The sequence below is a fragment of the Phycodurus eques genome, chromosome 5, assembly GCF_024500275.1.
Source record: "Phycodurus eques isolate BA_2022a chromosome 5, UOR_Pequ_1.1, whole genome shotgun sequence".
Classification (NCBI taxonomy): Eukaryota; Metazoa; Chordata; class Actinopteri; order Syngnathiformes; family Syngnathidae; genus Phycodurus; species Phycodurus eques.
This window is the reverse complement of record NC_084529.1, coordinates 24046631-24168940: the sequence shown is the minus strand read 5'-3', so window position 1 is coordinate 24168940 and position 122310 is coordinate 24046631. Positions and strand designations below refer to the sequence as shown.

Genomic DNA, 122310 nt, shown 5'->3' with positions numbered 1-122310 from the left:
ATGAAGCATAACCAGCGTGTTGTGGTTACCTATGGTGTGTAAACCTGTCATGAAAGATTTGCATACTAAGATTATTTCAAACACATATAAGCCTTTTGACATTATAAAATAGCATATTGTATTCAACATACGTGTTCACTACTGCACTTAAAGTATGCATTAAAAGTTGACCATGTGGTAAAAATCAGTATTAAATGAATATACATTACCAAATACAATATAAGCTTTAACTGTCCATTGATTGTGTGCGTGCGGTTTGCAGTTCATATTTGCTTTTTTTGAACTCGGTGAAAAGACACATAACCCACAATGCCCGTCAGTGAATCTGGTTGGATGTTTGGTGGTGGTCGTAGGCGCAGAATGGCAGCCACGCTTCTGTCACACTGCCCCAGGGAAGCTGTGGCTACACAAGTATCTTACCACCAGGATTTTGTGATATAAAAAAAATGAAATCAAGAAATAATTTCTTAACTTTTCAGCCACAATGCCACGCATAACCTGATCGAAGAAGATGAAATATTTTTCAAGAGGAAATGTAAAAGAATAAACAACCGAGATAATGTGGTTGTGTGTACATTTAGGCCAACAAAGTTGAGAATTCTGCATCGACCGACCAATGGATCAAATGGACCCATGCACTGGACTCATTGCGATTAAACTGCATATTTTAATTAGGTGTGTATTTTCATAGCATCAAGGTTGTCCATAATGTTGGCATCCACTGCAGCCTGGTCATCATCCATTTCTTCATTTTATCCCCAAATTATTTTCGTGGAGTTTTTCCATGCCCGCATGGGGAGTTCAGATCATGCGATGTTGTTCGAATGAAAAGTACTTTATCTGTCTGTACCGTGGGCTTCTGATGCTGGTGTTTATATCGATGTTGTATGGATGTTTTGTTAGATTGTATGTAGACACATTATTTGTTGGATGCTTTGTTGCTGTGATGTTTTTGATATTTTGGTATTAGTTAGTGTGAAGCCCTTTGAGACCTTTGTGATTGAGAGCTACAAAAATGAACCGAAATTGTTTTATTTAAGCTTCGCTAATATGTAGCTACATATCAGGTCATGACTTATCCATCACAGTTTTTTGTTTTTGTTTTTTTTAAATAATAATCTGCTTGCATAAGTACAGCACATCCGGAAAGTATTCACAGCATTTCACTTTTCCACGTTTTGTATTACAGCCTCAAAAACAAAATAAATTATTCCCCCCAACCCTCCTCAAAATTCTACACACACCTATCTGTACTGCATTAGAACATGTTATATGTTGTTGTTCTTCATGGCCGCTAGAGGGCATAGGTTCATTATACTGTATTCCGTTTGTTTTAGCCCTTTGGCAATACTGGTTTAAATATTAACGCATTAGTTATCAAATCTCTATCCGTGTTGCAGTTTCACACCATCTCGTCAAATACAACAACCGCCTGTTCCTTGAAAGTGTTGCAATAAGGAGTGTGGGTGGCTGTGAATCCCAATAAAGAGTTACATTGGGTGCAACAGAACAGCACCCCCCCCCCCCCCCCCGTATTGACATTATATAATAACATGTTCACAGAGGTGGGTAGTAACGCGCTACATTTACTCAAGTAACATTTTCGAAAAACTATTTCTCAGAGTACTTTAAATGCACTGTACTTTTTACTTTTACTTGAGTAGTTATCTGAAGAAGAATCGATACTTTTACTCCGTTACAATGATCGACATGCCGTTCGCAACTTTTATTTCATGCTTGCGCGTCTATTTTTAGACTCCATCTTCGACTGCCGCATAGGGCGCCCGTTGCCCCAAACAAACGTAAACACTAGTGTCATTTGACTCCAATTCATGAGCATACGTAGCCTTCGCGAGCCAATCAAAATGACTTATTTTGAAGAAGAAAAAACAGCCGTGCAAGTATGTGTACAGATCAAAACACAACAGCTTTATCATCCATTCATCCATCCATTTTCTGAGCCGCTTATCCTCACAAGGGTCGCGGGAGTGCTGGAGAAAACCCACGCAGGCATGGGGAGATTTGCAAACTCCACACAGCCGGGCCGGGGATTGAACCCTTAATACATAACCAGTCGTTCACCGTGCCGCCAGCTTTATCATGCAGCTCTTAAATTGTGACTGCCCAAACTTGGACATTTCAGCCCACTTCTAACTTGAGACAACACCATGCAGTAATTATATTGGTAATATTGGTAATGGTAATATTTGGATGACTACTTTTTACATTGACTTGAGTCATATTTGAAAGTAACAGTAACAGTCAGAAGATGGATGGATAGTTCAGTGTTAGTGTCAGGGTGTGAGTTGTGTATTTGAATGTTTGCAGTAGCTCTCCTTGCCCACAGATGGAAAAAAAAAAATCGATCAAGCGACAGCTCGTTTTCTGAAAGACTCCTAAGTTAAGGCAGGGCATTCATAAGTCAAGGTACTGCTGGAAAAAGGCTGTACGTAACAAGATGTTGAAAAAGTCAATTGCTGTGAATGCTTTCTGGATGCATCGTACTTCATTTCTGTACAGTCTCCCGGGATTCTGTCCAAGAAGTCACTATTCTTATCCAATCAGTGACCGTTGGCCCGGCCTCGGACTCCGGCACCGTTCATGTGATCACGCTTGCAGTTTCTCTCCTCCTCACTGTCGTCCTCCTCTTCATCGCTCCTGTCATCCCCTTCCAGCTGCACATGCGAAAACAACTTCACAAAGTGAGGGTGTCATACAAAACGTAGCACCAAGCTGTAATAAACACACCTTGCTGAAGAGACACTTGTAGAGCATTTTTGATATGAGAACGGCCCAGTAGAGGTGCAAAATCTGGAGCACCAGCAGCATGACGTTGAAGAAATAGTAGCCGAAGAACGGAGGATAACTTTCTAGTGGGTACACCCACGTGCAGTGGATCACCCTGTGGAGAATCACATTTAATTTGGGTTCCTGACCCCTCAACATGTGGTAGGAGTATGAGTTGCTGAGGTAATAAATACAGTATAATGTTGCTTGAGTTGTACAGTTCCCATATACACTATAGGTTTACAACCAAGTTGTATTCCTTTATTTTGTACTGTTATGCCTCTATTACATTTGTTTTTTTGCTCTGTATTGTCATTATTTTTTAAAAATAATTTTGCATTATGTTGACATCCATGTGGAAAGCAACGTAAAAATCCCATTGCACAAGGGAAACATGTTTCCCTACTGTTCATATGACCAAAAAAAAGTTTAATGTTGAAAGTGATGACTTGCACATACTCACCAGAAAGGAAAAATCACAAGTCTGGTCAGCATGAAAAGGAAGGTGAAGACCACAAACATAGCGTTAGCCATCTTATGCCACTTAGCGTAGTTGAGGACCTTTGCACCCTGCAAGAAAAAACAGACAAATTAATTTAGTATGTTTGTGTACAACTATAAGATGTTACTTGTTTTGCAAATGAGAAATTATTAGATTTTTTGGGGTGGGATTAACGATATTGCACCTTTTTTGCCATGGTATTAATATAACAAACATGAAATAAATTCTTATCTCTTACACAACAGTATGGGTATACAGACATCAAATACTGTATGATATGGATCCAGAATATTAAATTATATGGGTTGATCACCTGCTCCCACCCTTGCTTTACATACTAAAATCCTGGCATTAAAAGTTGAAAGTGAAAAAAAAGATAATTAAATGTGAAAAACAGGAATTGAAAAACAACAAACACAACACTAATGAACATGAAGAGGAAATGTAAAGACCAACATTGAAAGCAATCAATTCATCAGTGCCAATATATCTTTTTCTACAATAGCTAGCTCCATACTTTCAACATGTGTCAGAGATCCTAGGGCCTATTTTGTGCAATTTAGGTTTTATCCTATTTAAAAGCCTTTTCTTGGAAGGTTCTACCAAAAATAATATCTTAAAATTGCGTATAAAGGTGCAGCCAAAAAAGGCTTATATCGATTTTTCATAGTCCTGAAAATTTTGGACATAGGAGCTTTTCATCATAATTTTTTGAAAGTACTGTATGGCCATCTATTCTCTATCCGCACTTGGGTAGGCTGGACCCTATCCCAGCTGAATATGGGCACAAGGCAGCGTACACCCTAAACTGGTCACCAGCCAATCGCAAGGCACATCTAGACAAACAACCATTCACACTCACATTCACACTACACACAAGGACAATTCAGAGTACTGAATTACCCTTCACTGCATGTTTTTGGAATGTGGGAGAAAACCGGACGACCAGGAGAAAACCTATGCAGGCAGAGGGAGAACATGCAAACTCCACACAGAGCCCAGATTTGAACCCACAACCTCTAAACTGTGAGGCGAACCAGTTGTCCACTGTTCCAGGTGGTATGATGTCTTCCAATATATTGTTGCATAATGATTATATTGCAACACAATTGTGATACTATAGTATCACGAGTAACTCAATTATAAAAAATACACGCAAAAAGATTACTTTGCACACCCATAAAATGAGTATTTGCTCCTAATCTGACAAGGAGCGATCCACGCACACACGAGCTGACGTGACGAGCAAGCTGACCTCGAGCAGGATATCGGCAGAGTCGTGGAGCGCCATCACGATGGTGCCGACGCGGATGTAGTTGGAGATCCAGGAGAATGCCAGCAAAGTCAGGGTGGCAATGTGGTGTATCACCTGCTCTTTAAAGTCCTGCACCGGTGAGAAAAACAGTAAACGGGCAATGAACTGAGATTCCAACCCTGAACCTCAGAACTGTGACTCAGATACGGAAAGCAGTTTCCCAACCTTTATTGAGCCGACGCTCATATTTTACATTGGAAAAATCTCAAAAATGTTCCAAAAAGTATAGAATCGGAAATAATGACGATCTTGTTTCAATTCACTCACAAATTTACTTTGTCCGAAATATGGGCTCGTTTAGATGAACACAAAGTTATTTTGTTGTATGAACGGCAACAGGTGGTGACAAAGGTTAATTGCACCTTCTGTCATCTAGTGGAAGAGCATTTAATTGTTCTGCCTGTCATTATACTGTATGTCGCTGGCATGCATATGAACCGTCGCATGACTTACTAGTTTAATTCGCTCTATGACCGAGCTTGTAAGTTTATTAAATTGATTTGTATATCAAATCAATTTTATTGGGCTTATTGTGAGGTGAGTTGCCTTCAGGAGTTGCGGATGTGTGCCTTTAGCGGGCGTGGCCTAGTAAAACATGTCATCATTGATATCTTATGTATCCATCTCTCTCTCTCTCTCTCTCTCTATCCATATATCTTCTAGCATTCAAATATAAACACTTGCCTTGCGCTTCACATCAAACGTGAGGCTGAGGAGCAGCGAAAGATAGAATCCCATTTCCAGGAAGTAATGCCAGTACTGGGATTGCAGCAACGACTGCACACATGAAAGGACATTATGTTACGTTGAAAGTCCTATAAATGAATCCTCATAAATTTTTTCAAGTGTCAAAAATGCTTACCTGTTTAGGGAACCCTGCCCAAACCTCTTTCAGACTGTAAAACCAGGGTTTCTAAAATTGAGAACAACACGCAACAGTGACATGGTAACACTAACAAAAGACATGACAAGAAACGGTGACAGATCGCTTACATCATGGAGCGCAACGACGCCGCCAACAAATGCAGAAAAATAGAATACACATCTCCAACTGTTGACATATGCAAACAATAAGGATATGTAAAAAAAAAAAAAAAAAAAAAAAAGCATTTGAGAAACATTTTGCGACTGAACACACACAAGCACACATACACACCTGGCCTCACAGAATCTCTTGCGAAGACCTGGACGCTGGTGGTTGCGCCTCCTCCTGAACCACACTTGAACTCTTCGCTCAGTCCAACTTGTCTTCTTACACAGAGCCCTCACGTCAGACTGATACACAAACAGACACACACATGCACAGGCACACTGAATCAGTATCTATGCAAATCATAAATCAGGGTGTGTGCAGGTTAAAGGAAGCCACATTTAAGTCTTTCTAAGACCCTTTTTAAGGTCACTTTGATCAAACTGAAGACCTAAATATGACGACTAAGAGTTGGCTACCCAATATGGGAAACTTAAATTGAACTAAATACAAAACTGTTAAATCGTTTCTAAAGATTTCCAAAGACAATATTGCAATGATGTTTACATATGTCTGTGCCTTTTTTTAAGCTCTTTGAATGTTTTTTTCTGAATGATCAATATAATAATAATAATAATAATAATAATAAAAGCTGAAAGTAGCGATGAATGGACACTTGACTTCTCGTTGATCTATGGAACTGTTGTTGGGGGCTATTTTTTGTCTTTCCAGGTGACGCAACTAGATGATTCCTGGGGTGAGAGGTGTTGGGGGGGGGGTTCATGTCGGGGACCCCTTAAACACATTCATTTTCACCACAATACATGCGCTTGCCAATACAGTATTGGTGAGTTTTTGGGCATGTTGAGGCCCCTCGGAAAGCCCATTTAATTATCCATGAATATAGTAACAAGGTTCTTACAACGTTTAGTCTTGCTTTAGTTTACCTGTGACAGAACATGTGCTTGTGTGCAGAAGTAGTTTTCCAAGATGGCGTTTTGCTCTACGGTGTGACGTAGTCTGTCTTTAATACCGCAAATGTCAGCCAGCGGGGCGGCCACCAATCTGCACACCAACACGAGGGGACAGAAAAAAAAAGTCCTTTAGCCAATAGTTACTTTTTCATACTGTTATAACAATTAACAATTTAAATCCATCCAGAGCTGGCACCAGCTTCTGCATGAGTGTGCTCATTTTGTTTGCGGTTTACTGTTCTCCCTGCGTTCAACAAAACTAAAAAGTGCTTCAGCGACTATGGCTCTCCTTTCCCATATGCAAGGGTGTTGTTACATTGAGTAAGTATACTGTACTGTAAAAAGTCATTAAAAAAACAATGGGTTAAGGAAAAACAACAATGATATAGTGAGGAACACTGTATAACTGTTTTATTGAAACTTTATTGAAAGCAAATAGAGATTTGCGTCGTAGTGTTCTGGAAAAGTTTGAGGTAAGTTGCAATTTTGAGGGAGGACATTTTAGGCATTTACAAGATTACACGGAGTCTAAAAATCTAATTGTAATCAGTAAGTGTAAATGTCATAACAATGTTATTTTTGGAACGCGTATACCTACTTTTGGCCCACCCTGTCTATATTTTACACAACCGTATTTTTTTAACTAATTATTTTCATGACTAAACATGCAGCGGTGTACCATAGAGAAACCATAACACGAGGGATTGTGAATTTTGATCCAGGCTGCTTGTGCGATGTACTGTCATACTTTTCGTCTCTGCTCACCTCTCAAAGAGAAACCTGACAAAGAGGAGGCAGAAGGCCAAGGGCAGCATGGCGTACAGCTGGGACGCTTTGGCGTAGACACGGCCGTCGCGGTCCTCCAGATCTGCCCACGAGACGTTCACGGGCAGCCACAAACGCTCCCACCAGAGCCACTCGGTGACTGTGTGCAACATGCTGTGAGGAAAGCACACAGAGCACACACCCCTATTTAAAAACATTGATGCAGTGCATATCACAACTTGAGCTAACATATTAAGCTCATTGTCAAAACAGTGTTTCCCCTATCTTAATTGAACCAAGGCACATATTTTACATAAGAAAAATCTCATGGCACCCTACCAGACAAAAATGTCACAATAAATGTGATAGCATAGACAGATGAACAAATTTACATTATTTTTAAACAAATAATAATTTTGTGACCAATCAAGTGAAAATGAATAGTGGTTTAAAAACACTTATTTAGATTTCTAAGTAAATGCATGGTAATTATCATAGAACTGCCATGTCTCATCCATCCATTTTCTATAGTGCTTGGCCTCATTGAGTCCGTGCTGCGGCCTTCCTGTGTAGATTCTGCATGTTTGCCTCGTGTTTGCATGGGTTTTCCCTAGATACTCCGGTTTCCTTCCAGATTCCAAAAACATGCACGTTAGGGTCATTGAAAATTCTACATTGTCCTTTGGTGGAAAAATGGTGAAAGGAAAGCATTTGCACTATTTTGGGTACAGTATGCCAGCGATTCACAACCACTGTACTACAGCACATTTGTTATCAATAGGTGTTAATGTGAGTGTGAATGGTTGTTTGTCTGTAAGTGCCCTGTGTTTGGCTGGTGACCAATCCAGGGTGTAAACAATTCTCATCCAAAGTCAGCCAACAACCGTGACTCGAGTGAGGATAAGTGACATAGAGGATGGATGGATGGATAGACTTTTTTGGCAAGAGACAGACAAACAACCATTCAGACCAACGTACATAATACATGTCTTTTATTTTGTAATGTGGGAGGAGTGTGCATACATAACCCGTGCAATCACAGGGAGAACATGCAAACTCTACACAGGAAGACTGGAGCAGAGATTCAAACCCTGGGATCTCTCGTCTGTGAGACAGACGAGTGAACCACTAACCATCGTGCTGCCTTGAAAAAAAAAAAAAAAAGTACTGACTTTACTTTATTTGACTTATCTGCTCATATAAAGCTATCGAACACATTTTTTGTACCATTTCCTACTAAATAATTCAATCTGACAGTCCATTAGAGTACACTGGTTTTAAGGAGGTGAGCTATTTACAGCAGATACCAAAGGGAAAAATTAGAAAAGGAGATGAATAGCAATTCACAGATGGAAAGATTACAAAGGAGTAAACTCCTCCGTCTCTTATGGACTCTGCCCATACATGTAGATAAAACATGCGGACAGTTTGTTTGAGTGCACCATTTCGTCGTTTTAAACACTGAAGCATGTTGTCGTTAAACAAGAAGTCGTTGAGTCAGTTACTGTCAGCAGGGCTATGCAGTCATTTGAATAGCTGCGGGCAATGTTTTTCCTTGGCGAGTTCGAGCAGAGGGAAGGGGAAGCCATTGGAGAAGGTGTGTGTAGGTGCGTGGCTCAGCAGCATGCAAAATGTTTACAAACCTGTAAAATGATGTGACGAGAACATATGAAAAACTTTGAGCTGACATCCGTACTCACCTTGTGGCTTTTCAAGGCAGCTGTATGAGCAGTGTGAAAGTCATGTAGTCCACTTACACACATACACACCCTGTTAGATCCTCTCTAACTACCAGTCTGTATGAAGACACCTTCATGCAAAACCAATATTTACTCATGTTCCGATCACTCCCTTCATTAGTTTGTGAGTGCGTGAGAGAAAGAGACAGAGAGGGAGAGAGAGAGAGAGAGAGAGAGAGAGAGCTAGTGAGAGAGTGAGAGCCAGCTCACCTTGGTGGAAAACTCATGCCCCTCCCTCTTGGCCTGCCGTGCTGATCACACTCTTTGGGGTTGCTGCAAAGAAAGAGTTTACTCAGCCAGAAAAAAAAAAAAAAAAAAACAGATGAGAGTTTTAATTTGTCATCCAAGCAAATTTCAGTTTCTGTGTTCTCACCTGCAGGAATTCCCTTTTTCCCTGGGAAACCCCTCACAAAGGGCCCCTTTCAGTCGAGGAGGAGGAGTCAATGCAAAGCTTTTGAAGGAGAAACAGGAACCTTTCCATTAGGAGAGTCACTCTGCACATAAAGGCCAGGTTAGTATCAAAGTTCAACAGCAATTGAAGAGCTATTATTGACAAGCTGAAATACAAAATAAATAAATAAATAAAAACCAAAAACAAAACAAAAAAGAAGTGAGGGAATTTTTACCTGCTTAACATGTCACATCATATCAATGCCCAGACACTGCCATTCAATGAGAAAAAAGATAAAACCAACAGAAAATGGTGGAAAAATAAAGCATTTTTCACAATTTTGGGTACAGTATGCCAGTGATTCACAACCACTGGACTATAGCATAGTCTTGTGCTGTCATTAGGTGTGCCTTAGGAACTTCACTTAATTGGGCCAAAAAATAATAATAAATCAACCAAGCAACGGTTCGAAACTTCGAAAAGTTGGAGCACTGGTAAGTCAAGGCACTATGTATTTGTTCATCTTGAGTTACGAGAAGGGGACAGAAGAGACTCTCATTTCATCTGTCTAATATTAAAATTGGACCACAATCTAAAGGTCTTCGTTTTACGGAACTCGTATACGCAAATCAAGCGTTGTAATCTCACTAACCTATGCTAACGCAGTAATAAAGTTTTAATTACATTAAGTATTGGTATGAAAACACACTATCAAACATTTAAATAAAGAACAGTACGTACTGTACGGTTGTTTGTTTATATGTGCCTTGGGATTGCCTTTGTGACCAGTTCAGGGTGTACCCCGCCTCTCGCCCGAAGATAGCTGGGATAGGCTCTAGCACGCCCGCGAACCTAGTGAGGATAAGTGGTACAGAAAAAGGATGGATGGAAGTACTGTACAGTGGTAATTAAGCGTCTTCTGCCGCCTGAAACGTGATAAACCGAGGACCCTGTGTCTCAATAACCTAATAAAATTACCTAGCAGATTTCACAAGAAAAAAACAAACAGCCATAAAAAATATGTTGTTCTTTTATTATCAGTTTGCCTTCTTTTGTATATCAAAAACCTCTAAAAATAAAATCTGATCTGCAAGCGTAACTGTGGATTCTCTAGCTCCCACGCTCTGTGGTGACGAGACGCATGGGGAAAGCTGAGCATCACCAAGGACCGTGGGCTATTTGAGCTGCATCTGTGGGGGGGGGGGGGGGGGGGGGGGGGAAACCAACAACAATAAATAACAAAAAGACTCAAAGTTCCCTCGATGAGCGACAAGGAGTGTTTCGGAGGATCACGGTCACATTCCTCTGAATTGTCCTGCGTGGTATAAACATTTGTGGCAATTAAGGAGGAGAAGAAGGTGGCTGGAGGGGTATTACGAAGGAATGGGGATGAGGCTCCAGGCACATGCAAGATAATAATCTGGATAGTGTTCCTCTCCATTCTTTCTGCTGCCTCCCACCTCCACTCATACTGGTGTGTTGCGTTTAAGTTCACTGGGGGAAGGGGGCACTCGGTCTCCCAGCTTTGTGAAGCTCGTAGAATGGCTCGGCTTGGTGGGGTGCTCCTCTGAGCCAGGGGCTCTTTGTCTGGAGGGCAGGGTGGAGCACCGGCCTTTGCCCCTGGAGCGAGGCTGCTGAGGCGGGGGGCCTTTGAGCAAGAAGAGTTGACCGGAGCTGGTGGGCCGCTGTGGGGACTCTGTGTCGGGTTTGGCTGACAGTGAAAGTCCGAGGGGGACCAGCGGCGTGAGCGACGCCTGCTGATGGAACCTGGACAGGCTGCTGGAGTGGCTGGGTTTAGGCAGGCTGTAACACGTCTCCGCCCCTCGGTGGCGTGAAGGCAGGGTGGAGCAGCGGGTCTTGGCCCTGGCGCCCCGTTCTTGGAGCGGATGAGTGATGGGTGCGAAGAGCCTCGCGTCCGTGTGGGAGGGGGCCATTTCTGCCACGGCGCTGTTCAGTGACTGGCAGGAAGCTCTTTTGGTTGGAAGGTTCTGTTCAAAGCTTGAATGTGGAATCTCTGTATCTTTGATTGATGAGGCATCTCCATCTGCATGAGAATGTAAGAATTTATGAGAAGACACTCGTCACTGTCGTCTGTACTTTTGCCTATATGACAAGCCAACAGACTTTCTGTGCGGCGTGTTATAACGCTACTCGAGCGAAGGGCACACAATATATAGGAATACTGCATCCTATGTAAAAGCTTGTGCCGTGTCCGTTCGATCTTGGTTCCTACCCTCACCTATGGTCACGAGCTGTGGATCGTGACCGAAATAACAAGATTGCGGATACTTCCTCCGCAGGGTGCTCTCCCTTCGAGATAGGGTGAGAAGCTCGGTCATCGGGGAGGTACTCAGACTCGAGCCCCTGGTCCTCTAAATTAAGAGGAGCCAGATGAAGTGGCTCGGGCATCTGATTAGGATGCCCCTTGGAGGCCTCCCTGGTGAGGTGTTCCTGGCCCCTCCCACCAGGAAGAGGCCCGGGGACAACCCACGACACGCTAGAGAGACTAAGTCTCCCGCCTTGCCGAGGAGCACCTCGGGATTCCCCCCCCCCCGGAAGAGCTGGAAGAAGTGGCTGGGGAAAGGGAAATCTGGGCTTCCCTGTTTAAGCTGCTGCCCCCACGACCCGACTCCGGATAAGCGGAAGAAAATGGATGGTGAAATTAAATAAATAAAAATTGGCCACCCCCTCCTCTAAAATGTCCATAGGTGTGAACAGTGGCGGTTCGTGGCATGTGCGACACCAATGACCGCACAGGTTGGCATTGCTGGGGGAGTGGTAACTCTAGGCATGCCTAACAGCACTTGTAAATTCTATTTATGTGTTTAATCTGTAATGTTAGTTGTTGTTTCCTCATAGTATTCCTCATATTTTTATGTGTATTCTACTTACTTGTTGTGCATCATTTTGCTGTACCCTAAGTTAGTGTTCCGTTTAGTGATGACCCAAAGGTTTTTTTTTCCCCCGATTCAAGCCTGGACTGCCATTGGTTGCTTATGTGACCGTGAATGCTTGTTTGTCTGTATGAACCTGGCTAACCGACTGGCGACCAGTCCACAGTGTACCTCGCTCAAGGTCAGATGGAATTCTCTCAAGCTCACCCGTGACCATAATGAGGACAAGTGCTAATGGCTGTATGGATAGTTAATTGGCAAAATACACTCGGTCTCACTGGTACTTTATAATGTGATACTATTTCAATAGTAGTCGCCATCCCGCCTTCACAACCCCTCGTGATCAGGATTTGCCTGTACCGTGCAAATTTAACTGTACAACTGGATGGAAACATGCTTAAAATGGTTTCATCTCTCACCTAAGAGTCCCAGCTGGATCATGAGGGCGTCCAGATCCACAAGTGATTTGTTTTCCTCATCTGCTACTTTTTCATCAGCCGCCTCTTCCTCTATTTGAGGTTCGCTCTTCCTTTCATCTTCTCTCACTTGCTCACCTCCCTCGCTTACTTTCTTTTCCTCCTCCTCTTGCTCAGACCCATGTCCTTGCTCTTCTTCTCCCATTCCAACTACATCCTCAAATGACTTCCCAGCTTCTGAGTCACTATCACTGATGCGACTAGGGTCCTCTTGAGTTAAGTCAACCTCAACCTCCTCCTCTTCTTCTACATCCTTCTGGAGCTGCTGCTCCTCTGATGGTGGCTCCACCACAATGTCTATGTTGGCTGGAAAGGGAAACGTGGAGCGCGACTTAGTGTGAGGCTCCTGATCTTGATTGAGCAGAAACTCCATCAGCATCATGTTTTCCTTCTTCAGCTGCTCCCGCAGTGACCGCGGCACGTCGGGGATCATCCAGGCCACAAGCATGCTGAGGAACATGGCGAGGTTCTGAAAGAAATCAAACGATGTCATCATCAGACTGTTACAGGTGCAGTAAAACCGTACTATTCCCGGGGGATAGGGATTGTGCCCTGTAACAAAATGTGAAAAAAAAATTTAAATAAGTAATTAACACCACTATGTTTTCTTCTTTTTTTCTATATTAATAGTTTAAACCGTAAAAATATCACAAACTATATACTGTAGATGTTAGTCTCTCAGTTCAGCTGTATCGCTTCAACATACTTCCTTGACACCTATTACTACATTCTAGGCTTTACACGATCAGGATTTTTAGGGCCGATCACCGATCAGCGAGTTTAAAAAAATTATAACCGATCACCGATCCGATCACAAGATGGAGCAATGTGTCTATTGAAATTCCTTGTTCAGTTACTGTATATACTTGTGTATTTAATTGCTCCAAAAAAAATTATTTACAATAAACGATGTATCTTTGTTCATCTATTTATGCCAGTGAGGCATAGTGACAGACAGAACAAATGAATGGTCTTCTATTAGATGGCAGGAAGTACATAAAGTAATTAATGTATCCATATTTTGTGAAATATTTGTTTGTTGGTGTGTCGTGAGATTTTTGAATTGTAAAATATGTTCCTTGGCTCCATAAAGGTTGGAAATCACTGCTCTAGTCAGATCATGTATTCTAATCAATCAGGTCAAACCAACATTACAACATGACAGAAATAATGGGTGCTAACCTACTGTAATTAAAATACTTTATTGTAATTAAATTACTTCACACACACCAAAACTTTAGAGCATGATTCGACAGAACGCCTGCATGATCGCTTACAACCGTTAGTACTAGCACTAGCTTGCTAGGCTACATAACGTTTTGTTGCCTGCTTGCAAGCCGTATCGTATTAAAAGTACGTGAACATACCTCAAGCAAGCCTTAAACAAACATCCTCTCCCAAGCACCGGTGACAACCAACCCACGTTTCCTCCATTTTGTTCTTGTAAGCACACAGCGCGATCCATTATTGTTGTCGTCGCCATGGTAATGCGTGTATCCGGTCACGTTTGAGTTGACAAGATGAAGCCCAGTGATCGTAAAAAACGGGATGCGGTTTTATTGCAGTAGTCTGACATAGTGCAATCGTGAAAGACCAAATTTGTCTTGTCGTCTGATCCGGACATTATGTGTTGCCTGTCCCACACTGCCGACATGTTTAAAAAAAAAACTTTATTGGTGGTCAGATATTTACAGTACTACGTCAAAAGACACATGACAAGGCTAAAAATAAACTAGCGTTTGGATTCCAATAACCTGTACAAGACGGCGACGTGGAGGAAATGTCTTTTGCGGAGCCGCTCAATAACGTCATTGATCGGATCGGTGAATTATGACAAAGCCGATCATCATAAAATGCTAATTCAGGCCGATCAGATTGGTGTACAGTCTACTACATTCCAGAGCTTTGGTCCCATTTTGTGGCATCTTAAGGTATTCTAAAAAAAAATATATATTTGTTTTAATTTTTGAGACGTGGCATCTGTATAGCTGTCAATGTAGGAAAATGACCATTCACACTATTGCTGAATGGGATCTGAATCCATGTTGGTAGCACAAAAGTCAAGCAAGTGAACCACTACACTACTAGAGTATCCCAAAGTCAGCTGTGATAGACTCAAGCTCACCTGCAACCCATATGAGGACAAATAAATTTGAGCAAATAAAGGCCTTCCTCCTCATGAACGCCTTTCCCCTAGTCCACGCATGGTACTCTTTACAGTTAAAAAAAAATAATGTAAATTTAAAACAGCTCCCAAGTGTCTAAATAAAAGGGAAGTTGGTGTTTCTGTCTCATGCAAATGAGACACTTCTCACCCTGCCCCCCTCTAGTGGACGAGATGCCTATGCGAGAACGGCTTCTGTAACCACGACCAAGGGAGGCGGAGATAGGGAGCGGCTACTTGTGCTCAAGCAAGCCCCGAGTCTACAAATGTGAGGCCCCATAAAAAGAGTAAAAGAATTGATTGTATTTTCACGAATGAAGGTAGCGCAGTTAGTCAATCAATTAGTGCATGTGGCATATGCAGTGCATACGCTTCCATACATAGTTTACCGGTTTGAGTCAATAACTTTGTCAAACAATCTCTAGCATGCGTTGCTTATCAGAAGCTTACGCTAATCTGTGTATCCAACAACATTGTAGCTCTGCTTATCTTTAAGTTTTGGCATAATCGCGTCTCCGTGTAGTCTAGCCGTTGTTTAAAAATGGCAAATAATCAGCCTTGGTGACAAGTATTGAAAGGAGAAACTTGGTGTGGGAGCAGTGTTATTTAAATGAGTTGGGTCATTGGTGAGGGGCTTGCTTAAAGACACAATTTGGGAAACAAGCAGCTCTCAAAAGTGAAATTTCACACTTGATTGGCAGGCTCTCTAGAGATCCAGCTATTCGTATACAAGCATTTAAAAAGTCAATTTGAGATCATTGTAATCTTCCCCGGCCACTATATGAGGAAAAACTCTACTGACAGTCTATCTATCCATGCCTCCATCCCAGGAGAAAAACAAACCCAAAACCAAATTCCATTACCTGGAAGAATATTACAAAGACCAGTTTTGCAGCCAAAACAGACCAGTACTGTTTAGAGAAGGTGTAGGCATCTGGCGCCCATGGTGGATCCCTGTAGTCTTTATACCTAGTGAACAAAAAGTGAGATTTAGCATGGCATTAGGTCCATATTGTTACATTGTGGACTGGATTACTCCTAAGGTAGAGGTTCAGCCATTGATCTCAAGGATAAAAGGGGAAGATTGAAGATTTAAAGCAATCATCGCCACCTGCACATGGATAGTGTTGTGTTGGTCGCGGTGCCTGGTGGAAAGTTGGTCACGTTGAAGTAGGACAGGGAGTGCTCAGTGTAGCCGCTCATGGTGCCGTTGTCACTGTAAATGTACTGGTACACCATGCGGGGCACAAACTCCGATGTGAAGGAGATAACAAACGCCTATGGAGACAAACCACAATTGAATAACATTAGTGAACTGGACCATCAATCCATTTTCAATCGCGCTTATATATATATATATATATATATATACACACACACACACACACACACACACACGCACACACACACACACATCCATCCATTTTCTGAGCCGCTTATCCTCACTAGGGTCGCGGGCGTGCTGGAGCCTATCCCAGCTGTCATCGGGCAGGAGGCGGGGTACAGCCTGAACTGGTTGCCAGCCAATCGCATATATATATATATATATATATACACACACACACACATACATATATACACACATACATATATACACACATACATATATATATATATATATATATATATATATATATATATATATATACACACACACACACACACACACACACACACACACACATATATACACACACATATATACACATATATACATATATATATATTTTGCAGGCGATCCCAGCCTGTGGGTTTGGACTTGCTGGGACAGAGACCGGCTCGCACAACAAGGCGCCTCTGACGAGGTATAGTATGCTGTAGAAAGTTGAAATGCTTCCACATCCTCATTTCATTTCCAACAGTGTATTTCTTGTGACTTACCCACATGGTCACATGGGTTAAGTGTCCAATCGAATGCATTTACACTCAAATGAGGAAGTGAAGTGCTCTACCGGCCTGGCTGAGTGGCGTGGCTTGGACTCGCTGTCCATTATTATTATTTAGCCATCATTATTTTATACCGAAACAAGACCACAACGATATCGAGGCACTTTTAATTTCACAATATCATGAATATTGTGACACCCCTAATATATGTTTATCTCTGTGTGTGTGTGTGTGTGTGTATATATGATTGCACATATTCAAAGTTATCCAAATTTTGTCATGCTACTTACTGCCTTGCACCAAAATGTTTTAAACTCTCTTAAATTTTAAATCCTAAAATTTCACAACCAACACCCCCATATGAATGGCAAAGTGAACACTGTTTTTTGTTTTTTTAAATAATAGAAAATTTATTTAATCACCACATTCAAAACTGAGCTTAGGTGCATTTCACTGATCATCCTTGAGATTTTTCTGCAGTTTATTTGGAGGTGACCTGTGGTGGTTGATGGGACATGAGTTGCATAGGCACACCTCTCTTTGTAAGGTACATGTTAGTTCTTAGTTTTTCATTTTTAATAAATGTTTTTCAAACATTTCCAAAAAGTTTTTTTCATGTTGTCAGTATGGGGCATTGTGTGTACAATTTTGAGGAAAAGGAATTGATTCCATTTTGGAATAAGGCCATTACATAACAAAATCTGAAAAAAGTAAATACTTTGCGGCTATAACATATAAACAGACAAACATTTACACTCACATTCACATTTATGGACAACTTTGAGTCTTCAGTGTACCTAACATGGATGTTTTTGGAATGTGGGAGGAACCGGAAGTTCCAGAAAATCCAAGCGAACACGGTGAGAACATACAAACTCCACACAGTCGGACCTGAGCCAAGAATCAAAGCTTGATTCTCCAAACGGTAAGAAAGATATGTTACCGTGCCCTAATCTTCCATCTATGTATCCATCCATTATTTATCGTGTTTGTCCTCAGTAGGGTCGTAGGTGAGCTGGAGCTATCCCAGCTGACTTTAGGTGAGAGGCGGGTATACCCTGGACTAGTAGCCATTCAATCACAGGTCACATTTAGACAAACAACCATTCACACTCAAACGTACCCTATTAGACTCTTCAGTGAACCAATTATGCATGCAATTATGCATGTTTTTTTTTTATTTGGGAGGAAGGGAAGGATCACCTGGCAAAAACCCACACAAGCTGGGGGAGAAAATGCCAACTCCACACAGAAAGGCTGGAGCCGAGATTCAAACCCGGAACCTCAGAACTGTGAGGCAGACATGGTCACCACTGGACATCAAGTGGTCATTCATGCTGATAATTCAACATAACATGCATAGACTCAAATAAACGAAAAACTTCGGCAAGGCCATCTTTGCCTCTTAGGTCAAACATACATGCACGCACGTATGTACCCGCACCCACACCCACAGACACACTTACATTGGTAATGACAGAAAACTTGCTGATTCCACAGAGAATGTTGTACCATACTCCTGGAGGTGGCATGCACAAGAAAAGAAAGAAATCAAGAAACAAAGGAGGGAAGACAGCGTATGTGTGTAGAAAAAAACAGACAGACAAACACACAAACAGAAGGACAGTAAAGCAAAATAAATAACTAACTAAATAAATAAAGTTATTGGAGTCATAGAGTGGCGGCCATGCTATTTTGTGTGTGTGCGTGTGTGTGTGCGCATGCTCACTGTACCTATGTCTTTACACCTCACAGCATCCGGCCGCCGGATCTCGGTCACAAACTTGGCGGCGTCAAGGCGGATCTCGATTACGTTGTTGAGCAGAGCAAACGCGGGTGCCAGTGGGAAGGATGCCACGAACAGAGATACAAAGCCATACTGGATGACTGCGGACAGAAAGATGGCGAGTTTGAATTGTGTGCCGGTTGAGGGAGTGAATTTGGGAGAAGAAAGGACGCTCACTCATCTCCATATATTCCGGGCTCACGCCCTCAAAGGGCTCCAAGGCGAAATCCCTGTGGAACTGCTGCTTTGATCTCTTCTCTTCAGCTTCGTCCATCTCGTCCTCGGCTCCTCTGTCCTTGCCCTTTTGCTCCTGTAAGTTTCTGTACATCTTCCTTAACTTACTAAAAAGAACATATATAGATGTTCACTATGACTTGTAAGCTATGAAGTTTTGTCAAGAATGTACGTTATAAGCGAGTTGAACGTACGGAATGAGAACCTCAAACACATTATTTTGAATGAGCTGTTTTCCGAGCATGATCATGCTGAGCTGGATGCACAGCTCGATGAGGCATCCTGGAGGTGCGCACTAAGGAGGGGATACAGAAAGCTTTTTAAAAAAAACAATGCCACGATACACACATGAAGCACAACGAGACATTAGGCCACACCTCCTCCATACGGTAGTCGCTAAAGACGTAAACATAGTCGCCAGGCCGACCGGAAAACCTGAATGACGACGACACAGGTTTAGAAATAAAGACGAGGCACGATGGCGGATGAGTGACCGACGTACAAAGACACTCACCTGCCCTTGAAGAAGGCCACATAGAAAATAGGTGCAAAGGCATTCATGGATTTCAGAAAGAAAGACTTGAAGATCAACCTCTCCTCAAACTCTTCCTGTGTCTTTGGGAGCTCTGATTGGGCAAGACAAAAAACACACAATCAGCTTACATTATACGTACTTGCTTATCATGCTCTTAAATGGGAAATATTATTGAAATGACACTTATGCAAATACAGTGGTGGTGTTTCGAGAAACAAGCCGTCGTTCGGCAGATTTTTTTATTTCTACTTGAAAGCAAAAATTTCAGATTCGAGCGCTGTATTGTGGCAGTGAATTCAACTTAGCCCACTTCAAAATAAGCAGAAGTTTGGCATAGTGAACAAAAATAGGGCTTTTAGCTGTTTAATGCCAGTTTACTATCTAACTGAACATGAAACAAGGAAAATAACAAATTCATAAAAATCAATTCACTCAACCACATCCTTTTGCCTTTAAGTATGCTAGCTTAATGCTAACACACATAATGGGTAACGCCATAGAGAAGCTGACGAATAGCATCTATGTGGCCATGTTATAACGCGTTAAGGAACAGATATTTGAAGCCAATCAGTGGAGCAACACATATAGACAGACAATACAACAATACTCGGAGGCATATATTCTTTGCATGCCTTCGTGCCTTCTTGTGCCGTGTTACCCCTTGGAATTGACAAGTGTAATTTGCCATCTTATTGATGAAGTGCTGCCTCCTCCACTAGCGAAAAGTTTAAATTGCGAAAAAGTCACGATTCATACCCAGCTCAGTCAACCACACAGCAATGGCTCCGTAGACCTCCTCCAGCACCAGCACCACCAGCATGTTGAGGATGATCCCTGTGGTGGTGACCGTCATCCTCACGCTGGCTTTGGCCTCGGCATCGGGGTTCATGGACCACACGCTTAACATGCAGATGCGATAAACGGCCACCCCGAATACGGCTGAGAAAGTCACAAAAACCTGTACACACACACGCACACGGACGCCAGAGAGATGTTTGCTTGCTTAAATTTACATGCAGAAACACATGAGCCCTTAAATGTTGTACTTGACATGATACAGTTATTAGTTATCTTAAATTTCTCACCAAATTAACATTTTCACCACCCTTTTAAGTTGAATATTTTATTTTCCATTTTGTCATGTGCAACCTCCACACGCTGGACACATGCTCATTATAATGACATTCCACATGAGAGCTGGATCCCAAAAAAAAAGATAAGTAATGAGAGGTATTAATGAAGCAAACTATGATTCATCATTGTGGTTGTCGTTCGCAGCGGTATAAAATTTAATTAAAATGAAGTGAGAGGTGGCTTTAATATTGCGGTTAACCTACTTTGCCACATAAAAGGGGTAAAATTAGAAACAGTTTGGATAGCACGCTGATAGAGTGGTTCCACATCCGCCTCACTGTCAAGAGGTTCTTGGTTCGAATCTTGGGTTTTGCCTTCCTGTGTGGAGTTTGGTACTCTGATTGCCTCACACATTCCAAAAACATGCATGTGAGGTTGATTGATGACTAAATTGTTGATAGGTGTCAATGGTCATTTCTCTATCGATCAGTCCAGGGAGTACCGGCCTCTCGCCCACACGCCACCCTAATGAGGACAAGTACTATAGAAAATAGATGAGTGGATGGAATTAAAATGTTCATCAAACCCTTGCTAACGCCATTTTTTGATAAAGCCCTTGTATTGGATGTCACGAGGCCTGTTAACATTTTTAATTTGAAGAGAATTTTTCATCTCTAACACTAATTTTATTTTATTACTGGAAACAATAATAGAGGTTTACCAGTAGCAGTAGCGTGGATATGTTGATGAGGTAACCTGGCAGGTGATCCTCGATGTCAAGGGACTCTGGCTCTAGCTGTAAACATAAGGAAAATAAAAACATTTTTATTATTAGTTTCCAGTAAACACTCTAAGATACACTGACCAACATTTACAGCCTAAATTGCAATGTTTCATGATATTGTATTATTTTGTTCCCAACAGTCTATTCTCTTCATTTTGTAGTTTTTTTGTCTAATGCGATGTCATCCTCGACAGTACGTGCTGCTGTGTCGATCTAATTTGTCCAGGGCCTTCAGAATCAGTAGTGCTGGTTGATGTAACTTAAACTACAGTGTATTAGCAATGAGACTGTTTAAGCAATCAGATTTAAAATTTGCGGTCTTGGACACTAGTGTTTAGCTTTTAGTGTTTAGCGTGTGAGCCCAAAAAGAAGCTCTGTCAACATCCAAGACGTCCAACACAAATTTAAAGACACTTTCTGGTATTCCCCAATGTTTACACAACAAGCACCAGGTAAGATAGTCATCACAACTCAGACAGCCAGCATCAACAGCAAACATAGCACTAGCTAGCAACAGGTGTTTGGCAGCAATACAAAAAAACTGTGCAAAGTGTGTGTGTGTGTGTGTGTGTGTGTGTGTGTGTGTGTGTGTGTGACTGTAAAGAGAATTTAGACAGGAAGAGGAAGGGAAAAATGACAAATGAAGTTGCAAAGTATAACTTCACGTTATGTTAAAATATTATTTGTCCAGGTTATTTTCGCTACAAAACCAGACTGTTTTGGTCTATTTAAATAATTATTGCGATATTTGACAGAGTTAAAACAAAAAAACAAAAACAAAAACCAGACAATTTATTAGAGGACAACAATGACCACATCCGCAACTATGACAGAATATTTGTTGAGTAGACACAGTTCAGTTATGGTAATAACACAGTGCTGTCACTGCATTAGTCCAAGGCATTGATGCTGCAGTGGTAGTAATAAGCATGATTATCCAAAGATTTTAGAATTCAGTGTTCATTTATACCCCAATAGTACAGCTACAAAACTTTGTTCTAAGAAAACAAAAAAACAATCAAAAAACCTAATCCAGCTCTTTTTGTCATTATATTGTATTTTAGCTTTTTGCATTTCTCTAGTGGGTAGAAACTTTATTTAACGTAGAATAACTTACATTTTCCAAATAGTTTGGCGAAGATTGCAAAATCACCTAAAAGGTCCAACTTGGCTGACCTACAAAAAACGTCAAAATTTTTCCATTCTCTGGTTGGAAAACAGTGTAGCGAGCTGCACACATTAATACATTTCATAATTAACATATCTGACAAGCATAATCTATTTATTTGACATATATTTGATTTTGTCATGTTACTTGATAAATACTGGTTCTGAACTGCTCCAGATGATGTAGTTGTGTGCTGTTATGTTGCATTTTTGTATATTATTGTTAGTTTGTATAATTATAATGTGATAGTGATGGCATGAAGAGGAGGATTAAGACGGCTAAACCCCCACTGAAGGCCCAGAAACCAAATGCCCACCACTGTTAGTTTCCAACATTCCCTCACTGGATTTTGTTCATACACATCATGTTATGGTTTCCACCTGGCAGGTGTATGTTTGCCAGATAAACATGGCCTCCCTCCCGCCTTTCTCTCTCCATCAGTAATCTGGGCTAATCTCAGGCAGGTAAGAAGCTTTGGGCTCAACCATTCACAGAAGGTGGAGGGGGTGGAGTTCTTTTTCGCGTCGCTTTTATATTATATATATATAATATATATAACAACACACACAAAATCATACACATGCTGCTGTGCGTCAGAATGTAATTGTTCAGACAAGACAATTTCAAATGTTTGCAAGACAATTTCAAATGTTTGCATAACAACATTTGTGGGGCTCAGTGCACGCTGCTGAACAAATTAGATTAGGATAAGCATTAGCTCCCAGGCGAGGTTTAAATCACCTTAATGCAACAACCCTGCCCTCTCCCTCCACTTTATCAACAACCCTCTCCCAGCGATACCTTGTTGGAAAGCATCTGGTCCCTCTCTCCATCCACTCCATCCCCACTTTGAGTCAACTGCAACACAATAAACACAGTTTTGGTGTGAATTTATGACCATCCCAAGTTATAACAAGCAGATACTGCACCTTCTTTTTCCACTTGGCTTTCATTTTGGCTTTCTTCTCCTGTAACGCTTCTTCATACTCAGGCCGCAGCTCTTCCTACAACACACAAACACACAGAAATGTAATATGAGAACACATTGCTTTTGTTTTTATTCAGTTGGTTCAAAAAAAAATATATATATTTTTACTGCTGCCCAAAAGTACACTCTCACTCAAAAACTCAAGTGGCACATTTGATTTATGATACAGACAGATGTACCAGGTCATCAATAGGTTAGGTGAAAAATGTTAAAATGTTTGTAAAATAATTTTAATAAAATCATTCAAATTTTATAAAATATTATTCATAATTAATTAATCCAGCCATCCATTTTCCGTATCGCTTATCCTCACTAGGGTTGCGGGCGTGCTGGAGCCTATACCAGCTGAGAGGCGGTGTACACACTTAACTGGTCGCCAGCCAATCGCAGGGCACATATAAACAAACAACCAGTCGCACTCACATTCACACTTGCGGGCAATTTAGAGCAGTGATTTCCAACCTTTATAGAGCCAAGACACATATTTTACAATTAAAAAATCTCAAGGCAGACCAACAAACAAAAATGTCACAAAAAGTGGATATATTAAATAATTGTATGTACTTCCTGCCATCTAAATAGAAGAGCATTTATTTGTTCTGTCTGTCACTATGCCTCACTGGCATAAATAGATGAATAAAGATACATTATTTCTTGGAAATATATACATTTTTGGGTGATTAAGTAAAATTTTAGAATTTCCCACGGCACACCTGTAGAGCGATCACGGCACACTAATGTGCCCTGGCACACTGGTTGAGAATGACTGCTTTAGAGTCTTCAATTAGCCTACCATGCATGTTTTGGGGATGTGGGAGGAAACTAGAGCACCCGGAGAAAACCCACGCAGGCACGGGGAGAACATGCAAACTCCACATAGGCGAGATCGGATTTGAACACGGGTCCTCAGAACTGTTAGGCAAATGTGCTAACCAGTTGACCACTATGTCGCCTTAATATAATTAATCCAGACACTATTTGAGGAAATAATTACAATGTTAAATTTATTTTTTATTTTATTTATATTGTTAATATTGTTTTATTACTTACAATAAATCAATTGACCACTTAATGAATGAGATAAATTATAAAAAACAGAAGACATTTTAGGAAAAAATTGCTAAATTAATGTAACAAAATACAACAGAACAGAACTCTTGATAATCTAAATGGTCAACGGGTTGGATTAAAGAATAGAGTGGGCCGTTTAAGCCGTGCCCACGCTGAAGAGGGTAAGAATCCATAAAATGGACTGGAGGACACATTGTAGTCTTCTAAAACCCCTGCATTTATCTTTCTCTCATCATCTGCCACTAACTGTCCTATTGTCCAACGCTGCATTTCTAGTGATTCTATTATCTGCCATTTTTGCTGCTTGCTTCAATCATACTCCCATGCCCTGACAATGCGCGTGTCGCTTTTTGTCGGGCTGGGCAATAAATCGATTTTATCGATTAATTCAAGATTATTACTCAGGATGATTTTTTGGGCAAAAGCAGTCATTACATGTAAACTTTTGAGGTATGTGCCTCATAGGCGAGTCATGCAGTTTGATGGTTCATTTTATTGTGTTATATTGTGGAACAGTTTAAATGGTTAATTTATTAAATATTAATTTGTATTATTTCTGTGGAAGTTGATGCTGGGGAAGATAATCTTGTTTTGGTATCCTTGTTTAGTAAATCCCAGAAGGGGAAATAAATAAATAAATAAAACTCGTTTTGAATAATGTCAAAATCAATTAAAACTGGACATAATTTTTTTGTGGGGAAAAAATAAAGAGATTTCACCTGTATTTTAAGGCCCTGTGGCCCACTCCGAGCTTCTGCTACATGTGTCAAGTGACGATAGAAACATGCTCACCTGGACCCGCTCCTTCGGGTAGTAAATGTAAAGGACACAAAAGCATGCATAAGACAGATGACAAGTGTTACAGGCAAGTGAGTATTTGTGGTCATCCTTTCAAGCAACTTTACCCCATTTAAGAAGAGACCAATCCCATTCGGGACAGTAACGACCAGGGAGAGTCATGCTAGTACACGTGCACATATTTATATCAGTGTATGTGTGTGTGTGCGTGTGGTTGACCTGAGACCCTGTGAGGTTTAAACCTCTCTCTTCAATTGATTCAGGATTAGACATTTAGACTATGTGAAGGATTTCGAGGCAAGATGCTCAAAATGGTGACATAAAAAAAGTAAATAACAAAAACAAGTTGCTGCATGTGCCTGACACATATGGTACCTCCTCATCCTCCAAGCTGGTCAGGTCCCAGGTGTGTTTCAGACACATCTGTCGCCTTTTCCAGTGCTCCAGGAAACAAGCAGCTAGAAAATGACAAAAACATAATAATGTGTATAATGTGTTTTGACCCCCCCCGACTCCCAAAAATAATTTGTTTGTGTGTATACATGCCTTATAGTAGGCAATAAGGGGTTTAAGGTACTATAATATTATTTTTTAATGTTTAATTAAAGTAAAAAAAACTGAATTATCACGAAAAAGTATGAGGGCCACACTGAAAATTTTTTTACTACGACATTCATATTAGTAATAATATTACAAGAATAAATTTACATGACTTTTATCTTGAAAATAAGTTAAGTTAATGTTTTTCTGACAAATATACAGCTTTATTTTTGTAAAATTATGGCTCGATTATAGTAATATAACTTTAATCTTGAAAATATCCAACTTTTCTTCTCTCAAAAATATCCAATTTTATTCATTTAAAATTACTTTGCACTGGAAATATTAAAACCACACCAAATGTAAGTGTGTCACTGTGCATTTGTGTACTTGCTCGTGTGATTTGCTCGTTCGTTCGAACGAGCAAATCTTTTGAGTGAACATACTGAATGGAATCAATTTATGAACTGACGATGGTCGACACACCGTCAAAATAAGTCTTTACATGAAACCGGTCTGTGGTGCAAAAATGATTGGAGACCACTGCCCTAGAGAACTGCACCAAATCAGATGATAGCCCTTTACCTCTTAAATTCATCCAGTGAGATCGGTGGGGAGGGAAAACATTTGCACTAAGCAACAACAACCTCTTCTTCTCTCTCACCACTTATATCATTCACAATTTCAAACCAACACAACAAATAGTGCACAACAAATAGTTAAAAAAAAAAAAAAAAAGTTACCATTTCCATATGTGGAATTAGACAAACAGTGCCATGATAGTTACCCCATAGAGACATGAAGATGGCAAAGAGAACCGTAGCTCCATTGTCGAACAGGTAGGACGCTTTGGCCAGCGAGCAGACCGTACTCAGCCGCCAGTAGTCGCACACTCCATCGCACAGCGGACACATAGTAATGTTCAGGTTGTCGTCGCACGTCTCCTGACTACAGAGTCGTTGAAAATAATTTATTAGATATACCTTACATTTTTAAATGCACATGTAAAGATTTAGCATACTTCCTACCTTGGCACGTTGGTGTCCACAGTGAAGATGCCATAGAGGAAGACGATGATGCCCAGTACAGAAGGTGGGATGAGGAGCTGAGTGTAGACACCTAGCCAAGCGAAGTACAAGCCAATCTGCTCCCCAAAGTACTTCCTTTTGACATACAGTAGAAGCAACATGTGAAGGTTTCTATGGAAAATACAAAATTTGTGTCTTTTAACTTGCTCCCTTGAATACCCCTGCAAAATTCAATGAGCTCTAATATAAGAGCTGTGCCCAAAGGTTCTGCCTTTATAAAAGTTAATAATGCTCAGTTTTAATAAAATGCTATAATCACTATAATCAGGAGCGTGATTATAGCTGGCAGTGGTACTGCATCATAAGGTATAGAGAGATAGAGGTGGTCAGTGTATGATATTTTGCCCCTCTTTCATCCTGCACTGATACATTTCTCACAATCTCAGTATGAAAAGGCCTTTGTAAAGGCCTAATTTTTATAATGGATCTCATTGGATTGTGTAAGTGTAGTGTCCGGTCACACTACAATATCAAATATAACAACATCCATCCATTTTCTTTAGCGTTTGTGCTCATTAGGGTCGCAGGAGAGCTGGACTCTATCCTAGCTGACATTGGCTGAGAGGCTGGGGTGCAGCTTGGACTGGTCCCCAGTCAGTCTCAGGAATCATTAAGACAAATAGGCATTCATACTCACATTCACACATATGGACATCAATGTACCAAAGGCCCGCCGCACACTGATCGGCGTGACCGAAAGCAACTGAAATGGACAAGAGTGGAAAAAAAGGCTCCACATACATTATACTGTACTGTATAATTTGTTTTATCTAACCATAAAAACATGGCACAGTTGTCGAGGGAAAAGCGGATTGCTGCAACGAGAGGAAACGGGAGATAATAAGCATGGTTTTATTGATATAGCTCTTTTTAAAACACGCCGTTACAAAGCGCTTCACAAACAGATGCAAAATTGAGATAGGTGCAAAAGGACAAACATGTAGACAAAGTAAATAAGAATACAAACATGACACCAAGATAAAATCGAGTTGCAGTAAAATACAGTGCCATGAAAAAGTATTGACCCCCTCCTCAAATTCTTCTATTTTTGCATAGTTTTCCCACTTTAATGTTAATGATCAGCAAACAAATATAACCCAAGTGAGGGGGGGGGTAATTACTTTTCCACACAGGGCCAGGTAAATTTGAATATTTATTTTTTCCTTAATAAATGAAATCACCATTTAAAAACAGGATTTTAAGTTCATGTGTGTTACATTTGTCTGATATTTACATTTGTTTGATGATCTTAAACATTGAAGTGGGGAAACTATGCAAAAATATAAGAATTTGAGAAGGGGGCCAATACTTTTTCACGGTACTGCAGGATGGAATTGTTGAAGGTATCAAATGTGGCAGTTAGGGTGAGTAGAATAAGAATGGAGTGTTTACCATTGTCAGCATGCATGAGTCATAATAGTGGAGAAAGTGTGGCTACTTTGAGAGGTTGTTGGCAATGATCGATCGCCCTATTCATTAACTGCACTCTTGCATTTCAGCGACAGACTCTCCATGTTTTGCTTGCTAGCTATTGGTACAAATGGGTTCTCTCTGGGAACGCCCGTTTACTCCATTTCAAAAATATACGTTAGGTTCAAGTGTGAACGTGGGTATGAATCCTTGTTTGTCTATATGTGCCCTGCAATTGATTAGCGACCAGTCCAGAGTTGTTGGGACTGACTCCAGCTCACTCACCACGCTAGTAGGGGCAAATCTATTGAAAAAGGATGGATGGATGACAGTTAAAGAGCAACCTGATCAGGTCCACGGGCTGGTATTTGTGCATGACTCCGTAGTTGGCCCATTCTTCGTGGAGGACCTGAGGGGAAAACAAGAAGGCCGCCACAAATACAAGTCTTTGCAATGTTGTCCTTTCATTAACTACCGTAGATAACAGAGCTCACCTGTCTGTCATTTCGCCGATCTTTACGTCCTCGCCTGGAAAACGTGCCCTGTATTAAAAAATAAACACTTATGTACAACATTTCCACTTGTAGCAATGAAATATGCCACATTATTGTCATTTTATTTCCATGCATGATGAACTGTACATAAGGATTCTCACGTCATGCAAAGGGAAGGCAGAGATGTAGACCCCCCGAGCCAATAAGGACATGATGCCTGCAGCAGAGTGACAGTATTCGGGATATCATGAAACATTACTGACCAAAGGCATTAAAATAGTAGCAACAGGAGACAATGCGATCCTCACCTGCGGTTTGGCAGGAGTGTCTGCAGGTGGTGCGTGAAATAATCTCTGCAACCTGCACACAAACAAAGTACGTGTGTCACATTCACCCAGAAGCAGCAAATTGACAACAGCTAGATTTAAACTGCATGCTTCAAGTAACACAATTACAATTTCTTTTTGCACTCAAGTGGGACAATTGAGATGTGCATCATGGCAGTGTAAAGCGAAAAAAAAATAAAAATGCATGGAACTGGATTTCCTGGGATCAGAAGCAGGGCTCTTCCAAATGTGAATAAAACATATCTCCATCAAAATACACCGGTGACATACTGTCTGTATACCTGCATCTAATCAAACACAAATAAACAAAAAAACAAAACACATGCTATAAATATAAACTACAGCAAAAGAATAGACCATTAAATATGGTCAAAATATGCCACATTACAAGTGTGTCTATCACCAAAGGACCTCTCTAATGCTTTGAATGTTGGCACTTATCCTACAGTTCTGTACTTAAAAATGATGTCTGCAGAAAAAACATTACCCCCAAAATAGTATTTTTAGGATTGTTTTCTGATGACATATTTGACTTTCTGCCAGACTTTGGCCCGCACGTGGCAGCCGTATTCATGTATTATTATTTACTTGTGGGCTGTGTGACGCTGAGGGTAAGAGTACGCTCTGCAACCGGAGGGTCGCTGGTTTGTATCCCCGCCCGAGTCGTCGTTGTGTCCCTGGGTAAGACAATTTGCCCACACTGGTGGTCAGAGGGGCTGTAGGAGCAGAATGGCAGCCACGCTTCCATCAGACTGCTCCAGGGCAACTGTGGCTACACAAGTAGCTTACCGCCACCAGGGCGTGACTGAGGAGTGAATGAATAACGCATTAAATTATAAAAGCGTCTTGGAGTGTCTAGTATAATAATAATGCATTGTAATTATTATTAGTAGTCCCACGGTGGATGACTGGTTAGCATATCTGCCTCACAGTTCTGAGGTCCTGGGTTCAAATCCGGCCTTTTTTTTTTTTTTTTAAATATAGTTTGCATGTTCTCCCCATGTCCGTATGGGTTTTCTCCGGGTACTCCAGTTTCCTCCCATATCCCGAAAATATGCATGGTAGGTTCAATGAAGACTATATTGTGTGTAGGTGTGAATGTGAGTGACAATTTGTTGTTGTCTATATGTGCCCTGCGATTGGCTGGCGACCAGTCCAGTGTGTACCTCGTCTCTTGCCCAAAGTCAGCTGGGATAGGCACATAGCACACCCGCAACCCTAGTGAGGATAAGCGGTTCAGAGAATGGATGGTTGGATGTTTATTGTTTACCCGCTGTTAAACCTTGTGAAATTGTTTTAGGTGCAATTTGAATGTTTGTGCATGTGGGTTTCATCAGTGTACATACACACAGCCGTATGGGAAATGTGTCACTTGAAATGTAGATGGAAATAGACAGCAAAAATGGGATAATGGCATTCAATCAGAATTGGGCACTTGGACCGACTGTGTAAATGCAGCCTAAATATTTTGTTCTCCACTTACTATTCTGCTGCGTGTTGCATTGTCAAAGACCGTTTCTGTTGCCGTGATGTCATACCTGGAAGGAGAACATCTGCTGTCAGAAACTAATATTCTGGAAAATACACTAAATGGACTAAAGTATTGGGGCAGCTGGCCATTTCACCTATCGGAGGTGAAAAAGGAAGAAAATGTTCATTTCAGAAGTGACTATTTAGTTAACTCATTAAAAAAAGATCTTACATTCCCTATTCTAGCTTATCCGAAAAGGTGTTTGAGTGGTAGTTCTTTTACACCAAATAATGTAAGCGTGCCTTTATTAACCTTATGAACTGCTCCCACAAAGTTTGAAGTTGTGCAAAATCTCTTGGTAGGATAAAGACTTTAAGAAATAATAATTGATTACTTTAAAAATATATTTTAATAATCATTATGGAGCAGTACAGTGGACTGGTGGTTAACACGTCAACATCTCACCTTTGGAACATCACTGTGTGGCGCTCTTCCTGTGCATGCTTGGCTCTTGGAAGACTCTAAAACAGCGGTGCCCAATACATCGATGGAGTTTCAAGGACGCTTTGGTAGATCGTGTGCTGGCATTTTTTATAACATTTTTTGAGCACGGTCCGAAAGACTGGGCTTACCATTGTTACGGGCATTGTCTGACGTCAATGTGACAGGGAGTGTCAGTGTGTGTGTGGCGTCTGTCTCTCTGAGTCTGTGCACAACTTTGCATGTGTGGGGCGGAGGTGCGCTACGAGGAAGAGATCACGTGAGGTGCGTGTATTATGGCGCCGGTGTAGCAACGATGACTGGGATTAAGTTAGCGAGCATATATTTATTTATTTTTTTAAATTATTTTTATTTTTGGTGAAGGTAGATCATTTTGAGTCTGTCATTTGAAAAGTAGCTCTCAAGGCAAAAAAGTAGGGCCACCCATGCTCTAAATTGTCCTTAAATGTGACTATGATTGTGAATGGTTGTTTGTCTCAATGTGCCCTGCGATTAACTAGCGACCAGTCGCAGGTGTCCCCTGCCTCTCGCCCAAAGTCAGCTGGGATAGGTACCATATTTATAATAATATATGTAATTCTGACTTTACTACTACATTAGCGTAAGTTAGTAAAAGACTACGGCACTTACATACAAATTCAGATTATGCCGCTGCCGTTGAAATGGAACTCTGTCATAAACCGAGTTTCACCCGTACTTGCAATTCGTGAGTGTGGTGCTACTTACAGGTGGAGCTTGTCTCTGATGAAAGGGTGTTTGAGCGTCTTAAAATTGACACGTGTCTGTGGGTCCCGCTGGACGTCAAAATCGGGAACGTCCGGCTGGAACGGCGTGCTAATTTTCGCCGCGATGGAGTCCCACATTCCTGCAATGCCCGCCCTTTTCCGCAGCTCGCATTTCTGTTCGGTAAAAAAGAAGAATTCTAATTTCGAATAGGGGTTGTGTACACATACGGCCCTCTCTGCTCTTTAATCTGGCCCATCAAGATATTGTGTTAACAACAATCATGTACAAGTAAAATAAACATTTAAAACATTACATATTTATTTATTTATTTATTTTATTTTATTTATTTCATTAAATAATTACTTCACTTCTACTCTACTTTAGTTATTATAAATGATGTAGAAATGTGTAATATATAACATTTTATATGTAGATTTAACATTTTCAAATTAATTTACTAAATAATTGGTTTGCCCATTTAGTGTAAATAAAAAGAGTGAAATCATTTTATTATGTTAAATAATTGCTTCATTAGTTACGAAATCAATTATAAGTAATACAATTAAAAATAGAATGAATTATTATTTTACTATTAGAATAAAATATTTTACATATTCAGCATACGCATTCATTTTTTTGGTCTTTTTTTCATACCCAATCGACAAGTGAGCTGGCCCGTCTGTCTGTTTTTGAAAACCAAATGTGGCACAAAAATTTGCCCATCACTGAATTGAAATAAGGAGTGTATAAGGGAGATTAAACTACCTTTTTCACGGCAACTTTGATCTTCTGAAGTTCCGCCTCTCGACTGAGGATTGTCCATGGGATGTGCAGTCGGATAAAACTGATGCTGTTAGCCCTCTGCGTATAAACACAAGCGTCCACAACGGCTTCGTTTTAAAGAGGCACATAAAGAAAATCTACAGCAGAATGTACCTTGAATAGATACTATCCAGTTCAGTATGTAAGGTACTGAAGTCAGCCAGTGAATGTTGTTGGCTTCTGACATAGTATTAGAGGTGGAACAAAGCCAGCAAGTACGTAAGGAAATAATGGGAATCCACGACTTGTGTGAGGTTAAACACTCGCGATTCATTGCTGATGCCCTTTTGTGTTGAAAGCAGTTGTCTCTAATTATCTGAATGCACAAAGCCACAACAGCTGTGCATTAAAATTGCGCTACGGACATGGTGATTTTCCACTCTGTCTGAAAGGCACAGGCCAATAAATGCTGTATTTGCTGTAAGGCCTCTCTCTGATGCACCTGTGTGAAAAGGGCTACTGTGGAATAATATGTTATGGTCGTTTGACTCCAGCTATCTCCGCAAAAGATGCCAGATGCTCCTCCTTTAATCCTGTCAGGATGTTACTTTGTAATCCAATGATGTTGTTTTGCAGGAAATTCCATTATTTCAAGCTCAGGACCAAAATCCACCCCGCATAGGATAGGAGATACAGTACACACAACTTATGTTTTAAAAAGGGGGCAAAATTTGAAAATGTTGACACAATTTAAAACTGTTCCCAGGTGTTGTAGTAACATGTACGCAACATGCTTTCATCAAAATACCCCAAGCATCAAGAAATATAACACTCCTTTTAGCCTTGACTGTTTTTAGGTTGTACTCCCATACAAATGAGCAGTCCACTGTGGGGAGTGTCAATACAAGAACAGCTTTGGTTACCATGACGACCAAGGCCGGAGGACCTTGATGAGCCCAGAGTCCAAAAAGGGGAGTGCAAATAGCTAGTGAGCACCCCTAAAGACATTAAAAGCATGGATTGGATTTTCACTTGTGGAGGCAGCACCTCATCACCAAGCCGCCCAATTACACGTCACTTAGTGTGTGACACATGCAGTTTACAGATCGCCGAAAACAATAATGTGCATCCAACAACATTGCAGCTCTGCTTGGGTTTACTGTGTTTCTGTGCAGTTTGGTGGTTGCTTGAAAATGGTGGGTCTTCACCCAGCATAGTGCCAAGCCATTGGCAGATAAAGTTATTAAGGGGGCTGTTATTATGTAAATTATCCCCACTGCTACATCACAATCTGATAACATTGAGAATGGCTTTGTAACAGACACATTTGTGTTCACAAAAGATTTACTTGGTTGATTAATTTCATGCCAGAGTGATTTGGTAATAATTACCCTGTGTTACAAATTATTATCCAAATGATATTTTTCTCTGATGTTGCTAAATAGTCAACACAAATGACAGTCAGAATAATATTGAAGTTATCAACTGTGAGAGCATAATTGCAATATTTTTGAACAAACCTCCCAATGATAAAACAAAAACCTTAAAATGCACTCTTCCAAATATTATGCACAACATACACATACACAGATATTTTATAGTTTTTAAAGAATTGAAAATAGTCATGTTGAATGTGGAGCATTATGAGGTTATTTACTGAAGCTAAAAACTAAAAGCTGTTTCAATCAAAAACATCTTAACAGATGTAATGTAACTTGACCTGTTAAGATATTTGTGTTTGAACTGGCTTATGATTTCACTAAATATGGTATCATCATGCTGCAAATTCAAGTAATGATGATTTTCAGCTCTTTAAAACCTAGAAAATGTCTTGAAACTCTGTTGTGTGTAATGATTTAGAAGAGCGCATTTTAACTGTTTTATTTTTCCCAAAGGTTTGTTGAAAAACATTCAAATTATGCTCTAATAGTTGATAACTTCAAAATTATGCTGATTATCAATTGCGTTGAAAATGATGCTGACTGTAATTTGGGTTGATTTAGGAAAATCCGAGTTGCATAATAATTTGTAACGAAGTATATATTAAAAGCAACAAACTGCTCCACAGAGTCATAGATTATTTAATTACAGCAATGACCTTCATACCGGGATACCAAGTCTTCATGCAGCACCTGTTCCAGCTGCATTGTGAGGTGTCATGAAAATATATCCCTTAAATGTTATACACTCCCTGGCAACAACATTAGGTACACCTGCATTATCTAATATAATTCACAAGAGCTGTATCCAAAACCTTTATGAAGATAATAAATGCCAGCAGCGTTCTTGAACAAATAGTATTGCACTTTTCACCCAGTTGATTTTCCTTAGAAAAATAAAATAAAAAAATAAACTTGGGTTACTGACAGCTGGTGTGAAGTCACGTCACACGTCTACTGATTCAATCAAAGCGAAACCCACCCGCCAACCATACGGCTCTCTCGAGCCAGCACAAACACTTCTGAGTAGTGGATCACTCTCTAATAAAGCCCTATAATCTGGCTTTTGGCTTCAGACTCGTGGTCCGCGGGCTTAATCCTTAACCAAAACAGCAGCTGATATAACACGCTAGCGCCTCGCAACCCACACACAAAACACACACAAGCACATCACTTCTAAAATAACCAAGATACTTGGGTTGTTATACCGTGCAGACATTATGCTCTCTAACTAGGAACAGATTACCACAAGGTATTCCACTGGACATCCTCCAATTGTCTTCCCAATACAGTGAAACCTCGATTTAACAAAACCAGAACCAACGGACTTCTAATTTAACGGACAGAGAATAGTCCATCCATCCATTTTCTACCGCTTATCCGGGTCGGGTCGCGGGGGCAGTAGCTTTAGCAGGGACGCCCAGACTTCCCTCTCCCCAGCCACTTCATCCAGCTCTTCCGGGGGGATCCCGAGGCGTTCCCAGGCTAGCCGAAGGATGTAGTCTCTCCAGCGTGTCCTGGGTCGTCCCCGGGGTCTCCTCCCGGTGGGATGTGCCCGGAACACCTCACCAGGGAGGCGTCCAGGAGGCATCCCAATCAGATGCCCCAGCCACCTCATTTGGCTCCTCTCGATGTGAAGGAGCAGCGACTCTACTCTGAGATCCTCCCGGATGACCGAGCTTCTCACCCTATCTCTAAGGGAGAGCCCGGACACCCTGCGGAGGAAACTCATTTCGGTCGCTTGTATCCGGGATCTTGTTCTTTCGGTCACGACCCACAGCTCGTGATCATAGGTGAGGGTAGGAACGTAGACCGGTAAATTGAGAGCTTTGCCTTTCGGCTTAGCTCCTTCTTTACCACAACAGACCGATACAAAGTCTGCATCACTGCAGACGCTGCACCGATCCACCTGTCGCTCTCCCGTTCCATTCTTCCCTCACTCGTGAACAAGACCCCAAGATACTTGAACTCCTCCCCTTGGGGCAGGATCTCATCCCCGACCTGGAGAGGGCATGCCACCCTTTTCCAACTGAGGGCCATGGTATCAGATTTGGAGGTGCTGACAGAGAATAGTGTCCGGTTGAAATTCAAAATGCCTCTCTGTAGCAGACAGAGTCAGAGTTAGTTCCAGAATAGGCTGTTGTTGTTTATTTGCACAATAAACAGAAAAAGACTGGGAGGCTACCCGTATTTCCAGGTTGTGCCACTGTTGTTTACTCGGTCGCTTGTCGTGTACTGAGGTGGCGGCGCCGGACATGCCTCCACCACCACGGTCCTCCCCCGTAGGCTGGCGAGAGAGCGCTCTGAGTGGCCACGGCGACACCTGTCCCCCGTGGCTTCTCACAGCGAGAGAGTGCACTCTCACCACCGACGACCTAATGTAGAGGACCGAGGTGGCATGTGGGTGTGGCTCGGGTAAGGCGAGTGGCGTACAAAACATTGTGAAGCACAATATATCAAGCGTTGGATTGTTGGTCCACTAAAAGAGAACATGAGGTGAGAGTGGACGTGTGGGTGACATAAGAGAGGGGGCTCTTTGGAGCTTGTCAAATGCTCCCATTCACTTGAATGGAACTGGCCGTCGCTGGCGGCAACGAATGCAAGCGTCACAATTTCATCCACCAGTTACTTTATAAATTACAAATATAGACATATGTATCGTTGTAAAACAAGTCAGTTCAGTCAGGTCAAACCAACATGACTTGAGACAGAAATAATGGGTGCTAACTTACTGTAATTAAATTACTTTATTGCAATCAAATTACTTTAACAAATACTGTTAATGACATGCCAACTCTAACTTTCTCACTGTCCCTGCTGGCTATATGGACGGGTGTTGTCCAGAGTTTGCATCAGCGTCCGTTTGGTTGCGCGTTTCCTTTTCCATGCGGTGTTGCTTGAACGCTGCATGCTCCTCCTTGTGTATAGTCTTCAGGTGCCTGAACATATTTGTTGTGTTGAAGCATTTAGATGACTTTCCGCCACGAGGTACTTCAGTTTTGCACGGATTGAAAATGGAGTACTGTCTGTCTTAGACACCGCAAAGAAATGTCCCACACCGCCAACATGTTCTTTCAATGACAAGACTGAAAAAAAACTTTAATGGCCGTCAGATATTTACAGTACTACGTCACAAGACACATGACAAGGCTAAAAATAAACTAGATTTTGGATTCATACACCACCATGACCCGGAGTACCGTAATTCTTCGTCTATAATGCGCATTTCCCCCCCAAAAAATGGTCAAAAGTCAATAGTGCGCATTATACATAGGTATCAGGGGGAAATGAAAAAAAAAAAACTTTAACATTTTATAAATGTATGCTGCCATCTAGTGATGAGAAAGGTGTACACTTTCATTCCAATTTGCCACTGCCACCTAGAGGTTATGAAAAAGGTGTACACTTTCATTCTAATATGCCAACCCACCTAGAAGTTATGAAAAAGGTGTAGCCTACACTTTCATTCCAATATGACAGCGGTACGTATGACTGCAAAATGCAAACTCCACACAGGTGAGGCCGGATTTGAACCTGGGAACTGCCAGGCAGATGTGCTAACCAGTCGGTCATCGTGCAGTATATAACATATACATATTAATTAAATATAAATATATATATTAAATATATATTTACTTTGTTGGTAAAATGACTCGAAACTCAAAGTGTAGGACTTGCAACTTGACTCGGGACTTGCATGTCTCGACTTGAGACTTGATTCTGGACTTGCCTGTCTCAACTTGGGACTTGATTCAGGACTTGAGGCCAAAGACTTGAGACATACTTGTGACTTGCAAAGCAATGACTTGGTCCCACCTCTGACGATAAGCCTTCAAATTTCCATAATATCAATCCATCCATCTATCCATTTTCTGTACCGCTTATCCTCACTAGGGTCGCGGGGGGCTGGAGCCTATCCCAGCTATCTTCAGGCGAGAGGCGGAGTACACCCTGAACTGGTCGCCAAGCCAATTACAGATTTTCATAATATGTCGACTTGAAATGAAATGTTGGCCCATGATGCGATCTTACAAAAAATATTTCAAATAATATTTCAAAAAAATATTTCAAATAATGACATGTGTTTTATGCAAAATCTTAGAAAAGTACAGGGCAGATGAGCAGGTCAAAACAATTTACAGTGCGAGCCTGTTCTCAGCTTCACTCTGACTTATCCTTAACCTGTTTGGCAGCCATCCAGTCACAGGATTTTTTGTTCGCTTCACTTAAGCGTGACCGATAAATGTCTTTCATTAAAAAAATAAAAATAATAAAATAAAATAAAATAAAATAAAATGAAAAAAATCAAGCGGCAATGAGTAGGCCCCAATACCCTCTTCTGCATGGCAAATCCTCGAAATGATTGTCATGAAGTTTGACGCCATGTTCGCAAACAATATAGCTTTGTGATTTGGCATTGTCCATCTTAGGATACCTGCTTTATTTATTTAAAAAAAAAAAAAAAAAAAAGTGTTGGAGGCTAATTTTTTTTCTAATATTCCATGGGGCGCTATTGAGTGAGTTCTGTTGAGTCGTGTTCAGTACCCCTAAAATACATAAGTTTTTACCAAGATACACGTGCCTGCGAAAACTGGGGAATTTATGGCATGTTACCCTCCCCCCCAAGGAATAATAACAAATGCAGGAATTACAATTAGCTTGAAAACCTCTTAAGATCATACAAACCTCTTTATCGCGTTCTAACTGCAGGCCGGCATCGAGCAGGCCGGTTTCAAACTCCTCCCTTATGAGAGCCTTTTCCTCCTCAGACAGCGTTGACTCCTCTGCATCTCCCGAAGTAGTTCCTCCTCCTGCCTCTCCGGACTCTGGGTCCATTTCCCATAAACCCGGTATGGGGATGGGAATGCTGCCGTTGGATGCAATGGAGAGGCGTCCCTTGGATACCTGTCTTTTTTTGTATTTGTAGCACAGCACATAATCCACCTTCCTCTTGCCATCAGTGAAAAAGAGCCCTGGGCCGAGGTCGATGCCGGACTCCTACAAAGAAAACAGTGAACACAACGCATGAGCTCAGTGGTGGAGCGAAGGAACACAGCAATACAGAGCAGGTGTGGGCAAAGTATGGCCAGGTTCTTTAATCCAGCCCACCAAGCATTTACATTTCAAGAGTCTTTGAAAATTGGTTGTGTTTTGTGTTTATTTTTCCCATCAAATGGTTAATATATTTATTGTCAATAAAACGTAATAAATTACACATGCCTTGAAGATTTACTGTATGTATTATTTATGTAATCAATTAATTGCCTAACGTATTTATTGTAAACAGTAAAATAAACAATTGTACATATAAATTGAACATTTCTTAAATTAGATGATTAGTTAATTAAGTTCAGTAATTAAAAATAATTTGTAAAATAAATCATTTTACATTAAAATTGAGCATGTTTTGCTTGTTTAATCAATTTATCTCATTAAGTAATTAGTTAATTGTAAATATAAAAATAGTAAATTACACAAGTTTACATAATACTGTATGTTGAAGAAAGTAATTTTTCATATCCCATTAAATAATCAATGTATTGTCAATAAAATGAAAAACATGAAAGTAAAACATTTTACATATTTTATTTGATTAAATATTGGTTAATGAATTATAATTACCTTATAAATGACAACATTTCAAAATTAAAACATTTAAATTCCAGAAATTTCTTTTTACATTCAAATGTTTACTTTCTTATTTGTACTTCATCTACGAATGACTTGGCTCATCTGTCCCTTTTAAAAATCAAACGTGGCCCTTGGGCGAAAACTTCCCCACCCCGATATACAGGAGAGAGACTGGTCAGTACCTGAGGAGGAGGCTGGTCGTTGTCAGGGAGGCCAACAGCGGGGGGGCCTCCGTTGGTGGCGTCGAGCCCAAGCCCGCAAAGCGAGTGGGCCAACGAGACGAGCTTTGCAGAGTGAACGGACGACGACTCACTCATTGCTGTGACGACGGACATGCGGCCTTTTTCGTTTCATCCCTCTGATGGCACATGGGAAGCAGAGAAACTTCTGAACAGTGTCAACATTTTAGAAACCTCTCTCAGTATCATGCAAAGGAGTTAAAACCACAGACATATTTTATATATATATGTCAATAGGTTTATGACAGTGCAAATCAAAACTGGACCATATTATGTTCCCTCGACAGATTTCTTTTGTCATTAGAATTTTCAAGTGTAGCTGATTTTGCACCCAGTGACTGTATTATGACTTTAAAGGATGCAAAGTGATGAAAAAAGAGAAAACCTTTCATTCTTTTCCGTTTTCATACAGTGGCCAAATTTGAGCTACAGGTTCACTATGAACAAACATTTTTTTAAAGGGTCATAGTGCTTAACTTCTCACTACTATGAATGAAACAACCAATTCACTACTAAGGACGTCCATTTCTATGCCTTTCTGTGACTTCCAATCTCTCTGTTTCAACCTGCTGATGACATTCCGTGACACTCAAAGCTCAGCGATTACTTCCACCTGAGCACTTCCTCTTTGAGGCCTAGCATTGCTGAGGCACTTTTGATCAATTGTTCGGTGTTGTCTTGGTCTCATGATGTCAAAATGTAAACAGCATGACAAGGAGGACTGTTTAAATACAAATTATATTTTCAACCAGTAAATGTATTGGTCTATTCATGGATCAAATAAGTACTGACGGTTGGACATGTGCATTCAAATGTTTAAAGAAGGTCAACTAAAGTTTAACTGTAAAGATTATAGTACATTTTCAGTTCATCTTGAACTTTCACCCCAAAGCCCAATACCCCTGACCATTTTGTGAGTAAATATTATATTAAATATTTCGTGAAAATTGAGAAGAGCCCATGCAGCATCATGAAGTGCTTTAATGCAAACACGTTCGGTGAGCTCTCGACCTTTGACATTTTGAACATGGAATTTCAGCGAATTCCCCTTAAAAATATCATTCAAGGTGTACAACATTAAACCACTAAAATGTATTTTTCTTTTTAGGAATTCAAGTTCACATAAAATTTGACATCCTCATCAAGAAATAATAAAAACAGTAAACAACGTAAAACAGTGCCCATAGTAATCTGAAAATCGGATTAATAACAGTCATGGATGCCGATAATTAAAGATGCAAGCAGCGATGAACGGGCCCTGACGCCTCCATTTTTCAGGACAAATCCTCAAAATGATCATCCAACTTTGACGCCATACTCCTCCCACAATCGATGGCGTAGGCAAAAAGCAATTTAGTTTAGCCCATCTGTCTAGAATACCTGCTTCCAATTGGGACAAATTCACTCATTGGAGTTTGTCAAGGACCAGCTCTGGAATTCATCTCAGATGGCTGCTACAAACCAAATTGTTCGACTGCCTGTTCAATTTTGGGCATGGGTGCATCCTGTTATGATTGACTCATCCAATTTTGCGTATATCAGTGAAACTGATGTCATGGATAATTGTTTTTTGAGTGTCCTTATTCATGGCAAATCCCCAAAATGATCATAAAACCTTTGATGCCATGGTTCATCCACATTAAATGGTGTTGGCAAAAAGGCTTGATAATTTATTCCAATGTATTTCATTGTTGGGCTAATGTGGCCAAATTCCTTAGTAGGAGTTCAATGTGCCCAAAATTGCAGCCCAAAGCAAAATTGACAACTTCCTGTTCAATTACTATGTTGCCTTGAGACTTTTTCATGCATCTTGATATGATAGACGTCCGCCCAATATGGTGTTGAACTGTCAAAGTGGTTGCAGGAGGCACTGCTCAGTGAATTTTGAGAGTAGTATATACAGGACCTCTAAAATACAAACATTTTTATCGGGATACACACATTCTGTGTCAGCTATTAGGGTCCATTTAGAAATGTTGTTGCCCAGAGCTGTGAGCTTGATTTGACTTTCCAGTATCATGTCACGTTTTAAGTGACGGATGAAGAATTAAAGCCAAAGTTAAGCTATCCCTACGCTTTTTTGCCCCAATTGAAGATGTAGGATCAGATTAAGCTCTGAGTGAGCGGGTGCCGTTTGCAACAATCTACTGGGTTAATTTGGTCACTGGGCTTCATTCGTTTGGGATTTTAAATGATTTTTTTTCAGAGGCTTAAGATACTGTAGGTATGAACGGTAACATCATGCCTTGAAAAAGATGTCTAACAATAACATTAGCAGACTGCTAATGCTAGTGCTAACACAACACGATGGGTCCTAGTTAGTCCATATGAAGAAAACAATTTTTTTAAAAAGAGAACAATGAATAATAATATCTTTGTCATTTGCATATTTCTATCAGCAAAGAGGAATTGTTTTTGTTCTTTAAAAAAATAAAAATCCAAAATTGGATTTTTGTAAAAAAAAGAAATTGGGGGATATTTCATCTTTAAACCATATTGCTCATCGCTACATTATAGTTTTGACAGTTACCAATATTTACCTGTGTGATTATCATGTGTCATCAAAGGGTTAGTAGGTTTGTTTCTGTTTGACTCTATATAGGATTAACTTATTTTTTACACTTGTTATGACAGTTAATAATGCTAAAATATTGCCTGAATAGTTTTTGGAACATATGTCCATCATTCCCTATGGTAATATATCTAAACTATGAGGCACTTTCTGTTTGTGATTAGCATGTAACCCGTGCACATATTGTTATGTTGGAACAGGCCGCACAGCAGGGCACATGCACATGTCTGTCAGGCTTACAAGCCTGTAAGCTCTGCTGACAGCTCAACACAAATGCGGAAAGGTCAACAAATGCACCCTCATATGAAGAGGCAGAGGGTACCAGGCTAGCTCAGGGGTTTGATTATTAACGTCAGTCCAACAGATTAAACACTACTAATTTTAAACACTATCCATCCATCTTCTATACCACTTATCCTCACCATGGGCACAGGTGTGCTGGCACCTATCTCAGCTAACTTCAGGCGAGAGGCAGGGTACACTCTGAACTGTTTGCCAGCCAATCGCAGGGCACATATGGACAAACAACAATTGGGACTCACATTCACTCCTACACATAATTTAGAGTCTTCAATTAAATTATCATGCATGTTTTTGCAATGTGGGAGGAAACCGGAGTACCCGGAGAAAACCCACGCACGCACAGGGAGAAAATACAAACCCTGCACAGGGAGGCCTGATTTGAACTGTGAGGCAGATGTGCTTAAGAGTCGTCCACCGTGCCGCCTCTTTGCACTATAATAATAATAACTTTATTATTAGGACTGCAACTAACATTAATTATAATACTCAATTAAGATGGCGATTTTCTTCGATTAATCAATGAATAGAATTAAAAACATACATTTATAAATGTCCATCCCCTTTTTCGAAAACAGGACATTATTTCAAATTGACAGTGCAGAAATTGCACACAAGTCAAATTATTATGATTCAGTTACTGGTTTGGTCCGTAGCATGTCAGACACTTTGCAAAAATGTTAAGCATTGTTTTCCGAAGTAAATGCAGATTGAAAATGCCTTTTTTAGATTAAACACAAAGATAATCAATCTGCTTTCATGAAGCACCACAGAATTCTGAGGATTTGGACAATTTCAATTGAAAACTCTCTAAACAATGAATGGATTATAAAAAATAGTTGTTGATTAATTTAAAATGGATTAGTTGTCAATTAATCAATTCATTGCTGCACCTCTAATTCATATAACACCTATTAAAAAAAAAAAAAAAAACAAGGTGCTTCACATGAAAACAGTCAATGAACATAATAAAACCATTGAACAATTTCAAAAACCAGTAAAACAAAAGGTGAAATATCTAAATAGATAATAAAAATAAAATACAAAACAGAATTAAACACTAGCATCTTTAAGAGAAGGCTGCATGGTTTAAGAGATTTAAAAGCAGACACAAAAGGTTAGAAAATGCACCAGACTTTCACACTACAGGTGATCGTTTTTAATATATATATATATATATATATATATATATATATATTATTTATTTATTTGTTTTAAATAGAAGCAATGATAATTAACAAATTGGAGATCGTGTGGAAATGTGTTTAATTCAACAGTTGTACGCATCCAGATGGTCAGATGGGGGCGGGGGAAGAAGCTTCGGCTCATCCACACGCACACACACGACAACAACATTTTTGTAGCCAATAAATTAACAGGGGAAAAAAAGTTTGGTGTCTAGTTTGTCCAATATACAAGCAGATAGAGGCCAAACGTTTGCGTAAAAGTGCGCACAATGGACAACCCAAGACGATAGAAGTACTAAATAGTCAGATTTGTTGTTATTATTCCACAAACACACAAAAGAGACGACTGGATACTCACTTGTGCTCGTGGAGGATCAGCTGGCTGCCCCGTGGAGGTGGACGACCGTGAGAATAAAGATGATTTCTAAGACGCGTGAGGTGCGCGTTGGCGCGGGCCTGAGATGGGACACAAAAATCCGCACACGCTCCCGATACCCACTGGGCTTAGCTCGGCGCGCGCACGCGAGACCGCTAATTCCCCCTGAGTCCCGGGGACATAGCGGGCATCTTGTTGCCTTGCAAACCAAACTCTTGAAGAGGAAAAAGTCCGCGCAAAAAAAAAAACAACAACAAAAAGAAAAAACGTTTTACAGCCAGTTCTGCCTCCCTTCTACCATCGCTAGCTACAGCTGTAAAGTTTACGAAAACGATTATAAGCCTTGACTTTACAATAAATTCAACTTAAACAACATTACATTTTGGCAGAAGTCCAAAATTTGTCTCATCACTTCAGGAAATGTCACCAAAATTTGCATAATTGGGCAGTTTCTTCTTCGGTTGTCAAAACACGTTTTAATCAGAGCAAGCGCCACCCAGAGGACCATGGTGGAACCGCATAATCACTGTTGAAATATACGACGTGTACGACGACGTGTTGGTCGATTTTTGTTCTTTTTTTTTAACTTAAAAGGAGACGTGCCTTATTTCCCACATTTTGTCTTAGTAAAACGACTGTGGCATACTTTAATCAAAATACTCCAAGGCTCAAGAAACTGACATTTCTTGCCACGGTGAAAAGAGCTGGTTGTAGGGCGGATCTGTCAGGCACTGCTCCACAGCGCTCATCTTGTATCACATTCTGCTGGGCCAAGGCGAGCCCAGCGATCATTAGATTGACAATGGGCTGCATCTCGTCAGAACGTTCCTACCAGTGTTTGGCCTTCTCCTTGCTTAAACCAGCTGAAGCAGTGCCCAGAGTGTGGAAAACAAGCAAGCACCAAAGACAATTAAAAAAAGTAATAATAATAATTTGGGGAGGAGAATGCACACTTAACATAAAGTACATTGTTGGTTTTTAGGGCAGTGGTAAGCTGTGCATTTCTTACCTGGGCCTTCAGTGGGGATTTATCAGACTTATTTCACCTCTTAATACAAAAATTATCCACCACGGCTTTATGGGTACCGTCCAAAACATTACTTTTGTAGTGTCGACATACATTGGACTTTTACAACTTGGGAATATATATGACGCACAAAACAGAAAGGGAAAAACTGACTGTCTTGTTTTATTATAAGTTGTGTGTTGTTTAATACGGGTACATTGGTCTTGGATATAGACAATCAGGTCAACAAAAGTATAATAACTAGCTTCTGTTGCCTTCTAAGTGCATTGTTTGGACTGACAGTTGCATGCGGTGACAGACAGGACTGTGTGGTAGCCGCGGGTTCCGTTGGCACACAGGACGGGAACGCTGACGGGCTCTGTCTCCGTGGCGACGCAACACACACACTCCTGCTCCATCGCGGCCCTCTGCAGGGAGTACATGGACTTACTGCGACATTTACCCTGACAGACAGGGAGAGACAGAGAGATCATATGGTCAGACAGTTAGTTTTAGGACTTCATTGGTGTTTGATGAATCATCTAATTAAAGTACGACTGTTCCCTTACCTCGCAGTAGTGCAATTCAATCTGCTGCTCAGATTGGCAGTTGTCCACTTTGACATAGTTCAGTGTTCCCACCGTACTCCGACACTCTGACTCAGTACCTTCACATGAACATGTGCAAACACGCTTATTAAAAACCGACTTAAAACAAATCAAGTACAGTAGTGCCTCGAGATACGAGTGGTCCGACTTACGAGTTTGTCGTTTGGCCGACTTTTTGCTTTGACTAGTGAGCACAAACTTGAAATACAAGCGCTTCATGTTGGCAGTGAACTCAACTCACAATAAGCAAAGTGAACTATTAAAAAAAATAAAAAAAAGGCTTCAAACTGTTTAATGCCACTCCCAGTTGAGGTTTACTGTCAAAGTAAAGATAAACCTAAGAGCACATGTATTTAAAACAACCGCATAGCTTAGAATTTAGTCCACTAGCTTAATGCTAAGGCATAATGGGAAACGTGCATATATAACCCTTTAAGCAACCGATATTTGAACACAAACAGCGCAGCAACACAATTTAGTAAGTTATCAGAGTCACATATTCTTTCTCCTCCGGGAGGAGCTGAGACATATATACAATAGATTATTTCCTGGTCGGACGTCCATGTACAACAGTATATCCGTCTGCCTGTCTTACACTGGGGCGGCACGGTGTACGACTGGTTAGCACATCTGCCTCACAGTTCTGAGGACCCGGGTTCATTCCCCGGCCCCGCCTGTGTGGAGTTTGCATGTTCTCCCCGTGCCTGCGTGGGTTTTTTCCGGGTGCTCCGCTTTCCTCCCACATCCCAAACAGATGCATGGTAGGTTGATTGAAGACTCTAAAATGCCTGTAGGTGTGATTGTGAATGTGAGTGCGAATGGTTGTTTGTTTGTACGTGCCCTGCGATTGGCTGGCGACCAGTTCAGGGTGTACCCTGCCTCTCGCCCAGAGATAGCTGGGGTAGGCTCCAGCACGCCTGCAACCCTAGTGAGGATAAGCGGTATGGAAAATGAATGAATGAATGTCTTTTACTGTGCCCAGAGGGCCAAGGCGGGCAGCAGCACAATGTCCATTCAATTGATGAAAATTGTGACAAAACTGTTAAATTCTATTTAATTACATCATTCCTGTGTGTTTTTATAAAGTACAATATTATAGAGTGCTACATTGCTCATTAAAAAACAAAAAATAAAACAAAAAACATTAGAACATTTTGGTTTTTTGGGGGGGGGAGGCTGGAACTGATTAATGGCATTTCAATTAATTTCAATGGGAAAAGAGGATTTGCGATAGGAGCGATTCGAGTTACAAGCGTGGTCACGGGATGAATTAAACTCATATCTCAAGCCACCACCGTATCTAGTACGAGCAAGCTACTCACACATCTCACAGCATGTAGATCCAATCTGTCTCACAGTCCCCTGGGAACAAACAGGAGTTATGTCAATAAAAATGATGTCAAAGCTTGTGGATGAATGTGTATGGGCAGGTGGGTTGCGTGTGGCGTTCGTACCCCCTGTTCAAGGCATGATTGGCGGTTGAAAGGCGGGCAGGCGGTCGTTTGGATATTCAAGACCAGGTCTTCTTCGCTGTTGATGCCGCAAGTGAATTGTTTGCAGCCTTCCTCCTTCGTGGTGTTCACCTGGAGGTCAAATAGTAAGTATGGTATAGCATGGGCGATTCTCGGATCAGAGGTTTGGGCACCGGTGCTAGGATTCATTTTAGAGGTGTTTGATCAGCATGCCCAACAATGGACTAGAAATACCTATTGCAGTCAGTAAGCCATTCAGTTGCACTTTGGCTTAAATATTATCACATGTACGCGACACAACAACTAATTTCTCTGATTCCAGCCCAGACAGAGGACAGTGGTACTGTCTGACTACCTGAACGTGTGGTGTGTGGTGTGTGTGTGTGCGTGTGTACATGCATGCATGTGTGCACGTGTCTGTCTGTATGCATACCTCCACACTCATTTGCCTCCCACCGGGCGTTTTGAAAAAGCATGTCGTGGGAACACAGCGATCACAACAAGTGCCTTCTTCTTTCTGTGCCGTGTATCCCTGTGGTGAGCACTACGTGTTAATTTATTTACAAACAAATACCTATATAATTACCATGCCGGCACTGTCCAAATGCAATGCAAGACATAAGACATGAGAACTACCATGGGACAAGGAACACAGGTGGTTCCCGTGCAGGAGAGCCGGTGTTTCTTGATGAGACCACCCTCCACGATGCATTCACAGTGTGTGCACATGTCCATCATCAGCGTCTCTCCTGCCTAGTCAAACAAAGAAAAAACAAGACATTGTATTAATTTTATTTTACAATTTAAAACAGTTCACAAGTTTCTTAATAACATGCTTTCGTCAAAATACCCCAAGGATCAGGAAATTTAGCCTGTTTTGAGAGGCTGGTCCTGTCTCATGCAAATGAGCCTTGGTTTACTCCGCCTCTCTCTACTGCTGGGCAAATGTCGAGTAAGGCTTTCGTTACCATGACGACTAGGGGCCGAGCAAGGGGGTGGCTACTTGTTGAGGCCAGAATATTAAAAAAACGCAAAACACTAGTGTTTTCATTCATGGAGGTAGCACTTCATTACAATTTGTCAATTCGCGTGCAGCTCCATGTATGTGTCACATGCAGCGGATAAATACTCCTCACATCCGAACCACTTCGACAACTTCACCCAACCCTCGGGTATGTGCGGCTCATCAGAAACTAATGCATCAGCATTGCGGGGGCACAGGCGGGGTGAGCAGTGGCTTATTTGCATGAGAAAGGACGGCCCCCTGTACTGTGCCAGAACAGCGTTCATTACCATGGTGATACAATCACCATGGTAATGATGGTCTCTCTCTCAAAATCCAGAGAGGATCACTCAGACGCATTTTGGAGAAAAAAGGAGCAATACTTTACTACTACTATATACTAATAATATTTACTGTGTAATTTCACACTTGATGGGTGGGCAGGCACTCGCAAAAAAAAAAAAAACTATTCTGTACAAGCTATTAAAAAGTACATTTACCGATTTGCCATAAAATCCCCTTTAACATAAAAAACACATCAAACTGAACTCATTCAACATTTAAAAAAAATATATTGCTTACACCAATGAGCGTGTGGTTCACGACGCAGGCATCTAAAGGAACTGCAAGGGAGAAATACACCATCATCAACTGTACAAAGTAAGGTCAAGTCGAAATGAGCTGGTATGAATACGACCTCTGCTGGAAAGACCCTGCAACTACATTTCTGTTGCTTACTGACACTAGTCAGTAGCCAGCTGATCCAGAGGGTCCTCTGTTTCGGACGACATATGACGTTTTGAGGTTATGAATGGCACAGTGAACTACTTTGCCCAGCGGCGTAACAATACGTGGTCATGTGGCACAAGAAGGCTCAGCAACCGATGTATTTACTGTCAATGGATTGTTTTATATAGTGAACCTCTGCCGATTCGTAAACTCACCTAGGGGTGAACCTAACTATTTACTGAAAACTTCGTGTTTTCTGTAACACCCTGCCTAAGATGCCCCCCTGCTTCTTCTTAAGCACCATGTCTACAATAGCCAGCCGGCTTGACAGCGAACAGCAGCATGATGGAAGATTTAAGTAGAAGTACTTCCATGGCACAAGGGTTAGGGTTGTTTTAAACATGCATCCATCCATCCATTTTCTGAGCCGCTTAAGGGTCGCGGGCGTGCCGGAGCCTATCCCAGCTATCATCGGGCAGGAGGCGGGGTACACCCTGAACTGGTTGCCAGCCAATCGCAGGGCACATAGAAACGAACAACCATTCGCACTCACATTCACACCTACGGGCAATTTAGAGTCTTCAATCAACCTACCATGCATGTTTATGGTATGTGGGAGGAAACCGGAATGCCCGGAGAAAACCCACGCAGGCACGGGGAGAACATGCAAACTCCACACAGTCGGGGCTGGGGATTGAACCCCGGTCCTCAGAACTGTGAGGCAGACACTCTAACCAGTTGACCACCGTGCCGCTGTTTTAAACGATACAGGCAAAAAAAAAAAAAACCTGGCATGGGCATCCATTACTCACAAATTTTCACTACAGTATTTGCAACAGGGCTCGGTCTTTAAATCCCGCAAATAGAAAGGGTTTACTTTATTCATGGCCTAGTGTTTTTCATACAAATACTGTAATTATGACTTTAATACTGCATTGGTTAGAAGTGGCCTAAGCCACATTCACACATAGATACAAATTCTGGTTATGTTGCCGCCTTAAGAACGGAATTCCCATTGTAAAGCGAGGACCCCCTGTGTTTAATTTAACCAGCTTAAGATTAGCTCGTAGCATCACGTGTGATGTTTACCACAGTGGCAGTGGGGACAGCAGTCCTGCGTGTCGCAGCGTAGCTCAGAACCCAGCGGGCAAGACGGCGTTTCCATCGCGTAGCAGCTGATGTTGGTCGAAGAAATGAACAACTCGCCCTTCACCCTCTCGCACTGGTACATGACACATTTGTTGATGGAAGACTGCCATTGCTCCCCCACCTACACATGCAGATTGAATAAATTCTATTTGCCTGAATTAGTGTGACAGTTATTAAGTGCATGTGTAAGTTGCAAACCTGTCTAAGTGTTCCTGCGATCAGAGCGTCCCCTCGCATTTCTCCCTCTGACTCCACACAGCTGGTTTGCCTGCACTTCCCGCAGCATTCTCCCCTGGACAGAGTGTATGTCGAACCCTGTGGTGGATACATACAAAATACAATTGTTAGTTTGCTCACTCCCAAAAACATATAAAGTCTACATGTACAACTTTCATGGTTGTTTACTGATTTTGGTAATAGACAGCATGTCAGTCAGAAATGGTATGCTATGGTATGTCTTTGATGCAATATTGACTGACATTCTGTCTATTACCAATATCAACAACCAACTGTAAAAATTGGAGACTTAAAAATGCAGAAGGGAATCAAATGATTTTGTTTGCCTCACCAGGGGGCAGTTCCGTTGGCACACTGGCGTAGAGCACTGAGCAACATGCAGTGAAGTTTCCTTGTCCAGTTGTTGGCTGCACCTGCACTTCTCACATCCCTCATCCCAACTGCTGCCCACCGCATGGACCACGTTGCCCATTACACACACCTGTTGGGTAAGCATTTATTCAAAAACTTCATGGAAAACCATTAGAACTGATATGCCTCAAAGTCAGCTAAAATAAGATGTGGTCCACTCGTGACCCCAATGAGGACAAGTGCAATAGAAAATGGATGGATGGAATTTTGGACTTTTCAAATTTGTGTATAAAAAGGCAAATTGTGAAACACTGACTTTATCTGGCAGGCAGCTTGTCTCAGTGCAGCCGCAGTCGTCCGTCTTGGAGGCCGTGATGAAGCCGGCCGGGCAGGTGCGGGTGGAGTTCTGGCACCTACACGAGCACTCGAACACATCGCAGCACTTTGTCTTTTTGACTGTCAGCTGGCGATGGGCGCTGCAGACTGGGGTGGGACTGAAAGGGCAGTACTGCTTTTTGCAAACTGGGTGGTTGAAAAGAGATGAAGCTATGTTAAAGTCAAAGCGTTCATAGGTGTGATCTCAGGTTCCTGAGGCTGAAAACCTGTCCTACCGCACTCGTGTATAGCTTGACATTCTCCCGGGTTTTTCAGAACCGGCACTTCACCGTCCACACAGCGGGGGGGCTCGGGAAGGTCACAGCTTGACAGATCACACACTGAAGTCACAGAGGGAGCACATGAGCTACATGGAAAATGATCCACTAAAGTCTCAGAGGGAAAAAACTATTATTTTTAAAGAAAACATGCATTTTTTTCACAATTTGAAAGTGTTCCCAGATGTCTTAATAACATCAAAAAATGTATATATATAGATATATATACATCATAAAAAAAGTAAAAGCACTGGTTGTTTTTTTCACTCGTAGAGGCAGCACTTCACCACAAAGCCTCCGAATTACACTTATCACTTAGTATAGTGGATCATTGCATGTGGCACATGCAGAGGACGCATCAGCAAACACCAATACACCCAGTCGCTACGTCAACTCTGCCAATTACAAGTATGAGACACTAATTAGATCATAACACTGCTAATGCTAATCTGCCCTAAAACTGCAGCTCTACTCAGCATTTGCTTCAGACATGAGAGTGCTCCCATATAGTCGGACCGAGCCATAAAAATGGTGAATCTTCACCCAGACTAGCAGCCAAGTCATGGGTGGAGAAACTCAGTGTATGGGCGCTATTATGTAAGTAAGCACCAATTTACTTACTGGGTGGGCCAACACTTCAGAGACACAACTACAGTGCTACTTGACGAACGAGTTTAATCCGCTGCGCAACCAAGCTCGCAACTACATTTACCCGTCATTTATCAAATATGATTTTCCCCATTGAAATGCATTCCGGCCCCCGAAAAAACATATTATCATATTATATATAATATGTAATATATCATATTACATATTATACATATTATTATATTATCATATTATTGTATTATTTAAAAAAAAAAAAAAACAGCACTGTATTGTATCAAAAAACAATAAAAGAATAAAATATCATGTAAATACAAACATGTTTTATAGAGCCTAATTACTGTACACACTGGAACATTTGTGTGTTGCATGTGTGCCGTTGTTTTTTTCTCCTGAACAAATTTTGGCTAACAAAGCAAAAAAATTGACAGCTCAAAACTAAAAAAAAAAAAAACTAGTAAGTTGGGGAACACATAAGTCAAAGTACGAGTGCCACTGTATTTGTATACAAGCAATTGCAATGTAAATTTTCCATGATAAGTCCCCTTCACAGTGTTATCTTGACACTACTTTGTACATACCGCATTCATACTCCGGGCAGCACTTGGATGCTCTCTTCTCTTTCAGCACCTCGCAGGCTCCGCACACCGGTGCTACACACACAACAAAAAAATTCAGTTAGTGAATGGTGGCTGTCATAAAAGAAGAAACGCTGAAGAAAGCAAAATTGCCTTTCACGTCATTGCACGGTCGGGCGGTGCAGTTGATGTGTTGTCGGTCCAAACACAAGCAAATCAAACATGGGTTGTCATCCGGTACCCAACTCTGTAAATACTGTGCATCCGCAACACAGGGACACACGCGTTTGAGTTAAATTGCATGTTGCAAATTGATGTAGCACACTGACAACTACACCTACAATACAGGTGCATCTTCATAGTATCATTTGATACAAATTATGGTAATGATAAAAAAAAATTATATACAGGAGCAAACATAAAATTTTATGTATTTAACTGAATTATAATACTGTATATTATGAAAAAAAAACTAAACTAAGTTATTTTTTGTTTTATTTTTTTTTAACCTTATCTCCGAATGACCTGGACCATCTGTTTTAAAAATCAAATGTCGCCCTTGTGCCAAAAAGTTTGTCCACCCCTGCTCTGACTGATCCTGGTTGAATTTATTCATTGTATTTTGCAACAGTATTACACACACCATAAGTGCCTTATTGTCCTCTTCATGAGTCTGACCTGATATGAGCGTCCGCGATGGTCCACACACTGCTTGCACTTCTCTGGTGACACACACACTCCCTGATGCAGAACCGTCCCCCCAGGACAGAAACAGCCCTCGGTGGGTGTGTCTGTGCACGATGACTCGTTACCCGTGGAAAGTGACCAGTCACCCCGTAATGACTGTGCGCTGTCACAGTTCTCCAAGCAGCCCGTGCGGCACGCACTGTACTCCATGGTGGCGGGGCAATATAAAGCTGTAAAAGAGGAATTTCAGGTGGAAGTCCGGAAGGGATCTTGAGAATGCAATTTCTGTAGAAATTGTGTTTGAATGCTGAAGAGCTAATGCTTAACAGACATGACCGCAGAATTCAGTGAAATGTCGGAAATGGCGAATGTGAGAATTAAAAAACTGAAAACTTTGCTCAAATGCAAACAGTAGGTGTGGTAACATAAAGAAATAGTAAATTGAGAATAAAAAGCAAATGTCCTGAATGAGCAGAACAATTCAAAGTTAGAATGTTTTAAATTGGTTGAGAAATGTGGAAAGAGGAGGTAAACATGAAATGCCTGTCAGTTTGGTACTTGTGTGAAAATGTGGAATACTGAGGAAGAGGGAATTAGTGGAATGTGAAAAATACTTCCAAAGATGTCCGAATGAGCTGAACATTTTTAAGTTGCAACGGTTTGAATGGGTTGAGAAAAGAATTAGGTAAAAATGTTCATGTAGTGTTTAATGGGGGTCAATTATTTGCGGATTTTCGATATTTGTGATCAGGCCCGGTCCCTTTCCTCCACACAGATTACTGAAAAAGGGGGAATTTTAAAAGCCTCCTGTGGACAAGTGTTGAGAATTAGCATTCGTGTTAAAACACTTAAAATTTGGTTTGTTCAACGTTCTTGTGATGCCGATATCAAATTAACGAAATGAAACGAATGTGAAAAATAGTACCGTAGATGTCCCAAAAGAGCTGAACATTGGAAGTTGGCATGGTTTTAATAAAGACTGATGTAGAGAAATATGGAAGCATGAGTTAAATCTGGAAAATATCTCCATTATTTTAAATGAATAAATTTTGGGGACAATGCTGAATTGCGGGAAAAGAGGTAATTGGTAAATGTAAACAAAATAAAAAAATAAAATAAAATTGTTGTTTGAATGTAATGAATTAGCGGAATATTTTGACGTTGGAATTATTTTAATCAATTGAGAAAAGAGGAAGTTTTATAAGGACAAAAAACTGGCGGAATTGCATTAAAAACTTTTGTTGGTGTGCAGAATGACATGGGGAATGCTCATCAGCATTCACCCAATAAAATGATATTCAAGTTATTGATCACATATCTGACTTACGGCATATGTGAGGGCTTCTCCAGTCTACACACACACCCCTCTGTCTACACAGGAGTGCGTACGCAGAAATGATCTTGCATACGTCCGACTCCTCGCACGCCTGCTCCTCGCATTTGGTGAGGAACTTTAGGACAGGTATGTGCGCATGACAGACCTCGAACACCTGGGAGCGCAGGGCCTGGCATCCTATGGCCGCACTGGAGGCGCACGTCACCTTCCCTTTTGCCACGCACACGCCCCCGTCAGCGGCCACCGTCCAGTCGGAGATGAAGGTCGTCTGGTCGGAGGCGGGGCTGCCGTTACGCAAGGAGAGAACGTTGATGGATTGTTCCCCACAGGCGCCTGCAAGGAAAAACATGGGGAAAAGACTATTACATCATAGCCACATTGTTATCCCAGTGTTACCCAACCTTTATTGAGCCAAAGCACATATTTGACATTGGAAAAATCTCAAACAAAAATGTTACAAAAAGCACGGTATAAATACCTTTTTACAATAATATTCATTAATGTTAAGTATTTTCCCAGAAACAAATAAGGATGCGTCGTTAAAAATAATATATATTACTATAGGGCAGCACAGTGTACTAGTGGTGAGCACGTCAAGAGATGCTTTGTTTGAACTTTAGTTTTCATGTTCTTGTTGTGCTTAGGTGGGTTTTCTCTGGGTAATCTGGCTTCCTCCCACATTCCAAAAACATGCATATTACGTTCATTGAAGACTAAACTCTTCATCGGTGTGAATGTGAGTGAGATTCAAACGCAGATCTCATTTTGAGGCAGACCTGCCAACCATGAAAACAGGCAAACTCCACACATGGAAGATGCATCTGAGATTCAAACACAGAACCTCTCAACTGTGAGACAAATGTGTTATCCACTACACACTATCTTGGCGTGGAGGGCTCTAATAAAGAAAATGTACGTGTTTGGGTATTTTCTTCAAATACGTTACCACAGAGTCCAGCAGTGTGGCTGCTGATACTGGCACTGAGCAGCGTGATGGTGAACTCGTTGCTCTGCGGCGTGAACGTCAAAACGTAACCCTGGTCGGACTTGAGTTGCAACATCAGTCCTCCGTATTTCACCAGCTCCAGACCTGCGTGCTTCCACGGTAGTGAAATCTCTTCTTGACCAATTAATGCCTGCACAAATTGAGTAAATAACCCTCTAAACCAGGGGTGTCCAAATGTATTCCTCTGAGGGCCACATGCAGAAAAATCAAAGGACGCGAGGGGCGGACTTTTGACACCCCTGCTCTAAACACTCTCATTATCCAAACAAACACACCAGAAATTCAGCTTACCGTCATATCATCCTTCAGTAGGAGTTTACGTGACCCGTGCGTGACCTCGATGGCTTTCATGCAGACGTGGTTGTACTTTGCCGAGTTCTGACAAGGTCCATTGTGGAGCGTGACCACCGAACTCCCGCTGACAGTGAGGAGGGTGTAGGAACACAGGCCCTCTGCGTCCAGCCTGAGTGGCAAGCTGTCAAATCTCACCACGTGATTGGTGGAACTCCCAATGCAAATGCCTGACAACACACATACACAGGCAGCACTGAGAGAATCAGGAACATGAGTGTATAAACATACTATAAATAATCAAACTGCTCAATTCCAATTTAATGTCTATATCAGATTTTTTGTTTATTTCAAATGTGCATTTCAAGTGACACATATTCCATATGGCTGTGTTCACACTGAAACACATGAAACCCCAACACCTCCATTGCATGTAAATAACTCAAAAACCATCAACAAGGAAGTAAACAATGATATATAAATCGTACAAATATTAAACGCTGCAAAGGAATTACTTGGCCTGGTCTGACTCTTTCCCCCATTGACTTAAATGAAGGCAACCTCAACATTAATCCACTGGCCCTGGCAATTGTTTTGCTTATTTAATCGTCTATTGTACCTCTGTAGACCATATTTAAAATCTATACACCATATCTATCTCTTTAAATCTCAAATGTAGCATTTTTAGACCATATTTAATACTATACACCTCAAATGTGAATTTTCTATACACCTGTACCTGTAATGTTCCATATTCAGACCATATTTAATTGTCTGTGCTTTCTTTCTAGATCAGATGTACAGGAGTTTCTTTTTTAACACGCGTGTCACACTGGCAGATATCAGATCCATATTGGATTCTTATCCACATTTTCAAGAGGCCTGATTCCAAACTGAAATATCGGATTAAAATTTTTTTCCCCTCAATTTACGCCGCCATCTGAAATTGTGTCACGTCAAGCATGCATGTATGTGCAGCCTTATTGTTCACATTCTTTAGAGGTGCAAATCAGAAGACGTTTGATCCTATGGGAGTACATACATGGGCATTCCCAATGGCAGTTGCAGGCCTCCTGGACTTTCACAGGCAGCATGTTGTTCCTGCAAGCCGGCGGCTCCTGTCTATCGCAGCTTACTTTGTGGTTCTGCATGGTTACGGCACCGCTGGGATGGCACAGCACCGAATGGCAGCCGTCCTCCAGCAGCCACGACTCTCCAGGCTGTGGCACACGAGTTTAAACAAAAAAAGATGTATTGATCATAGCACAATAACGCAGTGAAAGTTTTTTTTGTTTTGTTTGTTTTTTGCTGCGTGAGTGCGTGACTCACTTTTCTCTCTCTGCCACTGTCATCAACGCACACTCCAGGTGGACCAGCTGCGGGCCAAAGCATATCAAAGCCAACAACTATTGTCATGATCACTGATATTATTAATAACGACAACGCTACCACGAGATGAGTTATTTTCAGCTGTGTCCACGTGTATGCGAGGATAGGCACCTCTGCAGATTCTCTCTGCGTAACCGCGGTCCAAAGTCAGCAGCATCCGTAACTGATCCATACTCATTAGGTGGAGGCTGTTGTCTTGTTTGTGGCTGACAGTGGCCAGCTCGTTCTGGTCGTAGTCTGGACCCACACCGATGGGGAACACCGACACACCTGAGGGACAAGACAACCCAAGCAATGGAGTATAATAGAGGTAAGGCTGGCTCCTCTTAAGTTGGGGTTCTCAAACTTTTTGGGTCCACAGAGAAATTTTTCTACGGACCCCTCATAGTTCTACCACCAATCAAACATATCGACCACGTGTACCCCTAACTAGCATTAAAAAAGTTACATACATGCAGGGATGTCAGATATATGAGAAATGTAACCATATCAGAGTTTTTATTTGGCTCAAAGGTAAGGTAGGAGGTGTAATTAGTTAACTTTGTTCATTTTACTAGCACACCAATCCCTATACTTTATGTACAGTAGTACAGTTTAAATGATACCACAGAATTTTGAGAATTACTGCTCTATGGAGGAATTGTGTTAGTTACCTGCCGCCAGTGCCTCGTTCGCTGCTTCTTGGACCCGATCGGTCGACTTATCTGTCACTATCATCACCACAGCCTTGGCCACGCCCACTCTCCCCCATTTAATCGCTGCCTGGACAGCGTACCTTAGTGCTGAGCCTGAGCCGAAGACACGGCGGTGAGCATCAATGTGTGGATGAAGTGTGCGCTTCACGTGTTTTTGTGTCTTCTACCGAGTGCAGGGGCCGCTGTTCTCCTGCTGGGAATCTTGTCCACCAGGCGGATGAGGTGTGACTTGATCTGTTCTTCGACCCAGGTGAACTCTGTGGTGATTGTGTCACCATACTGGATCATGCTCACCTGAGTGCTATTTGAACCTGCATGTGGAGAACACGGTTACAGGACATGGATGAACCACATACACATTTTATTAAATTCTTACAGTATTCACCTGGGGCCTGATTTACTAGAGGTTTAAAAAACAGGTCCAAACTTGATTTCTCATGGTGCAGTCGGCTAGTGGTTATGTCTGCCTAACAGTCATGAGATTTAGGTTGAAATCTGTGAAAAATGTGCATGTTCTCCCCCTACTTGCATGGATTTTTTTCCAGGTACTCCAGCTTCCTCCCATATTCCCAAAACATGCTTCTTAGTTTAAGTGAAGACTTGTTCATCTGTGTGAACGTCAGTGTGAACGGTTGTTTGTCTATATGTGATTTGCGATTGACTGGCAACCATGCCAGGGTGGACGCCGCCTCTTGCACAAAGTCAGCTAGCATAGGCTTACGTTCACTCACAACCCTAATGAGGACAAGTGGCAAGCGCTATAGAAAATGGATGGATGGATCGCTTAGCAATGCGGCTTACAGTCCGTTGTCACTCATTCATGTCACTTCCATCCAGAAGAAACCCACACAACTTACCTATATCCGCTGTGTTGATGAAGGCTTTTACAAAAGTCTTCATGTCGTCAAACTGCCCTCCGGACTTCAACAGGAAAAGCACATCCACGGGTGTCTTACAAGGCACTGTGGGAACATATAGTACACTGTATATTTCCATAAACACAAGTGAAAAACTACATTAAACCCTCGTCGATTCACCGATCACCATTTGCTATTCACCATCTTTTTGTAGACCCTCACTAAAACTATTCAATGCACTTGCTAGTCTGGGGTTAATTTAGAAAAGAAAAGCACAGTTTCTTTCAGTGAAAATAAGATTAATTGGACATACAGCCTAGACATTGTGAATACAGTAGATAACTGTGCTTTTCTTTCAAAAATAACAATTACATTTCTATATAATCTCCAAACAGTAGTGTACAGTATCTACTGTACAACGGTGTTTGCGGGGGAAAAAAATTGAATTGTCCGGGTCAACCCAAACTTTTGAACACGAGTGAGTGTATTTAAAAAAGTAGAGTATACTGTATATAAATATCACTGTGTCAAAAAGATAATAAAATGCCTAATAGAAAAGTAATAATTGGTATATCTACAGATAGCGAAGCAGAAACATACACGTCAGCGTTCTTGCACTTGTAATTGGTGTCAAAGAAGTATGCTGAAGTGATACATCTTGACTGAGACAAGCAGTGTATGTAGGGAAGGAGCAGTTTAGCCTGGATTGTTAGTGGAAGATATACAGACTATAGAATATGTAGTTTAAACTATTAATACAGGCAATTATAAATGCTGTTGAGGGATGGCAAGTTCTTGTAGTTTTTCGTTATTTGCAGCAGAGGCACCTATTTACTGTAATTATATAATAGAGACGGTTCACTGTACATGTAAACTGATGGCAGTGTGTTGTCTCTACCTGTGGGCGGGAGGCTGGCGAGCGTGGGGTGGACCATGGGCAACAGCGTGGCAAAGCGCGGCGTAACTGTAGTGCGTGTGATGTTGACAATGCGGGGGACCAGTTTGTAGAGACGCGTGTAGTCCGTCACCACAATTGGACGCTGCGGCGAGCTGAAGGGGAACAAGTCCACCTCCCGCACTTTGGAGCCGACACCAATGGGGTATATGTACGTTTGGGTGCTCGTGGACGGTGGCCGCCTCACCGTGTCTGTGGGCGGGTTCTCCGTCACCAGGAAGACTAGCCGCGGAGGGACGGGACCGCGTGAAGGTGGGACAACTGCTGTGCTCTGAAACATTGTCTGCACGGCGGCACCCGTGTTCGTTTTGCTTCCACCCCGCCAAGTAATCTCCCTGATACGCTGTAGCAGCAGCATCCTCTGGTACCTCAGATCCCAGCGGCGGATCTCCACGGTCACCGTGACCGAGTACTGGATCACGGTAATGTAGATGAACTCCTCCATTTGGAACAGCTGCTTCACAACTTCCTCCATGAACAAGATGGATTTTTTGAAGTTGGCCTCCCCGACTGAATCAGAGCCTTCAACAATGAACGTCACTTCCTTGGTCGGAGGTAGGAAAGAGGACGGTGTGGTGGTGGTTGGAGACACGATGGAGGGGGCGGTAGAAGTGGTGGTGACGTGTTTGATAGGGATGGGTTTCGGACGAGGAGAGCGGGTCGTGGTTGTCGTACTGGACTTTGGCTCTAGCCCCAAAGTGCAAAGATAATCGGTAAATTCTAAAAGGCGATCGGACAGCTCGGCCGTGCTACTCAGCATGTAGGCCCTGTTCCCGGGGTTGGACTTTGTGATGTCGTTAATTTGCATAATGTTCACACTGGGACCGAGGGCCACCGTCAGTGTGGTGATGCTCCTCCTGCGGAGCATTCTGATGAACGGGTCGAGGGACTGAGGGTTGGCGCTGGCCGTTAGGATGACAGCGACACGCCCGGCGTCCTCCCGTTTGTTCTTGTCGTAGATGTTGTAAGACAGATATTTAATTGCCTCATCCAAGGAGGCAGTTTTGTCTCCGGTGTAGTGCTGCTCCTGCACGGTCTTCTTAAACAGCCATTTCTGAACCTACACACATAATAAAAGAGTGGGAGGATCACACATTTGTCAGCTGCGTTGATTGAGTGAAGTGATTCAGTCTCGAACAGGGAACACATGCGTCGCCCAAAGGCCTGGTCTTAAAATAGCTCAGCAGTTATAGGTCATTCAGATTTTTATCATTTGAAAATGTGAACAAGGATATTTAAAGAAATGAAGCTTTGCATATTGATATTCATCATGCAAATGAGGGGATGCCTCCATAAGTGAAAATACGTTGTCATGGGTCTACCTACCTGTAAGTCACAAGGTACGACTTTAGCGAAGTAAAGCAGCACAGTGGCTCGAGTGTGAGCCGAGCCCATGCGGAACTGCTCAACCACTCCCAATATAAAGTTTTTAGTGTCCTGAAACTCTGTCTCGCTCAGCGCCCTGGAGCCGTCCAACAAGAAAGCCAGATCCATGGCGCGATCGCACATCCCCTCGGGCGTCATGGTGGTCATGGGGATGAAGGTGGCGGAGGGAAGGGTTGGTGCGGCGGTGGTCAAAGTGGTGCAAGCCTCGCAGGTTAGTATGCTGTCTTCGCAGTGACTTGCGCACAAATCATGAAGAAAACAAATTACGTATCATGACTTGAAAATGAATTAATATTGGTAAAGTTGGAAAACAATTTCCGTCGACCAGTTTCACCGGTCGACAGGAAATTGGGTAGACATGTCTATCATAACAAGGGGCACAAAAAAGTCTGAAGAACCCATGCCTAAAATTAAACATGAAGTCAGCCAATTTGGTTTAAAGGGAATTAGCAATTCAACACTTTTGTTTGGTGGTGTTCCATACGATTTGTCTCATGTCAAATATGTGCCTTGGCTCAGGAAAGTTTGGGAAACACTGTTCCAGACATGGCTGACGCTAAATTGTGAAGAATTTGTTGGCCTGCGCCATCTACCATGGGCAGAGTAAAGCATCAAAGTTTGATGATCACGCCCAGGATTCACCATGAATAACGGGGTACTGCTTGTAACTTTAATTTTTACGCAGTTGTAGTTTTATGGTTACCTCATTTAGCTACATAACAGCACCTGATGTGGTACAATTCTACCAAAACTGGACTTTTTGACCGGTTAACCATTACAGTAGTTTTACGGAGCTATTTTCAGCTGATTTTTTATTTTTATTTATTTTTTTAATAAAAATGAGCAATGAGTAGGCCCTCTTACCATATTTTGCAGTGGGCGGGGTCATAACGGCTGATGATGACTTTGTTGCCGTGGGAGATTCTCTGACCCTCGTGGATGCACAACTGACACTGAGCGGGATCAACACACCTCATGTCCACTTCATCCAACAGTTGGCCTGAGAGCAGCATGGAAAAATGACAATTTATAACAACAGGTTTCTGTGGAAAGGTTCTCTGACATTCTTCTAATAAAATAAACAAGGGATAAAGAATTACAGCACAATTAACATACACTCTGGACCTTATTCAGTTTTGAGGGGGGCTGTTCTGCCTCATGCAAATGAGCCACTGCTCACTCAGCCCCAATGTTCTAATGAGTTTTCATTGCGTGAAATTACAAAACTGTGCCCCTTTCTGAAAATATATAAGACGTTCAGAATTGTGATAATTTGTGATTGCTGATGTGGCCACTACATGTTCCCCATGCACGGATCTGCACATAAATTGACAATGAAGTGTATGAAGTGTAGTGTGTGAAGTGCTGCCATGAGTGAAAATGCTTTAACTGATAAACTTGGTGCAAGGCTGTTTGCTGATGTTAATCAGTGCTTCCAACACTGCACCTCTGCTTACGTTTTGACTTTGACATGATAGTAAAGGCAACAGACATTTCAGTATAGAACACATACGTACGTCATACGTCTCCTGTATTCTATTTTGAAACATATCTGTTAATTATGAATTTATTAATTAAGTTAATTATTGGCGGCACGGTGGACGACTGGTTAGAGCGTCAGCCTCACAGTTCTGAGGACCCGGGTTCAATCCCCGGCCCCGCCTGTGAGGAGTTTGCATGTTCTCCCCGTGCCTGCGTGGGTTTTCTCCGGGCACTCCGGTTTCCTCCAACATCCCAAAAACATGCATTAATTGGAGACTCTAAATTACCCGTAGGCATGACTGTGAGTGCGAATGGTTGTTTGTTTCTATGTGCCCTGCGATTGGCTGGCAACCAGTTCAGGGCGTACCCCGCCTCCTGCCCGATGACAGCTGGGATAGGCTCCAGCACGCCCGCGACCTTAGTGAGGAGAAGCGGCTCAGAAAATGGAAGTTAATTATTTTCCGAACATCCTGTACTTCTGTGTTTGAAAATAAAATTGCTTCCTCCAGCCTGGCTGCCAAGTCATAGCTGGAGAAACACGGTACGATGTCATAATATTTCCAAAATTAAAATGGCTCACTGCAAGACACATTTGCACAAAAAGGCATTTTGTGTAATTTCACACTTGATGGGTGGACTGGCACTCCAGAAACCCAACAATTTACATCCAAGCCAGTAAAATGTTAACTATCCAATATATCTTTTTTAATATGTTAAATATACGGTATGTGAAAATGTTATGCACCTGGTGGGCAGTAAGCATGACATCCTTCCACACATGTGAGGAAGCACTGGAGGGGTTCGGGGTGCTGGCAGGTGACGGGACAGGCAGGGCCACAACTGTTGTACCTCCACAGGCATAACTCCTCTCCTGTAGCTGGACTCTTCGGGTTCAACTCCTCACAGCTCATCGCTAGAGAAACGAAAGGTTTCCTTGTCATGCGTTCATTGATTTGTTCCGATCATTCATTTGCATCCTATGAAGCAGCAGTCCCAAAACCAGTACATCCACAAGGCCATTTTGTACCTGGCTCCACAAAGAGACTGGACAAAAATAGTGTATTGTTAATCAGAGTCTGAAGGAAGTTTTATTTTGAAAATTAGGTGTATTTTTCTGTGCCTCTGTACGCAAGTCAAATCACTCACCTCGGTCATGTGATAGTCATAAAAAAGTAAGCCTACTAGCTAGCAAAAATGTTTGAATAAAATGAACTTCTCTTCAGAAAGGGGAAAAGGCCAAATGATGGGACAGAAAAATAAGACAACTTGCAAGAAAAAGAAAGCTGAGCGACAATATCAGCAGTTCTACTTAAAGTACAGGTCTATGGTTACAGGTGATTCTCAAGCACCAGGACCCCCTCTGCGTAATACAGTATGTAGTGACCTTCAAAACCATAAAAAAAAAAAAGGTACTGAATAACTTGCTTCCATTTCCAACATCCTGTCTTTCTGAAATGGGATTTTCTGAATCAAAACAAAATTACTGAGTAGACAAGACATAAGTCGTAAATTTCGGGTGATATTGTCTCCCATTACCCCGAGACGGGACTGGCTCGTTGAAAGGGCACATCAAAATACCTCTTTACGTGAAATCGGTTTGTGTCGCAAAAAGGTCGGGGACCGCTGCTATAAAGGAACACAGCGATATTCATCAAACTCACGGCAAAGCTCATTGGATCTCCAGCTGACAGATACACCCTTCTGCAAACAAGCCTGAGCGTAGGCCGCGAGGACATCACAAAAACAAGCACAGTTGCCCACTGATGGACAGGTGCACGCCGCTTCCACGCACATCTCGACGTATGGCTCTGCATCCACCTAAAGACATAAAGGGAAGAAACAACGCTACTATATACTCAATGTACGTACCTCCACACAAGCTAAAGAGATCCAATACAAATGCGGGATAAAAGAGAATTTATTTATTCTTTATTGATACTGTCAGATGGTACCAGATAGTCCGAAAGCCCTCTTGAAATTATTCTTCTTCCCTTATAAGGGCCCCAACCTCCCCTTGAAAGTCACCAAAAATTAGCCCCAAACACCAGTTTCACCAATCGATATTAAATTTGGTGGACATGTTAATCATAGTGTAGTGGTACAGTCGCCTGACTTTGGTGCGGTCAGCGTGGGTTCAGTTCCCACTCAGTGATGGTGTGAATGTGAGTGCGACTTGTTGACGCTGTTGACCATTTGGGTTTTTTGGTGCTACCTTCACCCAATCACTCACCTGGTTGTTGCACTCTTTAAAGATGGGACTGGTAAGCACGTGGCATGACTGCTCAACTGTTACCCGTCTGATGATGTTGTTCGCGCAGGGAGCAGGTACCTGTAAACACAACATGATGTGCAACATTGGAATGTAAAGATATTAAAAGTATCCCCTAACTTACTTATTTACCTGAATTGCTCAGAGGGGGCAAATTAAGTTTTTGCATCTGAATCTGAACCACTTCCACCCAAAGTAATGTATTTTCATGGTAGCAAGAAAAGAAGAGCCAGAAGCCCATACATTACCTGCATGACATCAGCACATCGAGGAGCAACCTTCCAAGAGTTCCCAAAGTGCAAAGAGTCCACCTCCAGCTGATTGTTACTGCTAACTAGGTCGTTATTCACGTTCCCATCAAAGTTGCCACACAGACCACACACCCGACTCTAGGCATGTGGGAAAATTACAGAAAAAAAGGGGGTCAAAATGGACCAAAAAAACAAAATAACAAAATCATTGTAAGAACACATCCGTACCCTGTATTCAGCCGATAGGTGGACCAGGAGTTGGGTTCCCATGTCCCAGCTAAGGGAGATGTGTTTCCCCAGCAATAGTGTGTAGAATTGACCCAATCGGATGATCTCCACCTGTGCACTCTGTGGTACTGGTGCTTTCATCTTCACCTGAGCAATGACCAAAACATGCCAATAAAATCAAAACATACCAAAAATGCACTGCTAGTGCGAGAACACTGGTGTGTACAGTATGTTGCCGGTTTACAACATGTAAAAACACCAATTAATACTTCCCTTTTAGCCATTTTATTACATTTGACTCAATGATACATAGAATCTCTAACTTAAAAAAAAAATACGATATAGAGTGAACCCTCCCTTTTTTGCGCTTCGCGATTCAAAATTTCACCTATTCATGTTTTTTTTTTCTGTGCAACCTATGCTCAGGTATGCACTAAAAAAAATTATTTCTAAAGCGGTGCATTCAGAAATAGAAGACATTTCATGCAGACAGATGAATTACATCAAGCGACCAACTTCTGGTGTAGCAAGCGGCTCTGCCTCCTTAACCCAAAGACATGTGATTAGTGACGAGTCTACATCACGCTCTTAATCTCCTTGTGGCGTAGTACAGTCGAAAATTTGACAAAAGTAGAAAAAAAAAATCAAGTCGCAATATACCTCTTCATTTTGCAGGACAATCAATCCTCCCTGGTAGTAGACAGACACCGACTTGGCACAGCGATGTCCCACAATGCCACAGGCTTCATTTTCCACTAGCACTCTGAAAGTCCCCTCTTCTCCATTACACATGTCCTGTTCGAAATGAAGGTATAAAGAATGGACAAATAGGTGTAAAAACACTTATGACATTAAAGATCTCTTTTTGAACAGGTCTTACCTGGACCAAGACATACTGGCAGAGACCGGGAAAGGAGTATTTAAGCCCGTCAAAGGTGATGTAGTGAGCCTCCCCCACGGTGCGGCATACCCTATCACAAAACCTATCGGTGCAGCGCCACATTCGGTTCTCGCATACGCTGCAAAGAAAATACTGTAGGTCATGCAACCACCAGGAAGAACATCGTCATAAAAATCTGTTTACCAAGTGTTGCAGTCCACTGGTATGCTTTCTCCCGACGCATAAGGCTTGTTGTTATAGTAACAAGGGCACTGCTCTGGCACTATGCAGCCTCCGTCATGGCTCACCTGAAATAATAGTCAGCAAGTTCTGTTAAAGATCCTTTTGGTCTGACAAATGCCCTCAATCAATACTTTGCCAATAAAGTCCATCGTCCTACGTCATTTCTCTAGCACCTTTCAAGCAACACAAAGTGCATCACAGAAAGTGTATTAACATAAAACAAATCCCTCCCAGCCGCCCATAGTCTGACCCCACCATTCCCTGGGCCATACAGGCCAAATTGGATAAATCATGCTAAAACATAACTATTTTTACTAGTATAACAGCAAGGTAGTCAGAATCAGTGAAAACAGGGGTGTCAAACTAAATTCCATCTGGGGCCACATAGTGGTAATGGTTTCCCTCAGAGGGCCTTAGTTAAATCCAGTTTTCACATTATTACTGTACGGGATAAAATTTTAATCATAAAAGATAACACCTAGGCTTTTTTACTTTGTCTGATGGAATGGAAGAAAGTTGTTGCGCTCCAGGACCTATAACTAAAACTTCACAGTTTCGCTCTGGTTGAGCTGTAGGAAATTCTCTGCCATCCAGGAGTTAATTTGTAAAATACAATTGAAAATAATATCACATGAACACAAGGCTACTGCTACCTACTGTGCCGGGTGGACATAGGCAGCCGGGGAAACAGGCAAGGGAGACACAGAAGTGGTCTGCATTCTGGCAGTTTTTGGCACATTCCAGGCCTTTTTCTCCTGCTTCACACTTTGCTTGGACCAGTGGAGGGAGGCACTGTGTGGAGCGCCTCTCTGCAAATGCCAACAAGTTCGTCACATTTAGTTAATTGCTAAGCTTTTACAGTAGCTTCACATTTGTTCATTTTTAATATAGGGGGTCATTGGTTAAAGACGTACCGTAATATGAAGATTTGTAGGAGTACATGGTCACACGGCACTAGAAGGCATGCTTGTTTGCCGCCGTACTTAATGGTTTTCATTAGATTTTTTTAATATTTGTGGGCCCAGTTGTAAACCGAAGACACTATTTACAGTGAATCCCCACGATATCATGTTCACATCCCCACTATACTGTGTATTTTTAAGCAATGTTCTTTTCTGGGTTTTTACAATCTCAGTTTATTTAGAGTTGCGCGGCTTCAGTGTAGTACCACGTGTCGCAACATTCCGGGGACCCATTCTCACATTAATACTCGTTCCCACAGAGCAGAGAGAATAAATGCCTGTGAGTATTGTTGTATGCTCTGTTTTCATGTGTTGCTGCTTCATGTGTGTTCAAGTACTGCAGCAGTTGTTTGAAGGTTTATATTTAACTATAGACCTATCTCAAACCTCCCCTTTATAGCCAAGATTGTCGTGAAAGTGTTTCTTAATGAACTCAGCAATTCCTTGAACGTCAAATGGACATCTAATCAGGTTTCTGAACGCAGCACAGTACAGAATAAGAATCCGAATCAACATTGTACATTTTAAAAAATTTAGTCAGCTTTCTTTTAATTCTGTACTTTGTTTTTAAAAGTCTTTTACTTTGTTTTAAATGCTTTTGACTTTTTAATCATGTAAAGCACTTTGAGTTACCTTGTGTGTGAAATGCGATATATAAATAAAGCAGGCTTGCCTATATTTACATCACATTTATACTAATTTCCGTAGCCCGTCTATGGCACTTCTCATTATATGTTAGCATTAAGCTAACAGACATATGGAGACGAAAGTATATGCTTTGATTGAACATTTTAGCGTTTAAAGGTCCCATGGCAATCCACTGCTTTATGCATAAAATATGTCAAAATGACCTGTTTTTTTTTTTGTTAAATAAAAATAAAAAATGCTCATCCAATAATTACTGTGTAAACGAAAACAATAGTCAAAATTGCCGCAAATGAACAACTGCTACCTCTTTTCCAGAAGCCGTTGGCTGGCCAGCAGTGGTGTGGGTGGTCACATCGTCACAATCCTGCACGCCTTTCGTCCTTACTGATCTGTTTTTATTGCTTTTGTTCATCTCATTTCTTTTAACGTGTATGTGTAATTTAACTTGCTCGTGACCCAGCGATGTGGTTTGCGAGAACTTTTATCCACTTGATTATATCTTTGAGCGTCGTAACGCTATTGCCGCGTCACCACCTGTCATGACGTGGAGAGGTACTCCCAGCCGGCTGCCGCAAATCTCCCTATGGACATCGATCGCCGGTCAGATAAAGCTGAGGTCCGGAGACGTGAAACGAAAACTATGATCGAGATGGGAAAAGAGGAAGTAGAGTCTTTCATGTCTGCGAAACGACACCCTCCCCCCCTTTTGCCGCACAAACAGTATGTTGTACTTTATCACATTTATTCCACCATGAAAAAAATAGATTAAAGTTGGAAGAAGCAGGTTGCGGATTTATTAGACACTACGTTGATGTAAATTCACCCGATAGGGGGACACGGGGACAGTTCGACTCGGCACAGCCTACGTCATGTCGAAGCAACGGACCGCTTTGTTGTAATGCAGAATTCCAGCAGTAGGGGGCACCAAAATCGCAGATGATAGCTTTAAGTTTGACATCTATGTGGTTTGTCGATTTTATGCAATAGCCAATTCGAGGCAAAAGCCAGAAAAACAGGCCGATCAGTTTCCGGCGTCAGTGTTGACGTAGTTATGCTAGTTATTATTCTTAGTGCCCGCCCACTTGCTCATGGTTGATACCACCCACTCAATTCAACTTTGGAAAATGGCTGAACGACAGCATGCGTGTCTTATGTAAAGCTAAAACTTGTACTTTGCATCATCTGCCAACCTCAGAGGAGTTGAGGAACAAATGGCTTTAATTTATTTTGGGAGAAATTCCTAAGCATTTCAGAATCAGAATTTTGCTGTGTTCGGCAAATATCGGGGTTGACGATTTCGTCAACATTAGGGAGTAAAGCAAAACCTGGAGTTGTACAATCACGCAGGTTACCCCCCTCTCCACCAGCTGTAAGCACTTTTATCTACACAACGAAATCGTATTCTAAAATTAATATTTAACTACATTATTTCACCAGCACATTTGGACAACGCTAGCATGAACAGTCAATGTAGCATCTGCAGCTAGAACTAACTATCGGTATGTCGTCAGATTTAGGCTATATTTCGGCGGCTATCATGATTGATATTGCGACAACGCATGATCGGTACTCATCTCTCTCACGACGGTCTAGCATAACTGTCTTCCATGTTGAAATTAGGAAGATCAGCGATCCAATCAGAGCAAAGATAATTTAAATATCAAATATTAATGAGAAATCCAATTGTCTCATCTGCCAGATGTTTTGGGCCGGCTAGTATCCTGGGCATTTCCAATAATTTTGCAAACCAAATAAAAGTACAAGAGACAAAGATGATAAAAACAAACAACAACAACAACAAAAATAGTTGTGGCATGGAACCTTTAAATACACAACATATACTGCTAATGTATAAAATGCATTCCCATATAATCTTTCCAAATCGTCACCTATTTTTTATTTTTTTTCACCCATTGCCGGTGGGTCTGGAATGTATTCCCCAGAATAAACGGGGTTCATTGTACTATTAAAATAAGTTGTGGATCTGACCTCTGGAGGGTGCCAGGTCATCGTCATAGAAGAGATCGGACAGCAAATGGCTCATTTGGGCTGAGCTGCATTGCATGGACCCATTCTCGCAGTAGCTGGAAATAAAAACATGCAAAAAGTAGCCCTTAGTACATTTACACAAAAGCAATGTTGTATTGCATTTTTAAAGGAAATTCGAACCTATTTTAAAACTGTTTTTGTGACAACTCTTAGAATTAACACATTTAGTGTGCTCAAGCACGTTTTTGGATTGCATGCCTGCCAGTGCGGTGTTTTCTGATGCTAAAATAATTGAGACCCCCACACAAACCCCCAAATTGTAGACCTATCCCTACAGACTGCACAAACAATTCTCAAAGACCAATGCACCAAGAGAACAACAAGTCAACCATTTTTGCAACCTTTTTGGGCAAATTCCAGGGCTCGTACGTTAGCAAACTGTGACCAGGAAATTAGCCCAAATGAGCCCCAATTTGAACCAGCTATGCTTGACAGATGGGTGATGCTAAATTGCTAGGCTTTTTTGCCGATGCCATCCAAAGTGGATGGAGCATGGCATCAAAGTGTGGTGATAAGCCACATGAAAAAAGGGGGTGCGAGGGCCAGTTTATCGCTGCTTGCAGCTTCAATTGTACAGGGGGTCCTCGTTTTACGACGGAGTCGAATTTGTATGCAGGTCGGAATGCGTTTGTTACTAACCTACTCTAATGCAGAAGTTATAATTACAGTAAATATTTTGCATTAAGTATAGACACTCCTCAGCCATACACTGCATGTACAACAAATGAAAAAAAGTAAATACGGCAGTAACTGCGTGTGTCTTCTTGTGCCCCGTGACCACGTATTCTCACGCTACAGCGCAACCTACTTCATTGTGCACCGTTCATAACCTCAAAAACACGTAAGTCAGGACCGTGGAAATCCGAGGACACCCTATAGTTGTAGTTTGCAGTGATGTAGAACTAAACTCAATCATACAGAGAGGTGACATGATCAAGACTGTTATTATATTTTTTTTAAAGGCAGCATTTTTGACACAACTATTATCATCTGATGTCATTCCATCAGTGTTTTCCTAACCATTAATGTTTCGTGACAGTCAGGTGTGCTACAGGATATTGTCTCATTTCACTTAATTGGTCTCAGAATTATTATTAGTTTACGATAAATAATGTATCTTTGTTCACCTATCTACTATGTGAGTGACGTTTGATGGCAAGCAGAACAAATAATTCCACTAGATGGCAGAATGTAAAATTTACCTGTGTACCCTCCTGTTCCTTTTCATAAAACAGAAAATTGTATGTCATGGGTTCCTGCTAGTATATCACCTTTGTGCTTAAAGACATCCACATTTTCACACCATTATCTCATTACGTACTTTTTTTGTGACGTTTTTGTTTGGTGGTGCGCAACGTGTTTTTCTAATGTAAAATAAGTGCCTGGCTGAATAAAGGTTCATTAGATAACAGTGTGTCCAGTAAGTGTATTTGCACGTTACCCCCACAGACCAGATGCTGCTGTGATCGGCATAGACGTCACTGGGCTGGTACAGCTGTCCGTCATGCAGGCATGTGCAGTGGTCTGACATCACACACTCTCCGGAGTCGCTCAGGTACTTTCCAGCGGGGCAAAAACAACCCTCCTCGCACACCCTCTCCACTCCGCATCTGGCCTCTGCTCCAGACAAGGACTGGCAGCTGCGGTCACACAGGCTCCCGCAAGCCTCGTACACCTGGCCTTTGGTGCACTCCATCTCTTAAGGATTGAAATCACTGGTTCGTTGGGTGTTTCCTTCAGATAATGAATTACTCCGCCGACAAAAAAGTTAGGGATATTTGGTTTTCGGGTGAAATTTCAGAATAAACGTAAAAGAAACTAACATTTACAGGTAAGATTAATTTTGCTCTTTTTTGCCACAACGTGCTGCTATTCTCCAACAAAGAGCTGAACAGCAAAATTCACAACAGCTGCTTGAGCCATGACTCTGCCAAATGCCAACATATTCCCATTTTTAATTAGAATTGGTATGTAAACAGTCCTCTTCATCATGCTGTTCATATTTTGGCATCATGAGACCAAGACGACATCTTACAATTGACCGGGACAGACCACGAATAGTGAAAATCTATGGATAGTTGACACCCATTTCAATTGCATTGGAATTAGGAAAAAAAAATGTAAACCCAAAACATTCTTGAATATGTAAGGAAAAAGTTATAATAATAAATTTTGGGGTTGGTCCCCTCCCCAAAAAAACAAAATAAAAAAAGAAAAAGTAAAATAAATACATTGAGGGAAAAAAAGCGCAACTCGGTGAATCCGCAGGTGCCGAAATGCGAGGATGCGGGGGTGCGCTGTATCCCTAACTTTTTGTGAGTCGTGTAAATACAAGTGAGGAGTCTTTTTACCGCAGAGCGACGGAGAGCGCCAGTGGAGCAGCACCCCTTTGGCAGTGCAAGCAGCTGCATAGGAGGCCAGAGCGGAGCAGAGGCACTCCTCGCCATCAACACACGAACATACGTCATGACGACAGAACCGTTGGAAAGGAGCCGGATTGACCAGGAAGTGGCATGGGCTGAACACATCGGACATTATCATGGAGCAGCCTTCCTCTGCAAAACGAACTGAAGAAAAAGATCAGGGCAGATTGGAGATTGCAGTCAACCTTTGCCAATTTGCGATTTTTTTCTTTGACACCTGACCTATCCAACGATATTCACTGAAAAATTCACCTATTTGCGGCTTTGGGTGTATTTTTGTACTTTTTCCGTAATGATCTAAGATGCCACAAGATGGCTACTAGGAAAGAAGTTATTGGTGTCAAGGACGTATGTTGAAGCAATATATGTCGATTCAGAGACTATGATCTTTGTATGTTATGTAAGACTAGCCTGCGTTGTTAGCTGTAATAGTAGTAATAGCAATACTGTATAGGCAATTATAAACATTTATTGGGGGTGGGTAGTGATGCCGGTAATGCGTTACTCCCCAAATGTGGTGCAGTGACATCATAAGTACAATAATCTAATGTGTTACTTTTTATATTACAGTATTCTGATTCCAGTTACTTTGATTTATCTGCCAATGGTTACTTTTTGTTTTTTTGTTCACGAGAAGCAGAAGATCTTTGTATGCTTTTGAATAATAATAATATGCAATTTATGCTCAGGCAACAGATACTTATCATTAACAAACTAAAGTGCTTGGGAACATGAGGCAAGTCAATAACCAAGACACTTGATTCAGTCACGGTGCATGTCATAAGTGTAGACCAATTTTTAGCCTTTGTTTTAATAATGACTAATAAAACAGACAAAACACACTATATTCTTAACTATCCATAACTAAAATGCACACAACGAGGGGTGTGTGGCTGAGTCACTACATGTGTGTGTTTTTACCTCTTTTGGGGTTGACGGCACAGGGATCAGTCACGGATTTGTGGGTGGACTTGCAGTCGCCACTAACTCTCCAGGACTGACTGAACGCCAGCGGGCCTGCCTCGACCAGCCCGGATGAGGACAAGAAGTCGTCGCCTTGGTTACCATTGTAGTTACCGCAGAGGCCACAAGTCCGCCCCGCCCAGCGTGGGCTGAGCTGCAAAAGGTGAGTGGCATTTTAAAACTGCCAAGCTTCTCACAAGAATTAACCAAAAAGTGCCACAAGTGACTTAATGCACCTTTAAGAGCACCCGGCCCCTCCCATCCCAGTTAAGACGCAGGTCAGCTCCAAATTTTAGAACCACAGATGACTGGACAGATCTCTGGATATGCAGGTGACCTGGAAATTGAGAAGTGTTGATGTTAAAGGTAGGCATCTTTTTGCATCTTTTTGCACAATGGTTTTTTTGTCAATGTCTTTATGTCCCCAAAGTGTTCTGTAAATTGACTGTCTGTTGTACTAGAGCGGCTCCAACTACCGGAGACAAATTCCTTGTGTGTTTTGGACATACTTGGCAAATAAAGATGATTCTGATTCTGATTCTGATGTCCATTTATTTTAATAACAGAACCATTTGACATCTATAGATTTTTTTTTTTTACTTTTACTTGAGTATTTATGTGAAGAAGAACTTTTACTCTGTTGCAACGATCGACATACCGCTCGCTACTTTAATTAACCATTATTGCGTGCGCGATCTATTTTTAGACTTCGACTTCCAAATTGGGTGCCGTTGCACCAATCCAATGTGATCACTAGTGTCAGTCGACTCCAATTCACCAATCAGACAGCACAAGGAAGTCACATGACCACACACAAACCCTTTGCGGGGCAATCAAAGTGACTCAAAGTGACTGGGAAAAAACAGTTGTGCGAGTGTTTATTTTACAGACTCCGAAAAACAACAGCTTTGTCAGGCAGCTCTTAAATTATGACTGCCCAAACCTGGATATTTCAACCCACTTCTAACTTGAGAAAACACCTTGTAGTGAGCTACAGATGTTTCTATTGTTGTTTTGGCAGTGCATCTGGCAACAACCCTACTTTCTGGTCATAAATCACTGTAAAACATGCTTCTTTGGGGATACGTGGCATGCTGTAATCTTAATCTCTCTCTCTCTCTCTCTCTCACACACACACATTCTCACTCTCTGTCTCTCTCTTGCACACATGCTCACACACACCCACACACACATGCACATTCACACACACACAGACACACACACAAAGAGTGTGTACACTTGCTACTGTACACACTCGCACCGGCGCCCACTCCTTCCTCCTTCGCAGTCCCGTCTCACTCACACATCGACGCACACGCCCACGCACACGGAGCTTGCTGTCACAATCACGTGGGACAGAAGTATTTCGCCGTAAATTTCGACTTTAACGGTGAAATCCGACTTACGCGGAAATTCGTGTTACGTCGCCAGCGTAGGAACGGAACTCGTTCGTAAATCGAGGACTTCCTGTATAACGTGTCTCACAAGTCATTCACCACGATAAAAATGACAAGGAAAAACGCTCACCACCGGATGAGCTAACAGTTAGCCTAGCCTCTTGTATGCCTTCTTCTTGGTACTATGACATCATTATGTGTGGGGTCTTGTGCTGGTCTGATCTGGAGTACACTTAAAAACCTGTAAGAACATGCGCCATTTTTTTCCTTATCGTGTGGGGTCTCTCACATGAAAAAAAAACTAATAAAAATCAACAAAGACATTAAAAATTGGTATGTGTGTACCCCGCTTAGGAACCTACATTGTTAGAATCATCTAACTGATTTGACTACTTAGCCTTGACAGAGGCAATTGTCGTATAACACTGAGTACACACTGACGTGTCACAGTCTTCGGGTGGGCTGATCCCGAAAATCAAAAATCAAAATGCCGTACCGTGGTGCATTGGGGTCTGGATGTCCATGCCGTTGACAGAAACCATTCCTCCGTGCTTTAGCTTCACTGTCATGTCCTCCAGAGTGGGGAGACTGAGGGTCACAGAGCGGGTACACACAGCCTCCTGATCGTCTGCGCACTGAAAGACAAAAGCAAGCTCTTTAATAATAAGCTGTCAGACACATACAAAGAGTGACAGAAAGAAAACGCTGAGTTATTTTCCTGCCAAATGTGAGTTCTTACGTAACATGATGTATTTTAGGCTTAGCCATCATTTTTGGAAAGTTATCCCGTTCTGAATCTCCAGGATATGTCGGGATCTTTTGGAGGATTTACCACCAGGATGAGACATCCTGAAGAGTATTCTGTCATAAAGTGAGCCCTCGCTATTTGTGGGGGTGAAGTCCCCGCATTTACCTAGATTAGTAAATTAACTCCTAAATGCTCCAAAATATGATTCCAAAGCACTTTAAAATCATTTTGAACACGTTACACTTAAGTTAAAAATAAATGGCTACCAGATTAAAAATACACTGGAGGGCAAAGACACTGGCGTGTCTGTCACCACTTCACAGCTAATAAAAATACATATTTACCAGGAGCCATTTTATTACGTTTTTGACTCAGTGATACATAGATACTCTCATTTTAAAAATACTGTACATGTATCACTGGCAATGGGCCCAGTGATCTGGACCTTTCTCTGCATCATTTTGAGAAGTTTACCACTCTGCTTTCTCAGGCGACAAGGAACCTTGTTCTCAACTGAAATCTTGATTTACCTCACTCGAACTACACCTCTACTAACATGCTACGAATAGTTGTGTTCTTCGGCATACAGTTTTGGTTACAGACTACAGAAAAATTAATCTGCTTGCGAATAGTCATTCACAAATCGGCAGGGGTTTACTCTACAGCATCGCCACTCCTTTGGCCTGACGTAAACCCAATTTTTTACATGCCGTACGTAGTCTTTCACACGCCTAACACTGTAGGAAAGTAATCATTAAAGTTAATAAATATGAAAGTATTGAGTATGGCAAACACTTCTGAGCCATAAACGTAAAACAATAAAATGAAAAACCAAACGTTGTAAACCAAGGACCCGCTAAATAGGGAACGTTTAGAGGATTTACAACCATAATGAGACATCCCGACGACTGTTTTGCAATATTATGTCCGGTGTGAATTAGAGTGAATGGTTTCTGTCTCTTTTGGTGCCCTGTGATTGACAGGTGACCAATCCAGTGTGTAGTCTGCCATTCACCAAAAGCCAGCTGGACTAGGCTCTAGCTCACCGCTACCATGAAAAGGATAAGCAGTATGGAAGATGAATGGATGGAGGGATGTCTTATTACTTGCTACCATGTGCAGGACAGGACAAGACAGTACAGGTTTCTCAGTGTTAGTATGTACAAAAATATATTACTTTTATGGAATTTGCAAACATCTGTTTGGGCATCCGTTACCTGCACATTTTCAATAATGACAGAAAATTCATGCTCTGTGCAGTCTCGGGCCAGCAGGTACTGACACGGGGCCGTGAAGGTGAAGAACTTGTTGTCAAAGGTCTTGAAGTGGGACTGACCCACCACCAGGCACTCACCTGCAGAGCAGATGAAGCCATATGAGGAAGACTAACCAGAAAACCATCATAAAGTACAAGACACTTTATTAGGCACACTTGCATGATGAGCCCCAATAAAAGAGCTGGATGACTGATAGACGTTTCTAATAATTTAGAAATCTTTAATTTTGAAATAATTTAGAAATCAATTTAATTTAATAATCAAGTGCACCTGATCATGAGGCTCTACAAAGCTGGATTGACTTTGCAGGTCCAAATACTCAATTCTAATTTCATGTCTATATCCAATTGTTTGGCTATTTCTATAAATAGTCAAGTGTACGGTGGCCTGGAAATACAAAATAATATAACAAATTGTGAAGCACTTACATTTCAGAAAATAAATTAACAAAAGCCAAAACACTTTTACATTTTAGAAAACAAATGAACAAAAACCGAAACACTTTTACATTTCAGAAAACAGCGTAGCCTAACCTTCCCACGATGCAGGAGCCAATCATGTTGAAGGGGGGCGGGTCTTGCCGAGTAAGGGCGTGGAATTTCTAAGAATGTCTGTGAAATGGGCTGTTCCCTTGTGTGTCATCTTTTGTAATTTGTTGTGTCTTTTGTAAAAGTGTTTCAGTTTTTGTTCATTTGTTTTCTGAAAAATGTTTCGCCTTTTGTTAATTTGTCTTCTGAAATGTAAACGTGTTTCACAATTTTTTATTTTGTTATGCACTTCCAGGCCACCGTACAAGTGACACATATCATGGTTACATCATGTTTACTGTAGTTGACTGAGGCTGACTATTCCCCCCTTTGATTTAAATGAGGGTAACATCCATTCACATGACTTCACTGGCCAGTAGGGAATTACTTTGCTTATTTAATGTTGGACACAACTCTGATGCACTATATTTATGAAACATTTACTGTCTATAATAATAATAAAAATAATAGATTGGATTTATACACCCCTTTTCAGAAAATAAATACCACCTACAAAAATATAATAAATAAATGTGAATAGGGATAGGTAAGGACACATGGGGGGGGGGGGGGGGGGGGGGGAAATGTAATCATAAGGGAGTGAAAGCAGTATTGAATAATGTGGTTTTTCAGCAATTTTCTGAAGTTGTTGAGTGAGGAGGCATGGCTGATGGTTTGAGGGAGCGCATTCCAGAGATTAGGGGTAGCAACGGAGAAGACCTTGTCTCCCCAGGTTTTGTACTTGGTCTGGTTGGGGGAAGACAGGAGGTTGGCATCAACGGAACGGAGGGTGCGGGTGGGGGTGTGGTAGTGGGGGAGTTCAGTCAGGTAGGGCGGGGTCAGATTATGGATGGCTTTGAAGGTTGTGATTTGAAGTTTGAAATTGATTGTCTGGGGGATGGGGAGCCAGCGGAGTGGTGTGATGTGATCACGTACCGGGGAGTCGGTGAGGAGGCGGGCAGCAGAGTTTTGGATGCGCTGTAGTTTGTTGAGTGTTTTTGACGGTAATCCAAAGAGTAGACTGTTGCTGCAAACTAGGCGGCAGGTAATGACGGCATGGATGATACACCTACTGTATATACCTTTAATGTAGATTACAGTATTTAATGTTTACAAACCTCTAATGTAGCATATTTAGGCCAAATTGAATGTCTACACCATATACTTCTAATCCACCTTAGCATATTTAGACCATATTAAATTGTTTATGCTTTCTCTGTAGTTTAGATTTACAATGGTTGTTTATTAAAATGTGTTTATTTTTGTTGTTTGTGCAGACATGGTTGTGTATATATCACCCATCGGTGTATTTCAATGGCATCAAGCTGCCATTGACGAGGTATATTTGATCTGTATATTTACGCCATCAGATTTTTATACACATTTTGAAGGGGCCTGATTCCAACCTAATGATATATAAGATAGTTACACTGCCATGACACATCCAAATGGTGCCATTTAAGAGTAAAACATTTTGAAATGTTTCCCTTCAACCATGCAGTGTAAATCCAACCAATACGAATATCGTTCATGTCTCTCACCGGGGCAACCTTCATTGGTGCATTCCCACGAGCCGTGTCGACACACACTGTGGGGGGGAAAAAAACAACAACACAATATGTGGCTATTATTTCACACATTCTACAGTCATGTGCGTCAACTCACCAGGTGTTGCAATCCTGAGACATGGTGGAGCCAGGAGGAAAGTGTCGCCCAATGTGCATGCAGGAACACTGAGACATCTCCACGCAGCGGTTACCGTCCAACACTTTACCCGCTGAAAAGCACACACACATTCACACAAAGTATGACTAAAAGCTGAAGGGGTTGGAAACCGGTAGCTGGGGTGCTGGGGGGCTGGGGGGTGGGAGTGGAGGTTACCAGGGCATATGCATCCATCCACACACTCTTCTTTGCAGACCTCCTGGATGTTGAGACTATGGCAGGTTGTGGAACAGGACTTGGTGCATTCGCTGTAGTGCATTCCAATAGGACATTTGGGAACTGTTCTCACACACACACACGCACACGCACAAGCACAAAGTTATTTTCAGTGGTAAGAAGTAACAGAGTATATACTTTGTTACTCATGTACATTTTTCAGGTATCTGTACTTTCCTTGAGTATGTAGTTATTATACAGCTTTTTACTTTAACTCCCCACATTTGAAAACAGATATATTTACTTTGAACTCTCAACTTTGTCAAAACAGGCTTCTTACCTTTTTTTTTTAAAACCTCTGCTGATGACCACACGATGTTAAAAAAGACCTGAATAGGCACCATGGAGGAATGTGAACCAGGGAGCATTTACGACACTGACACAACAGACTCACAGAAGCAAGATATTCCCCATCCTTGGCCTTATTTTGAAGAGACTTTGACGAAGTCGACTACAAAAATGATTTGTGGCAAATGTGTTGTCTTGTGTTAGCCTAAAAACCACCAGCATATTTCTACTTGAGTACTAAGTAGTGTAAGTACTTTTGCAATCCTTTGCTTATTTTGTATAATTTGATGACATTTTGCCAACTTACAGCATTCACTCTCCTGCAGCCACCCGTGTAAAAGCATCCCGTGGGCGTGACACGTGCGGGCGTATTCGAGAAGGACTGGACAGTAGCAATCTTCGCTGTCGCCCTTGCCGCAGTGGCACACCTCCTCCTGGCACAGGGACAGGAAGGCCTCGGGTGATACCAAGTGGGCGCAGTGCAAGAACACGGCAGATGTTTGCAACACGCTGCAGCCGGACAGAATCTACAAGAAGAAGATATATTATCAGTCCTTACAACTTCTTATTACCTCTGCCTAGAGCTGCAAAGTTCTAGGAATTGCAATGTTGCAACACCCTAGCTCCACACTGAGTCGTCATTGTGACTACTGTAATACACGTAGTTTGTGTTGGCCCCGTTGCAAAGGGGGCCGGGCTGACCAGTGGCTCACTCGCATGGGACAGGATTGCTCCCCTCAAAATAAAAGAATTTCAACTACATTAGAAAAGGGTGAACGTGTGCTGTAATTGCTGATACTTGGGCTATGTTGATTAGACCATGTCACAAATATGTTATTCAGGCACCTGTTTTAAATGTTGAAAAAATAACATATTTCTTCGTTAATGAAAGTATTTGATTGAAACACTATTTAAAGAAAATCCTATTTTCCTAGTATGTAGCCTACCTCAGTAGGTAAAAACAGCAAGAGGTTGTGCTTTGATTTTGTTTGTCTGTGCATCATTCTTGATTCTCAGTCCAGGATGTTAAGGTTTTTCAAAGCGTGTGCGTGCATGCCTGTGTGTGTGTGGGATGACTGACCTCTGAAGTGTCTTTGGAGCTGTTGCAGGACAGACTGGGAGTAGAGATGCGTCTGCAGGCTTGTCCTGCCCCTTTCACCGCCCATGAATTAGCAAAGTCATAGCTATCCTCTGTGAGGAATCCTGAAATGACGCACAGCACATAAAGGCATTGACAGCTTGTTTATTCATCTCACGCTACTGATGCTCTTTGTTTTTTTAGATCTTTTCCTTAACCCGTTATCTTTTCCTGTATGGAATCGCTTCTCTTCCTGTTTCTAAGACCTGATGACTCAAACCATTTCCGAAATTCCCATGAAATATCAATAGCCTTTCATTCCGTTCTAAAGCGAGCTACACACATACCGACAATCTGGCCCGATTTGAGCATGTTCCCTCCCTTGCGATCAAAATCAGCAAAGGTGCGACTGTCAAATGTTTCAGAAAGGTTATTGTGAGGGATTATCCTGTTGTGTGACGGATTATTCCTCCCCAATCTGCACGGAAAACAGTCAAAGCTGACAAACGGAAAACGTTAAACCTGTTCAATATTTACTATCGTAAATCCTTATGCAGCATTCTGCATGCCGTGTGACAGCATGCTGCCTCTTTCTGGTCAATCTTGGTGCTACGACAGACATCTGGTTTGGGGGGGAGACATGATTGTCAGGTGGAGATATATGTGTGGTGTGCTGCGTTGGTCATCTCGAGTTTAGCACACCCTTTAAGAGCACTAAGGAGACACCTGTTATTTCCTCGTCATGTGTGGGGTCTCTCACATTTTAAAAATCAGTTAAGATGTTAAAAATCAGTACGTGTGTGGCTCACTTAACACTGAATTTACTTCCATACAAGCTACCATACACATACCTTCTTGAGCAGTGAATTCATCAGCCGTTGCCGCATTGAAGTTACCGCAGAGGCCGCAGGTGTGGTTGGCGTGGTGTTTGTTGAGTGTCAGTGCGACGTTGGCCGCATTGTCGATGGTCACCGTGAAGCCAAACTCCTCGCTCCACAGCTTGTAGAATCCCAGCTCCTGGCCGGCAAACACGGCGTGCGATGCGTACGGCAGATTAAGTCTGCAAGGTGACACGCAACAAACCAGTATAATAGTCTGTGAATGAGTGCTCCTGGATTGCAAAAAAAATGTTTTAAGTATTGGAACACACATCATCTATTAATTAATCAATATTGGATTGGGATTGGAATACTGTGCTTCCAATTTTGTGGGGACATTTGGGGAAGGCACCCTTTTTTTTTTTGTTCCCAATGAGCACAGATTACAAATTTATAAAGGCCTGCTTTGATGAATTTGGGGTGAGAGAACTTGACAGGAGCGCTGACCTCAACCCCACCAAAGACCTTTTGGGATTAAAAATAGGGGTGTCCCAATCCGATATTTTATATTGCGCCCCCCCCCCCCCCCCCAAAAAAAAAAAAAAAAAAAAAATCACCAAGTATATAAAAATAAGCTCAAAAATAGTGAAAATAAAGCCGATTTACCAGCTGTCACACACTGCGGGTGTGTCTGCTGAATGATCTTAAAACACACCCTGCTAAAATTCATCAGCCACTCAAATACGAGTTGCACAATATATACTCAATTGTCTGAGCTACAGGCTGAATGAATAATGTTTGCCACTTTGTTTAATAAACAGTTAACTTTCCCTTAAGTGTCTCTTTTATGTGAACCCACACACGACACAAAATCAAATGAGGTGGCGACTTATTGGATGACGCTGACGCCGGTTGGCGGGCTAGCGAGCTAGCGAGCGCTGGATAGCCACTGATGGCCAACTCATGCCAGAAAGGCCAAGTGCGTACTTGGGCTTGGTTTTAGCCACGCCCCATAAATCTGGACAACTGAAATGGTGAAAGAGTTTAAGATTATATCTCAAAATTCAGTCCTAATTGTACTGAGTCTTTGCACATTTTTAAAACTTATCTCCAAACATGTAATGTATTTAGAAACAAATAAGTGAAATCACTCTCCAGGGTCTTTATTATTTAATTTTTTTTTACAGTACTTTCTTCGGTTTCTCTGTGACGTCGAGTTTTACCTAGTTTCTTCCTGAGAGAGTCTTCCGTCGACAGACAGATGCAGCTCAAAGATGTCCTCGAGAAACAGCGTGACTCCGGTTCTTTTGCCCCCGACAAAATCACCTGAAGGTCAATCCACAGTGCACATTGTTTTACTTCTGCCGCACCAAAACGAAGCACTGACACAAACCAGTGTCTTCACAATCCATTTGATTGACACTGTCAAAGTGGTACTCATTAGACAATAAATGTATGGGTTTTTTAAAATCTGTGTTTGCAGCAATGTACTGCTTCTAATATTTAGCTTCTCAATTGACTAAACATGTAATCAAATTATTAAGTTTTTGATACAGCTCTTGTATTGGCTCTAGGCTCTATGGCGGGGGTAGGCATACCTTTGTGCTCAATGGTCACATTTGATTTTTTAAATGGACAGATGGGCCAGGTCATTTGTAGATGAGGTATATAAAAAAAAAAGTGCATGTGTATAAAATGTGCATGTAAAATACTTCATTTTATTGATATAATTGTTTATTTGCTAATAAAATAATTCATTCTCATTGTTATCCGTGTTATTTAGGATTAATTAGGTAAGAAATAATTTAAAAAATTGTTTAATACAATAAATAAAAAGCATCATACTATGTCCACCAATGCTCGACAATGTTTCTTTGTTGGGCTCACCCAGCAGAGTGAAGGAGCGATGTCTGCAATCCCCTGCCAAGAGGTAGCTGCAGTCGCCAGGAAACTGGTACAAAACCCCGTCGAAGGTGTGGATGTGGTGTCGACCAAAGAGGCTGCATCTCCCCGTCATACCTGCCACGCATGCTTCACACACACACACACACACACACACACACCAATATTTTCAACATCTTTATGAGCACCACGCGTTACACAACCCTCCTGTTATCTTGCAAAACTACCCATTTTAGAGTTTAACAACACACAAAAAAAGTGATTTGTATGAATTGTCTTTTGCTTGGCTTAATACTTACAATTAAGGCCTTGTGTGGGGCCTCAACATTGCTGGAAAATTCACAGATTTTTGCAAGCATCTGTATCCTGGTGACAGTGTATGTATTTTAGGGATCGCCTACTCGACCCCCGTAAAACTCCCTCAGCAGCGAACCCACTAGAAAGTTTGGAAAAACTTGGCCCCTGACACTGGTTTCAACCATCAGCACAAAATTGTGTGGACATGTCTGTCATAAAATGATGCAAAAAAGTCTCAAGGAGTCCTACTCTGGAATTTGACAAAAATTGCCCCAGCCAGAAGCATGCCCTTTTGCCAACACCTCCTAATGTGGGTGGAGCATAGCGTCAAAACTTTAATGTTCATATCAGGGATTCACCATAAAAAAATTAAATAAATAAATAAAATGGTGACCCAAAGGCCTGCTCATCACTGCTTGTAGCTTTAATTTGGAATTTAGGATGTGGGAGGAAGACGAAGTACCTGGAGAAAACCCACCAAAGCAAAGTGACAGCATGCAAACACCACGCAAGATTCAAAGACAGAATCTCAAAACTGTGAGGCAAACGTGATGACCACTACTTGGAGAACCATTGTGCCAAAGAGTAAATGAAAAATTTAATCAGAGAGTTTATCATGGGATTTTTTTCACCTACCTGTCAGATGTAGCAGAAGCCAAATTCCTCTCAAACATCTGCACGCGCACACCTGGAAAAAAAACAACACAATGACATGCTTCATTTCCATGAGCCTCTTAAATTAACTTCCTGAAACATTAATACTGTACCTCCATGGCTCCACACTCAGCTAATCAACAAATCTTGCAAAAAAAAAAAAAAGAACAAAAAAAAGACTAATATAATCCCGAAAAAATGCTGCACTTCCAGCCTTTACATGGTGGAACGCCCTGACGGACTATGTCACATAACAGGCTAAAATGAGAATGTGGTCAAAAACTCAAAAGCCCAACTTAAATATTCTTCATTTATATCAAGAGAAGTCCTTCCCACCCTGCTATCGCGGCCTTAACATCCCTCCCCCTACACCAGGTCATGTCAAGAAGGCCAGAATATCAGTCCATGCATGTCGAGTGACACCATCAGACCGCCTCAGTAAGACAATAGCAGGATATGCCAACGGATGGTCTGGCTGAGTGATTAGTCTGGTGGTACAAGCCAACGTCTGTGCCAACCCAAACAATTGTACTGCAAAACATACTGAAGGGGAAGATATCTCAGGCGAGAACTGAGGATTTGGTAGCCACAAGCACAAACACATGACTAATTTACGCCAAACGTCGTTCGCAAACAATGGGAACAAGTTATTTGGAAAAGGTTAAAACATCTCCTATCAGCTGGAGAAAGAATCAGGACACTGGACGGAATAAAAAAATATATTTTCAAATTCAAATTCACTTGCAGCAGCTGAAATAAGTATTTAACACAACACCATTTTTCTTATGAAATATATTTCCAAAGGTGCTATTGACATGACATTTTCACCAGATGTTGCGAACAACCCAATTCATCCATCCATTCAAAGAAAGTAGAACAAATAAGATCAGAAATTGAGTTGTGTGTAATAATGTGAAATGACACAGGGAAAAACTATTGAACACATGACGAAAGAGAGGTGCACAAAGGCATGGAAAACCAAGACATCTAAAATCTATCAATAATCAAACAGCAATCCAGCACCTTGTCAGTGCAAATGAATATCAGATGGTTCAGCCCTAATTGATGGCCTACAAAAAGGTCTCATTGCCAAGGTGTGAGTCAAGACACATCTTATGATGAGTAAGAAGAAAGAACTGTCTCAAGACCATGGCAAAGTAATTGTTGCAAAACATAACGATGGCATTCGTTACAAGAGCATATCTAAGATTCTGTTCCAGTGAGCACGGTTGGGGCCATAATACGTAAGTGGAAAGCCAATCATCCATCCATCCATCCATCCATTTTCTTTACCGCTTATCTTCACTAGGGTCGCGGGCTGCTAGAGCCTATCCCAGCTATCTTCGGGTGGGAGGCAGGGTACACCCTGAACCGGTCGCCAGCCAATCGCAGGGCACACAGAAACAAACAACCATTCGCACTAACATTCACATCTACGGGCAATTTAGAGTCTTCAATTAAGCTACCATGCATGTTTTTGGGATGTGGGAGGAAAGTCACCCACCGTGGCGGTTTGAAAGCCAATCATACTACCATAAATTTGCCTCGATCAGGTGCTCCTCGCAAAATTCCTGACAGAGGAGGGCACAGAATAATCAGAAGAGTTGCCCAAGAGCCAAGGACCACCTGTGGAGAGCGTCAAAAAGACCTGGAATTAGCAGGTACTATTGTCACAAGGAGAACAGTGAGTAATGCACTCCGCCGCCATGGCCTGTATGCAAACTCATCACGCAAGATCCCATTGCTGACAAAAAAAAGCATGTCAAAGCTTGTTTAAAGTTTGCTGAACAACATTTGGACAAGCCAGTTAAATCCTGAGAGAACATAGTCTTGTCGGATGAGAGCAAAATTGAACTCTTTGGATGCCATAATGCACACGTTTGGAGGAGAAATGGCACTGCACATCACCCTAAAGACACCATACCAACAGTGAAGTTCAGAGGTGGGAACATGATGGTGTGGGGCTGATTTTCAGCAAATGGTTCTGGTAAACTTCACATTATTGAAGGAAGGATGTATGGGCAAATGTACCGAGACATTCTTGACAAAAATCTGCTGCCATCTACGAGGATGACGAAAATGAAACGTGGGTGGACATTCCATCAGGATAATGATCCAAAACATACTGCCAAGGAAACTTTCAATTGGTTTCAAAGAAAAAAAAATAAAGCTGATAGAATGGCTGAGCCAATCACCAGACTTGAATCCAATCGAAAATCTATGGAAAGAACTGAAACTCAAGGTCCATAAAAGAACCCCACGGAACCTTCAAGATTTGAAGACTGCTTGTGTGGAGGAATGGGCCAAAATCACACCAGAGCAATATACACGACTAGTTTCTCCATACAGGCGGCGTCTTGAAGTTGTCATTGCAAACAAAGGCTTTTATACAAAGTATTAAATAAATACCAGTTGGTGTGTTCAATACTTTTTCCCTGTGTCATTTCACATTACTGCAGATAACTTGTTCTACTTTGTATGTATGGATTACTTATTTGGTGAAATTTCATGTGAATATAAATATAAATATCACTTAAATATATTAAGTGAGAAAAACTGTGATGTGTTAAATACCGTAATTTCTCATGTATAATGCACACACCCCCACACACTCCCCAAAAAAGCTCAAAAGTCAATAGTGCGCATTATACATAGGTATAGTGGAAAATGGAAAAAAAACTTTCACATTTTATAAATATATGCCGCCATCTAGAGGTTATAAAAAAGCTGTAAACTTCCATTCCAATATGCCACCGCCACCTAGAGGTTATGAGAAAGGTGTACGATTTCATTCTAGTATGCCACCGCCACCTAGAGGTTATGAAATAGGTGTAGCCTACACTTTCATTCCAATATGACGGGTACGTATGACTGCATATATCTACAGTTGTGCTCATAAGTTCACATAAAGAATTTGTGAAATATTGTGTTTTTCAATACGACTCTTGACTGAACAACGACATGTTTTGTATAATGATAATGCTTGACAGTTTAATTTAAATCCCATTAAAATAAAATTAAATGTGTTTCAACTGGCCCTTCATGTTTTCTTTAAAGAATTGTACCCATCTTACAAATTCTGCCTGGGTTATCAAACATATGAGCACAATTGTGTCTTTTCTCATTTACTAAATAAAAGTAGGGCTGTGAATTTCAAAATAAGAGCAAGTAAATAAAAAGAAAGTATTACGTGTTCAAATAAAGTGCTTACCTTCAGAATCCATCCATCCATTTTCTGAGCCGCTTCTCCTCACTAGGGTCGCGGGCGTACTGGAGCCTATCCCAGCTGTCATCGGGCAGGAGGCGGGGTACACCCCGAACTGGTTGCCAGTACCTTCAGAATAATTATTTTTAAAAAAAACACACAATACAGATAATACTTCATGTTTTTAAATTAGGTAGACACAAAATCATGCATTGTAAAAATGCTTTTACATAGGTAGAAGGGTTTTCCAGAATTTTGAGGTCAACTTTTGGAGTGCGTATTATACATGGGTGCGCAATATACACGAGAAATTACTGTACTTATTTCAGCCGCTGTATTTATTTATATATATTTTTGGGGGGGGGGGGGGGGGGGTGAAACATATCCCGAGCTAATAGCCGAATAAATTTTATATAATAATAATAACAATTACCTAATTGCATTTTTTTTCTACAATGCTCAAAGATGCAACAAGATTGCGCCAAAGCCCTGGCAAATAGGTAAGTAGGAATTGGTGTCAAGGAAGCATGTTGAAGTGAGGAAAAGGCTTTGTGTTCTCCCCGTGTTTAGTGTTTTTTTTGCGGGTACTCCATATTCAACATTACACATCGCAAAAACATGTGAGGTTGATTGAAGACAAAAAATTGTCCTTCGGTGTGAATGTGAGTTTGAATACTTTATCCATCCATCCATTTTCTGAGCTGCTTCTCCTCACTAGGGTCGCGGGCGTGACCAGCTATCATCAGGCAGGAGGCGGGGTACACCCTGAACTGTTTGCCAGCCAAACAAACAACCATTCGCACTCACATTCACACCTACGGGCAATTTAGAGTCTCCAATTCATGCATGTTTTGGGGATGTGGGAGGAAACCGGAGTGCCCGGAGAAAACCCACGCAGGCACGGGGAGAACATGCAAACTCCACACAAGCGGGGCAGGGGATTGAACCCGGGTCCTCAGAACTGTGAAGCTGACGCTCTAACCAGTCGGACACCGTGCCGCCTTGTTTGTTTTGTGGTGGGTTTTTTTCGCCTGTGGTTCCGAGTCGGAGGTCACCCGGGAGAACTCCGACGTCCGTCGGGCAAGGGATGAATGAAGACTTCGAGACACTTGGCCTTTGGGCTAATTCGATTTATTGAACAAGCCTTAGTGACATAACAGCTGCTTACATTGCCAGAACGACGAAAAAGCCCCCGAATTGCCCTGGATCTCAGTTTATCAAGGTTTAATTCTCTGGGCGTGGAATTAGCCCCTCCCTGGGTGCACCCGGAAGATGGCCGTTCCTCATGACCATATTTGGAATCGCACCCGCCAGCTGGTGCCTCACCTTCTAGCTACGCTCACACCCGGTTCCCTCATCTTGTAAGATGCAAATCCATCCTCTTGGCAGACCGGGACGCCTGTTGTGAACCCAAGACACGTTACTATCTGGGCGGAGAATGAAAACCCTAATAAACATACAAATGGTTGAAGGAAGTCCTTTGATGTCGAACCTCAAAGAAAAGATGGTTGGCTTGAATACAGATCTCCAAACATTTGGCCCTTGCAAAGGAAGTCTGATTGTGTTACTATTAAATATATTACAGTTTAAAAAGAGTAAAAGTGGTACTGAAAATTGATGGGTGAATAGTTCTTCCAATGAAGCAAAGGCATGTTCGTTCAAGTGCAGTATACAGTAATGCCGGCTTCCTACGAGACAGCGACCTTGCAAGCGCTTTACTTATCGCGGAAGAATGACATCATCGCTTGTGCCACCGAATTTAATCAGGAACGAGTCTGACAATAACGTCGTCGTCCTGTGCACTTGAGGGCGACGTAATGCATTGACAAGCACGTAAAAAAAAAAAAAAACGTAACTATAAGGATTTAGTGCAGTGTTGGGAGCATATCCAGCCTTTTACGCTTGGCTGGTTTGCAGCCGGGGGGTTGGGGGGCGGGATCCTCTACGAGCGCGCCCCAGCAGCGCCACGCGTGGACAAGCGCCTCACTGAGCGACCACACTACTTGTAAGGTTCGAATCCTTTCCTCCTGCACGAGACTCGTCGTCGTCGTCGCCGTCATGGCGGCGCTATCCGGCGGAGAGATGCTCATCAAGTACCTAATGTTCGCCTTCAACCTGGTCTTCTGGGTAAGTGCGTTTCAAAACTAGAATGTATTTGGGTCTGCGTACTGACGAGGCTTGCGTCGCGAGTGCAAACCTTCAAATTGTCGCAGTGTGTCCTAACGGGGTCGAGATTTATTTCTTTATTTTTTTTTGCACCGGATTACCAAGATAAACATAGTCCCGGCACGTGGCTCAGCGGGGCTGCTGCTTGTAATCCTCCCCAGTGGCCAAATGACCCACTTCCACGGAGCACACGGACGGTTTGCGCGCACGGCATTGAAAAATGGTTGCGCAAAAAAACAAAAACAATAATTGAGCCAGTCTGTCATTTATTGACTGCAGACTTGTGCACGGTCACGTGGGGGAGGGGAGAGGGGGGGGGGGGGGGGGGACTGTGTGTGTGTGTGCGTCTTGGAGATCCCATGCACGCTATTTATGTCCCGCAGTCCCACTAACCCCGTGGGGTGTGTCCCAACTGTCTGTTTGTTTATCGAGAACTGTATATGTTAAACTGTGTGTGTGTGTCTTCACAAGGATGTTTTGGCCTTTTATGGTGATTTTAAGTTTTGCAGCTATAGATAGAAATGAGCACAACAATACATCACAAGGGTGTGGGGGTGGGGTTCGTATGTGTCCGCGTGTGTGAGAGGACGTACACTGTGGAAATAAACACTGCTATAAATATTGAAGTGCATCTCATTAAATTAAGAGTATGCTTTAAAAAGCGAATCTCATTTAGATTCATTACAAAAATGAAAATATGTAATGATTTTTTTTTTTGTAGATAATTTTGAGTATTTTAGTTTACAGTGAAGAACCCTGCCAAATATAACCATCTGAAGAAATATGAATATTACATTAGAAACCATCACAATGATTTTATCATAGAAATTTGGGAGGAATTTGCCATCTGAAAAGTTGTTACCTATGTGTAGAGTTATATGCTGGGAACATTTATCCATTTTCTATCACACTTGTCGTCATTAGGTTCATGGGTGAGCTGGAATAGCTGACGAGGCGAGAGTCGGGGTACACCCTGGACCGGCTGCCAGTCAATCACAGGGCAAACAACCATTCACACTCACCCCATATAAAAAAAATTCGTTTTCAGTTTGGTAACTGGAGAAAATCCACACAAGCATCGGGGCGAAATGTGCAAAATCCACAGGGACGTTTCAAAGGAGATCCAAACCCAGATCTCCTGCCTGTGAGGCAGACGCGTTAACCACTACCCACCTTTCGGGAACGTGCTAAAAATAAAAAAAAATCGGGTGAACAAGGATGACAATCAAAATGGCCTGCGCCAGCCACTATAGGTGAACCTAAGAAATTTACGAAGAGCCACATTTCAGAGAGATTTTCTACAACCGATCTGCTCAGAAGACACTCCGAGCCGACACTCTTAAATGAACAATAAACTCCGTAATTGTGACATATGTAGTAAAAGCCAATTGGGAAGATCGCCGATGTCGGTGCTGTTGCAAGACTCAAATTCTTCTGACGACTACTACGACTACCGCTGCTACTAATGAATTGGTTTTAAATAGAGCTTTCCGAGACGTGCAAAGATGCAAATAAACCTTTTACAGCAAAAAAAGTCATTCATAACGATGAATCAAGTTAATTCCGTTACAGAAGAAAAATATTTTTTTCCATGTCAAGGTCCGATCTGTGAACATATCACATTAGTGATCCTCGAGAAACAATTTTCAAAATGGGCTGCTTTCTAGATTGTTTTGTTTTTGTTTCTGAATGAGAAGATGTTAGTCACCTACTGTTCAGTGCAGGGGCGGATCTATTCAAGTGGAATACAGGGCCACGGGGCCACCCCAAAATACCGGACAATTCTAAACTATTTGCCTCATTACCTTTAATAGAAAGCCCGTACCTAGAAGTTATTACAAAACTATTTTTAAAAAATACATCGTTCTTTGATGGATTGGTTTTAGGGTGTTTAATACAATAAAGTCAAAGTGGTGATTTAGATTTTTCTGTTTGCGGCCTCTAAGGAAAAGTTTGGACAGCCCTGCGATAGGAATAGTTAGAATACACATGCCATTTTTTTCATCACGCGTGGGGTTTCTCACATTTAAAAATATCGGTTAAGATATTAAAAATCAGTACGTGGGTACCCCGCTTAAGACGTCGAGCCAACTGATCGATGAATTGATTAAGAGGTGTGTTTCAACACGTTTAGTCCTGTAGTACATGGTTGAGACAGCAGGTGAGAAAATAAACAAGACATTAGATGTCAGCATGTTCCAACAGGGCCTTCTGTGTTGCCATCAGATGCGTTGCTATCTTGGTTCAATGCCAAGATAGCAACTTGCAGCTTCTCGCACAGGACTCGCCGTAGCCGCAATCTGTGCAAGCGTGAAACAAAGAGGAAGTCGAACATGGGCAGTTCAGTTTGTTGAGTTAGGCCCATTTTCTCGCCACTCCCCGAGTGTGCATTCAGGCAACTGAAGGCGTGGCATTGAGAACGTTTTCACTTTCAAACGCCTCGGTTTTTTTCCGGCTCACGCGAACACTACTTCCTCCCAGGAATTTCAAGTTTGCCAACAAACCAGTCAGCATGGCTGTCGTTGGGGGGATCAGGTGCCTCAAGTATCTCATGTTTATATTCAACTTATTCTTCTGGGTAGGTGTACTTCATTTTTCCTAATGTGTGTGAGTATGTGTGGGTGTATTCGGGAGTTAGACGGAAGGAGGGGGGGGGGGGTGAATTCTACACAGTTTAAACTTTTGTGTGTCAAAAATGGAGAAAAAAAACAATACAATACAGATGCGTGGGGTTATATTTAGAGCATGTACGCACTATCAGTGAATGTGAAGACGTTCAACTGTCATGTTTAAGCGTGTGCGGTCAAAACAAAATGGCTTTGCGCATGGATGACTGTCAAGTGGAGGAATTCCCGCAAAATCGCACACACATCTGCTAAAACATTAGGTATGCTCGCACAACATATAAGCTCCAATGCCAGAGGTTTATTTCATGTCTTAACAAAGATAATGTTTTGTTTTGATTGATACTGTCTGTCATGGAGATATTATTTTCATAATACAGTCTGTTTATTTTTTGGTTATATTTTACAGTGGTGTAAACTGGACACATTTTCAAATGTCGCTCTTGTAATGGATTAGATCAGTGATTCGAACCTATGTGCTGTGAGACATCATGGTGTGTGCTTAGGGAAATTGTGCAATTTCACTGTTGGTCTGAAAAGGATTATTTATTTACAACAAATAGTGTACAGTCATTTGTTAATCTATGCCGGCGACATATAGTGACAGGCACAACATGTAAATGCACTTCCATTAGATGGAAGAAGATTTCAGTCAGTAAGTTTGTGAGTAAAGTAAGACGAGATCATCGTTATATACTGTGAACCTCCGCATATTCCTGGAAAGGCAATTCACAATTTTTTTGGGGTAACCTACCCTCCATTATTTGCTGATTTTGTGATTAGGCCAAAACAATAAAAGTATTACTAGCATTTGAGTGCTGTGAAATTTTTCCAAAGTAAAATTGTGTCTAAACTTAATATAGGTTGGGGAAAATAAAATTAGATTGTGCATGTGTACCAAATGAAGTGTCCTGTGCCCACACTCGCCGCCACGGGTGGGCCGTAGAGGGCCGTGCCCACCCACCAAGATGCTTGTGCCCCACTTGAGGCACGTTTCTCTAAAAATAAACATTTTCTCATTTAATTTTTATTTTATTTTATCATGGTAGCTATTTTTTGTGTTAAGAAATACTAGTGTTGAGTTCTTTATCACTATGACATGAAAAATGTAAAGAGCCGATGGTGTGATTTTGTTTGATTTATGGGCAATGGAATCTGCAACAGCCAATCACGGCTTTACTGAAAATAATTTGAGGTGCGCAGGCCTACGTGACGAACATGTCAATGTTGGCACGCAACAGTCCTGCACCTTTTTCACAGTGAATCTGCAATGCTTTTGCCTGGCATTATGGCATAGCATGACATTTCTGTAAAATATGTACTAATTGTAAATAACTCGAGCTGAACGAGTATTGGCACACTCCTAGTACAACAGTATGCGAGGAGGGAAAAATGGGTTGGCGACCTTAAATACCGGTACTCAAAGCGCCATTGGAACTCGTTTCGTACAGAAAAGAAAACCAGCCACAAAAGATGCTTGGCTTGAATACAGATCTCCAAACATTTGGCCCTTGCAAAGGAAGTCTGATTGTGTTACTATTAAATATACTACAACATAAAATGAAGAAGTTTTTCTTTTCCTTTTTTTATTCCTGTCCGCGGAAAAAGACACTGGGTTGAAGCTTGCTTTCAAATACAATACTAAATGTTTGAATGAGTCCTCCTGGTATTTATGAAATGAAAAGTGGGTTTCCGGTGCGTTTCATGTGCCCCCTTTCAGACAGGTCTGGCAACCGGTCTATGATTACGTCAAATGAACTCAAGTCTTGTGTGTTTCAGCTTGCAGGTACTGCCGTCTTTGCCATCGGCCTGTGGTTGAGATTAGATCCCAAGACCAAAGGCCTTTTTGAAGGACCAGATTCTCCATATGTATTTTACACCGGTAAGAGGCTTTTCAGCACAAGTGCTGTGTTTAAACCAATGATTACGAATCAGTTCGCTTTGGGTGCATTGTGTTTAATGAAGAGTCACCGCTTTATTTGTCATGTTGAGATCCACTACTGATGAATGGCACTGGAATTGTTAAATGTTACACTGTGTTATATTGAATGGGAAATGTTGAGTGCAAAGTGGCTTACAATAGCTGGGACTGAGGCACAACTAGTACTCTTACTACTGATGCTCAAAAACATCATCAAATTCAACATTCCAACCTCAGAAAATGATTGTAGTACATGACAAGACATTTTTGGGTTGTCTGGAAGAAAACCCAGGGTTTCATTGTCTTACCTTGAGGTGTGTTGCATCAGTTTTAATTTAAAGGAGACATATTTTGCAAAGCAGCCAAATTAGACTTGTCAATAAGTGTAGCGGTGTCCTCGCCGATTACAAATACACCTCATCCTTAAGTCGACCATCAACGATGAACACTGAACATTCAAGTATGTTGCCGATAATCAGGAGCCAATGCTGTTCACGCTGTCAGCGAACGGTAATCTGCACTGCAGCTCTGCTTTGGTTTTGGCTTTGAATGATAGTGCTTCTGTGTTGTCCAGAGCCTAGCTGCCAAATCATTAGCAGAGATTGATACGTTTGTCGTCGGCCCATGTAGGCGTGTACATCCTGATCGGAGCTGGGGCATTGATGATGGTCGTAGGATTTCTTGGATGTTGCGGTGCCATCCAGGAGTCTCCTTGCATGCTGGGACTGGTATGTATCATTTATCCCAGTGATTCCAGATCACTGTGATGCAGCTATGTACTACAATTTTTTGTTATCTTTGTTCATCTATTCATGCTTGCAATGTAGTAAACATAACAATTAAATGCTACTCCACTGAGTAGGTGCATAAAGATTACTCTGAGAACGCCCGATCTTGCCAGATTTCGGAAGCGAATCAGGGGCAGGTGCGGTCAGTACTTGGATGGGAGACCAACTGGAAACATTGCTTTCATTTTATTCATTTATACAAAATGTCAACAGTTTGTTTTTAATTGTGTTACATTGCATTGTTAGCCTGAGTGGAATGTGAATTGACCCTGAGCCTTTGAAATGCCCGTTTGCATCAAACAGCATTTACTGAACAGGGCCAAGGCCAGCCAGCAGGCTTTGATCTTACTCGTTCACTTCCTGTGTGGCTCACTCCTCGCCTCGCGTCTGGCCTTAATCGTCTTGTACTAAATCTCCCAGTAGGAGGGTTCTATGTCAATCAAGTTCAGTTCGGCACAGATGACCTGACTTGTTCGTACGTGCCAACAGACATGCGCAGACAGCATTGTAACTCCCTTTATCCTTGGTGCAGTTTTTCTTCTTCCTGCTTATCATCTTTGCCATTGAAGTCGCTGCTGGTATCTGGGGATTTTCCAACCAGAGCAAGGTAACACACTTGGCTAAAGTGCGTAAGTATATATATATAGTCTTACTTGCCAGACGAAACAAGTTCTAGTGGAAGGCACATGCAAGTGAACATTTTCTCTGCTTGCGTGGCAGGTGGTGGATGACATTACCACATTCTACGTGCAGACCTTCAACAACTACAAGGAAACAAAGGATGAACGTCTCAAAGAGACTCTGCGCGTGATTCAAACTGGCGTGAGCTTCTTTCATTCTTACCATATTTATAAAAAGGAGTTTAGCACGTAGACGTTACTAAGAGAACTGTGGCTGTAAGGAGTCAGCGAAGATCACGGGGCACTTGTTAATCATGCAAACAATAAGTACTTAAAGGTGACTAATTATACTTTCCTCCTGCAACATTTTAAAACTGTACTCATGTGTCTTAAAGGTCAGATGACAAAGATGTTATTCATATTTGCATTGTTTGTTATGTGTAATACATGCATGTAACTTCCAGCAAGTTTTCAACCATAGTTTAGCTAAAAATGAGGTTTTTATGACGCATATTGAGCCTCCCCGAACATACCCGAAGCTCAAGACACCAGGGTGTGGTTACTCCAGCCACCACAAGGGCTACCAGAAGTGACGTTGCAATTGACAAACACTACACTACGCGCTACACACTATCCGCAATGGCGAGCAAGGAGAAGGAGCTCGAAACCTGACAGTGACGATGACGAGCAGCCAAGTAGCAGCTTTACAACAGAAAAAGAGAGTGGCCACCGGCTCGATGTGACAGTATGTCAAAAGCATGTCTTTTTATACAGTCATGGCTTGAAATAATGGCACCCTTGGGGTCCCCGATATTTTTGAGCACGATTATACGCATTATATATTCATACATGTTTCAGTGACAAGGCACAAGCTTTTACATAGGATGCAGTATTCCTATATATTGTGTGCCCCTCGCTCGAGTAGCGTTATAACACGCCGCACAGAAGGTCTGTTGGCTTGTCATATAGGCAAAAGTACAGCCGACAGTACTGAAAAGTACTGCGTGGGTCTTTTTTTCCTTCTCCCCAGTGCATAGTAACCATACTAGAGTCGTAGGTGTATACAAAGAAATCCTCACCTCTTTGTTCGCTGGTGCATTGTGGCGGCTGCGAGATTTAGTTCTCTTGCTGGCGGTGGATGTCCCGATGGCCGTAGGAAAAATAGTTGGCACCGCAGCTGGTTTCAGCCTCTACCTCTTTATCCAATGCTTTCTGCTAAGTCTTTCTCAAAACACGCCGGTTCGAAGTGATCAGCACAGTTTGGAATGCTTGCGAGGCACTCATAGCGGACCACATCTCTTCCCCTGTCGAGTGACTTTCCCCATCCACTGGTCACGCATTCCTTTTTCACTTGGGGGGAAAAAAAAAAAAACTCTCGCCACTGCCTGAACCATTTGTACAACCAAATACCACACAATAAACCATTGTTACATTGTTAAATCATGAGACGACAAATGTACAAGGATGGGAACAACAGCGTGGAACAAAAGCACACAACGCCGAATGAACAGGCTGTTTGGCTCGTGTGACGTCACAGCGCTGGAAAGAGACAAAGACCGGAAGGAAAGAGACAAACTCCGCAAAACTGCTTCAATAACCTTCAATAAGGAAGCGAAACGCGTGGTAACTCCGCGCGTAATAAGAGAATTGTGGAAATGGAAGCTGCATTGGTATTGTGGATTGCAGGGAAAAGACAGTGAGTTTGGACACTAATACGGTCAGGACAAAGGCCAAAGCTCTCTACGACCAAATCTCGCCCGATGACGACAATGAAGAATTCACCTTGAAAGCATACTGGCGTAGTTACGACATTGCCTCATGTTTGTCTAATATCCAGCAAGCATTAAAGGACATGAAAAGTGAGACCATATATTATAGCTGGAAGAAATTATGGCCGAACGTGGCGCACGACTATCCAGGCTTTACTCCTGACGAAGTTCATCACTCAGCGGTGGAGAAGGTGGTGAGGCTGGCTCGCATCATAAGGGGTGAAGGATTTGTCGACATGACGGAAGAAGACGTCAGCGCCCTCATCGATTGCCACTCGGACCCACTGACAGATGAAGACCTCCTTGAAATGACAAAGTCTGCAAGTGAGGAAGAGAACGAAGAGGAAGACGAAGAAGAAATTGAAAAGCGTGGCTTTACCTTGGAGAACCTGCAACAATTGTGCAACATGGCAAGGGCAATGCAACGATTTGCACAAGACATTGACGACAATATGGTTCGAGCTGTCGAGTTTCGCAATCGTGTTGACGAGGTCATGTCCTTGTACAGGGGAATTTTGAAGCAAAAGAAAAAACAAAGACAACAACTACCCATCACCATGTTTTTCTCCAAGGTAAAACCCCAGCTACACCAGCACCAATCCTACTTTGCGGTTTTTCACCTTTCGCGGGGGGTTCCGGTCCCCATTAACCGTGAAAAACGAGGGATCACTGTACTGCATCCTATGTAAAAGCTTGTGCCGTGTCACTGAAACATATATCAATATATAATACGTATAGTCGTGCTAAACAATTTTGGTATTATTTCAAGCCGTGACTGTCTTGTTATAACAAGACACCGTCACATCGAGTCAGTGGCCACTCTCTTTTTCTGTTGTATCGCTGCTACTTGGCTGCTCGTCGTCGTCGCTGCTCAAACATGTACGCTTGGACGATGCCAAGTGCAGTAGGGTGCTCCTGTATGTCGAAATCCTCCTCCTCCACATATTCCAATACGTTGCTCGCCATTGCGTATAGTGTGTAGCGCGCTGTGTTTGTCAATTGCAACGTCACTTCTGGTAGCCCTTGCGGTGGATAGAGTAACCACACGTCTTGAGCTTCGGGTATGTTCGGGGAGGACTCAATATGTGTCGTAAAAACCTCATTTTTAGCTAATCTATGATTGAAAACTTGCTGGAAGTTACGTGCATGTAATACATAACATATAAACAATGCAAATGTGAATTTTAACTGACCCCATAACGTCTTGGTCATCTGACCTTCAATAAAATATCTGTGACACGCTTTCGTCAAAATACCCCAAAGATCATGAATTACAGCTAAAGTTAGTCTGGTTTGAGGGGCCAGTCCTGTCTCAAATGAGCCCCTGCTCGCCCCACCCCCTCCACTGCAGGGCCAACACAGACTACAGCTTTGGTTACCGTGACGACTAGGGTCAAGGATACTTGTTCGGAAGAGCATGTGAGCCCTAATAAAAACAGGAAGAGCATTGATTGCATTTTCACTCGTAAGGCAGCATTTCAAAACCTAGCTGCCGAATTATTCTTGGAGAAACTCATTTTTGGGGCTGTATTATGTAAATTAGACCCATGTTTACGTCACAATCCAACAACATTCAAATAAACAATTCATAAAAGATTTACTTGGGTGTGTAATCTTACCTCAATATCAATCGGTTTGCACCTCTGTGCATGTAGCAGACATGTCGTCAAACACTAATACAACTCTGTTGGTGACAGACTTGTGTTAAAAAACTGAATTTGCATGTAATGAAAGGATTGATGTCCCCAACCCATTCATGTCTAACGCTCCTTGACACCAAAGCTGTCATTTTGCTGTTCTGTATATAACACAGTGATAGAATGGAGGTTGAGGGGGATTAAGTCAACTAATCTAGTTTCAATAGGCCATAAATAGACACTTACAGCTATAAACCCCATTATGAACAAGCATGTGATTTGTATACACAGTAGAGAGAGAAAAAAAAAAACACTGACACCACCACTGAGAAAATTCTTTGGTGAAAGAAAAAGCTGTTTTTAGTTTTTGTTTTGTATTGTTCCAGCTAAACTGTTGCGGTCCAACTGGTACTGTGTTGGATGCTGCCAAGGACACTTGTCCTCCAGGAGAGTTACTTGAGGAGCTCATCACCAAGGTACGATCGCAACACTGCTTTTAATCAAGAGACGACAACTGTGGTTTGCTCAACGCAAGGGTGGGCATACTTTTGTGCTCAGGAGTCACAGTTAAGTTTTAAAACTGACTTATGTCCAGCACATTCGTAGATGAGGTAATAATTAAAAAAGCGCTTCAAACGTAACAAACTATGTCAGTTTTATTTTAAGACAAAATCACTCATGATTAAATTGTATAATTTATCATTAAAGTTAAAAAGCAATTATTAAATATGTAAAAATATTATAATATATATAATTAGCCAAATTAACGCAAGAAATGCACGACTATTGATAATACTTTGAGCTGGATTAAAGAACTGAGTGAGCCGTAGTTTGCTCACCCCTGGCTTCATGGACACTTCTTAAAAGATTGAAACTTTATTGGGGTGAGAACTGTAATTAGACATCAAAAACACATAATGATGGTGTGGGCTCTCGGTTTTCCATTGCAGACGCATTCCTTCAGCCTTCTTGCTGTGGTTTCTATGGAAACAACAGTTTTAACTAGAGCGTTTGCCCGCTCTCCAAGTCATTTCGCCACAGGTCTGAGAAAGGCCCAAATGAATTTTGTGCTCCTGTGTTGTAGAGCTGCCCCGATGCCATTGATGAGGTGTTTGACTCAAAGCTGCACATCATAGGAGGAGTGGGCGTCACTATAGGGGTCATAATGGTAATGCCTGATTGGCCTAGTCCCGTCACTCAAATGACAATGTCTGCAACTCAGTTCATCTCTCTTGGCAGGTGTTTGGGATGATCTTTAGCATGCTCCTGTGCTGTGCCATCAGGAAATCTCGAGAGGTGGTGTGACACCCACCAAAGCGTTATAGAGTCCTCGTTAATGTTGCATGATGTCATTCTTAGAGTCACATGACTTCCCACTGTCAATTGAAACACAGCTTGTTCAATGTGGGGGGAATCATACCCTCCATCTACATGGTTGACAGGCCCAGCCCAGAATGGGTGTCATCTGTGCTTGAGTGAAAAATGTACCACATTGAGATCACACGAATGAATTTAGTGCTTGTGCAAATGACCTTAACTGGATTGGCTTATTATTTATTGATCACTTCTCAATTGAGACCTCTCACCTACTGGCAAAAGGAGATGTGGATCACAGCCAAATAAGTCCACCGCCTCTTTGGCAGAATGCATCAGCTGCCAAATGAATGGTTGAATTCATTTGAATTAGAGTAACAGGATGCTGAGCTGTAAACCATTTTTCTAATTGAGAATCAAGTGGTATCCTTTGTGACATTTTTTTGGCTCACCTCTTTCTAAATGCTTGTTTGTGTCATGTTTTTTCATTCCTCTTTATATATGCACACATGAAGTGTTATGTATTTTCAGAATACCTTGTAATTTTATTGAATTTGGTTGATTTATATCACACCAACAGATGATTCAAGAGTCAAATAAACCAAAATGGAGACCTACATCTTGACTGTTTTTCTTATATGGTAACACTGACTCACACATTTTTCTTTCCAGGCATGTTATATATGATTTTCCACAATCTAAAACAGTTGGGAGTTGTCTTAACAGCCTCTTTAGAGCCTCACTGAAATCAGCCTGTGGGAATGGTTCTATCACGAGCAAGTGACGTTACAATCCGGCTCGAATACGGACATATTTTGGGAAATAGGCACCTGAACAAAACATTTACTGGTTGTGTAATTTAACAGACCAAATTATTTGTGTACAAGAAATTCTAGTCAATTTTCCAAAATACAGTGGTACCTTGACTTATGAGCGCACCGACTTCTGAGTTTCCTAAGTTACGAGCTGTCGCTCAGTCGATTGTTATGCTTTGTGTTGCGAGCCAGCTTTGTGGTAAATGGCGGAAGACAACGCAACAACATACACCCAACATCCCGCGTCTCACTCACAAATTGAGATACAAGTGAGTCATGAGCTGAGTTACAGAACAAATTCAACTCTTAAGTTCTGGGCAGGATGTAGGAAGCGAGATGGGGGTTGTTTTTCCACTATTAACGCAAGACTCATGCTTGATCCGAAGAACAAGTTTGAAGCAAAAAAGTTGTTTTTCAAAAACGCATTACTCCACTTTATATGAACTAACTCACTGTGATGTGTACACCTGGTGCGGGTGTGATTAAAGAACAGGGAAGTACACAGTGATTTGGTTGTTGACAGCTGGGCCTCCACCCTGACTCCTGCTAAAGATAACACTGATTATAAAAAAAGATTGTATGTAAATTTATGTGTTTTCTGGTGGCCGGGGGAAGAGAGCAAGAAAAACTGAGATAAGAAAGAAGTTTATAAAAAAAATTAAACAATAAAATTTAAAAAATACTCTAGTCATGGTGATTAGCCAAAGTAAACACTCAGGCTAGAAGAGGACCTGCACATTTTCAGTGATAGATTAATGACTAACTTGGAATTTTAGTTGGAAAGCAAAGCATAGGGCACTGATTGATTACCGGAGATGCCAAAGAAAACAGTGTTAACATTTGACTGGCGTAATGTGAAGTGTAGAATTACTGTACATACTGTATGAAATGCTATCTATGCTTGTGTAAGCCTCTAACATCAGACAGCATGAGATTAGTTTCACAATTATTTTTGTGTGGTAAAGACAAATATAATTTAAAATGAAAAAATGGGCAGACATTTTCAAAAATATCTTGTTAGCTGATTGGATGATGGTTTGGCTCATCAGATCAATCAGATCTGCTAGTTTGATGACGCCATAAGCGTGAAAGCATCCTTTCCAACAAGAAAGGCCTAAAGCTGCTCTTTGTTCTTCTTCCCATGGACACAAATTGGCCTGTCTTAAAAAAAAACTGCTTAAAAGCTTTGAGGTTTGCCTTAATTTAACGATACAAAAAAAACGGTCAATCCCATGAAGATTGCTAAAATTATTTCAATTCCAACTACCTCCCATATTTCCTCAAATCGTGTCCTCTACTCAAATAAACACAGTGTCCTAATTATTAACAATCCTCTACTTATGTTAATATACAAAACACCACACGATTTTTTTCTTGGAATTACCAGTCGTAATTATTAACCTACCATGTACGTATGATTGATACTACCATGTCTTGTGGTATATAACGTATCCCTACCACAGCACAGACTGTCATACGGAGCAGACATGACATCTGAAAAGCTGAACAGCGTCAGATTTCTAGACAAAATGCTGCAAAACATTTCAACGTTGATTTGAAATGAACCGACGACTGTAATATTTTACTGTCATATTTTTGGACAATTTATATAAGACATTTTGATAAGGTTTGTGATGTTATTTCAATTAAAGCTATAATACACAACTATGTTTTGTTTAAAAAAATAAAATAAAAATTCACACAAGCCACTACATGAGTAGATGACAGAATGCTGATTAACCCTATCAGCTTCTGACACGTCTTGCTATATTTTCAATATGTATTTTTATTAGATTTAGTGACTATCCTACACATTTCCGCGCTGGATCACTTGGTGGCGCTCTAAAATGACGTAGCGGAAACGACATATTTTACCTACAAACAGGCAGGCCCAAACAAGGACAATGTGCAGGTCGACTGAGGCATAGCCAAAGGAGAAAGCATGAGGGGTTAGAAGGAGGAGGAGGAGGCCAGACAAACATTTAGCCTACATCATATCGAAGTGACGAAGGCTTTGTTGTAAAGCTGAATTCCAGCGTTAGGGGGAGCCAGAAATCGCAGAAGACAGCTTTAAGTATAAAGTCCCCTCCAAATGTATTGTAATGGCAAGGGCAATTCCTTGGTTTTTGTCATATACTGAGACATTTGGGTTTCAAATCAAAAGAGGAATATGAGACAAAAGTGCATAATTCCAGCTTTTATTTCATGGTATTTACATCTAGATGTGTTAAACAACTCAGGACTCAGGTATCACAATCCACTGTTCGAAGAAGACTTTGAGACAAGAAATAAGCAGGCCATACCACAAGATGCAAACCACTCATCAGCAAAAAGAATTGGAAGGCCAGATTGGATTTTGCAAAGAAGTACAGAGATGAGCCACAAAAGTTTTGGAAAAAGGTTTTATGGATTGATGAGACCAAGATTAACCTCTACCAAAGTGATGCAAAGGCCAAAGTGTGGGCGAAAGAAAGGATCTGTTTATGATCCAAAACACACACGCTCATCTGTGAAGCATGGTGGAGGTAATGTCATGGCTTGGCTTGCATGGCTGCTTCTGGAACGGGCTCACTAGTCTTTATTGATTATTTAACTCATGATGGTAGCAGTAGAATGAATTCTGAAGTCTACAAAACCATTTTGTCTGTCAATTTACATAAAAATGCATCCAAACTAATCGGGAGAAGCTTCATCATGCAACAAGACAATGACCCAAAACACTGCCAACACAACAAAGGACTTCATCAGGGGAAAAAGCAGAAGGTCTTAGACTGACCAAGTCAGTCAACGGACCTTAACCCAATAGAGCATGCATTTTAACTCCTGAAGAGGAAACTGGAGGGACAAACCCCCAGGAACAAATAAGAACTGAAAGAGGCTGCAGTAAAGGCCTGGAAAAGCATTTCAAATAAAGAATGCAACAGTCTGGGGAAGCCAATGGGTCGCAGGCTTGATGCAGTTATTGCAAGTAAGAGTTATGCCAAATATGAAATATCATTCACTTTAAGTTAATTTAATAATGTCTGTTCCGATACTGGCGGCACGGTGGACGACTGGTTAGAGCGTCTGCCGCAGAGTTCTGAGGACTGGGGTTCAATCTCTGGCCATGCCTGTGTGGAGTTTGCATGTTCTCCCCGTGCCTGGGAGTTCAAGCTCCTCCATCAGCTACAGCTATTTGGAGACCGCTTTGAGATGTACAACAGGCTTCTTTAGGTTTCTCCATGATTTTCACTGAAGCCTACACCACCATTAAAATATCTTGCTCTTTCCAATCTGAAATTACCACAATGTTTCCTATTGGACGCACCCTCTGACGTCATGGCAGTGCTGCGCTCGACTTGAAAATTTTTCAATCTGGGCAGCACTGCTGTAGCGGCAAAACTCCGCCCCGAGGTGGCGCGACATGACGTTTTGTCAATGCGCCATGGCAGCACATACACAATGAATGGGTTAAGGCCTTAGTAGATACCTGGTAAAAGTGTTCCAGAAATATATTCAAAGAGTATTGCTTTCCATGAAAAATGCAAATTATTAAAAGTATCATTTATAGAAGACAAACAGACATGCTTTTAGCTTTCAGCTGTTTTTTAGCTGAAGGTCAAAAACCTCAGTCTTCATCCTCGGAGGAATAAGTGAGTTTGAGTGATTTTGGGTGCAATTCGGTGGGTGTGTGAAACACATTATCGAATCTGAGGAGGTTTTTGACACATTGCAGCACAGCCAAAATGAGATGGTATTTACAGGAAACAGACTCAAGTGCTGATAGCGTTTTCATATTGTTGACTAATGAACAATACATACTTGGTTCAAAGTCTCCTTGAAAGCTTTTATTATCACAATGTCCTTGGCTAAACCCTGGCTCGCATAACAATCCATCAGGTTGGAAAGGATTTCTGTCTGGAAAGCTCCAGACTTTCGATTGAATCTGTAAGAAACGCCTTGCATTGCCGGAGTGAATATGTCGGGGAAGATGCAGTATCGCGTCTGCCAGGAGCTGGCAAACGACAGGTATATCTTTAGAAATGGCATGAGAGTGGCCATGTTGTAGGAGGGCGCGCCATAAGAGAAGCTCAAAAGTACCACCAGCTGGTATGACGCAGCCTGGCGAAATAGAGGATCGAGCTTTAGTAGCTGCACCCAGGGGCTCCCATGTTGTACGCAGCATACGAATAACATCCTGAACAGCACCTGCATATTGATCCGTTTGCCCTTCACCCAAGCCGCAGATGATGATATTACAGGGCTGCTGTTCCCTGGAATCTGGAAACGCCATGTGAACGTATCTGTGGAAGGGGGATAAGGTGGAATTGTGACAATTAAATCACATGAGGACAGCATCAATCAAAATTGTGTTGTCATAAAACATTTTCTCACCTATGGGTTCCCAGAAGTATTGGTCGACAAAATGTCAAAGAAGCAATGTGTTCTGGTTGAATCCCCCCACAGTCTGAGACAGCTGAGGCTCCGCTCAGGTGGAGGAAGAGCGCAAGTTCATCTTCGCCAATGCACTCCACGACACACATCTCCGCCTGTGTTGCTAAAGTCAGGACGGCGTCAGACTGTTTGACCGCAGACAGCAGGACAGAGACTCCAAGAGATTGAAGGGTGGCAAAAATATGTTCCAGTGAGCTTTCCGCCCAGGCACTAAAGTGCATGATGCTTTTGCTGTGTATTCCATTCCCAATCTCCAGTGTGTTGCTTGCGTTTAGCCATTTGGGTTGCAGTGAAATGGTAAAAAACACTGCCTTGACTGGATGCTGGTGACTGCCATGGTAGTGTGTTGCAAAGTCCCTGTGAATGACTTGTCCCTCTAGCAAACGTGAACAGCTGACAGGAAAGCCAGACACCAGCGTATGCAGAGCAGGGAAATTGTCATTTAGAAACTGGAGTGATGAGGAAGATAAATCTGCCTTACAGCCATTTGAGTTCACATACAAATTACCCTGAAAACTCCTGGTGTTGTCTGATCTCGAAGATTTGTCAGTTTTACAGCTCCAGTTGGCGAGCAGTTTGAAAATGAGCTCGCCCATGAAGTCACAGTGGGCAAAACCCAAACGAGTATGAAAGAAAGATGCTATCAACTTTTCAACATAAATCCCATCCGAGTGAGATGCAGATTGTGTACTTGCAGTTAAAGTCTTCACTGACAGACAGAATCCATAAGGAGCCACTGCGACAGCGATAAGATCCTCCAGCTCCTCCAATGCAAAAGCCAACGTTTGGTCAGCCAAGCGCCTGGCAGTGGCAGACTCGGCTACTTCCCTTGAGTTATAGACACGAGATCCGTTGAGCTCCTTAGATGCTACGGTGTAAATGGTGCGTAGCAATGATGCCAAGAGAAGGATAAATGACTTGGATCCATCCCCTGTTTTCCCACTGTGCTTCCAGACGCACTCAACCATCATCCTATAATGAAACAGAAGCAAATAAAGGGTCTGCAAAGTCTCTTTACTATTTCATTTCAAATTCCCTGGCCAAATTGTTCACCTGATATCACTCCCCTGGCCTACTCTCTATGGGGTCATTTTAAAGATGTGTATCGAACAAAGATATTGGACACCACCGACCTGAAACAAATAATCACTGATGCCATTGCCACCATTGATGAGGCTATGTAACAGCGAACATGGCAAGAAATTGGGTGTCGTGATTTTGATTTTGGTGCGACTAATGGTGCCCACGACCAACTAATTGTGCCCACGACTAGTGAATGACTAGTTAGCACATCCGCCTCACAGTTCAGAGGTCTTGGATTCAAATTTGGGCTCCGGCCTTCGTGTTCGAAGTTTGCGTGTTCTCCTCGTCCCTGCGTGGGTTTTCTCAGGGTAATACGGTTTTCTCCCACGTTTCAAAGACATTCAAGGTAGGTTAATTGAACAGTCTTAATTGTCCACATAGGTGTGAATTTGAGTGTGAATGGTTGTCTATTTGTGCCCTGTGATTGGCTGGCAACCAGTTCAGGGTGTATCCCGCCTCTTGCTCAGTCAACTGGGACAGGCTCCAGCACACCCACGACCTCAGTGAGGATAAGCGGTACAGAGACTGGATGGATAGATAATGGTGAGGTTTATTCACGAGCCAAAAGAACTTCAGTACCTCATTTTGTAATAATGTCCACAGATTAGTCTATTCATTTGCCTGTTTAATGAATTTGTTAAATTGTGAAGATACTTTATGAACACCTTGCATTATACAGTGGACAGTAAAACAGCAGTCTTTGCACAGTTTAGGAATATGTTGCACTGTTCGCAGTTGTATTAACAACAAGATAATGTTAAATCTGTGGCTACAAGAGACATTGTTTTGAAGATGCACCCCATACTAAGAGACAATGTCGTTATGAGAGTTGGTTCAGTTTTTATAGCATACTGGGAGATGAGGAACCCATAAGGATATGACTGAGAAGATCTATGTGCGCTCTTTTGTTGACAAAAGGCCCATAGAAGAATACCTGCATCCTACATTATAGTTGGGATATGACAAACCACTGCAAAGGTTGCACTTAGACATACACACATATGTAATTACGTACATAGGTATTTACATACTTACACAGATAAATACATACATACATATTTCAGTCCCTCATCATTTTTGTAAAACTGAGGTACAGCTCTTCTTTATTTTTTAAATAACTTAAACAGGTAAATTGCTCCATATTTTCAGAGCTGTAGCTTTTAGATTTATGATTTTCTGTATTTGGATCATAGCAAAATATATTCGATATTATATTGAGAACACACGTTTCCCTTCAACCAAAAATAAAGGCCTGGGGAAACAAAGTATTATTTTAATTCATACAGAGCTCTTTCATTAGCTATAACACACATTACTCCTGTTAAGTGTTCACTGTATTTTTAAGTGATTCGATGATGAGGGACTTTAAGGGGTTGACTGGACTACAGTTCTGCTTATAGTTAAATAAGACTGTCTCACCTCTTTCAAAAAAAACCAACAACCATCTGTGTAGGTACTGATATCCCTCAGAGTTTTTAAGATTGTTCACTGCTTCACCGTCTGAAGCGACAGAGTGAAGAAAGTTGCTGAAAATGCAACTGCACATTATCTTTGGCTACTTTCGCATGTTATCCTCCCACCCTTATATATTAGTAGGCAGCGGGGATTGTAATGTTTTCTCAATAGATCTGCAACAGCTGGTGTTCCCACGTGGTTTACGTCTCTAAAAGCTACTGCACACCAAGCGGACGTCGGTGGGTGTTGACCAAACAGCACCGATATGCAATGGGGGGGACCAGCAAATTTTCATCTTTGGGGGCAGTATCAGAGCCAGAACTGTGCCTGTATGTGAGGAAATGCCAGTAAAAGCAGGGCAGAAGTGTAAAGTTCACAATTAATCTTCCTACAGCGGTTATGTTGAAAGCAATTGTCAATATCTGGCAATTATTTTAAATATCACAACCGGCCACTGGCTCATGACAGACCATGTCTTTAGTCCTTAAGTTGTAACAGCGGAAAGCAGTCTGCCAAAATACTATAATACTATATACTACTACTAATACTATTGGATACTAAAATACTATCGCCTGCCACCATGGCGGACCTAGGTTCAAGACCCCAACCAGACCATCTGCCAACATTCCCCGCACAAGTGTGTTCACTGTGATGGGTAAAATGCAGAGAACACATTTCATATGCATGCATGTTCATGACACTAAAGGTGATTCTTCTGTAAAGACCAGCATTTTCCCCCCTTTTTTCAGTGTAACATATTTGTATAAACAGCACCGACACAGAATGAGGGGGGTTAAAAAAAAAAACTTTACTGGTAAAGGTTTAGTGCCTAAGCAAATGGCAAATGTCGCTGTCTGACAAGTATTCCATACCTCACACTGACATAGTCATGCATCTAGTTATCTGACTGCTGGAAGCAGTGTTGCTACAGTTACCTGGCGAGTGGATGGTCAAGTCGTAGCGCCGTGAGAATGCGCGTCCCACTGCGGCTCAACATCACATGTCCGTTGTCTCGGGTGAACAGCACCTGTCCTCCTTCGGGACCAAAGATGCGGAGGACGACGGCCTCCAGCGCGCACGCCGCCTGCATGACATGTTTCTGGTGAAGGCGCTGCACTCGTGGCATTTCTACGCACTACAAAAGAAGAATGTGTTGAGGTGGTTTGTAAAATAAATGCCTTAGGTCCACACTGCTTAGGCTGGAATAATGCAAATGGGAATATTTTCTTGCAAATGCAACTGAGGCCAGTGGTATATTGGTTAGCACACAGCTCTCATACTGTAGGATAGTGCTCAGCAGACAATATTAATTCATCAGGATTCTTACAATGAAGCTATTGTGTGGCTTTTTGTTATCATCCCTAACATGAATTTGATCCTTAATGCTAACGTGTTGACATACACTCAATAGACATTACGTTAGGTACACATGGTACAAAGCGAATAATTATTGTGAAAACTGCCACTCAATGTTTTGGACATACTTGGCAAATAAAGATGATTCTGATTCTGATTCTGATCATCACTTGGAAATAATACACATCGACGTACACACCGTTAGCATCCAGCTAGCTTTCGCATTACTAAACTGACAACAAGCGGCGAATCAAACAGTCGGATTTAGTTCCCTTGTCCGTCCTATCAATTCAACTCGCGCGACAAGTTCGGCCTATCTAGAAGCCACACGCCGGCGAGAATCCTTTAGGAAAACAAACATAGAAGAACTCACCATGACGGAATCCAAACAACGACGCTTCCCTCTGTATCCAGGAGACCGAGCTTCTACTCTTGTAAGCACGCAAACGCAACGTCGATCACAAGCTAATACTGCCGCTTAGCGTGTGGCGGTATGAGCTGCATTTAGATGAAGATAGTTACAGAGGGTCGGACGACATTTCGCGGTGACGAACGGATTTGTGACAAGTGATAGTCTACATTGATTAACGTTACGATTACGTTTTAAGTTCTCTTTCCGTCGTATAGAGATTCTAGTAAACTATAGTCCACATTTTAAATACAGATATATTTTATTAGTACATTCCTAAATCATTGTTTACATTTTCAATAGAAGAATTTTTTATTAGCGAATTATAGTCCACATTTTATATCAAAAGATGTATTTGTATAAGTACAATTAATTTGTAAAAATATATTCCCCTTTAGATAGATACAGTAGGTTTTTATTAGTGCATTTGCAGTAAATTATACAGTATTCCACATTTCTAATATATTGTTTTATTGTATTAGTAGTAAATTATATTCCACATTTTAAATCAATACATTTTTATTAGTAAATTTGTAGTAGAATGTATTCAAACATTTAAACAGATAGCTTTTTGTTACTAAATGAATTTCACATTTGAATACATTTTTATTCAGAATTATTTACAATATTTGAAATAGATGTTTTTTTTCAGTAAATTACACCCTACATTTTAATTATTAGTAGTAAATTTCTAGAACAATAGACCCCCGCTATTGGCGGGGGATAGGGACCGTGCCCAACCGCAAATAGTGAAAATCTATGGATAATTGATGGCCATTAAATCTTCATTGAGAAAAAAATGTCATAAAATTTTTGAATAAGCAGGTATATATCGCCTATATATATATATCCCCCCCCAGAGAATCTGAAGAAATCACTGCATGTAAGCGGCAAGGCCGAAAACCAACATTGAATGCCCGTGACCTTCTATCCCTCAGGCGGTGCTGCATCAAAAACCGACATCAATGTGTAAAGGATATCACCACATGGGCTCAGGAACACTTCAGAAAATCAATGTCAGTAAATAAAGTTCGGCGCTACATCAGTAAGTGCACGTTGAAACTCTACGATGCAAAGCAAAAGTCATTTATCAACAACACCCAGAAACGCCGCCGGCTTCTCTGGGCCCGAGCTCATCTGAGATGGACTAGTTGAAAGTGGAAAAGTGTTCTGTGGTCCGACGAGTCCACATTTCAAATAGTTTTTGGAAATTGTGGACGTCGTGTCCTCCGGGCCAAAGAGGAAAAGAACCATCCGGACTGTTATGGACGCAAAGTTCAAAATCCAGCATCTGTGATGGTATGGGGCTGTGTTAGTGCCAATGGCATGGGTAACTTACACATCTAGGAAGGCATCATTAATGCTGAAAGGTACATACAGGTTTTGGAGAAACATATTTTTCATGGACGCCCCTGCTTACTTCAGCAAGACAATGCCAAAACACATTCTGCATGTGTTACAACAGCGTGGCTTCGTAGTAAAAGAGTGCGGGTACTAGACTGGCCTGCCTGCAGTCCAGACCTGTCTCCCATTGAAAATGTGTGGCTCATTATGAAGCGTAAAATACGACAACGAAGACCCCGGAATGTTGAACAGCTGACGCTGTACATCAAGCAAGAATGGGAAGGAATTCCACCTACAAAGCTTCAACAATTAGTGTCCTCAGTTCCAAAAGGTTTATTGAATGTTGTTAAAAGAAAAGGTGATGTAACACAGTGGTAAACATGACCCTGTCCCAGCTTTTTTGGAACATGTTGCAGCCATAAAATTCTAAGTTAATGATTATTTGCTAAAAACAATCAAGTTTATCAGTTTGAACATTAAATATCTTGTCTTTGTAGTGTATTCAATTTAACATAGGTTGAACATGATTTGCAAATCATTGTATTCTGTTTTTATTTGTTTAACACAACGTCCCAACTTCATTGGAATTGGGGTTGTATATTAAACAAGTATATTGTAGTGGGATTTTAAGTTGAGCAGCTATTAATTTAACGTAAGCTTGAACATTTTCAAGTGTTTTATTAAGCCAAATGGCTTTCGTTCACACATGACTGTACAAAATCACTTTCAGCAACATCAGTTTTGATTTCCAGCTGACATTTTTGCCATATTTGCCTTGTAACTTTGGAAGGAATCCCTCAATATATTGTACAAAGTGTTTTATGAAGCTGCAGTGACCTTAACCTTTGTCAAAAATTATTGAATTCATCCTTGAATCCACTAGGTGTGCGACCTTCCCCACCTCTCTCTCTCTTTCTCTTTCTCCCTCTCTCTGTGTCCCTCAACCTCCCTTCTGTACAGCATCTCTCACTCATTTCTGCTGTTTCAAGGTGAACTGGGCCCAGGTCCCGAACCTGATCTCTCTCTCTCTCTTACTGAAGAAACCACATCCTAAGTTTCTAAATCAGGCACCGATCATCTATACATAGACGATATCAAGGTGCTTATGCAGTGAGACGTTCGCACACAAAACACATACACAAACACACACACACACACTCATAAGCATAATCTAATTGTTAATGCACACTACTGCTGAACTCATGCATGCAAAGAAGCTTTGAAAACGCAGTGTCACTACACTGATGAATATTCAGCTGTGTTGTGGTTCGGGTGACCAGTATGGATGAGACAGAGGAAAAATAACCACACTCCCACGGGACTCATATTAGCACAGATACAATATTACTAAAGCATATATTCAAAACTATGTTATTTAATTCCTTGTTATTGAACTTAAAACTTTTTGAGCAGTACAAAAAAACAAAAAGGATGACACACTGACTCTCTCCCTTACCACATGCTTGTCCTCCGCCTGTCCTGTCCGGTCCTGTCATCCCCTCTCCTCCTCCTCCTCTTCATCCTCATCTTCCTCTCTGCGTGTAGGGAAAAAGGGAGAACTTGTGAGTCCGGACATCGCTGCTGTGTGCACAGTCGGGATACTGGTAGGTTAGTTTATTTGCTCTCTTTGATGCCAAACAATTTCAAACTATTTCCCTAAAGAAATCTGACTTTCAATATTAGGACGCTTTATAGACTTGAGAATACTATAAGACTATGCATAACCGCGTCTTGTTTCATAAATTCAGGCTGGTTAATATGTTTACACTATGGCAATTTTTTTGTGGAAAAACAACACAAATTATAATATGAATTATGTGCAACACTTTGAGTATGTGCATTTCATATATAAATTAAAAAAATATATATTTTGCTGACTTACTCAATCCTGAAAATTAGGTTCCTTTGAAGTTTTCAAGTGTACTGTATACCTACTGTATATTGAAAATGTATTCCAGTAACTAATGTTTGCATCACTTTCCAATGACCTATCAGTCATTTAAGTCGGCATTCTTTTCCAATTAAAAAGGAGAACCTGGGCAGCATATTAGGCTCGTGGTTAACACGTCTGATTCACAGTCGAGAAGTTCTGTGTTCAAATCTAAAGTATGCATTTTCTGCCTATGCTTGTGTGGGTTTTCTCGGGTTCACCTTTCTCTTTCATTAAAAATAAATAAATAAATACATGCCTCTTAGGTTCATTGAAAATTCTAACTTGTCCATAAGTGTGAATGTGAGTGTGAATGGTTGTTTGTCTATATGTGCCCTGTGATTGACTGGCGACCAGCCCAGGTTGGAGCCCACCTTTTACCAAAGTCAGCTCGGATATGCTTCAGCTCACCTGTGACCGGAATGAGGAAAAGCTCTGTAGGTAGTGGATGAAGAAGAGAAAAAAACTGATGCACTCACAATTTAAAAAAAACAAAAAAAAAACAATAATAATGCTGCTGAATAACAATTGCAGTGACAGAGGCAGTTTTTCAGGGATGACAGTGACCTTGGCGCATGGCTGTGACCTCTGTGGAGCAGCGTGCACACACCCCCTCACGCGTGATGCTCCCCTTTGCCCTCCATGTCACAGCTCGGTCAGACGCAGTTGTACAGTGAACATCCAGCTTCCACTGTTAGTGCCAGAACAGCAGAAAAAGGAGAAGTCATTTGACACCGACGGTCATATTATGGCATCAATTGATTAGTTGCATTTAGCTGGGTTTTTTTTTTTTTTTTGCTATATGCAAGAGGAGTATTCAGGCCCTACTGATTTTTTTTTATACAATTTGAGGGGAAAAGATTCATAACATGACAAGAATGAAATCATAACATTACTGGAATTAAATTGGAATATTTGGGGATGGAAAGTTTTAATATGAGAATGACGTAATATCCATCCATCCATCTATTTTCTGAGCCGCTGCTCCTCACTAGGGTCGCGGGCGTTCTGGAGCCTATCCCAGCCATCATCGGGCAGGAAGCGGGGTACACCCTGAACTGGTTTCCAGCCAATCACAGGGTACATACAAACAAACAACCATTCGCACTCACATTCACATTCACACCTACGGGCAATTTAGAGTTGCCAATTAACCTACCATGCATGTTTTTGGGATGTGGGAGGAAACCGGAGTGCCCGGAGAAAACCCACGCAGGCACGGGGAGAACATGCGGGGCCGGGGATTGAACCCCGGTCCTCAGAACTGTGAGCAAGATGCCCTAACCAGTCGTCCACCGTGCCACCTCATCCAAAAAGCTCGTTTTTAACTGTCTTCCTATAGATACCTGACGTAATTATTAAAACTTGTCATAGTAAGTCACAATTTTATGAGAAAGTTACTCAAATATGGATGTGTTCATATTTCTTCTCACAAACTTCTTCTCTTCATTATGTCATCACGCATTGTTTTTTACAATCTAAAACGGTTCCCATTCTTTTACGAAAAGGATCAAGAATTGCAACACAATATTCAGCCTTTTTTTAAGCTTCACAGAACTCCGCCTCCTGTCTTAGTCACCAGCCAGTGTGTAAGGTTTTCTGGACCATGATGACTAGGATTAAAACTCAGTCGGTTGCGACAAGGGGAGCGGCTATTACTTCTCAAGAGTGTGGGGAAAATTTTTCAGTTTTACATAATATGCCCCCTTTATTGATATATGTCTGTATGCAGTAGGTGGGTACTGTCCATGAAGGTGAACATTTGGGGGCTAATCCTTATTTGGAGAGCCTTGATGGAGATCCTTGCTCTACTGAGTGCTATTGTTCTCTTGATGCTTGTTCTCCATTTCTCCAAGGATGCGATTCTCTGTCCTGTCAGGAGTACAATATGACGGGAAACCACCGAGCTGTTCCGATGATCCCAACAGGAGCCACCCAATGGCTCAACGCCACAGAAAACCGAACGCATGCTGGCAGCCAAAGTCCTGACAAGTTTATGAGTGAGCCTCACCGAATTCACAGTGAGTTAATGCAAAATTATATTGATGGGATAATATACACATACTGTACACTATATGGAATCTTAGCCAATAAAAAACACTTTGAGAGTAGGCTAACCCCTGCAAATACTCAATTAGGTACACACTCACAATTTAATAATTATATCTGTGTGTGTGTGTTGTATCAATTCTGCCTTTACAACGATAATTAATGCTCAGTTTTGATTGATGTTGTCTGAGAGGTATTAATTTAATATATATATATATATATATATATATATATATATATATATATATATATATATATATATCATGACTTTTCACCTACTGTATTACGGGCTGGTCTGGAATGTATCCTCCATGATAAACATGGATTCAGTATATTATGTAAATTTGTCACAATCTGGCAAAATCTAGAATGCCTCGCTCATAGACAGATTTTTTTTGGGAATTAGGCAGCTCACACAAGATTTGGAATTGGTTACATAATTTAAAACTTGATGATACGCTACTATTCGTATGCAACCAATTCAAAAGTAAATTTTCCATATGACCCCTTTAATATACAGGTAAAATGTGAATACATTCACTGATCTGAGGATTCAGATTAAATGTGCTTTTTTTTTTTTTTTTGTGTGTGTATTTTGTTTTTCAGCATCATCATGGGTCATGGCAGCCTTCTGTATTGTGAGTTTGTGCGTGCTCTTCTCGTTCAGCATGTGTGCGTGGAAGAAATGTCTGAAAAAGGACAAGGACAAGAAAAAGGGAAAAGAGAAGAGCAAGGGAGGAGATTTTGACACTGAAATTGATGGCCCTTCCAAAGAGGTACACATCTTCCCCAAAATGTCAGCTTCAAACTAAAATGGCATGCATGGGTCATTTTTTGTTTATCCTGTTATGATAGACGTTTCTACTCAATTTTGTGTCAATCAAAAAACTGGTGAACTTTCCAAGGGGCTTTACTGAGTGATTTTTTGGGGAGGTCGTGTTCAGAAATGCAGTACATCTTTGCCTGAATACACGCGCTTGCAAAAGTTGAAGTTATCAGAGATGTTGAGGTCCCCCAGAAGGAGGAGGAGGAGGAGAATGTGGAGAAGAAGAAGAGAAAGAAGAAGAAGAAGAAGAAACATAGTGTTTTCAAGAGGGCCTTCACATTTCCTATTAAATAATATATCATAAAAAGAACAAAATTGAGGCCAACATAAGTTTTATCCAAAATGTTTCGGGTAAATTTGAGTTGAGAGTGAACGACATGTTGGCATGTTTGTTGTGTGCGTATACAGCCACTGAAAGTCGAGAGCAAGAAGGAAACAGAGTTGTTAGTCATCCAGGCGAAGGAAGACGAGAAGTTGGGCAGACTGCATTTCACACTAGACTACAACTTCACTGATAATATGGTGAGATGTCCGCCAAATCCCAAATGTCACCTGACCATAATAACTTTTCTTAATGTTAAATATGCTCTGCTCTCCCATTGCAGCTCGTAGTGGGAATCTTGCAGGCCGCTGGGCTTCCTGCCATGGATGTGGGTGGGAGCTCGGACCCTTACGTTAAAGTCTATCTACTCCCAGACAAAAAGAAAAAGTTTGAAACAAAAATTCACAGGAAGACTCTGGAACCCAACTTCAACGAGACGTTCACATTTAAGGTGATTTTGTTTTGTTTTGTTTTGGAATGTTGCAATTTATAGTAGAAACAAGCTAAATTCTGTTCCAGTTCTCCAACCGGAGAAAACCCGAGCACAGGGAGAACACGCAAGCGCCACACAGAAAAGCCAGAGATTTGAACCTGGAATCTCAGAACTGTGAGGCAGAAGTGCTTACCACTATTTCACCAAGCTCAAATATAAAATGTATATCACCGGCTTTCTTCCACTTTCCTGTTCTACAGTCGTAATCACACTATGCCACCACTGGTACTCTTCCTTAGTGGTATCATCACAAAAAAGCAAAACACACGGGATCTAACAAGGTGTATGTATGTGTGTGCAGGTACCATACACCGAGCTGGGCGGCAAGACGCTGGTAATGACCGTGTATGACTTTGACCGCTTCTCCAAGCACGATGCCATCGGGGTGGTGAAAATACCGATGAGTAGTGTGGACTTCAGCCAGTCACTGCAGGAGTGGCGGGATCTGCACAAGGCAGAAAAAGAGGAGGTGTGTGTGTGTGTGTATGTATGTATATATATATATATATATATATATATATATATATAGATAGATAGATATATAGATAGATAGATATATATATAGAGAGAGAGAGAGAGACTTTATTGTGTGAGCCCGACATCATGGAATGAGATCCTGGTATATCAAATAGTCTGCCTTACAAAGAGACGGACGGCACATCACTGTCATAGTAGTGTTAAATGGACACATAGGAAGTGTGTTACCTTGCCCTATCGCATTTAACTGAATAAAGTAACAGATGCAATCAGAAATGAAATTGGTTGAAAAGTTGACGTCACGAATATCATGAACAAAATTATTATGATTCTCTGTATTATCAAAGCATTGATCAATGTAAAAAAATAAAAATAAAAATCACAAATACTGTACACATAAAATATTTAAAAACAGGTTTTATTTTGAATACCTAAAATATATAAAATCTGCAACCTACACAGGAAACAACTGTCTGAGTTAAAATGACTGAGAGGACAGTGATATATTTAATAGTGGTGGGACTCTATTGAAATGATCCTATAATTGAGAGGCATTGTAATTAATGTAATTTAAGCAAATCAAATATTTGATGCAATAAACAATGTTTTACAATTCAATTAGATTTTGGTCAATGACTAGATATACGTGAAAATAAACAATAGAAATTACATATATTTATTTTCCATCAGATTCCTACATACACAAACAGATTAATGCCATTTTAAGTGCAATTGTACATTATACTGTATGTCATACAATTTCTAGCTGATTTGAGATGGCAATAATCAGAAGGCTATAACTCAAAAATGAAAATGGGGTGTTTCTATTCACAAGACATTTTGTCAACTTGGTACCTGTATTCCTGACTCGAGGGACCAAGAATGAGCTTTGTCTGCTACTTGAAGGCTGAAGTCAAGGATACCTTCACTTCAGGGATAATGTCCCTTTTTCTTGTATTCGATCTTATTCGAATGTGTACTGTACGTGACCATGAAGAGTACATATTTTCCAGAAGTATCGGTACCTCTCTTTCTGTGTTTTAGAGCGAGCGGCTCGGAGACATTTGTTTGTCCTTGAGGTATGTTCCAACAGCAGGGAAGCTGACTGTGGTGATTCTGGAGGCCAAAAACCTGAAGAAAATGGATGTGGGTGGATTATCAGGTGAGTCAAATAACAAAGTATGTTCCCTAATCTCGAGAGAGGTACAATTTTAAGTGACACACGACCACCTTTTAACTTTTTTGTGCTTGAGTTAAGGAGCAATCGCAATTGATGCCAACTTCTGAATAAACTGCACCATTGATTGTTCCCGGTCTCCCCATCAGACCCTTATGTGAAAATCCACTTAATGCTGAATGGGAAAAGGCTCAAGAAAAAGAAAACAACTATCAAGAAGAACACTTTGAACCCCTATTACAACGAGTCATTCAGCTTTGAAGTGTCGTGTGAACAGATAGAGGTACACACAGGCACACCTATTCTATACTTGCTTGACATTGCATTAGACACTAGAACGTAAGCCTACTGTATTTTGCCATGGGCCAAAAATTTAGACACACCTCTAAGAATGATGCCATGCAGTTCTACAGTCACAATAATCAAAGCTGTAAGCAGCGCCATCCTCTTAGCTGCTAATCCTCAAAAATCTATATTCCCTTTTGGCCTCTTGTGTCACACCCTGGCCAATATATTTGATGTATTGAGGGAGTGCTTGCAAATTCAAATATAAACAAGCAGCGATGAAGGGGCACTCGCACACACTTTTCCATAGCCATTCTTCAAAATGATCTACTTTGATGCCATGTTGCACGAATATTAAATGGTGGAAGCAAAAAAGCTTGGCAATTTGAGGGTCACCCAACCTTCTCGGCTACCTGATTCTGATTGCGGCTCATTTGGACAAATTTCCTATCCTTTTTTAAAAAAAATACTTTTAATCATGTAAAACACATTGAGTTATCTTGCGTATGAAATGTGCTATATACATAAATTTGCTTTGCTTTGCTTTGCTTTAGTAGGAGTTGGTCAAAATAGGAGCCCTGGACTTTGCCCATAATAGTTTCTTCAAACCTAAAATGGCTGACTTCCTTTTAATTTTTTGACATTTCTTTTTAAGTTATGATCGGTATGTATACCCTATATGGTGTCGATCTGAAAAACCGGTTTCACAGGATCACTTTTGTAACTTTCCAGGGGGTGTTTACTGAGTATGTTCTGGGGCTCATGTTTAGGAATCCTAAAAGGCAGAGATTTTCATCAGGATACACACACGCTTGAAGAAAATGTTAAAAAAAAAAAAATGCTTAACATGGCTTTCAGCCATGTTGAGCTCCCCCCAAAAAGGCCATTCATTTAAAGCTTGTGCTTGGGCCCTAAATGTTCTGTTAATGGAATTTATCTACTTTTAAGGGGTGCCTCAACATGACTCAAAACTCATCAATTTTTTCAAGCATGTACCTTATAGTGAAAATATTAGTATTATTTTAGTGGTCCTCAACATGACCCTCAAAACTCACACAGTATCGCCCCCTGGAAATTGGGAAAAAAGGAGTGCCTGATGCCAGATTCACTGAGCAACACGGAATCCAATGTACACGCATGAATAAGTCTCAAGAACCCATGTGCAAAACTGAAAAGGGACTGGGACACTTTTAGTGTGAAGAGGAATTTCGCTCAAATTCCAGGGTTCATACTTTTGATCAAATGAGCCCTGATGGGAAGCAGGTATCCTAGACAGAAGATGTATTGCCTATATGCCATCTAATGTGGATGTTGATGTTGCAAGTTTGATGATCATTTTGAGGATTCGCCCTTAAAACAGTGGTGTGAAGGCATGTTCATCACTGTTTGCAGTTTTATCTTTTTATAGGCAAAATGTGATATTCATGTGGCTGATGTCCATACATAAAAGGTTTAAGGTTCAATCACAAACGCATTCGATTTTTGTGTTTGTGGGTTGATCCCTATCTCCAGAAAGTGCAGCTTGCGGTGACCGTGTTGGACTATGACAAGATTGGAAAAAACGACGCCATTGGGAAAGTATTGCTGGGCGGGAGCGTTGCGGGAACCGAGCATCACCATTGGTCGGACATGCTCGCCAACCCGAGGCGGCCAATCGCGCAATGGCACAGCCTTCGACCGGAGGACGACATCAATGCACTAATTTCCAAGAAATGAATATCTGAGGGGCGACAATGGATGAACAGGCTCTCCTGACGTGATCTCCTTCCATTAGCTTTCTCCACTCTATTTATCAAACATGGCCTTTAATAGCATAAATGTGATCAAGATTGAAAATCAGTAGGTGGCATAGCTACAGGTAATGTAGAACTACAGGGAGACCTAAAAGATTGAAAAGAATCCTTTCAAGGTTGCTGGTGAAACTTCGACTTATTCGAATTTTGAACTAGAAATAGAAATAATTAGCTCTGTAGTAAAACTGTCACCATCTTGAAACGTATTAAATGTACAGGAAACATTTTAAATAACAATTTAGCATTCTTATATGACATCCGAGTTTGAAAAGAAATTGATCACTGTGTAACAAAACTGTATAAAACTAAAACTATTCACCCTTTTACTGTAATTAGGTGTAAAGGGTGGATTACTGTGTGTTCCTGGGAGGTGAGTCCCCTCACATTAACTAGCTAACTTTGCGGTGTACCTTCCATTCTTGTAATATATCAATTACAGTTTCTCTCAGTTGCTTTGGTACATTTCTCGATGCATCCTCAACGTTTACGAAACAGTAAGTGCATTTCTCAAAAAAAAATTGTACACATGGCAATACGCCATGGATTACCTGCAAAAGCCATTCTCTTGATCAAAACCTTAAATTCATCTCTCAAAAGTAAATATCTGTGTCACTGGCCATGTCAGTACCATCAGAATGAGTCATTCTTTGAGTCATTGTGTCCGGATAACATACGCAAATTGCTTATTCATGTTGTCAGTATAACAGTGTACTCTGGAGGGATGTTCTGAAGTAAACTGCGGTTAAAGTTTTGATGACAATTATTCCTATTTGTAAATTACACCTTAGTATAGGTAGAGAATTGATTGCAAGAGACTGGACAAGAGTCACTTATGCTTTACTGTTTGTACTGTAATTGTTTTGACAAACCATGTCATTGCAATGTAGAAAGGAAAAGACCACAGCATAGCTCAAAGAAGAAGAAAAAACAAGTAGAAATGTGTACATAGTACAATCTCATTAGGGAAAACTGTAAATACAGTGCTGTAGGAGTTACAGTGCAGTCAAATTCTCAACCACATCACAAGAAATATCTTCTCTTGGGATGAGCTATTACAGAAAATCATTGGTTAATCATTGGTTCATGTAATTCTTCACACATTTCCCTTCACTCGAGAAAGTCAACATTCACTTGGGAAAAAAGTCAGACGGAAGGTCTAATGGAAATGTATAGGAATATACTTGACATATGATGACAACCTTTTTTAAAACCATTTTGCATGTAAAGACTTACACGATGAACAAATGTCTAAATGTTGTGGGGAGTGAAACTATTCAACGGAGTCATTATAATATATTTGGCTCAACATAACAT

The 122310-nt window shown here is 41.4% G+C and overlaps 5 protein-coding genes and 1 pseudogene across 9 annotated transcripts; 2 read left to right on the top strand and 4 right to left on the bottom strand.

Annotated features, from left to right (window-relative positions):
* Nucleotides 1-1026: 1026 nt before the first annotated feature.
* On the bottom strand, nucleotides 1027-9502 carry cers3b (ceramide synthase 3b). Of its 2 annotated transcripts, XM_061676761.1 has the most exons (12): nucleotides 9426-9502; nucleotides 9263-9325; nucleotides 7314-7487; nucleotides 6522-6639; nucleotides 5761-5879; nucleotides 5598-5655; nucleotides 5467-5517; nucleotides 5289-5381; nucleotides 4545-4673; nucleotides 3251-3357; nucleotides 2749-2902; nucleotides 1027-2675 (listed from the first exon to the last, which is right to left on the bottom strand). In XM_061676761.1, exons 2-12 carry the CDS (start codon nucleotides 9277-9279, stop codon nucleotides 2562-2564), a joined length of 1134 nt encoding a protein of 377 aa, XP_061532745.1. In that variant the 5' UTR covers nucleotides 9280-9325; nucleotides 9426-9502; the 3' UTR covers nucleotides 1027-2561. The 2 variants fall into 2 exon arrangements, with proteins under 2 accessions (XP_061532745.1, XP_061532746.1); XM_061676762.1 differs by lacking the exons at nucleotides 9263-9325; nucleotides 9426-9502 and adding an exon at nucleotides 9014-9192.
* Nucleotides 9503-10416: 914 nt separating this feature from the next.
* ano2a (anoctamin 2a) lies at nucleotides 10417-44568 on the bottom strand. Of its 2 annotated transcripts, XM_061678268.1 has the most exons (28): nucleotides 44368-44568; nucleotides 39894-40069; nucleotides 38767-39078; nucleotides 32645-32740; nucleotides 31880-32052; nucleotides 30665-30719; nucleotides 29143-29194; nucleotides 28996-29051; nucleotides 28835-28882; nucleotides 28685-28749; nucleotides 26871-27005; nucleotides 26630-26790; nucleotides 25678-25760; nucleotides 25297-25308; nucleotides 23375-23449; nucleotides 23247-23303; nucleotides 21215-21289; nucleotides 20176-20377; nucleotides 19399-19510; nucleotides 19262-19319; nucleotides 19079-19179; nucleotides 18828-18991; nucleotides 18599-18751; nucleotides 18331-18383; nucleotides 16089-16255; nucleotides 15841-15946; nucleotides 12757-13282; nucleotides 10417-11487 (listed from the first exon to the last, which is right to left on the bottom strand). In XM_061678268.1, the coding sequence occupies exons 2-28, from the start codon at nucleotides 40044-40046 to the stop codon at nucleotides 10910-10912; spliced, it is 3828 nt and encodes a 1275-aa protein (XP_061534252.1). In that variant the 5' UTR covers nucleotides 40047-40069; nucleotides 44368-44568; the 3' UTR covers nucleotides 10417-10909. The 2 variants fall into 2 exon arrangements, with proteins under 2 accessions (XP_061534252.1, XP_061534253.1); XM_061678269.1 differs by lacking the exon at nucleotides 25297-25308.
* A 1002-nt stretch (nucleotides 44569-45570) lies between these two features.
* On the bottom strand, nucleotides 45571-91014 carry vwf (von Willebrand factor). 2 transcript variants are annotated; one of them, XM_061678262.1, is made up of 54 exons: nucleotides 90938-91014; nucleotides 87916-88038; nucleotides 84687-84738; nucleotides 83739-83882; nucleotides 83075-83177; nucleotides 81885-82093; nucleotides 81037-81158; nucleotides 80263-80482; nucleotides 79608-79730; nucleotides 79392-79503; nucleotides 79268-79314; nucleotides 77140-77276; nucleotides 75671-75809; nucleotides 74014-74114; nucleotides 73736-73931; nucleotides 72743-72958; nucleotides 71843-72089; nucleotides 70332-70426; nucleotides 67390-67541; nucleotides 66694-66797; nucleotides 66490-66628; nucleotides 66270-66404; nucleotides 65610-65756; nucleotides 65379-65519; nucleotides 65092-65190; nucleotides 64523-64679; nucleotides 63607-63774; nucleotides 62244-62379; nucleotides 61320-61614; nucleotides 59937-61053; nucleotides 59039-59143; nucleotides 58349-58492; nucleotides 58140-58274; nucleotides 57598-57756; nucleotides 57427-57473; nucleotides 57140-57317; nucleotides 56098-56327; nucleotides 55747-55936; nucleotides 54792-55133; nucleotides 53456-53694; nucleotides 52931-53033; nucleotides 52781-52852; nucleotides 51552-51656; nucleotides 51257-51462; nucleotides 50921-51070; nucleotides 50551-50667; nucleotides 50293-50473; nucleotides 49057-49097; nucleotides 48108-48224; nucleotides 47905-48003; nucleotides 47454-47582; nucleotides 47322-47361; nucleotides 45961-46058; nucleotides 45571-45855 (listed from the first exon to the last, which is right to left on the bottom strand). In XM_061678262.1, the coding sequence occupies exons 2-54, from the start codon at nucleotides 87934-87936 to the stop codon at nucleotides 45670-45672; spliced, it is 8487 nt and encodes a 2828-aa protein (XP_061534246.1). In that variant the 5' UTR covers nucleotides 87937-88038; nucleotides 90938-91014; the 3' UTR covers nucleotides 45571-45669. The 2 variants fall into 2 exon arrangements, with proteins under 2 accessions (XP_061534246.1, XP_061534247.1); XM_061678263.1 differs by lacking the exons at nucleotides 87916-88038; nucleotides 90938-91014 and adding an exon at nucleotides 84818-84853.
* Nucleotides 89872-101365, top strand: cd9a (CD9 molecule a). 2 transcript variants are annotated; one of them, XM_061678265.1, is made up of 8 exons: nucleotides 89872-90036; nucleotides 94479-94581; nucleotides 95251-95348; nucleotides 95941-96015; nucleotides 96129-96230; nucleotides 99821-99910; nucleotides 100519-100602; nucleotides 100674-101365. In XM_061678265.1, the coding sequence occupies exons 1-8, from the start codon at nucleotides 89968-89970 to the stop codon at nucleotides 100737-100739; spliced, it is 687 nt and encodes a 228-aa protein (XP_061534249.1). In that variant the 5' UTR covers nucleotides 89872-89967; the 3' UTR covers nucleotides 100740-101365. The 2 variants fall into 2 exon arrangements, with proteins under 2 accessions (XP_061534249.1, XP_061534251.1); XM_061678267.1 differs by lacking the exon at nucleotides 89872-90036 and adding an exon at nucleotides 92281-92653.
* A 2413-nt stretch (nucleotides 101366-103778) lies between these two features.
* On the bottom strand, nucleotides 103779-110322 carry bbs10 (Bardet-Biedl syndrome 10). Its single transcript, XM_061678264.1, has 4 exons — nucleotides 110265-110322; nucleotides 109471-109670; nucleotides 105938-106969; nucleotides 103779-105846 (listed from the first exon to the last, which is right to left on the bottom strand). The coding sequence occupies exons 1-4, from the start codon at nucleotides 110265-110267 to the stop codon at nucleotides 105171-105173; spliced, it is 1911 nt and encodes a 636-aa protein (XP_061534248.1). The 5' UTR covers nucleotides 110268-110322; the 3' UTR covers nucleotides 103779-105170.
* Nucleotides 110266-121046, top strand: LOC133402570 (synaptotagmin-1-like; annotated as a pseudogene).
* Nucleotides 121047-122310: the final 1264 nt, after the last annotated feature.

Excerpts from the sequence above, each read along its gene's own strand:
- ano2a (XM_061678268.1), bottom strand. The coding sequence starts at position 40,046 with ATGTCCGTCGTCACAGCAATGAGTGAGTCGTCGTCCGTTCACTCTGCA. Across the intron at positions 39,079-39,893 it reads ACGACCAGCCTCCTCCTCAG|GAGTCCGGCATCGACCTCGG; the intron begins GTACTGACCAGT and ends TTTTCTTTGTAG. Across the intron at positions 11,488-12,756 it reads GATCCAGCTGGGACTCTTAG|ATGGAGATGCCTCATCAATC; the intron begins GTGAGAGATGAA and ends ATTCTCATGCAG.
- cd9a (XM_061678265.1), top strand. The coding sequence starts at position 89,968 with ATGGCGGCGCTATCCGGCGGAGAGATGCTCATCAAGTACCTAATGTTC. Across the intron at positions 94,582-95,250 it reads TCCATATGTATTTTACACCG|GCGTGTACATCCTGATCGGA; the intron begins GTAAGAGGCTTT and ends CGGCCCATGTAG. Across the intron at positions 96,231-99,820 it reads TGCGCGTGATTCAAACTGGC|CTAAACTGTTGCGGTCCAAC; the intron begins GTGAGCTTCTTT and ends GTATTGTTCCAG.
- cers3b (XM_061676761.1), bottom strand. Across the intron at positions 5,880-6,521 it reads AAGCACATGTTCTGTCACAG|TCTGACGTGAGGGCTCTGTG; the intron begins GTAAACTAAAGC and ends TTTGTGTATCAG. Across the intron at positions 2,676-2,748 it reads ACAAGTGTCTCTTCAGCAAG|CTGGAAGGGGATGACAGGAG; the intron begins GTGTGTTTATTA and ends TCGCATGTGCAG.
- vwf (XM_061678262.1), bottom strand. The coding sequence starts at position 87,936 with ATGGATGGATGGATTCTGAAG. Across the intron at positions 84,739-87,915 it reads TGGATGGATGGATTCTGAAG|GTGTGCGCGTGCAGATGTTT; the intron begins GTAAGCACTTTA and ends TTTTTTTTCCAG. Across the intron at positions 55,937-56,097 it reads TACTGAAGGATGATATGACG|GCATTAATTGGTCAAGAAGA; the intron begins GTAAGCTGAATT and ends CAATTTGTGCAG.
- bbs10 (XM_061678264.1), bottom strand. Across the intron at positions 106,970-109,470 it reads CTTGACCATCCACTCGCCAG|GATGATGGTTGAGTGCGTCT; the intron begins GTAACTGTAGCA and ends GTTTCATTATAG. Across the intron at positions 105,847-105,937 it reads ATACTTCTGGGAACCCATAG|ATACGTTCACATGGCGTTTC; the intron begins GTGAGAAAATGT and ends CCCCTTCCACAG.